The 123,679-nt window shown below is 40.6% G+C and overlaps 1 protein-coding gene across 1 annotated transcript; it reads right to left on the bottom strand.

The window, feature by feature from the left end:
- Positions 1-2,191: 2,191 nt before the first annotated feature.
- On the bottom strand, positions 2,192-59,760 carry klf7b (Kruppel like factor 7b). Its single transcript, XM_061088920.1, has 4 exons — positions 59,378-59,760; positions 20,346-20,997; positions 9,704-9,827; positions 2,192-2,243 (listed from the first exon to the last, which is right to left on the bottom strand). Exons 1-4 carry the CDS (start codon positions 59,477-59,479, stop codon positions 2,192-2,194), a joined length of 930 nt encoding a protein of 309 aa, XP_060944903.1. The 5' UTR covers positions 59,480-59,760.
- Between the last annotated feature and the right edge of the window lie 63,919 nt (positions 59,761-123,679).

Below are 123,679 nucleotides of genomic sequence, written 5' to 3'. Positions count from 1 at the left end.
ATTCTTCGATGAAAAAAGTGGCTCATGCACATAATCGTCACCAACGACGCAACCAGAGTTGGAGGAAAAAACGCTGATTAAATGAGAGGCACAAACTGTGGCGGAGGATATGTGGGTGATTGTTGGAACTGGGAACAAGCTGATTTCTCACTTCAGAGGATTTGAAATCGTTTGTTACCTCCAGCTGAGAGCTAAGATACTCTTCTACTAAACAACAGTCGCTAAATTCCTACTGTGAAAAAAGATTTGGGAGCAGAACATATAATTCCAGGAACAGTGTGCATGTGTGTGTGTGTGTGTTGTCATGAGCTGGTGTGTGTGCATTTGCATTAAAGCCTGCCATGCAGTGTTTTGTTTTCCAACTCCGTTCATTAGTTGAATAATTATTTTCCTAAATCTTATTAGTCTTATCTCGAGAAGAGCCATGAGCAAAGAAACTGCAGTGTGTGGACGGAGTGTGTGTGTTTGTTCTGTATGCAAAGTGTAGAGCGAGACAGTATTGTTTTTGTAGTGTATTTTTTCAAACCTTTTTATGATTTTTTTTCCATCGTGTTTCTTTTTTTTTTTTTTTCATATTTTTCGCCGTAGAAAAAAAAAAGCACAGATAACATTGAAAAAAAAGTCAGTGCAGTCAATGGATACGAAACAGGCAAATTGGAGCGGTGGGCCGGTGTGACCGTGTTTGTTCGGTTCCGCCACCTAGAGGTTGGTTGGCGTCTTCCGTCCCACGTGAAACAGCAGCACTGCGGCCTCATCTCTGGCCTTCCAGTGCGGCCAGTGAGATGAGATCTTAGAATCTGTGAAAGCGCTCCAGGATGACTGTCAGAATCAACGAAACCCCCCCCCCCCACCAAAAAACAACACAAACAAGAATCCAGTTCTCAGTGAGTCTGACTCCGGTGCCTTGGATTCCACGGAGGGTCAGGACAAGGTTGTGTTTTTTCCAGCTTTTCGTGAATCGTTGAGCAGAAAGAGTAGCACAACAAACCGAAGACACTTCTTTGCTCTCCTCTTTGATTTTAGTCCAAAATAAAAATACAAATCCATTTTCCGCGGGTCGTGTGATTCTGGTTTTCGTTCATCCTCTGGTTGCTTACGGGCCGCAGAGGCAGAGTCAGTGCACATGGGGATTAAAAGACCAACAACGCTCTCCTTCTCATCCCACACATTCTGTTGAAGTCATCTTAGATTCTCAGTTTTTTTTTTCTCTCTAACAACAATTCAGTGAGTTTTAAGACATTTTCTCCGAAAGAGAAAAGAACAAAGTATCAGTCTTTGTAATAACAACAAGAGGAATTATTGTCCTCTTAGTAGAAAAAAAGGGAAGAAAGTGTCGCTGCGCATTTCTGTCAGGTAGCCTGCGGAGGCGGCAGGCGTCTCGGTGAGGGTGAGATGCAAACACCCGCTGAAGGAGAGCCTGAGAGTTGCAGTAGCGCCCTCTGACCGAAGCCCCGTGGGTTCACCAAAACACCCAGCGGCCGAGCCCTGGGTTCGATTGTCAGCCATGCTAGAAGTCAATCTGAAAAGTCTCTCTCCTGCAGATTTGGCTTTGTTGTTTTCCTCACATAGATTACTGAAGCTGACTGCAGCAGATGATGGTTTCTTAAAGTCCGTGTATGAAAAACAGTAAAAAACAAAGGAAAGAAAGTTGAGTATTTGATTTCAGAAGCTGCTAAAGCACAAACAACTGACTATACGGATATTTAAAGTTTAATCACTGAACTAACTCCTCACCCAAAGTGATTCTATGGGTTAAAAAACACTGAATACAGAGAAAGAAAAAAGGTGGCATTATGTTTTCGGCAAGCGAGTATATGTTGGTTTGGCAGTGTCCAATCCCCCAGAGCCACTTGACAGAGGCTCGAGGTCACCAGGATGATCCATTCAAGACAGGTGTGTGAACTGTTTTCTATTGCAAGTGTGTGAGTGTGTAATTTTTTAAGAAAAACAACAATCTAGCTACTCCTCGTTTTCCTCCAGTCACCCTCATCTTCGTCGATGGAAAAGGCCGTCGGGCCGTTTGATCTCTACGGCCATCTCAGATGGATGCCGACATGTTTTTTTGGATGGGGTGAATGAGGCGGGCGGTCGGCTCGACTGCCCATCCCTCTCTCCTCTGAACTCTCCTCCTCCTCCTCCTCTTCTTCCTCCCCCTACTTCTTCCCCTCTCCCGCTCATTTTCTGTCCACCCTCAGATGTGCCTCTTCATGTGCAGGGCCAGGTGGTCCGACCGGGAGAAACACCTGCAGGGAGAAACAAAGAAATGGAGCCAGAAATATTAATGTTACATCCAAAGTATGCAGGAAATTACATGAAAAAAATATATGAAATGAGAAAACATAAAGACGAAACTGTATTAATATGTAGAAACTGAATTGTTTTGCGGCAGAAAAGGAAAACTAAAAGCCATGAAAATACATACATGTGAATGTAAATAAATGTTAATTTATACAACTGACAATGTAAAGATGTGTACAAAGGCACGATAAATCCTGTTTTACTGGAGATTTTCACTAAATAACCATAATATGTCAGGTTGGCAAGTGTTGCTGATGAGGGCCTCGGGCTCTGTGTATTAGCTGTGAGTGTGCCACACTCCCTGCCCCCTTTAAGTCCCCACTGGCTCTGTGTATTTCTTGGGAACTCTCCATAATCCCAGGCCCCTTGAACCTCCCACTGGCAATGTGTATTTGTTGGAAATGCTCCACACTTCCAGCCCGCTACGCTGAACATCGTCTCTGTGTATTTGCTGGAAATGCTCCACACCGCTAGACCCATTGAGACACTCACTGGCTCTGTGTATTTGCTGGGACTACCCTTCAGTGACGAATTGTCCAACATTTGGTAATATGTCAAATTGATTGATCAAGAATTGACAGATTTAATACTTCCTTAAAAAAACGTAGCTGACATAGATGCTTCTGTAGCTTATAATTAACTGAAGATGCCCAATGGAAAATCTAATGTGAGAAAGTAACTAAACTTTATTTATAAACCTTCTATTGAAACCAAATTGGAAACCTATTGGTTTGTGAACTGTCTTTCTGTCATTTTGGACCCACAAGTTTGGCATTTTATCTGGCGCCATCTTGGTATTTGAAACCATAACCATATTTGGAGGATCGGCAGGTGGAGCCTGATGATACAAGCTGTCAATCACACAGTGCACACATACCACGATTTATCGTCATTTTGAACCATAATTTACTAAATGATCTACATGCCGTATTGAAAATGATTTGAAATTTGAGAATATTTACCCCTAAGGAAAAAATGTTTAGTGACATTATAAATCAACTGAGACGTAATTTTCTCAAAGAGAACAAGTCCTGTCGCCCTCTAATGGTCATTTGAGAGAATGCCGGTTCAGGCACTTTTGCATTGGCTTCACTTTCCGCACCTGGAGTCTATGTCTACATTTTTATGTATAGTCTATGTTTGAAACCATAATTTCTTGAACATTAAAGAACAAAAACTAAAGAAAAGATAAAAGCTACGTGGGCTTATCTCACATTTAGGGACAAAGTGCTTATAGAAGTAGTGCGTTTCTAACATCTTAATACTACCAACTAAATTTCTGAGTGTGGGGGGGCCAAAGCTGCAAAATGTTTGGTTTAAGCCTAAAGTTCAGGACAGCAGGAAGTCACTGGTCTGCAAACCTCACCGTAGCCAGTAGACAACCTTATTGGTAGATCTGTTAAGTGGTGAAATGTAAGAAATCTATTTCAACATTAAACAGTAACTGGCACAATAAAACAGCTTTAACACGTAAATTTAGCAATGCAGAGAAAATGCAGAGACTTTCAGCTGCAAACTACAGTGAGTTCAGACAAAGTCTTACTGCATAATGAAGTAAGACTATGCATGGAACCAGGCTATGTATGGAACCAGACATGCAAAGACAAACACGGGCCAATTCCTGCTCAGTGACTTTCTAAATACAAGTAAAGCACTTCCATGAATCACAGCCAGAGCTCCATAGCACTGCAGTCACTCCTCAGGCTCAGAGTAAAATACTACTGTTGAAACTAATTAGATATGTATTGTGAACACGGACACTAATGCAGACGGGCTGGCAGCGCTGTCTGATGCTGGGCCATTTAACTCTGCAGCTACTGCACCTGGTAGGAGATAAGACATAAAAACCAGGTGCTGCTGACACATAATATAAGACTCACTATGTCATGTCATGTCTTCATAATGAAGTATTTCTATTTAATTACACCACCGTGAAGACATTAAAAAGCCGAACATGCACAATAAGATTAATCATGAATGATATGACTAAAGAAGAGGCAAAACAAAATGTGGAGGAGATAAATTAGAAATTCAACTCGCCAGAGGCTTTATTCATTATTAATTAGCAGAGGCTACTCTTTGTGTTTGTGAGTGCGTGTGCGTTTAGACTTAGGCTGTTGTTGTATCCAGATACAAGCAGACGGAGCCCAAACACTCAGAGGCACAATAGAAAGTTTGTAACACTGCAGGAGAATCCGCTGCCTCTCTCCTGCTTTCCATGTGATTCATTCTCTTAATGTCGCTCTTTAGATCCAGCATAAGTAAAACAAAAAAAAGTTATCATTAAAAAGTTCAGTGTGTAGGATTTTGTCACATCTAATGGTAAAGTTGCATATTGCAGCTGAACAGCCCTCATCTCACCCTTCCCTTCCAAACATGAAAGAGAACCAGTGGTAGCCTTCAGTAGTTATACAAACTCAAAATGTAAATATGTAGAGTATGTAAATATAAAGGGTCCATTCTAAGCTGAAGAAACTAACAATTTGTACAATTTAGGTAAGGCACACTAGTGAAAATATCCCTAGGATTATTTTATATAAAATTTCTGCCAATAGATCCCTTTCACCTAAATCGTACACACTGGACCATTAAATTGTACTGACAAGAGTATGGATTCCCAGCCTGAGCCCGTGGGGATGGATCACTCAGGCCTAGGTTTGGATTGTTTTGTTATAAAAGATACAAACATCAGGCTCGGGTCTGGGTTGGGCTCGGTTTGGTTTCTCTCGGGCTACGATATGTTCAATTTCTTAAATTCAACATGGTGAGCGTACAGTTGAACTTTGCACTGTTGTCTGGAGCCGAGTGTTTCCCCTCAGCTCTCAGCTGGCCATGTGGTTCCTGCACGTTCACCAATCTGTGTGTGTGTGTGTGTGTGTGTGTTGCCGGACAGATGGCCATGCCAGTTACTGTGTCACTGTTGGAGGGCGGAGCAGCCAGACCAGCTGGTACCGCCCCCCCCCGCACCCTAACCCACCGCCCATCTCCCACTAAACACACACACACACTCCTCCTTCCCGTTCTCCTCCTCCTCCTCTCCTCTAAACTCTCCTTTTTCCTCTTCACTCATTTTTTTGTCCTTCTCCTCCTTCCAGCTCCATGGAAACATCAGGGGGTCCCCGCTTGATTAGGCAGGATTAATGACAGACTGGTGTGTGCGTGTGTGTGTCTGTGTGTGTGTTTCCCCAAGAGAAATACTGTCAGATTGAACAGTCTATCTAATGTTAACCTCTCATGGTTGCCACTTTTTTGCCATTCTCATGTTAATATTTGTAGAGCTCCTCCCACCACAGATGTGTGTATGTGTGTGCCTGTGTGTGTTTGTGCTAGTGTAAAAAAATTGTTTTCAAGTTGTGTTAAGCACACTTCCATCTACCTTTTTAAAATTTTTATGATTTTTATCTAAAAGTAATAACGTGTTCTTCTCGGCTCAGGTAGAAAACTTGGCAGAGAAAGAAAAATAAATAAATAAATTTAAATAAATATTATATAATTATATATTTATAAGTTAGATAAAGAATCCACATCTTTGGTAGAATGTGTGTTGGGTGTAAAGTCGACCTCTTTTTAAAGATTTGAATCCGAGCTAACACATTGTATAAATCATTGAAAGAAGCTAAAAAAAAGCCCATGAACAGTAGCTTGACTTTAAAATAAGTTGTACAGTACATTGGCATCAGGTAAGTGTGGCCACTCGCTCTGAATACAACAGTACCCATGAGACTCAGCAGCCTTTGCTAGTATAGAGGATACAACCTCCAAACCTGTCGGACTTATAGTGTTAGCTTCAGATTGGCATTTTTGATACTCCGTGATCTGATGTTTCTTTCTGAAATGCCCCTTGGAAGATGGAGTTCACTTCCCTCACTAAACTCTTCTAACACACATGTTCATTATTTGCAGTGTGGATTCATCAGGAGATTTCCATGTCACTCCAAAGACATGAAGAGCTCCACCTGTCAGCCATGAGAGACGATGATTCTCTATTCCTCATACTGTCCAAAAATTAATCAAATATATCTTGGTATAAGGGCTCTGCCATCTTGTGTTGGGGACGTTATTTTGAGCCTGAGTCTGAGCATTAGTGATCAGGTAGTGGAGCTGCAGTATGGAGTCAATATCAGTTGTCAATCAGGACATGTTACTTTTATGGCATAATAACTATTTAATAACTAATTAAAATCCAACTTATCAGAAACATAAACACCTGAACAATCTCTGGGGAAAAAAATCATTCAATATGTAATTCAATATTTTTAGTATGGACAATGTCCCCATCTACTTACATGGAGCGGGCAGGGTTTATGAGCCACCAGGGGGCCACTTTTAGGGAGCTGTCATGTCATCCATCTTTTTACACAGTGGTTTACTGATACAGAAATTTCTGTCACCCAAAATAACTTATCTCACTCTCATGCAGTCTTTGAAGATGGCGTGGGTGTTGTTTATTCAAGTGTGCTGTTGTTATATCTGAGCGTTTAAATGTTTGTGAGTCAATATGACTTTGAATCTAAATGTGCTTCCATTCGCTGTACTAGCGTGTGTCGTGATTTTACATACTGTGCATATATACGTGTGTGTGTGTCTGTGTGTGTGCCTGTGTGTGTGCCAAAAAGGAGCTAATACAGTCCCAGCTCTCAGCCAGGATTAGAAGCTTCCAGCAGGTTTCTGGAGGGTTTAATGTCTAAAACCCAAACTAGAGGGAACCTACAACAGCCAATTACACTGTCTCTAGGGCAAAAGTGTTCATGTGTGTGGTTCAGATAGGTAGTGAAGGAACACACACACACACACACACACACACACACACACACACACACACACACACACACACACACACACAGTGTATATTAAAGTGGAGCTGGCATCTGGTGCCACTCAATTAGCTGCGACCAGTCTGCCAATAGCCAGAATCCTTTTAACTGCCAGTACAGGAGAATGAGTAAGCGGGCGCGCGCGCGCACACACACACACGCACACACACACACACACACAAAGACACACACACCTTGAGGACAAAACACTGTGCAGACAGAGACGATGTGATTGTCTCCAGACTCACTGGCCTTTGTCCACAGGGAGATAAAGTTTGAAAGACACGACATCTCATCCTCTCTCTACCTCGGTTTTTCAACCAGATCACAACTAGAACATTTTTCCTGATATTGATTCTGATACCTGGACATACGTAACAACTATGTATGTATGTATAATATACACATATATATATATATAGAGAGAGAGAGAGTCCGATTCACATGGTCGCTTATGCCCGACTCTGTATTTCGACAGTATTGGAGGCATTTTTAATGATGCTATGGGAACATCTCTAGTTAAAACTACATCAAACCTGAATCTGTGCGTAATACTTCGACCAAAATCGTCAGCCACCACTGACCAGTTAACAGGACTTGAAAACTTAAAATGGTTCCATTTGTGAACAGAAACTAAATAATGTTGGTCTCACATGTACTCCCATGTCTGCCACATAATGTCAATGCAGTCAAAACCAAGTTCTTTTAAAGATAATAACTTCCCTTATCATTAAATTGACTATCTACATAATAAGCTAGAGTCTGGACTTTAATCATTCCGACAGATAAACTCACCTGAACCCCTCCTGTTTGTGGTATTTCAAAAAGCTCCTAAGTCTCTTCTAAACTTCATAATGAGCCATTTGTCTTTAAACTGTTTATTCAATGGATTTGATTCCTGCATAAGAAAAGAGATGTGAAATGTGTGGTAGATAATTGCGATGTCTGTGAATGCCACGTGAGATGCATGTAGAGCCTGGCTGAATGAAAAATGTTGTTTTATTTATCATCTGTCAGAGTCTCTCTGTGACTCCCTGCTGTGTTGGATGTAGCTCCACTTAATGCACCAAGGCATGTTTTTTCTGTAGAAAAAATATAAAATTTGTTATCCTGTGGTACTGTTACCGATTGTTGTTTATTATTGCTCTGATGGGAAACAAGGAAGAGTTATGCAAAGACAAGCCGGTCTGTTGTTGTTTTATCATTTTGATCATTAATTATCTGTGGGGTATTTTTGTCACTGCAAATGTTCACTGTGTCAGATTAGGCGATTAAAAAGTCATATATTTCTTCCTTTGTCTCGGCTGGGAGATACAAGAGATCGTTTTAAACAATGTAATCTACCCTACCCACATACTTCCATGCATCAATGACGTTGGCCTGGTTGTTCAGCGATACGTCCTAGAGAGGTTGTGAAATCATTCCTCTTAAGAAAAAGCCAAAAGCGATTTTTGGTGCCTGTGCAAGGGCACGTCTGTAATTTCAATTCGTCCGCAAAGTCTCCCCTCAAAAAGTTTTTTTACTGCTAACATTTCTTCTTCGTGTGTCATGAATGTCTTGCTTAAACTATTGTCTGCACTGCCCCCCACGATTTAAGGTGGTACTGCTGCATTTCATCTTTTTCGTCTGTGTCCATATGTTTTCTGAAGATGTGCACTAGTATGTGGGCTCAGTCTGGTTCTACATGGTATCTCACATTGAGCATAAATCGGGGGCAGAAGCCAAGTGGCCACTTGCCCCAGCTGAAATCGAGATTGGCCTCTGAAGTGCCCTTGTTCTGTCAGAATTTGTTCACTTACTTGCGAACAAAAAATAGTGTAGTTTGTTAAGAGATCCTTTTTTCTAAGATTGTTCTAAGATCATAATGTGCTTGTGCATGGGACCATTTTCTAAATATATTCAATGATGTGTTGCTGTGCTCAGAGTTAAAGAGTCAACAGCAAACTCAAATGAAGGAATGACTCCAATGTTACTGAATCAGGAATTGTGCATGGATGTTGAACATATAATTGACCCCTTTGTGCAAAGTGTGGCCCCTTTATGGCGCCGGATTTCGAAAAATCATAGCTTCGCCGATGACATTAATGAGCTTCATCATGTCACCTTGAATTTGGGGAAGTTTCGATCATCATCATTCACACTTTTCAAAGATTTTTAAGATTATAAAATGATTCAATTGAATGAAACAGTCAACATGTGTCGTTTTTACTCGGGACGTTCTGACTCGTAGCAGTAGAAACAGAACAGGTGCTCTCATAACATTAATGACTGAGCCAGCATGTATGACATCAGACACCAAGCAGGTGAATGGATTCAGCTGCCAATATTTTTATATTGACACATGTGCTTCTCCAACTGTTTCAAAATGTCTCTTGGAAATCGTTGTAATCCTAATGTAGATAAAAAAAAAACTGTCTTTACGACATCGGTGTATTTGACATGAAGGCAACTCAGGCTTGTTTGGTTCTGAACGCTGGGAGTTTAAAAGCTCCCAGTTTAAAGCTCGTCCTTCACACACACAGGGCGTCAGTGTCCTGCAAATATCAAAAAGCGTGTTTGTCATTGGCTTTGTCGCCTGCGTGTGTGTTTACCTGTCGCAGTGGTTGCACTTGAATGGCTTCGCTCCGGTGTGTTTGCGGTAGTGTCGTGTCAATTCATCACTGCGGGCAAAACGCCACTCGCAGCCCTCCCATGAGCACTTGTAGGGCTTCTCACCTGAGAGAGAGAGAGAGTGAGAGAGAGAGAGAGAGAGAGAGAGAGAGAGAGAGAGAGACAGGGAGAAAGAGACGTCACGTTTTATTAAAATTTCTACATCTAATTTCACACTTCCAAATTACAGCTGTTCACTAATATAGGTTAGCACCCCCTGGCTTTTTTCAAACCCACACGCACACACGCACACACACACACACGCACACACGCAGACCAGGGGCCGGGCAGACAGATCAGTTTTAACACAACAGCCATTTCAATGAGCCAATACACTCAATTAACTGTAAATGAAGTCTTTCAGCTCTGCGCCGTGTTAATTCATAATCCTAAATTCACCCTGAAATGAATCTCATTTTGTTCACCTCCATCACCAACCTCCTCCTCCCCCGCCCACACACGCACACACACACAGACACACACACACACACACACACTTGCTCGCTTTATCACACACAATGTACGCACGTACTCACACACCCTGAGGTGGTGGGATCTGAAATGTAAATGAAGTTTCATCCCCCAGTTCACCAGATGGGAGAAGAGATGGTCTATTGTTCTCAGCCTGTAGTTATCTCTCTGTGATAGAAAGCCTTCCAGCTGTGTGTGTGTGTGTGTGGTGTGTGTGTGTGTGTGTGTGTGTGTGTGTGTCTTTTAGTTAGAGGTGTGTGTGTGTGTGTGTATGTGTGTGTGTATGTGTGTGTGAGCAGCCTGTCTTCAGATGGGACTTGATGATGTCTGACTGTGTAAATGCCTGTATGGGAGTGTGTTTCTCTGTAGCCTCTTTTATAGAGCGATCCAGCTATACTGCCGTTAAGAAGACTCCTCGTTACGCTGCCTGAGCTTGTTTACATTGAACAAAAGAAGTTGGCGTGAAGCCTCCGCGGTGTGTGATATCAGATAGCACGCTGCTGCTGAGGAATCACAGGTGTGACGTGTAACACAAGTACGCTGGCGTCTGTCCCGCAGACCTGGCTTTACACAGACCTGGCTCTGTGGCGACTTCCACTGCTGGTCACAAAAATGGAACAACAGTGTGCCACCATCCCATGTTTGTACCTTTTATTCAGAACATGACGTGGAATAAAGGTACAATAGTTTTGTCTTGAACAGGCTGTTTGAAAAAGGCTTGGTGTGTGTAGGGTCAGCAGAGGAAACTGCAAATTTGACCTTCCACTAAATCATACACCACCCACAAAATAAAACTATACTACTTTGATCATCAATAAGTTGATGAGTCGGTATAAGAATTTGAGCAAAAACAATTCATTCATCATCTAAATAACATCCTAAATAACATGGGGTGACATTGAGTCACCAAGTTCTTTAAATATCTCATAGTAAAGTTATTTGAATTAATTCAAATTATTTACTGGATCTATAACAGAGAAGCAATTCAATACAATCTCTGGATTATATATATATACACTGTATATAATATACTGCAAAAAAAGCAGTTTTTAATGCACATCTGTGATTGTGCAGCTATTTACTGTGTTGTGTGTTGAAACAGGAGGTTTATAAAGAGACTGCACTGGTGTGGCTGTGTTGCTACATGCACCCGTCGAGATGAGACATATTCCAGTTTGACAGCTTATCAAAAACATGGCAAAGCAACTTATATCACACATTTTTCCACTCTGGAAAGTTGTTACAGCTCCAATCATTTACGGTCTTTAAACTCACTTTTGCTTCAGATCAATCTGATGACATCAAACCCGCTCTATCCAGATGACGGCTACAAGCAGAAATGTGTTTGTTTGAAGATAACATTCTTTTCAATCGAAGTCAAAGTAATGTTCTGTCAGAGTTGTGGCCTCTTCAGACTTGTTCCCTCCACAATGCACCTTGAAAGTAACTGAAATTGTACAAATATCCCCTACTTCACTGTTACAAATTAATCTAACAGGAATGTGACCTCGTTGCAAAAGTTGAGCCTGGTTTCTTCCTCTTTTCTGAATAAACACAGCAGGGATCTCATTTAGATGGAAATTTCTTTTTTGACAGGATACTACAATGATAACCAAACAGTTTTTTGTTTTTATATTGTGCTCATATTCAGGTTCATAAGTTGTATAAGTGTTAATACTCAAAAAGGTTTACATGCTACTATGGTCAGAAAATACTGTCCATTGCTGCAGCTCCTCCTTTCAGCCACTGTCTGAAACACCTGGTTTTAGCTCCGGTCTCCTAAGAACCCTTAAGAAGTAGCGTTTGAACTGCTGATGAGGCGTTTCAGGAGTATTTTCTGTGGAGGAGAGGAGCTCCCTTTGCAGAACTTTTACATGCACCAAAAAACGATATCATCATAGAAGAAAGAAAACCTAGTGATATATCCTCTAAGTAATTTCATTTTTTAAATATTCAAAATATTTAAAGAGGAAAAAGTAGCCAGACCTGATTCCGACCTCTAGCATGTGCCACTGGGTTGTGTGTGTGTGTGAACTGGGGGGTGGCAACTATAATTGGGATCTTAATGACTCTTAATGGGGACTAATACTGCAGCTTACAGTCATTTAACCAGATGTCCCAGCAGCCCCTTCACTCCTATCACAGCACACCCCAGTCTTTGTAGGAGGAGACACATGCACACACAAGCATGCGGTCACACACACACAAAGATCAAAGTTAAACTAATGTGAAAACAAAGTATTTCCCAACATGGAGGAAACATATCAGGATGTAACAGAAAAAGCATGTGTTCACAGGTTTGTCAGTTATTAGGGAACATTTGAATTTGCACAATGAAAAGACACAATGAAAATGATTTTCTCTGCCAAGGTCCTCACAATCTCCTGCTGCATTCTTCATATGCTACAGGCAAACTCTGGAAATCATCCGTAGAATTGTCTAGTCTTTGTGGACTTTTTCTTGTCTAAAAAAATTCATGTTTATCAAGAAACATTACAACAACAAATCTGAAAAATCTGTCCATCTCTTGGGAAATTTATTATTTTTCAACAGTTAGCGCTGTTGAAATGACTGACATGATTTAACAGTTTTATCCCTTGATTTTAATTGAAAAGTGAAATTAAGATAAACTGAAAAAAGCAGAGTTGAACAACTAATGAGGTGAAATAATTTCTGCTGCATTTTTAAGTAGGTCTTTTCAGACAGTTTGATGCACTAGTTGAAGGGTGAAACTTCATTTTTAGAAAATTTCCTGATAAATGTACAACTTGTCATATCAACAGATGCAGCATCCTACTTTCTCTTTCATTATTATTCTCTCTGCTCACCCATAAATCCCCAGTCACACCACAGTGAAACATTTCTCCATCACACACCAACAGGACGACTGAACATGGGTTTCTGAACTTTAATTTAATCATTATGCCCGGAAGAAGCCGACCAGCAGAACATGGAAAACACCTTCACAGGTGCAGCTCTGAGAGCAAGGTGATGCAACGACAAGTAAAAGATGATGTGCTACAGGAACATCCAGCTGTGAATTATGCCCTCTTCCCCTGTATTTCCCCCCTGGTTCCTGCGTCTCTTTGAACGGAGTCATCTTTCATCAGCAGACACAGAATGTCTGCTGGGTGACTAGCTCGTTCTGAGACTAAATGAATTCCACATCACGGGCTCTGCTCTCCAGGATTTGCATATTCAAATCCTCCAGTCAAATCCAGTGCAGTTGGTTGCTGGTTTCCACAACAGGGATTTGGGTTTTGTTTTTGTCTCTGTGTATTATTTGGAAAGAGACCTTCTTCTTCCAGCCCGTCTACAGTTCCTGATCTGTGTGTGGATGAGACTGTATTGGACAGACGACAGAGGATTCCAGGGTTTAGGAAAGTGAAGCCAAACCTCTTCCTGTTATTCATTAGAGTTATTTAGTTTTTTACGTTCCACTTTTCACAGGTACTATTTGAATGTGTTAAGATATTTGATGGTCAGTTGGTGCGGAAAACTACATGTTTAAACATTTAGAATAAATAAAATGATATTTACATGCATTTTTTCATTTGCATGTGTTTTGAATCTCAATGAAAATTTGCACTAGTGAGCTCACACACTCGTCGTCGGCTCCCCATCTCTGCTTGAGGCTGTATTAGCTGGTATCAGCATATCACGTGAAAAACTCACACACAATTGAGTTCTATTGCAGATAACATAAGTGTCAGGTTTTGAGAAAAAAGCATAACGGGCTGTTATAAAAGCTGAGAAGCTTGACTGTCAATTAGACGCATCACCTGCAGTAATGAAGGCTTCGTATGGGCCGAGCAATAAATTAAAAGTGTGAGTCAGTTCAGAAAGACCCTGTTAATAAAGTACTGCTCCTTCAAATCAAACAGAACCAACTCAGGAGGTTCACACTCCAGGTGAACCTGCCTCCCTTTGGAAGAAAAGCACAGACTTGGAGGAAACCTTGAGGGAAACTTTATAACAAACTGTAGAGCGTTTATCTACCAGCATGTGTCAGATTACCCAGGATGAAATAGAGGAACTTGCTGGTGGTAAGTGTTTGGGAAGCTCCACAGTAAACAACATACTGTCAGGGTGCCAGTAACCAGGGGAAGGATGGATAGACGTTCAACAGATTATAACTTAAGAAGCTAATATCAATGAATGAGAGTTCAATCATCAATTGATAATAATGGCATGCTGATGTACTTCATTAAGCCTTAACGATTAAAATTCAGGATTTATCTCTATTCATGTCATTTCACACTCCCTTTTATTATTTGGTTCAAATTAATTAATTTTTCCAGGGCGTTTTGTTTTTATCCCCATCTGTTTGTTTGTTTGTTTGTTTGTTTGTCAGCAGGATGACGCAAAAACTACAGAACAGAATTCCATCAAACTTGATGGAAGGATGGGACATGAGTGAAAAAAAACGCATTCAGTTTAGCTGGGATGTGGACAAAGGGTCACATCCAGGAAAAAAATTTGTTCTTTCTTTAACACTGATAGATAGGAGCCTTGGCACAGTTGTGCACTCGTGCCTTTCTAATACACATGTTTACGGCTCGTTGAAATTATAACGGGAAGTTTCCATATCTTTGTAAAGGCCCACAATCCTCTGGCACAGCTGTGTGTGAAATGTGCGATTCTGCAACAGATTATTTGTACTTTTTGTAAAGAGCCAGAAATTATTCATGTTGGAGGTTCAGGGTTAGTATCTTCATGTGTGTGAATCCTCCTATACACGGCACAGAGTCCTCCGCCTGAATACTGGACCAACATTTTCTACATACAATAGCAAACCACTTGGCAGCTTATCCTGCGGGCCTGTTGGAGAAATAGTACACTCTCAACCTGTGTGTGTGTGCGTGTGTGTGTGTGAGTGTGTGTGTGTGATATGGGGTATGAGTGGGGGCCGCAGGTGCCAGACAGGCGGCCGTTTCACACCCGTCTTCTGTAATTGGCCAGAGCACCCCATCTTCCTTCAATAGGACCCCCCCTAAGCACACACACATAGTGTTGGTGGAATGAAGCAAGGCCAGCTCGGGCCTGACGCCACGGCAACCATGACGCCAGCCAATTATAGCACGGCAAGGCAAGGATGCGTGATAAAGTCACCTAGCAACTGAGAGAAGGAGGGGGAGGTGGGGGTGGGTGAGAGAGAGAGAGAGAGAGAGAGAGAGAGAGAGAGAGAGAGATTAACAGGCATGGACAATCCACCATCCACCAACCAATTATGGAAGAGTGTGATGCAGTTGCTTGGCAACCCAAACTGAATGAGCAAGAGGAGAGAGAGAGAGACAGAGAGAGCAGGTTGGAGGTTGGATTCAGTGTATGTAGAGTATAGAGGTATATATGTGTGTGTGAATGTGTGTGTGTGTGTGTGTGTGTGTGTGTGTGCATGTAGGTCTGGGGTTGCAATGGGGTTTTTCCATAAGAAGCTTTGGATGGTGGTGGAACCTACAGTATACTGAGCATGGGGTCAGGTCAGAAGTTGAGGTCATAGAAAGTCAAGACTGAAGCTGAAGCGACCCCTGAACTACACTTCTCATAATTGTACTTCACGTTATCGCTGAAAAACCATGTGTAGGAACAGTACAGCTTACATCCTAGAATGTGCATGAGGGAGAGAGGGATTCTGTCTTGTTAGATCCACAACAGTCTTTCTATCGGTTCCTCTCATGGTCTGTATAAAAAGATGAACAACATATCTCCACTTCCTCTGACTGTCTAGAAATGTAGCCAAAAAATCCCATTTAAGAACGATGCCATCTTGCTTCACTGAAGTCATTTGGAGCCATCGGGGGATGGAGCCGCTGTCTATCGTGACGTTTCACCCCCTTTATATAGCATCAAATAACTAATAAAAAACAAACTTAACAGAAACATGAATACTTAAACATGCTGTATATCAGTTTGATAAAAAATATCCGGAGGGACAAGAAACCATCTTTGAGAAAAATCTATTTGATGTCTACTTTTTAGTGTCCAATCGGCTGACATGAAGGAGATGGTGTCTACCGAGATCGAGACACTTTGGTGTCACGTTGGGGGAGCTGCCTTTTTTATGGACAGTCTATGATTTTTAACTATATTCCACTTATTAACAGGTAAAGAAGCATAGCAATGTGCTCAACAAGGCAAGGAAGAAGAAGATAGATAGGCTCACTTTTAGCTAGCCAACGTCCCATTCACTAACATGGAGGAGGTGAGGTTTATAACCTTTACTGCAGCCAATCACTCAGAGACAGTCAAGATGCTTTGATGCTTTCACTTTTACGAGTGCACCTATACCAAAACTGAAATTAATCACAGTGGAGTAGTGTTGGTCCTTGGATAGAACAACTTCAATTGTTGACTGCATGCACAACACTGCCACACATTTCCCTTAATTTGTTCTAGAGATGTTACGCTTCCATTTAACCCTGTACATGTCTCTGTTTAATTTAATTCCTATGAACTACAATCTGACATATACACATCCAAATTATTTACAGGTTTGTTGGCAGCTTTGCCCGCACACTGAGATCATGCACCGCCCAAAGATTTCATTAAGTGCAACTAATACTTTTAAAAAGACAATTTTATCCTCCATCCAAAACCGCTTATCATCTCTGCTACTCTGAGCCAAATAACTGGTTAAGTATATTCTGTTGGACTGCGTTTTGAATAACGAGGAGGAAACAGCTATCTACTGTTTTTACAGATCCAATCGGATCCAAGAGATTGGAACACAGAACAGCCAGAGAGCCAGAAAACCCTGGCTCACACTCACAGCAGCTCTGCCTCGGGACTGTCTTTACTGAATTAATCTATGCATCTATTAACGTTACAACTCATCCCTAATTGAACATTTTCAAAAAAGGAGAATAAACCTTGCAGCTCGGAGGAAATTGTTTGGGTATGAAGAGAGGAATACAATCGCAGATGTAACAGTGAGCTGCAGCACATATTCAGCTTACTCCTCACAGACTGCTCTTTAATGGTGGTTCTAATTGCCTCCGGTGTGCACGGTGTGACAGTGTAAGTGTATTGATGCTGTGCAGGCATTCTACAGCTGCTCCTCCCGGTGTCTACGCTACGTTAATCCCTCCCTACATGTATGTTCAATGATTTATGGTCATAATAACTCAAAAAGAGGATTAAGCTAATTAAACCACAGTACTGCGCTTGTAATGAACACATCGGGAGGGAATACACCGCCCCCACGTATATACACCCAACCACCCACACACACCCACACTATGCAGTGTCTTCAGGGTGCATATACTTCTTTTTCGAATGATTCGACTTTTAAAAGCTCACTGTTGGTTAGCATGACTCAACTGTGAAGATTGAAAGATACTGCAGCAGGCAGTCATGCTACCAGCAAGCTAGCTCCTTCATTCTGGATTAGCTATAATAAAGCTACATCTGTATGCCCCCCCGGCCACGGTAGGTGCTGCCCTAGAATGTAATGCTACACTTAAAGTCATGCAATGGTCACCGGGATCATATAATCCTGTAACACGCTGGATTAATGATGCCAAGGTTGCCAGTATTAATACAGGGGAGGTCTGCAGGGTATGTAGTGTAATCCCGGTGAACACAGAGGAAACTGACGACAGTGGAAGATGACAACTTGAGGCCATGAACCCCTCCAGATGCTCTAAATATTGCTGTGGTTAGAGCTAAAGTTGAATAATGCTTGCTTCAGGAGGTACAAGTGTGCACAGGCCTCATGCTGCAGATTAGTGATGGATTCAGCCTCAGGTACTTTATGGCTCAAATGTGTCTAATGCAGAAACTCAACTTGGAAAAATCCATCCAGCCATGCATTAGCCATTCTGCTTATCCTTAAGGGTCGGTGGGGGGAGCTACTTCTAGCTGACATAGTAGTGAAAAACAGATAAATGGATTTGTAAGAGTTTAGAAATCTGTGTTACACTGGCTCCGGTCACTTTAAAGTTGTGCTGTATCTCTAAGAGACAACCGTGAAATAGAACTATGAATACAAATGTTCATTTACATTTTTCGAGTGTAAAATTAAATTAAAAGACTCTTTAGGTCATGTTTAGAGAGACAACAGACCCATCAATAACTTAAATCAGGGTCATCAAGCAATATACCTGAAGCCGACTGGGTGTGTCGACACATAGATTTCTTTGTAGAAATTACACCATATTTCTACAGTCCACCTGCTGATGTTACAACAAATGATAAGGTGAGAAATAATTGAAAAAATCTTAGTATCGTACTACCTAAAACAATATTGTCCCTATAATGCATCTTAAAGTCTTGTTTTTCCTCTGGACTCATTTCCCCTACGGTCGGTTTAAGGCAAACAATACAACAAAGACATTTTTCAGCTGGGTCCTCAGACTTTCCTGTGGTAAAAGTTGGTTAAAATGTTTGGGGATTTTGTTTCTGTGTTTTTTGAGCCATAAGTCATTCAGAATAATATCCATCCATTCTTCTCTGTGGCGCTATGGTTACGGGGGGCTTGAGCCAAGCCAAGCTGACATCGGGCAAGAGGCGGGGTACACCCTGGGCAGGTCGCCAGTGTATAGCAGGGCAGACATACAGAGACAAACCCCAGTCTGCATTGCTTTAGACTGCAGGAACTGAAACTAGACAGAACTGACACGGACATGGGGGGAGCATGCAATCTCCACATATGGTAGAAGGACCCTGGCTGAAATGGGATTCAAACCAAGAACCCCCTTGCAGTGCACCCTTCAAATAATACGCCAGATTATTCTTTGTCATGACTGCTGTAAGGTATCAGGCTGGGTTCAGGTTACTTAATGTTATTAAAGCTCGAGCTAATCATATATTCATTAAAATCTACCTTAGTCTAACACATCTTCGCACAACGTCTTCATCAACACAAAGGCCGTCTCCACTTGCTCACACTGCAGAGAGCTCACAGCTACATTAGTCTGGTGTGTGTTCAGTCTGAGGGTCAGTGATGGGGCAGCTGTGGTTAGCAGCTGAAACAGCATGTCCGACCCAGCTGGACACGGCTGGATTCACAAGGTCATCTACTACCAGTCAAGTAATCATCAGGCCATTATTGAGGCAGGGCCTTTTGGTACAGAGCTGATGAGGAAATGAATACAAGAAAAGGAGCCTTTCTCTTTTAAAAGTTCTCAAACAGCAAAGAAAATCAGATATATTATGCAGATTGCTACAGGAGAATCTATGTGTGCTGGATCCTAATCAAAGCTCCAGGTTTTAGTATATTATTCTGCATGTTGTTTAACGATAGTGCTGATAGTTGTATTGAAACACTGACTCCCAATATGTCTCCTAAACTCCAGCATAATGGGGGAACACAGACTATGCAGTAAAAACGCGGAGTATAAGCTTTATTGAAAGTACGTTAACAGTGCAGGAATTGCAGCCACTTCTATATTTAGTCACCTATTTTTAGTCAAAGTTGTTGAAAATGTAGAAAAGTTGTATTCATTTTAAGTCATTGGTTTCGCTATGTGATGCCAAATCCGACCCACAGACATCTGATCCATTTTATAGTCCCTGCTGCAACCTGTCAGACCTTTCTTGATCAGGACATTAAACATGATCATCAGAAGTAAACCATATGATCAGTTAAAAGTCCAGTGATTCACTTAGGCAACCTATACCATATCCTTATGCTGTGCAGCAGTGTTCTAAAACTGATGGAACTGGGGTCCATTTCCACACAATCAAGTCGTGAGCGCAGAAGACAAATGAGAAGGGCGCTCAGAAAACGCATACCTAATCCAAGGCTAATGACTTATCTCGCAAAATAAGGAAATGAAAGAAAAACTGAGAATTCACTCTTTTATCTAGATTTGCTTCCAAATTTAATTGGTTTTTCCTTGGGTCATGCCCTGTCCTTCCACAAAACTTTTGGGAAATTGGTTTTTGAGCATCCATGCATGGGTCATAAACAGGATAATTGTTTTGATTAGTGAATCAATAATCTCAATAACATAATTACAGCGGAGAGTCAGCACCATTACTTCACAATCACTGCTACATTTCATATAAAAAAGAGCAGGAGAGCAGAGATGTCATGGTTTATAAAGTTAGTATCTCGATATAAAGAACTTGTTCTGAGGGAAACAGTCGAGAATCTGTTGAAGGTCTTACCTGTGTGGGTCCTCTGATGTGCCTTTAGATGGGAGCTCTTGGTGTAAACCTTCCTGCAGCCATTAAACTGGCACCGGTGGACTCTCTTCTTGTTCTCTGGTACGTCTCCTCCCAGACTTCCTCCTCCTCCCTGCTCGCTGTCACTGACTGTCCCTCCCCTGCTTGGCGGGGACGGTAATGCCCGTGCTGCCACCAGCTTTGCAGCCCCTAATCCCACCTTCTTTGCCACAAATTTGAGTGTTAAGGTACCGTCTGCCGTCGCAGTCAGTGTTTGTGTGGGTTTGACGAGGTGGCGGCCGAGTTCTGGTGACGACGGCGGCGTTAGGGATGTGACGGCAGCACTAAGCTGTGCGGCGCTGACTCCTCCGAGGATTTGCTCCTTGGTCGTGAGGGTTTCGGTCCCTGCTTCTGCTTGGGTCTTGCTTGGGTTTGGCACATAGAGGATCTTGGCTGGGACCTTGGGGAGAGTTACAAGTAGTGGAGGCGGGCTGGGCTGCTCAGGCAGGTTGGGGAGGAGGGGGTCCATCAGGTCCTCATCGCTCTCACTGCCCTGCATGAACGCCGGTGTTAAGAGACAATCCAGCTCCTCGTCGAAGAGCTCCGAAAGTCGCTTCGGCTCCGTCTGTAGGTATCGCTCCAACTCGAGACATGTCTGAAAGACAAGGATACAAACAAATGCAGAGTCAGACACAAGTATACTCTACATCTGTCAACTAAGCATTTCTTACAACTCGCATACTAGAGTGAGGATAACTGACCCGACACTGACAGATCCCAACAAGTGGAACTGGGTTTGTACAAAAAGGTTGAAATCACAATTAGGCTTGGGTCGGGTTTGCTCAAACACTGAAGATGTGCTTGTTTATCAGCTTATGAGCCACCAGCCTCTCCTACACTGCCTCCTTTGACCACCAGACTAATAACATCCAGTCACATTCAAACAGGTGTACAGCTCTTTATAATCGAATAGATCTCCTTCTTAATCTGCTGAAAAGATGTGGGAAAGACCTTTGCCGTGACTGAGAAATGCCAATGTTGACGGGGTTGGGACATTCCCTGTGATCTCCAATCATGCATAAGTCACACACCTTGTACACACAACCACCCTGAGAGACTATGCTGTATTCTGAAAACCTTCTGCGACCTCCACCTTTGGTTCTCAGTGAGATTCGTCATTATTTTGGCGCTTGTCAGGAATATGCGGGTTACACATTTTAACAGACCACATGAGTTGAATCTTCCCTCTTATAATCAAAGATTTGCCTCAGACTTTTGAGAGAGCCTGTCTGCTGGTCTTCTTTAGATTCAGACACACACTCTAGGCTATTTCTCTGCAGCTGTTCACCATGTCACCTGGCACGCGGCGGTCCTGAGAGAGGAGGGATTTAGTTGGTGACTGATTGCTGCTGCCCGCCTGAGCTCTCTGGAGCCCTGAACTGTGGAAGCCTTTCCTGTTTCCCTCTGCTCACCCAAACCAACCAGCCGTGGAAGTTATATCACAAGATAGAGGCAAGGAAGGAAGGAGAGAGAGATCATGAGGGAAAGTCAAACAAAGGAGAAGGAAGGGAGATAAGGTGTGAGAAATAAGCAAGTGCTTCCATAACTGTTGGTTCAACCTTTATCCACTGATAATAGAGACATCTGCGGTTTTTTTTTTTTTTAAATCGCTACACACGTCCAGCTTCTGGCAGCAGTACAGCCCCAGTGCAGTTGTCCAGCGCCTTGCTCAAAAGTACCTGCCACTTTATTTCAAAGGGATTCGAGGACCAACCTTCCCATCACAAACCCATTTTCTAATCTCAAACTCTTCTCCCTAGTATCTTCTGGCCCTCTGTAATTTCTTGAGCTAAGGACTGCAACCTTTGAGGTCTACTTGGGATTTTTACCCTGATCCTTCTTTGGCGTCTACAACCTGCAACACTGGCTTTCATAGAAATCCCCTCTCTCCATCCTACAGGTACAATAACACATGTTCAGCCTCTATAGAAGATAAGATACAGGACGCTACGTTTTTGTGCACTTTTTTTAACCAGATGCTTCATGTTCGACGTCACAAATGCACAGGGAAATGATCTGGAATCAATAGTCTTCAAGTCAAGCAAGATACTGAAATAGTCATGTTTTTTTTTTTCCTGTTTGTTTCTCTCAGAAGGCAGCAGGTGAGTCCACAGCTGGAATGTCCACTCAGCTCTTTCTCTAAGCTACCTGGCTCAGGCACCGTCCTCCATCGTGTCATTTCTTTGGCTCCTCACCCTGATCCCTCGCTCCTGTCCTCCTCTGTCATTGGAGCAAATTACAACCACTATACAAGAGGTTTTTTTCTCTTAGCTGCAGCTCATTGACTCGGTCCATTCAGACACGCCAGCACTGCAGCTTTACTTCGCTCAGCCTCAGTGACGAGACAAGACGAATCCAACACATTTAGTCTGAATATCTGTTGAGGGGCGATAAGCTGAACTTCCCTCTCCTCTTTCTTCTCCCTTTAAAAGAAATGCCCTTTTCCTAAGGATGCTTATTTGCATATGAATTTAAATCAAATAGATTTCTTCGGGGGGTTACAATGCCTCATAAGGAAACTTGAAAACGATAAGCAAGTATGTAAAGTAACAAAGATGACGCCCAGTAGCAAAGTCTTTTGTAAAGCTGATTCTACAGCCGAGGGGAAAAGCTTCTGGTTAGACTTAGTCCAGACTGTTGCCGCGATTTGTTAGCGTTTGTGTTCCTTTCTTAATTGCTGTGTGTACTACTGTATAATATCTAGTTGGGTATGCTGAAGGGGGCTATTATAGCTCTTTTTAAAATTAGATCAGTCACTGCTAATGCATCTGGAAACCAATGCTGGAGATTATCTGGGACTTCAACAGCCAAACGCTTTGTTTTAGGTCAGTGGAGCTGCAGGGTTTTGAAAGGAGGAGTTACATTGTTAAGTGATTAGTTATAACAATGGCCAGGTCCATCTTCTGTGAATTATCTAAAATATATTGAAATTAAATGGTGTCTTAATGATTTGAATTTTAAGTATAGAGATAAAAATGTGACCTCTTTGGATTGTTTGAATTACTTTTAGATCTTTAAACCAATCCCGAATCGGTCTCAGCTGTCAATCATGACATTTCACCCGATTTTAATAGAATGAAATATCTAATTAAATTAAACATAAAAAATGTATTTACTTGGAATTCAACTTTTTAGTTTGCTCCATTTCTCATCCACTAACAAAGTATTTAGCAAATAGCAATAATACTTTGGCTTGATGCTCGTAAATGTCTTTGTTTGCTTGTGGTAGATGGAAATGACAAACTGACATAGAGCATATCCGACAACACACAATTCAAAAGAGCCTAGAGGAAAATCTGCCCTCACCTCGTCTGTTATTTGTATCGTTGCTTAGTCACAAGTGTATTTTTATCTCAACTCATGGGAATATTGACAAATCTATACTAATACAACCGAGGCTGGAAAAAAGAAAAAGGAAATAATTTATTATGTTATGGAGTCCTGGAAGGAAGAAGAAGGAAAATAGTTTGAACAGGAATAAAAATGAGCTTGTCTGGTTCCTAATTGTCGCTGGAGATGATGCTTTTATTCTGAAGATTGGGGCTGTTGCTGCTCACAGGACACGGAAAATATGTCTAAAACTATAAGGAATGTTTTCCAAGAAAACCGCAAATAAGATATTTTCCTCCATTCTATCCTTTCCAGTGCTTTGTGGAATTATATCACCACTGCTCTCTGTTACAGTAAATACAAGCTCTGGTAGTTATTTCTTAAGGCGTACTGTACCATTGTTTGCACTTGGACTAGAAATCAAAAATAGAAAGGTCTGTGTCTCCTGGCGGGGGCTGGACTGATGCTGAGGATTGTGGGCGGGGAGGACAGAGGGTAGAGGGAGCCCAGGGCTGTGGAAAAGGAGCGAGCGGCAATCAAACCCACGGCCGGCAGTGAACGCACCGTCTCTGACATCACACGACCTTCTCCTTCGTCTGTTTCTCCTGCCGACCATGAATATCAGGTAACAATGACATGTAGAGCCTGCAGCGTGTGTGTGTGTGTGTGTGTGTGTGTGTGTGTGTCAGTGGCTGCTGGCGAACATCTCAGACTGATAGCATGTGTAGGGCTCACCTCCTGTCCCCCTGCTCAGTCCCACACCATATGGAGAAAGGTCACATAGGATAACACACACACACACACACACACACACACACACAGTGGAGTGACCAGGAACACTTCATTTTTCTCATGGAAGCTGTTTTGTGACTGTTGTAGCAACTCAACACTTGGACGGACACGAAAACATGAAATCGTTCCAATTGAATCATCGAATCATCACTAGATAACACTGAGCTGAAGAAAATCTGCTTCACTGACAAATAGTTCAAATGCACAAGACTGTAAACAAAACAATTGCAATAAGAAATATCCAATTAGAAAGCTTCAAACTCTGTTGCTGTGACAAGAGATGTTCCAATTTCCCTTTCTCATTCAGACTCAGATACCTGGACTTTACCCATTGGTCAACAATGACTAAAAGCGAAAATCACCACTCATATATCATATTTTAACAGCTGTATGCTACTATCCCTGTATAGAAGTGACGGTTATTATCACTTTTATGTGACCCTGGTTCAGTTTAAACCCTTTGAAAAACAAATACACAAATCAATAAGTACATCTAGGAATACACAACAATGACTTCTTTAAATAGCTACGAAGTGAAGTTTTGCAATCTATGCAAGAAATCAATAATAGATAGAGCCTCCTACACTGCACGAATATTTTCATGACTGATTTATATAATAGTGTCCAAGGTCAAGGGCAAAAGCAAATACAGGGTTACTGCTGTAATAAACATATGTCACTTTATAGAAAAGCTCCAAATGTCTAAAGCAATTCTCCACTTTGTTTACTAGTAAAATCAATAGTATTTCTGTGCGACTAGTTTGTGGACATATGTGAAGTGAGCTAAAAAAGAAAAAACAATGTAAAAACTCCATCTTTTCCTCCTTTATCCATCGCTCCCTCCATAATTGTTATTTTCCCCCTTTATGTTTTGAGTGTTTGATTTAATGTCTCCTCTAAAATAGCCACCCATGACGTGCAGGTCCTGTGTGTGTCCGTGTGTGTGTTCTCAGCTCGCTGAGGTCCATTAATAATGAATGCAGAGAGCAGAGGGCTCTGGATGGAAGCGCTAAGAGCTTTCGACAGACAAAGGATCATTGAGGACAAAGCTACGCAAACAGATTGAAGTGGATTCAGCAGGAGATGCTCCGTCTGTGTTTACACACACACAGTAATGGGACTATTCCCAGCACAGGAAAACGGTGAAATTAAGCCATTAACGTGATTCTGTAAAGTGACCCTTCCTATAATGATGTGCTTCACATGTGGTTTCTGCCTTATAAACAAGTGACTGAGCAACATCTGGCACATGCACGACTTTCCTGTCATGAGATTTCAGATTCTACAAATTCAAGAAGTGATTTGGAGCTGTAGGAAATAACCTGACCAGTTGTCTGAACGGGGTATCCAGGTTTAGTCAAGGAGAAGCAGCCCCTTAACTCTGAATGGTTTCATTTTCATCACAGTTTAAATCAAAAACTGATTTTTGGAAGTTGGAAATCAGGAGCAATGTCAAAATCTCATCCAGGCTCAAAAAAGACCACAGTGAACATCTGTTACACACACAGGTGTAGCCTACTGAAGTGAAATCACAACTTAAAAATGATGATAAACAAAATATCCATCCCTTAGCCACTTTACAACCCAAGGGGCACAGGGGGGCTGCATCATGGATGCCACTGTACCACAGGGCCAACATGGACCTGTTCAGCCCTGGAATTAACATCCATCTTGAGTGGTCCGATCACAAGTGAACAGCGTTAAAATGTTCTGTCTCCCATCTGATATTACAATGTTACCTGAATGTGTCCCCAGTGACCACTCTGATCTAACGTTCCTGCACTATATGCAAATAATCCTAAATGTTATTTCTGTCCGTGAAGACCACATGATGCTGCTTTTACACAATCTGAGTTTACAGACATGTACGACGTTGCTATGTGGGCGTTTGACTGCTGCCTCTAAACAAAACATATCACGGCAAAGATATTATCTGAGCTTCATGACAATCAAAACACAGAAGCCTCATTAAAACTCTTTACTCCCACACAAAGGTCTAAATATAGAGAAGATTCAGACAAAAGTGACTTCCAACAATATTAACTCACCTGCTACAGTGTCAATCACTTAAAATACTTCTTTGCTCATGAATTTTTTTTAGCTTCTTTCATTCTCTGAAGATTAAGACATCGGTATAACAACAGACGGATGAAGCAGCGGCAGCTCAGGGAGTGAGAAACGAGGTGAACATGTGAGCGCCAGGTACAGTGAGAAGAAAACGACGGCTGTTTCATCAAAGATTTCCTCATGAAATCAGTTAATAATCCCAGTATTGATACAGTAAGTCTACAAAGGTCAGTCTGAAATAATCGAAACTGGTGGAAAAATGAATCTCCATTCAGCAAAACCCTCTGGATCTTGTTTTATCTCTCATGCTCATCAATTTTAAATATAGAATTCATGTTGACATCAACAGTCACAGCATCACAATCACTGACAGCATGAAATTCCAGTCTTAAACAAATCCCCAGTTATATGAACTAGTTCTTGCTTCAGACATGTCCAATGCCTCATAAACAGCATGCATGCCCACATGCAGTGTGGGTAAGGTACAGAGCCCGAGGCGAAGCTTATACTGATTATGAGGGAATAAAGATTTCAGATACCTATATCAGTTGATATATAGTGTATATAGGCCTTTGGAAAACATGGCAATGATTCCTAAGCAGGGGTGTTTCAAGAGAATTCGGGGCCCCAGGCAAGACTCCAAATAAACCACATGATTCAAAACAGAAAACTCATGACGGAGCCTTGTTACAGGGGTTCAGACAGTGTTGATACACAGGCAATCATAGGATTTAAGGGAGTGTCTCAAAAAGCTGTGGATTGGCCAATCTTGAGGGCTCTCTCTCAGCTCAGGGGTCCAGGCGGGTTGCCTGCTTTTTAGACCCTGTTATCAAACCCTTATGACAAAGAAATGTAATTTCGGCTTGATATTTTACAGTTAAACCATTTATTAAAACTAAATAAAACACAAATTAAACCAAATATATAGAACTTTAATCAAGAAAATATCGACAAACATAGATGCAATAATACTAAAACGTCTGTTAAAGATTCATATCTGTAGATATTATTGGCCAACAGATATAAATTTGCCAGGCCTGAGTATTTAAGAGATGATTTTAGTGTTTGCTTATGCTTTCTCTTCCTCTCAAACGCCATGTGGCTTCAAATGTTCTTGAAACATCTTTAAAACACATAATCTCAATCCTCAAAAACACATATGACACAAACAGAAATGGTCTGAAGGTCATGAATAGTGTAGGTTCCCATTTCATCTTGAGGACAGCATTAAACCACTACTCCACTGTGAGGATATAATGAATAAGTTTCTCCTCTCACCGCTGCAGAAAACCACCTCATGTGCATCTCTTCTCCTCCAGTTGAATCTCTGAAGTTTGTTCCTGTCTCTCTTTATCTCTGTGTTTATTTTCACTCCACATAATACATCTTTTTGCTTCAAATTATGTTTTTCTCTTTGCTTTCTCGTACAAATAGGCCCTAATTAAAGTGCTTTGGCGTCCATAAACTGCTCTTTGAAGCTCCACCTCTTGATGGACCTCGCTCTCTCGGTGCAACGAGCTCTGATGGCTAATTAACCACTCAAAAGAAAAGGCAAAAAGAGGCTCTCTATTCAGCTAATTCGCTGATTCGGCTGTGTACATGTGCGTGTGAGTGTGTTTGTAAGTGTGAGAATAGCATAATGACTTTTAACTGATGTGTGTGAATATATAATGCCTCATGCTCGAGTGTGTACAATATCAAACGGGTGCCACTGGCGGCGATGCTGCTTCTTTTATGTGTGAGCGAGCGTCGGCGCTGCAGAGTGAGTGTGCGCTTTGTTAGAGACTGAAGTGCGGTTTGTGCGAAGCTGCGTGTGAAGATGCTGGAGACGTTTGAGTCACTGCAGCAGAGTCGACTGGATCTGGAGTCGCATGCACTCACAACGGCTCATCCTGCGATCGGATCAAAAAGGCTCAAAACTGGATGCACGTGGTGTCAAACTCACCAAATCATTTAAAGTCACATTACAATGATAGGTTCTTTATACTAAAAACATTAAAAGTCATGAGAAATGTGTCTTCATGTAATGTTCTGAAATTCACATGATAATGATGATGACTAGAGAGTGTTCGGAGAGTGCACACCTACACCAAGGCTGAACAATCCTACATGTGTTAGTGTAGCTCTAGAAATAAAGACAAAAAGATGTGTTCTGAAAACTTAAATTATTTAATGGTCATAAAACATTGTCCTAAAAGGTTTAAAATCAAGATTAGTGCATTATTCCCTGAAGATACTTCAACAACAGTAACATGTTTAGCTGTTTCTATTGGCAATTATTTAGGGTTCACTTTAGATTTGTTTACTTTCTCAGTTTGAAGAACAGCCAGCACTGACATTACATTACATTATTATTCTTCCTCCAAAATGACCTGTGTTTGGTTTGTGCAGCGAAGTAACATCTTTACATAAAAACTGCACCATCTCATATCTGGGATGTTCAGCTGCCTTCTCTGGTTGAAGAGGTGAGACTCAGTAACACCAGCGTCTGAGCAGCTGTGTTGTTAAATCCAAGGAAACTCGGTGATGTGGAGTAAAAGGGAACTGGTGGACTGAGCTCATCAGAACCAAACAGACCAACTGAAGCTCAGTGTCTTAACCGTTCGGCTTCGATGCATCTTTTTCTGATCTGAAGTCAGATTGTTCAGCGATTCAGATTCACGTGCAGAAACAATCCCTTCAGCTTCACTGTTTTTGAAGGGAAACATGTAAATGATAAATCCTGGATTAGTTTATATGGAATCTGAGCATCTTGTTATTCGCTGACTTCAGATTGAACTTGTGAGGTTGCACTTTTGACACAGGAAGTGGAGCAACACAACACACATGCGAGTCAGAGCTGCATTCATCCATTATCCATACCGCTCATACTTTGAGGGTCACAGGGGGGTTGACTGGTGCCCGGCTGATGCTGGGTGAGAAGTGTCATCAGTCCATCTCAGGGCCAACACACAAGCAACCATTTACCCTCACATTCACACCTACAATTTAGATTCTCCAATCCTTACCCCAATGTGCATGTTTTTGGCCTGGTTGAGGAAGCCAAAGAACCCAGAGAAAACCCCAACAGAAACAAGGAGACAACTCCTCACTGAAGACATCGGCCCAACTGGGATTTGAACCAAAAAGCTTTTTGCTGTACCGCCCACAGTCAGATCTTTTCTTTGATAATAAAAACTGTCTATGTCTTGTTCTGGTTTTGGAAATGGATGCAATATTTGTTGTTTTGTTTTTGCTGCCTATCTTCATTCACTATGTTGATCATTTGTCACGTGTGGTTATTGTTTATTATTCTGGTTTTATGGATCTGATTATCTGAAAAATGTTAATCTAGATATAATTATATCCTAGAATAGATTTCTGTGAAGATCCTCTCAAAGATTGTATCTGCTCACAATACATTTCCTCTAATAAAGACAAAAAACAAAGCTTAAAACAACATGAAATGCAAAACCAGCACTGAATAATAATCCAGTTGAATATTGCCAAGTTTGCCTCCTAACACACACACACACACACACACACACACACACAAACATGCACGCAGAGACACACACACACACGTAGAGCCACAAAACAGCAACAAGCCGTCAGTCCTGAATGAGTGTCACAGCTGTGACAAAGGAGCTGACACAACACAACGCTGCTACAGTGACAGAGCTGACACTGTGTTGGTGTGAACACCTGTGTGCACTGTCAGTTCGCTCTGGTATCCTCTCGTCCTGCCTTTAATTGAAAAAGCAGCACGACAAAAGAAAATCCTGACGAGGTCTGATTTGAAAAACAGGAGGAGGTTCTAATAAACGTGGTTTACGAGAGACGAGACCCGACGGAGGAACAGGGTCAGACTGAGTCATCTGAGAGAAGCTGAGTCTGGAAACAAGGGAACAAGGCCCAGGCTGCAAAATCAAATTCTGATCTTTACAAATAAAACTTTGATTTACATTAAACTGATTAATAAATCTCTCTGAGGCTCTTACTGCATTTAATTGGATCTTGAAGATGATTTATTCCTGAAGTAAAGCTGGATTTATGTGGTAGCTATCATTAAGATGCTAACTAAACTAGTGACTTGTTAATAATAACTAAAAGCTTTTCTTTTTAATGAAGACTAGCGAGAGACAGAGACAATGTTAACTGTCCAGAGCCAATTAGACCAGCAGAGAACTCAGGAGAGCTAGAGACAAAGAAAAGATGAAAGGATTGAGAGAGAGAGAGAGAGAGAGAGAGAGAGAGAGAGAGATAGGGGGGGAGAGAGAGAGAGAGAGAGAGAGAGAGAGAAAGAAGAAAGCAGAATCCTGAGCTTTTATTACTCACACGCACACACACACACACACACACACACACACAGAGCATCACCTCCGACCTCCAGTCTCAGCCAATGAAATTTTAATCAAGACTCTCTGATGGGGGAGAGCACTCAGACTCTCCTGCTGTGTAACTGCTCTCTCTCTCTCTCTCTCTCTCTCTCTCTCTCTCTCTCTCTCTCTCTCTCTCTCTCTCTCTCTCTTCCATCTTGTCTGTATTCTCTCCTTTTCCATGCCTTTGAGCAGACATACACACACCACCTCCTCCTCCTCCCTCCCTCCCTCTCACCTCTATCATCATCTTCTCCTCCTCCTCTTTTTTCTCCTCATCGCACACGTCTCACTTCCTCCTCATTCATAAAGCAAAGGTCACCTGCTCCTGTCTCCTTTTCTTCTTGCTTCCTGTTCTTTCTCTAATTTAATTTTCTACAGTTTGTTTGACTTTCTCCTTTTCCTCTCCTCCTCCTCCTTCTCTTCATCTCCTCGCATCTCATCCTCCTGTTTCTTACTGAAACACCTGAAGTGTCTCATTATTTCAGCTGGAAATTTTTTAATGCCAGACAGAAAAAGATTTACAGTCATTTCCGTTCAGTCGCAGGTTTCAACCGCATTGAGAACAGTCATCACAATCAAATGCAAATGAAATGAATAAGATGAAAGAAGAAGAATTTAAGTAATGGAATCTAACTTGATGCTCTCCAGATAACAGAAAGGCTGCAATTTAAACTCCATTATATATGGGGGAAAAAATAAATATATATATTCACACACATATATATATACACATACAATATATATACTAAGTTTATGAAAAATGCAGGGATTCCTTGCATTAAATTATATAATAAGAATGTTTTTAATATACTGACACATATCTTGCTTGTTTTCACCATCACACGAAATCCATGTCTGTATTCCCAGCCTTGGCCAAATGTATTCGTGAGCACGAGTGAGAAGCTGAAACAAACGTCCTCAACAAAACCACCAGATGTTGACACATTTGTATAAACGTGAATTTGTCTCTTCTGTCAGACAGTTGATTTAAAACTTTCCAGAAACCAGTCAGGAAGTATGTGCCAGCGGTTTTCTACTCATTTGCTGTTTCTCTCTTTCTCCTGCTCTGACAAAACTGTCTCAACAGAGACATTAGTCACAACGCAGTAACTCATCCCCTCTCTCTCTCTCTCTCTCTCGAACACTCACACACACACACTCTCCATTTTAACTGTCCACGGTTATTAAATAAAGCGACATAAAATTAATTAACAGCTTAATTACTTACACACACATACTTACACACACACACACAGCTCTAAAAGGACAAGGCAGGTACGGCCTTTTAATTTGAAGAATAATTTAATACTGCTTAACCAGGCTTATGGCCATTCTCTCTCTCTCTTTGTCCCTGCACACAGTGAGTCGGCGTCTGTGTGTGTGTGTGTGTGTGTGTCCTAGCTATTTCATTAATTGGCTGAGATGGAGGGTTTGAAATCTGTGGCAGAATCATCTGTTCCCCTGTCTGTTGTGCTTTCTGTTAATGAAGCTACTCTCTCGGTGTGTGTGTGTGTGTCTGTATGACTCTCTCTCTCTCTGTCTCTCTCTCTTTCTCTCTCTATCTCTGTCTCTCTCTCTCTCTTTGTGTATTTATCTCTCTCTCTCTCTCTCATTCTCTCTGCCTGTCTGCAGGTCATTTGTCATATCGGACGGCCTGTCCTCCACCATGAGGCATTTGTCTAGGCCAGAAAAATGATGGGCTTGTTGTCCACACATCACATCCGCCACAGACACACACACACACACACACACACGACCAGACAATGTCTAACCTTTCAGTCAAGCTCTACATAAATGGGTCTTCCAATGAACGTTTAAGAGCCTCCTTAGTGACTCTTGCTAATTGATTTTATTTTATTTTTTTAATTTTGGGATTATTGTTGTGGACTACTTGCAATTTATGTGTTGCAATTACTTAAAAAAATGCTGCAAAACATTGTTGGTATACAGCTGACTCTTAATGACAAAAGGATATATTGCCGAGCTGTTATTTTAGTGGAAGTTCTTGAAATGTTTATTATGTTAACTTAACTATTTGAATATTCTTTTAAATAGAAAAGGAAAATATTGATTTTTTTCATCTGTTTTCACTGGCCAAATATATTCTGCTGAGGTTACCTCTGCTACTGTACAGACACTGTTACAGTAATTAAACAATTTAACCTATTCTTGTGTTTAAATTATTTTAATGTAATACAATTAAAGCCCCACACTATCTACGTTCTTCTTTATGGTTTAATTCTGCAACAAAGGCTCAATTTCCCCAAAGGGACCATTAAAGCTCTGTCTTATCTAATTTGACAATAAAACATAAAAAATAAATCTGTCTGCGTTCTCATGTCATTACAGTTTTTATCAGCCAAGGTATATGTGAGTCCTGAGTGGTTTTTACTTTGAGTGCTCCCATTCACACCAGACTGTGAGAGCCCCACAATAAAAATGAATGTTAGACACTTGACTTGAGCAAAGCGATTGACTGCGAAACTTAAGAGAGTAAATGTGAGAGGTAAAGAGATACTTCCTGTCGAGAGGTTTGATAAAAGCTGCTACAGTTCTCCTGACAAAGGGCAAAGAATGACGGGAACAGAAAACATGATGACGTTGAAATGGGATGAAACTGCATATCGTGAAACTTGTTATTCACAATTTCACAAACACCTAGGTAAATAATATAAGCAGCACTTGCGCCACCTGTAGGCGTGTTACTTCAATTCAAAAATAGACTTTGTTCAAAATAATAAAAGTCCTCTTCTTATACTGAATAAACACCTTCACTCACTGTTGTGAATTGAAAGTTCATCACAGCTGATATGCAATAACTATAACAGAAAACTACTAACCTACACAACACAATCTCACATTTCAAACGAAACAATAAATACTTGATTCAAAATGAAACACAGTGAATCATAAGAGAATTATGATTCTTAGTGTTTCATATGCGTCTTGGAAGATGTCTCTATATAAGTGTAAATACTGAATATTTTCATAATTTATGTAACAGTAACAAAGTAAACAGTCAAATGTGCTTCACCAAGAGACTTGTTTGTCGGCTTTAAAAGAAAACGTTTAATAAATAATATGCAACAGCAAATTTTGTTTAGTGAAAGATGACAATTTCTAATGTTAAATCAAATGACTGCAAGATAACATGTAGCATCTCCGTCCAGCCTCATCAGACCAACAACACAGGAAACATTGTTGCTGCTAACACACGGCTACCTCTTAGCACAGCAGCTACAAGCAACCGTTTGTGTAACGGAGTCTGATTAGTTCCCGATTCCACTTGCTACAATTCATATAACATGACATAAGGTTATCAGTGAGGAGTTGTTGGCTCAAGGGCGCCCTCTCTCAGAAGTAGGTACACATTGCTGGCTTTTCTAAAGTATAGCCACTGTGTGCAAATATTGTGTATTAATGTCACTATGTCCACTGTATGCGACTCATGGAAATATTAATGAGAAGTGTAACGAGTGGGTTGTTGTACTTTAAAAGGGTTCAAAAGTGTAAAGTGTCAAATAGAAACTCGCTGCATTCCTAGACCCCGCTAGCTAGCGGCCATGTGAACATAATGTGCTGTTCTTCTGTAGCATGCTAAGTGTGATCTGTCGTAGCGAGTCAATCGTATGACCACTACATGTTCTGTTCCTGCTCAGATAATAAATGGCTGCATAAAAAGAAAATCCTCCCTGTCTTCATTCTTCACTGTCACAGGCCTACTGGATTCTAACATTCACACAATACAAGGCAGATTCAAGGGGTTGTTTAACCAGCTGGTTACAGTGAAGTGCAACTGAGCGCAGTTACATACGCTACCTAATTAGCAGGAAATAATACGAATTGCTAATGTTACAAAGTGACTGGTAGAAGTGAAAGCTCTAATGGTTATAATCAATCGTGATTGATGAGTCATTGTGAAAACGTTGTTCAGTGTTAGCTGGATTTGCCACATGTTGGCTATGTTAGCTGTTTGTTACATCAGCCAAAGAACAACAGAACCTCACCATCAAACTTTTATCACTAGAGACAAAAGATTTTGAAAATATTATACTGCCATCAGACTGAACAAAGGTTTGAATACTTTACGAGCAACATCCATTTAGCCCCATCATTGGTTGCAGAGTCACTTATTAAAAATGATGCAAAACTTAAAAACGAACAATAGCTTTGACCCAAATGTGCACGGTTCATTAGGGCAACAAAACTGCTCTAATTTAAACAATTTCATTCAACTCCTTTTTCTGTGAATGTGCCCCGAGAAGCAGAGGAGAGAACCTGCACTATCCGTTTCAGGTTTTGCGAAACTAAAAATATCCTCCACTCACTTTGTGTGCTGCGACAATTCTCTGAGGAGGTCCAGAGTGATGCAACAGAGAGAGTGGAGTGTGTGGAGTGCTTCTCTGTGTGAGAAGCTGCATATAAGAGAGTATGTTTCTGAAAGACAGGGATCTGCACGAGTAATGTCACGTTGTGTTCTACGTTGAGATCCAATAAAGATTTTATAAATGTTAGCTTGGTGGTTGATGGTTTGTAGGAGCTGAACTGACAATACAACCTTCTTTGGACTGATGTTTGCATCGGGCAGTGTGCCTGGCTCTGTTCATCATGCTTAATACGATATGAAATTGTAACTACAGATCTTTTTAGTTGTATCTGTCATGGCTCAATGTGGATCAATGGAGTGATGAGGCCAACTAAATAAGAACAAAAAACAATAAATATGTCCATATCTCAGCAAATATCTCAATCTTAAATGTCAAAAGACATCACAGTTCATTCAAAAGCTACACACTATAAAGTGTTCTGAGCGGCATCTGGTGATCTAATCAGTCAATAAACATGGTTTATTCACATGCAGTCTGAATCCTCCTTCAAGAAGACCAGGAGTCAATTTGTTAACAAAAGCAAGATATTTGACCAAAATTTATCAATTTCAATTGTGATTGTTGAAGAGGTAAAAGTATTATTACTACTTTTGCCGTACCACTTTTCACTGCAGGTGATAAATGATCCAATTTTGAGGGAGTAGTGAGAAAATAAGCACAGCAAGCAGGTCCGAAAGGTCGTCAGTACATCTAATAAATCAAGAAGGAAAGTATATATAGAATAGTTTCTTGCAAGTTCATTTAGCAAAGTAGTTCACCATGTAGTTGGGCATTACATATAGTACAAATGCACAAGATGGCAGCATTCATATCCAGGATAGTTTGGCTAGATTTCTAGATTCTGGGAGGAGTTGGAGATGGGTCAATGGTTTGCACCAGGATTTGTTGTTGACCTGACTGAGACCATCTCCTCTATAGGGTCTTGTTGTCTTCTCAAACCCTCAAGTTCAACTCATGTCAACAGGAATGCCCGGATATTTCCTTCTAGGTCAATAATTAACTCCTTGGTTTCGCCTGTATTGACATTCAAGTGGCTGGCTTCGTCTCTGTAGGTCTGATCTTTGTCATTTCATAAGACCCCCGAGGGCAGAGTCATCTGAAAAATGTTTTGAAGAAGAAAGGACATTTGGCCACACCTGCACTCAGCTGTGTAAAAGGTAATAAAGAAGGCGATAAGATTGTTCCATTGGGAGCTTCTGCTTTCATAAAAGTAATGTCAAACTTTATTATTCAGTCTGACACACCGAGGTCTGGAGGATTCCCAGGTGACTATTTGAATTGTTATTAGTCGCTGTCCAGTCAGTCAGTCCCTTATATCCACCTCTGATATGACAGATATGATGACGTTTGATTGACAGCTTCTTTATTGTGCAGTCTTCAGTCTGACTGCGTGTCGATCACAACGACACAAAGTAGTGTAGGTCAAGACAATATCGACAAAAACGGGCGTAACCCTGTCTAAAGATAATAAGCTCATATCACACACAAACACTGTCACACAGGGGCGAGGGCAAATGCGCACACACACACACACACACACACACATGCTAACCTCTTCTATCAGGCCTTTCTCTCCCTTCCTAATTGACCATGAAAGTACCCCATAAATCGAGTTACTGCATTGTGCCTGTCTAGTCATATAAAAGTGCTTTAATGGTTTTGCTAGGAGCTCTGTTGGGAACATTAGGCAGAACTCTCCACATTCATTAGCCCATTAACCTGTTTCAATATTGATACTGTCTCATTTGTCTGCTCCCCTGTCTGTCAGGGGCAAGACACTCAGGGAGCAGGTCTGAAATATACCCTTTAGCTCCACTTTGGTCCGGTTCAACTGGTGCTGTTCCACCTTGTTGCCAACAGATGTGAAATTATTGTTTTGGGAAATGTCTTGAAGAGGAATATTGGCACAGCACAAAATGGAAACCAGGCATCTTTTATAGGTAGCCATGTGACGTTTTGACAACGCTTCCATGTAATTTTGAGTAAAATATCAAAAACCTAAATGTCACAGAAATCAATCCTCTCATGCATCCAGACACAAAAACAGAATATAAAAATATAAAGTCGAGCAAGAAACTGGTTTGAGAACTAACATTTTGTACTTTGTAACAATTTGTAATTTCATTTGTCACAATAAGAGATATGTTGTTTTCTCAACCCCTTGTTCTAAACCATATACCCTAGAGATGTCAAGCATGCGTGAGTTCAGGGGGAAATTGTATGAAAGGATGCAGCAGTAATTTCCATGTAAATGACTCATTTATGTCCATGTAAACGAATGCTGCAGCAATAAAACTATAGTACTCCCTCTTGGGTTTTAACATTCAGTTCAATGTAAAGACCACATGGCTTAAATGAAGTGCTTATCAAACACATGTCTCCTCGTATGTAAACTGTATGGAATGCGTAACGCTTAATCCTATATACACTGTACAAGCTCTACGTCTATATACAGCAATTTATAGACAGCATATAAAATACAAATAAAATAGATTAGGAATAGAAGATAATATTTTCAAAGGATGTTATCTTTGTAACTGAAGTATATGCACATTAAATAAACAACCTTATTAACACAAACCCAGAGAAAGTAGTGTCCTACAGAGAGGATTTCTGTCTGCACCAGCCGAACTGAGTCACACTGCACCGAACCCAGTGAACCCGCACAAGTAAAACATTATGTTAATGCTGAGATATGAGACTGCATTCCTTCCAAGTAGCCAGACCAGAGAGGAGATAGCATTCATGTGGGTGTACGTGCACTTAAGCTTGCACATACACACACACACGCACGCACACGCACGCACACGCACACCCATTTTGAAAGGATGTGCTTGTTAGGACTTTACATTGACTTTTATTCATTGTGAACAGCCTTAACAAACCCTAAAATAAACCGCGATCAATTAATGCCTAACCCTGAACTCAACCTAACCACAATTCGCATCTTACCCCTAAACTTAACCGGAACACACAGGCATGTCTCCATGACTACTATGACTTCAGAGGACATTACATTGACTTACATTGATTACCTGGAGACTTACCCTAACCTTAACAATAGTTACTACTTGACCTAACCCTTACCGTAACCTAAACCTAACCTAAAACCTTAAGACTTCCCCATAACAAAGATAAGACCCTATAATAAGACTAAATAAACAGATTTATTACTTGAGTAATATCTGGACCACACACAATCAAACATAGGTCACATTTACATAGATCTAAATGAATTTGAAGACATACAAAAAAGATTCTGAACTGTGTCCCCAAAGGTAGTCTATGACAGAATCAAACACACACGCACACACATACATACACACACACACACTCACACACACACACACACTGGGGGTCTGTGGCTTTATTTAGAGAATGAAAGACATACCGCGGTGTGTGCATGGCAGCTGGTCCAATCATGATAAGTATGCAAATTCACATTTGATTACTTTTATACTCGTGCTTTGTGGAGTGAGGTGAGTTTTACTTAAGTATCAGCTGCTGTCAGCAGGTAGCACTGCTTTGAATCCTGCTTTGGAAAACGCTGATATTACTGCTGCATTTTCTCCAGCGTGTGACAATACGACAGCCCATCTATAACTGAGTGTGTGTGTGAGATGAGGTAGAAGCCTGTTTAAGGTCAGTCCAGCTGTGCTGAGCTTGGCCTTTACCATCCCGTCTCCCCGTGGAGGGTCCTGGAGGGCTGCTTGCATTGCGTGACTGAGTTCACGGACATTTTTTATGTTGTGTTGGTGTCACGGTAAAAAAAAGAAAAAGAAGGCCTCAGGCTGTGCCACCTGAGTCCTGCAGATGCTGTCAGAGGCCAGAACCAGCGTTACATGTAACAATGCCTAACATCTAACACCTCAACCTTAATGGTATGACCGTATATACCGTTCTGCTGCTGCTCTCTGAGCAGCTGACTTTATGGAAGCCAGGCTCAGATACATCAACTATTTATGCTACTGGAGGCAGTCTTAGAGATGGAGCCAGAGTTAGTTGGATGGCTTCATCTGAGCTATGAGAACCAGGAGACTTTCCACAAACAGAAGTAATGCTTTAAAAAACTATGGCGTTATAAAGAATGGAGTGGAAATGAACCTATGAACGACAAATATCATATGGTCTGATCTGTTACTATGGAAGCCGGTATATCATGTCTTCAAATAAAACTTACTGCTTTAATTACAGTTTAGTCTTGAGTTAAAGCATCACAAGCAAACAAATTATAGAAAATAGTCAATAAAACATGAATGAGAATATAATGAAAGTCTCAGAAACTGCTTGAACTTTCTCACTAAATTCAGTTTATCAATGTCATTTCAAATACTCTTTACTGTTTTTTGAAAGGATTGTTTATTCAAAAGCAAATTATTTGTCTTTTATGTTTTGTTCTTACTTTCTTGAGTAAGACTAGCATACGATAGTTGTTTACCACTGGTACAATACATCAACATTTCCCTTCTGGCAACGCTGCACAGAAAACAGAGGGGCCTCTTACTAACATTAGATTAACTCAATTTATACAACAGGATATATATATATATATGACATAAAGGCTGTCTGTACTGTGAACCAATTTACACGCAGGCATTCAGCTGAGGTATATAAAGCCAGCAGAATACAGTGACATTCAACTGACCTTCCAAAACTAAGTAATGCTGCTGCTATTTCCAAAGTTTACTTTTCATTCTTCAAATTCAACATAACTCACCACACACTTACTCAAAGGGGCTTCCATCATTAAATAAAGTAAATAAAGCAGAAACACATTATTAATCCTTGTTTTCCAGTTGTGGCTCTAAATTCTAATTGTCCTCTACACACTGGCAGAGAGCTAATTAGCTCACCCAGCAGTTATTTGGTGAACTGACGCTTATCGGCCATTTCTCATTCTGGTTAAATGAGGTTATTGTTGTTGACTATCATTTAGTTTAAATGGTTTCAACCCTGAACAACAACTCAGATTTTATCACCCACACATCGGTCTGAGCGCAAACAGACACCACGAGCTGTTAAATGATGCTCTGCACAATGATAGTGTATATGTCAGCACTGATGTGTGTGTATTGCATGTATGTGTGTGTGTGTGTGTCTGTGTGTGTGTGTGCAAGGACACACTGTGTACTACAGCACACATGCTGACTTTTGCCCCCTGATGCATTCTTGGCATATTGCTGACAGCTTGCAGTCTGAAGAATACATTCATTAAATAACTGTAATGTGTGTGTTTGTGTGTGTGTGTGTGTGTGTGCATGCGTGTGTGTGTGTCAGCAGTTGGTTGGTTGAGTGTGTACCAACAACTCCTTATTGCTCACAGGAGTCAGTCGGTCCATGTGCACAGGTCATGGAACAAAAATCGGACCAACTTTTGTGATCATAGATTTGATGGAGAACAGATGGAGGCGATTAAATTTAATAAAGCCGGCAGATGCATACATTTAAACGACAAAAACACATCTGTTTACCTTTAACCTTTAACCATAACCAGCCGTTGGGATGATTTAAACAATTAATGTGGAAGCGAGACTGTTTTTACAAATCTATTGTGCTATGAATGTTTGTGTGTGGCTGCTTTGTACACTGCCAAAATTAACAACGATAAAAAAAATAAAGCATCAGTACAGATAACAGATGAAATCTTTAATTTATCTTTAACATCAGAGAGCAAGCGTCACATCCAGTCATTTAACACTTTGTGATTTACAGTGACTGAAATACTCAACAAAACTGAATCTGTGAACACAATGTGCGTTCATCCTGCCCAAGCATCACTGTTGAGTTAGCAATTAATACAACTTATTTCTTTGTGTATTAGATATTATCACAGGAATGACTCATTTTTTTGTGATGTGTCCTTTCACTTGGTCTTATGCGTTCTCCTTTCTGTGCACCTCTTCTCTTTCCTGTCTTTGTTTGTCCTTCTCTTGCTGCATCCTGTCCATTTCCTTATTTTCATTGAATAATACTCTGAATCTATTACTCTGAAAAGTTTTAAATACGCCATCTACAATCTTGAGTAGAATTAGATTTGGGTTGTTTGCTAGAGGTGGTTGACTCGAGTCATATAACTTGATTCAAGTCAGACTCGCCTGACTGACACTGACTAAATTGCCGCATTGGGCACAAACATGAAAAACAATGAGGATACAGCAGACCATCAGTGACCAATACAGGAGGCAGCTATCGTGGAGGTGGCGGCGAGAACCATACAATTTGGTTGAAGGATTGTGTTGTTATTGACTTTAAGAAGAATAGGACATCGTCATTTCCGCGCTTGTGCATATTTCATTGACTTCAGTTTTGTGCTGCAGTGAAAGTTGAGCACGGTCCAACTCTCCTCTCTTCTCCTGGAGCTCTGTGTTTTAGGACTGCTGCTCTGCCAATACAGTGAAAGGCTGCATTTTAATTTTTTATAACTTATTTTCTGAACTCAGGGCTATTGTCCGTCTGGATGCAGCCTTCAGTTTGAGCCAGAATCCGACATTCAGTCCCACAACCATACAAATTTTGACTGCACTTGGACTCTCGGTGCAGACTGCTGTAGCCATGTAAATGTGAAAAGAATGACTGTAGAAATCAGCCCAAGTACAAACAGACAATATCAAAGTTAAAACTGTTTTGCAGACTGTGAATATTTGGTTTTTTAAGTAAAATAGCTCCAAAAATAAAGTTGAATGCAGATGTATGAAAGGCATGGATGCACTTTCCACTTTCCTAGACTGGAGCCATCAAAGACTCTCCACATGGTTCCTGTCTCTCTGTTCTGCCAGTTAACAAACATGAAGGATGAAGTGCTAAAAAAAGACGCGACAAAAAGAGACAGAAAACAAAAAAAGAGACATCAAACACTGTGAGTCGCCAAGAAACACAGACAGAACCCAATGGACAGGTTTTCACTTCAGTCCTCGAGGAGTGTTGCAGACACCACATGTGTCTGTGTGAATATGTGGTGCATGTGTTTGTGTGTAATCTAATCAGGATATGGAGATTACCATTAAATAGTCGGGCAGGGATTACACTTTCACCAAGCTGATTCAAAGGCCACACTTATAAACGGGGTTAACAGCTTGATGTAAGAAGCCGTATTGTGTGCATTTGTGTGCGTGTGTGTGTGTGTGTGAGTGTTTGTGTGTGTGTGTGAGTGTGTGTGTGTGTGTGTCCCGAGTGCAAAACTAATCTTCATTGCTCCGAGCGATGAGAGGGCCAAAGAAAAGCAGCCAGCACTGAGAACAACACGGAGACAAAGACGTGACGAAAGACGGGAGAAGAAAGAGAAGTGGCAGAAAACAAAAGACACACACACACACACACATACACACACACACACACACACAAACACACACATACATATACACACAGAGTCAGAAAATGATAGAGTTAGATGCACTCAGGCAGCAATGATAGTGTTGAAGTAGAGGACCTATGTGAGCTCATATTGACTCTGTGTGTGCGTGTTTGTGTCACTGCTCTGTGTCCTGGGTGGCGTCTCTGTCACAACAATTAACATCAGAACTTGAAGCTCACAGCTGAAAACATTTTTTTCATGGAGTAAAAAACTGTTGTAAACCGTCTCTCCACAGCATGAAGGCCCATTTAGAACCGTTACTCTTCAGATCACAGTTGGGCTCCATAGAGTTGCTTGATGGTCTCATGTTTTAGTAAAAAAGCAGGTGAACGTCCTATAGTTCAGTGGGATTCACATCAATGGTTGGCACTAAGACAAAAGTCTGTATTTTTGCAAACCTGACCATGCACCATAACCCCTGCCCTGTCCTCACTCATCGACCAGTGCAAACTGCTGTGTTGTCATCTTTGTGGGAGCTGCACTCTAACACTTCCGTTTGTACGATGTACAAACCACCTGTCACCTTTTGAGATGAAAAATATATAAATAGTAAATAAAAATATACAAATGTTATGTTTCTAACCATGAAACAATGAATATTGTCCAACAGCTCATCAGCCCTGATGGTCACCACCACCATAGACTCTATAATATAAATATACATTCCTCCATAAGAAGAAAAGAAGCCTAAATCACTAAATAAACACTGCCATCTTGTGCAGTTGCTCAGCAACGATCAATGGATGGAGCCTCTGTATTGAGGTCCTGACGATACACCGATTCGACCAATCGCAGGTCTCAGTCTCAGATGTCAGTCACAATGTTTCAAGAGGGTTTTAAAGCATCAAATAACTAAATAAAAGCACTGAACACAACATTAGAGTGTGGATAACCGACCCGAGCCCATCGCGACCCAGGCGAATGCTATTCCGGTTCGTGACGGTTATGTTGGCTGGGTTTTCTGGGACAACAAGCAATGGCCGTGGGTGTAACACTAACTTTGTACAGCTAATCATAATAGTCAAAATACAGAAACTCTGTCGGATTCAGGTCAGGCTCAGTTTTCTCTTAAGTTCGGACAGAAATATTTGGCTTGAACTGCACTCTGTTGGACTTAAATAGTATGTGTGATAAGAACTACCTAAAATGACAAGCACCATCTCCTAAGAAAATTTGACTTTCTTGTTTGGTTCATATCCCATCCGCTAACATGGAGGAGGCGGACCCATACTGCAGTCAGCCACCAGGGAGCCACTCTTGAAGAGCTGTCATGTCTTCCATCTTTATATGCAGTCTAAATATACCACAGCCAATCATCAGCAAGAGCCCCAGTCTCTATATACAAACATTCTTTATAACAGCACAAAAAGACATGTCTTGGCCATAACTCCGATGATGCTCTCGGCTGTTTCTTCAAAAAACTACTTTATCGAGCTACAGCGGCGAGTGCACAGAGGATCTGCTGATGTGTATCGGAGGCAGAGTCAACAGCAGTGTTGACCAGCTGATGATGTTGTTTGGTGAGAAGCTGAGAGAGAAGCTGTAAATCAACACTCGAGCCACGGACAAGAAATGAACACAAAATCTTATCGTGAACCACCCAGCCGCTTTCAGTACAGTTTATCATTTCAAGGCAAACAAGAGAAATAGAGAGACATCACCGAGACATTTCTGCAGGCAGAGACATATAACGCCAAAAGCAATCACCTCTTTCTATTTCTGTCCGAGCAAATGTTTCCATTTTATACATTAAACGCTCTTATTTTCAATCAGCAAAGCACATCTGTGCACACATGTGTCTTGACTCAGACCAGGGCTTCATCGCACAACATCCCCTGGCAGACACATGCTGCAAGGAAGAAAAACTCGTCCAACTCACTTTTCACATCGTTGTATGTTGATGAAAATGCAAATGTGGCGTGATGATAATTATTTTGTCAGCTCTCTCTGTTTCACTGCTATGACTGAAAATGAGTAAAACTAACGATTAATCTTTTCAGTAAATGTTAACTTTGCAAAATTTAGCTAGTCAATGAGTGTTATTGTGGTATTTAAAGATGGACGGCTCCCGATCGCCCCCCTGGTGGCTGGCTGCAGTAAAGGTTATAAATTCGGCCTCCTCCATGTCAGAAGATTGGACATGGACCAAATTAAAAAGAGCATCATTTTTTCTAAGAGATGGTTTCTGTCATTTGAGGTTGTTCTTTTCACACCAAAAGCCAAAGTTATAATTTCTCTGATAAAACTGGTTTCAATTAGTTATGTGAAAATTGGGGTGAAGTGTCATGATTGTGACCAGTGAGTCTGACTCCATATATGCAAAATGGCAGTGATTTTATCGAGGAGGATTTTCTTAATTTCGAATTAATAGGAGCATTGCCCAGCTTCAGTCTGAAGATGGTGTGTAACAACATGATCTACTACAGAAAATCTAAATAATGTCTGAATTAAAATTTTCAGTGTTCCTTGTAAACAATATGACATTTTACCCTTTAACCTTATACAGGGGGTGTCTCTGTTAGGTAAGTGAATAGAGCCTCAGATTAAGGTTCCTGTATTAGATGAACTCCAGAACAATAAATGCACATAAAGTAATTTAAAGTCTAAATGCTCCAAAGGTAGACATTTTATGCATTAACAGACATACTCTCCTGTCAAAAATCACTGCTGAAGACCAGAAAAATCCAATTAAGGTGGGAAACACACACAGACACACACACACACACACACACACACACACACACACACACACACATACACACACACTGCTTGAGGTGCAACACTGATCATAAATAAATGCACAAGTGAAGTCATCACTTATACACACACACACAGTCCTATAGGCCTTTGTTTCACACAGTCACGCATGCTCACACTACACCATGACCTCATCCCTCACTTCAGCCCTCTTCCACCCCATCACACACACATGTGCACACACACACACACACACACAGAAAGGGTCAATCCATTAAGATGGGACAGCAGCTGATCCCTTCCTTTATGTTCCACTCGTTTAAATTCATTCACTTCATTATCTGTAATGAGAATTTATCAAAGAGAGCCAAATCACATCAGGCTGATAAATTGACTTATTATGTTCTGCACAGTAACATGTGATCATCAATACAATGTAAAACCATTTCAGAAAGTGTGTGTGTGTCTGATTCGTATTGTATTCTATAGCTTCACAAAGCAGCGCCCATAAGAGAAAATGAAAATCATAGAATAAATGCATCACCGAGCTCTCAAACCCAAACATCTTTATCGCACTGAATAATTTAAAACATGTCACATGCTATGACTGTAAGAGGGTCACGACTGCAGACTCTATGACCTGAAGTCTGGAGTAAACACAACCATTTTATTTCAGTATTTATCCAAAATTTGCAAATTAACCAAATTCATTTTGTTTTGCAAACACGACCTACCATGCCGACACTCATGTAGCTTTGTGTCCCTATTGGACAGATAGAGATGGACAGGAAGTTGAGTTTTTACTGCACCGGACTCATAATTGTTTTGTAATTTTGTAAAATTCTGTTTACATTGTCTACCAGGTGTCCCTCTCACATGGGCTCTTTGATTGGATTTTACCAGTTAAGTAAAGAACTAGAAAGGGCATTCGGAGAGTGCATAACTCCAAGGTGGAAAAAAGATTATCAAGGTCAGATGTGTTCATAACAACCAGAAGATGTCCAGAGTTCAGTGCACGTCTGAAAGCTGCTTAGGAGATACGTCACTGAATCCTCATCATCTTAGCTACACATTTGCCAGGTCTTTTTGTTACCGTACAATAACTGAATAGAACCTATTAAAATCCAAAATCCAGATTCAAATCAAGTTGTATTCTAATTCAATCTAAACCTGTTCAGAGATATTAGCGACAGATGCCTGGTCTTTGCATTATTTTCTAAGATTCACAACATTTCACAACACAGGGTTAAGGAGGTGATAAAAACAATTGAATCTGCTAAAGGAGTATATTAGTTCATCCTTGGCCCAAGCCCCGCCTTACCAGCAAGTCTTAATAAATTTGGTTCAGTAGTTTTTGTGTAATTCTTAAAAGAGAAAAATATGACGAAATGTTGACCCTTATTACTTCTCTTGAAAACAACTGTCTCCAAAATATCACACAGTTGTTTAACTGCTTTGAAATCTGGTGACCGTGAAGACCAAAGCACATGATCCACATACTTTTCCACACTCCTCATTAAATCCATCAACTCAAACCTTCTGGCCTGTTTTAAAAAAGAAAAACCTGCACCCGGTTTGGTTTTAGCTTTTACTTCCCATGTGTCCTTCCTCATCTGTATGTTGTTAAAATAACAAAAAATGAAGTGGTAAATAAGCCCAGGAAGGGTCGTCTCCTGCAGCACATTTCAAGGCTCTGGTTCAAATAGCTTGCCATAAAAAACACTAGTGGAAACTTTAACAGAAACTTATCAGGACAAAATAAATAATAAATAACCTAATCAAATTAATGGCAAATAATGAAAATGTTACAATTACTGAAGGTTTATGTTCAGCTAAGAGTTTATATGATAGCCGAGGGATTAACTATAGACAGTGCAGATGCCTTAAAAGGACAAGATCGTGTGTGTGTGCATGACTCCAGGGATCTTCCACTGTCATCACACGTTTTCTTTTTTACACCAGGGTCTCTCCCTCTCTCTCTCCTCCACCTCCAGAGATCCTATTTTGCTGGAAAGCAAAACAGGTGGACGCATGACTCATACATGTCTTTCTCTGTGTGTGTGTGTGTGTGTGTGTGAGAGAGAGTGTGAGTGTGTGTGTGTGTGTGTGTGTGTGTGTGTGTGTGTGTGTGTGTTCATGTGTGTGTTCATGTGTGTGTGTAGCCAGATAAAGCCGTCTCGGCATTAGAAAGTTGTCTTGGGGGTAAAAGAGAAACACCCTCTCTTTCTCCATTTTGCTGTGTCCTGCAGTTCACCCTTAAATAATTCAGACGTCTCCCCCTCTTGCACACACACACACACACACACACACACACACACACACACACACACACACACACACACACACACACACACACACACACACACACACACACACACACACACACACACACACACACACAGTGTCTGCAATTGGCATCAAAGTGGAGTTTTCTTTTCATCCAACTGGAAACTGAGGTCATGTCCATACTAATGTGTATAAATCTGAAAGAGCATCTCTTTGTCTTTGCTTTGGGCTACAGCCACAGAGTCCACAGTGGACACACTGGTCTCCAGTGGATTTAGAGAACAAGCCACATCGCAAAAAAACACAGGCAAACAACTACTGTTGCAATTCATAAATATTTGTGTCTATGATATGGAAAAAATAGAACCAGCAACAAAAAAACAGCAATAAAAACAACAATATGATAATACCTTTCAATCGCCCCCTGGTGGGTGGCCGCAGTAAAGGTCATTAACAATGCTTTCTCCACATTAGCAGATGGGACATGGACCAAACTAAATTGTGAAAATACGTGTGAAAGAAATGTTTTTGTCATTTTAGGTTGTTCTTATCACATTGATGTTTTATCAAGTTATGAATGAGGGTTAACTTTTACAGTAAGTTTGGTTTTATTTACATATTTGATTGACTGTTAGCGGAGACTGAATCGTGATTGGTCGAGCACATGTATTGGATGGACCTAGACACTGTGGGTTGACACCATGAGCGCTAGCGTGCAGACTCGCAGCACGATGCCAGTGTTTGTTTGTTATGAGCTTAATTTGTAGATTGTTGCAAAACGTGTGGATGCGTTGCCGTCTTGATTTCGTTGGCGCCTGCTTGTGAAACAAAGGAAGCAGCAGAGAATTCTAAACAGCAAGTTAAAACCTCAGATCTTATAATAAAGATGTTCACTAATGAGTAATCATTGCAAACAAAAAAACAGGTTGAACTAGTTCTTTATCGGTTTCTCTTCATCTTTAGAGAATGATAGAGCTCTGCTTTACATGTAAACATTTTCAAAACCTTATTTGCATTAGTGTTAACACACCTTCCTCTCATTCCATATTCCTCAGATACACACTCACACCCCAACCCCACCCCCCCCAAAAGCCCGCCGCACACACACAAACACTGCAGCACTTGTCTATTCCCTCAGGTGTTCCCGGCAACATTGTGGATTAAAATAGCTGACGACCCACATATCCCAGTATAGCAGGCATCATGGCTCTGCTGGGCCAGACAACACAACCATTTGTTCATATGCAGCAGCACCACCGGCCTGATTAAGAAACACGAAACATAAAATACAAGTGTGACAAATATTGAAAACGGTGAACACATAATCCAAAACTCAAACAGTAATGATGAATATGTTTAAACAAAGTATTGTCTCCATAGATATCTGGTGTTTGGACAGGAGGGAATAGAAAAGGCTAGAAGGCTTCTAAGAAGAGATATCTGGAAGTGGAAGAGAGTAGTTCTTCTTTTTAATAACACTACAAGGTGTGTTTCAGTTCCAAACGTTAGTCTGATCCCAACCACTGAGTCCGATCACTCAAAGCTGCAGTAGGAAGGATGTTCGCTGTAACAACAAAATGTGGATTCATTTAGTGAGTCAGACGTTTTAACTTTGCTGACCCTGCAGCTGTTTGCATGTGTGTGTGATCAGGTGGATCAAACCAATGAGAGCTGGCATAAACATGAAAGTAGGGATGACATCACCACTGAATTTAAGACTGCCAAACACCTGCTATTAAATACGAAGAAGTTTGAACTCAGGTACACAAAGTTAGCTTTTGCACTAAACGTGGTAGCGTAGCTCCACTCGGAGCTCACGACAGGGAGAACAAATTTATGTCCAACACTTCAAACACGTACTACTGGCTTGTCAAAGAAAAGCGCGAGGTTGATGAGATCTCCAGATCTGGCATACCTCAGTGTCTGGGTTCGTTTCTCACAGTTTCCAAAGTTCAATGCCATCAATAAGCTTATTACTTTCTGACACCGAATCATCGTTTGTTTGGATCTGTTGACTCTCAATCCTCCGTCCTCGTCTCTCTACCTCGCTCTCGCTCTCTCTGAGACAAAGAAGTGCGTCGGCAGACTCATGAGAAAAAACAGGACAAATTCCCAAGGTCATCCTCCTCCACTGCATCTGACCCATTTACAGGGTCCCAGTCTGCGCGCACACACAGACGCACACACACACACACACACACACACACACACACACACACACACACACACACACACACACACACACACACACCAATCATGTATACATAAATGCGTACTAGAACACTGGCTCACTCCATCATCACTGTAACTCTCTCTCTCTCTCTCTCTCTGTCTCTCGTTCCGTCTCGACAAAGGCATCAGACTCACCTAAACTCACACAGACTATATTATTCTGCCCAAATTCTCTAAAACAAAGTGGACATATATAATGAAACTGAGGAGATGGTTTCATACGAACACACTTTGACTGAGTGTGGCCATAATTCACCTTGATCTTTTATCAGGGTAATTGAAGTCCAACCTGTGGGCCGTAGACGAACATCTGTCTGCTCTGATCCCTGAGGAGTTTCCTCTGCTGAGGAGTATAACAAGAGGTTTTTTTGGCATTGCCTTTGACAGGATAAAGGTTTCCTACCCCCATGAAACATCAATGTTCGAGGGACTCACTGATACATTTTCTAAGATTTATCGTCTAAATTACTGATACTATTCAAGTTAAAAAAAGTTTTTGGCTAAAACCTGTGAAAGTTTTGTCTGATATAAAAAAAATTGAAACTCAATGCAAGTTCTTTATATGAAATGTTACATACATTTCCCCTGATTGTCTACCTACCAGATATTGGGGGAAAAAATAGTACTATAAGTTTTAAATGTTTAAATGTGGTCTTTTGTTCTGTTCATCATTTGCAGAGATGACAGGTGGTGATTATCTGTCAACTGAATAGGCCTACTTTGATGAGAGTAAAATAAACTATATACAAACTATAAACCACATGGTAGGGAGATGGTGCCATTTAAGTGGGTTTGTGTTAACATCTTTACAAGAGTCAACCGAAGTGGCCCATGACTGTTGTATACAACTACATATGTGGAAATCTTTGACTCAACATTAGGGTTCATGAGTACATATAGGACTAAATATTGTGGCATTTATGAAAATATTGCTTTAATTGTCTCCCCTTCCTTGAAGGAAATGAAAAGCAGAAAATACAAATTAATTTCTACATCTTTTAAAAAGATGAACTGCAGGCATACTCTGGGTTCTTAATTTCCCCAGTTGAAAACCTGGTTTCAAGCTGCTCAGCTCCGTTTCCTCCACCACACTCATCAAACACCGTTTCATTTCTAACAAACCACAAATCGAGACGTGTTTTCATGTTTTTGTCGGCTGTCAGGTGATGTGTGGTTAATGAGACAGCCGTAGGACGGGGGGGAGACTTATTGAGATTAAAAGTAGGAGAAATGTGTATTTGTGCAGCTGCCTGACTTTCTTTGAACGGACCAAAGAGCAATACTATATGAGGTCTAACTTTAAACATAGTCGACTCAATCAGTGTGAAATCAGCAGTGAAAAGTGTGCATGTTATATCCTGAGTGGTGTACGGCCAAATGTAGGCCTTGGCAAGCTGCAAGCCACACACACACACACACACACACACACACACACACACACACACACACACACGCTTCCTCTGCCACTGTCAACATCCTTTGCACACCAAGAATGATGTCATAATCAAACACACACACAAACAGTTCATGTGAGCAGCTCAGCGGAGGAGCTTTGAACAGAGACAGGAAGTGGGTGTGTTTTTCTTTTATAAATAAGGTTTGCAAAGTAAAATATGAATCAATGTGACAGCTGTTGTTGTCATAACAGCAAAGAGCAGCGGTAACTCTTCTGGTGCATCTTCTCTTATTTATTTCATTTCCATTAATTATCTCCTCTGGACAAACACACCAGGATTTTGTCAGCTTTGATTATTCCTTCTTTTTGTGCGGGATTTCTGACAGTTTTCCCCTCTGGCATTAAAAAAAAAAATAGCAGAAGAAGTAAGAAAAGAAGAGGAAGCGGGTCCTACAATGTCATTGTTTACTTGAAGAATATGTTTCCATCAGCTTTTATTGCTTCTTTTCTTTGCTGACACAGCAACCTCACCTCAGACCACAGGGAAAAACTATTTATTTAGGCCTTTTTTGAAATGTGCAAAATTTTGAAACGTACAAAATCAAAAGGCTGTTGTGGGGAGAGTGGGGGTTGAAAAGGGAGGGAGGAGGGAGAGAAAGGGCAGAGTGCTGGGTGAGGAGAATGGGGAGGGCTGGACGTTCGCCAGGTCACAGGGCTTTATCCCTGAGCCAATCGGTCTGCAAACACTGGCTCAGCAGGACACACACACAAACACACACACACAAAACGACACAGTGTTTGTGTGTGTCAGTGTGTGTGTGTGTGTGTGTGTGTAATACAGCCTGTACATCTAATTTCATTCATTCAAACACATTTTACCTTTCTCTAATCCTTCAAATTATGATTATGGTTTGTTGCTGTGAATCATTTAGTCTCTCTATTGTTTCCCTGACACACACACACACACACACAAACATATTAGTATATACTGTATATATGTATATATATATACTATGGAGTTCTTCCATATTTTCTCTGGGGGAGGTTCCTGGCCTCCTACTATAAAGTCCACATAAAAACCGTAGAATTGGATGGGGGATTCCCGGCCGAATTCACTTTTAGTAACCGACACTTCAAACAGGCGACATATGCGAAAATGAAACCATCAAAAAGAAAACAAATATCTCTCTATAAAAAGGTGAGGCCACACACTCGAAGACACCGACAAAGATGCCAAGAAAGTTAGAAGTGATAAGATCGGATGACTGTGTAGTAGATGGGCTGTAAACAAATTCAAGTGATCTCCCCCGCGGAGTTAATACGTCACTTCCTGCCTCTGTCTGCTGCACTCGGCTGCTCCGCCCCTCAACTGAATAATGCAAAGGACTTGTTACTGTTGTGAACACGTCTGTGCAGAAAACCTCCCACGACGTATTGGGCATGGGTGAAAGGAAAAGTGTCCGGACCCAATAATCCGGACCTCACCCACAGGTCATGTCTGAAAGCAGTTTAAGACGGCTCTGAAATTGTGGGACGATTTCTTGGCGTAATTTAAGATCAGTTTGCCTCTGCTTTCACTCTCTGCTAAAGTTAATGAGACTTCGACTCATCTCACCGGACACATGAAGCTTATCATTAAAAGCCATCTAGTTCATTTCCTCACATGTATTTTTTTATATATATATGCAAAACATGATGTAGATTGTGTTTCCTACAACAATGATGATCCGAGTGTATGTGAAGCGTGAAGAGATCAATGAGTAAATCTCCTTGTAAACTGTAGTAATCGCACTGCGTGGTGAATCGTGCTGGAGAGTTGCCCTCCATAGAAAACCACTCGTCTTGAAAGATCAGGGCTATGGCTTCCACAGAATAAGCTCTCTCTCTCCATCACGAGTGCAGTTCATTTGTTCTGCTTTCCTGCCGTGGCAGTCTGACTGCTCACTTTCTTATCTAATCTCTGCCGCCGTACACTGAACGCCTTATTCACTTACTGAATTATGGGCTCTCGGCGTGTGTGCGTTTGACTCGAGTGATTTCAAATAATGAGGAAAAGACAATAACTGTGTGTGTGTGTTTGGGAGCACGATAAAAAAGAAAATGAATGAGCGCAGTGATTACAGTGGCTCATATTAAGGAGAATATTGGCAGAAGCTTCCACACTGTAAGAAGTGAAGTAATGTGTTTGGGATAAAAGTTTTTTTAGAGATAGGACTTATTTTTACTGCTTCAAATACATCACCATCTAATTTGTATTTGGGTATATGAGACAGTATATGAGTAGCAAATGCAATTATCTCTACAATTTGGAAAACTATCTGGGCCAGGTATGGTTTGAAAGACTTATGGGATGCTGTGTTTGCGGTTTTTGGTCATTAGGTTATAATTTTACCTTAGCTAGATCATTGATTTTTATGATTAAACTCTATTCAGCATCTCCCAGCCCTGTTTCCACTTAAAGTTCACTTCCACTTGTTTGTTTCCTTAATCTTAGTTTAGTCATTAAAATGAATAAATGACCCTGGTTTTATGTTGCTTCCTTTTTGGGCCAAGTCACATCAATTTCATTTGATGCATTTAGAGAATATGAGGAATTCAGTTTGATGTGTTATGTCTTTAAAAGGTGGCCTATGTTTTCCTGAAACTTGAATGACTTTTTACATAATCAACGGCTACATCTCTCCTTCTCTTCATCTCTCTCTCTTCCTGTCGCTCTGTCACTTGTCTGTTGTCTCTTTCCTCCTTTTCTCTCCGTTCCTTTGTTTTCCTCCCTTGTCTTCCTCTTTTTTTTTTCAACTGCTGTGACTACGAGGAAGCAGCTGTGCTCCACAGACAATTACATAACACAGTGTGTGCGTGTGTGTCTGTGTGTGTGTGTGTGTGTGTGTGTGTGTGTGTGTGTGTGTGTGTGTGTGTGTGTGTGTGTGTGTGTGTGTGTGTGTGGTGTGGTGGTGGGGGGGATACAGGACGGATGGCAGCACAGACAAAAGGAGGATGGAGTGATAAAAGAATGGGGAAGAAAGAAGCTCATCCCTTTCCTGACTAACTTTCATGTGCATTTGTTCATCTGGACTCATTTCTTGTGTCAGCTGGTGTTTTTCGTTCGCTCTCATCCTTTCCTCCGCGTGTCCCCTCGCCGCCGCCCCACTGCCATCCTACACACAGAGTTACTGGGCTGTGAAATGTGAAAAACCGCAGCATGCATAGCAATTTATTATCTTGTCAAACTTCCCTGGGCCAGCGTCATGCCACGGGTGGAGAGAGAGAGGGAGAAAACAGAGGGACAGAGAAAGAGAGAGAGATGTTTGAAAACCAGTTTACCCAATGGTCTGTTCAGAGGGTTAACAGGTTAGCAAAGAGGGGGCCGGGAGAGTGATGGTTATGATCAGTATATTGTTTCATATATTGAGTGGGAGTGGGTCTTGTGAATAATGGTGTAGGTGAGATAGGCAATCAAGTAAAAGTTTCTCATGGTTCTTCATCTACGAGAACTGACGGGATCATTTTTCAAGTGAGAATAAACTTCTGGTGCATAAAACAACGCTTGAGATAATTCTCTGATACTATTTACATTTAAACCACGTCTGCAGTTCTAAACCTAGCTGTTTGGAAAGAGACGTCTGTGGCCTGTGGTTGCAGGTTTCTTTCATAAACTGTAAAAGTGACCTGAAGTAATTGAGCCGCAGGAAGCAAAGACCTGCTGCAGCTCTCAGTCCACAGAACCCTGAAGCTGCACCGCCCTCTGCTACACAAAGAGCTGCTCACATGTTTATTCAAAATTTGGCGAAGCTCGATAAGCAGAACCAATAAGTGGAGAATCAGTTGTCATTGCCACTGTCTTGAACGTGTCCATTGACATGAATACGCTATTATTTTGAACAACATCACTTGCACTGATGAGTCCCACTAGCTGTCCAAAAAAGCCTTATCTCAAAACTTATTAAATCTGAGCTTTAGTCCAGATCCACCCTACAATTGAATGGGTTCTTTCTTGTCCCATGTTCCTTCCTTCTGCCAAGTTTTATTCAGTAGTTTTAGTATAATCCTGCTTACAAACTAAAAAAGCAACAAAAATAGGGGTGAAAACCAAACCTAGTTGGCGAAGTGAACAATGTGTGTAAGTCAAATGTACAGATTGAGTCACTGATGCTTCGATTGAGACACAGTATGTGAATGTTAGAGATTGTAAAAACAGACTCTTGAAATGTTGCTGCTTGTTGGGTTTGATAGAAAACAGACAGAACGCTCAGCTTCTGCAGGAGAGAGAGATCCCAACAGCAGTTAACTGGATGATTTTCTGTGGAAGAGTGGCTCGTTCAGATTTGTGAGATTCTCCTTAGTGGAAACACTGACGATTGCACTGAAATAGATGGAATGCTTGATTCTTCATTATTGCAGCCGAGACGTGCAGGAGATGTAACACTGACAAAGTGCCCTCTTGAGAAAAATGCAGGGCTGGAGGTTGCAGAGCTGGCTGTTCGAGTGGCGAAACAACAGCACAGCAGATAAATCAATCAGTTTGAAAATGACTGCACACACACAGAGAATGTAAATTAAGAGATGAGAAAGAGACGGAGAGAGAGTTTAGCCTCCTCTTCGTTTATCACCTCAATCATCCTCCTGTTTTTAAACTCTTGTAGGTTTTTTTTCCCATCATCGTACTTAGCTTTGAAATAAACGGATCACTTCTAATTGGGAAGTTCCTGGGTTTGCCATTTCATACACACACACACACACTGCTCAAGCCTATCACATCATTCTAAACCGGCGCGGATGCAGCAATTACACGCACAACATGGGCTCCCACTGTCAGAGACGGCAGGACTGATAGACAGGTGAGAGGAAGGAGCGGGGCGGGGGGTTCCACGTGTTTAGCCTCGATGCAAAGTACCTGATAAAAGACAAGGAGAGACCAAAGACCAAGAGCGACTTATTGTGGGGAACGGAGAAGATGAATCTGGTTGTTTGTGTGCATGTGTGTTTTTGTCTGAGAGTATGTGTCTGTGTGTGTGTTTCTCTGTCAGTCTGACAGCAAACGGCCAATTACTGTCGAAAGTGGCGGGATGAATCCTGCCAGACCATAGCTTTCCATTAGTGCAGCCAGTGTGTGTGTGTGTGTGTGTGTGTGAGAGGGAGATGGAGTGACTGAGGGGATAGAGGGAGACAGAAGGAACAAGAGTGGAAAAAATATGGCTGTGCCTGGTCTTAGTGTGTGTGTGTTTGTGTCTCTTTAACACTGCGTCCCCACAAGTGCATATACAGTTCAGTGAACGTCAATTTCCTCAAGTTCAGATTTTTTGTATGTAAATTGATGGGAAACTTGCACAAAAAGACAATAATAAAATTTGGCGGCATAGATTTATAATTGCATTTGTTTCATCGCTGTAAAGTCAGTTCGGAGACGGGTCCAGGATGTTATTAGCCTAGCCTAGCACAAACAATGGAGGTAGGGGGAAAGTGCTAGCTTCCCCCTACTGATGAAAAAAATATGAGTAGCTATGAAATTATCCTTTAAAAGTTCCATCAGCTTAAAATAAAGACTTATTTACATCTTGCGTCTTTGTAGCTAGCTAGCTTAAATTATCTATTAACTTAAAAAGTCGAAGCTCATTAAAAGATAAAGCTTATATATTCGCTCAGACTGCTATGGATGTCAAAATAAATACACGTTAAGCAGACCAACACACCACGACTAATTGTGGCTGTGTAAAATGTCAATGCTAGAGTGTTAGCCATCAATCGCAAGTAGCAATGTAGTAGCAATAAGACAACCTCTGTGGAACTTAGCTTGTAGCTCCTTCATGCAAATCTTGGCTAAACATATCTCGGACCGGTCTATGCACTGGAATGGAACTGATATCTTCTTATCTAGTCCTGGTAAGATGACAAACAACCACATTTTAAAATTGCTAAGTGTCCCCTCGAAAAGTGTGGAGTTTCCTCCAATTACTATTCATTGCCACTGGTTGTTGCCAGGGTAACGACAAATGGGAAGCCTAATACACAACAACTCTCTCGCTCGTATGTCATTATAGCCACTCACACAAAACAGGTGCAATCATTCACTTATGTCTTGCGTCACAATGGCATTGCTGTCCAATTCCAAATGATAACTTACAATGTGCTCTCGTATCTGTAATATGATAAACTGTTCTCTGAGCATAAAAGTGTGGAAACACTGAGTGGAACTGATTCATCCTCGTGTAGCTCTACATTCATGTCTCCAGGTACCAATTTAAACAGCTTTTCCAGCCATTCTGTAGAAAATGAGACACCACACCAAAATCTGAAGACCTCTCAATCAATTAGCAATATAATTACAGACCACAAAAATAGGTTAGACTACAGGGGACGAATCTTTGTGCTGTCGGGACTAAAAATAGGATGAGGCAGTGTGGATTTGTGTCAGTAAGACAGTCAGAGAGGAGAAACGCAGTCTGGGCTTCATTCAAGGCCACATGGTCTAACCCCCTCTCTGCATAGGCACAATGGACCGACCCAGCACCATCTGAGGTAGATTTTGTCCCATGCAGGGACTAACTGGGAGACTTTTAATAGCATATTTAGGTGATAACACACTGCAACACACACTCATACACCCACACATGAGGCTAAGAAGACGACTTCCAATTAACAGCTGCATTTATCAAGCTCACAGGGGAAACCGAAGACAAGAAATGTTTTAATCACCTGATTCTTTCTTGTTTAATTCTACTTCGAAATTGTCTAACATGTCAACAACTGTTTAAAACCTCCACATATGCACACTGGAAATCACTGTAAACACTGTAGTTCTATTTTGTATATGCCAATAGAATAAGGTTGAACATGTGAAAAACAGGTTAAAACAGTCGGTGGTCTCCTCTGCAGGGTACTGTATGTTCTATAGTGGGTGATGATACATTATTCAGCAGGATTATCTGCAAACAAACAGTGGCAGATATAGATATATTATTTAAGAAGAAGTCACTAGCTATTAGGCATGTGCCCATCTTCCATGTGTGTGTGTGTGTGTGTGTGTGTGTGTGTGTGTGTGTGTGTGTGTGTGTGTGTGTGTGTGTGTGTGTGTCTATGTGTCGATCAGAGCAGATATAAAGATACCATCAATAACCAGGATCCAAATACTCAAAATTCCCCATCACCAGCTCAGATTGAAAATCAAAACTCACTCCACTTTCCCCTTCAACCGCGTGTCTCGCTTAGAATCCGAACTGCCAGTTTAGCAAAATGACAGCATGGAGCCTGTACTTCATACGATACAGCAGCATCCAGAGCTTAATGGAAAGTTACAGGAAATAGACTGCTTCTAAAAAATCCTGCATCCCAAATTCAACTTTCCATTGGGACATGTGCACAAAATACACATCTTTAAAGGGTCAATTCAAAGCTGAATTTGAATCCCTATCAGACCAACGTGGAGTCCTGTCTCACAGAATATCATTCAAGAAGAAGCCTGGTGGATATTCTCAGGTCATCCTGTTGTGGTTTTAGTTAAAAACCAAAATTCATATGGGATTTCATATGCTCCTGCTTTTACATTAGCGGTAAAAGGTTTTATTTACGCCTAAAGTGGCCAGTGTTTGAGTTACATCTAATATACTTCTAAAGGGAGAGAGGGGAGCGTAAATATAAAGACGGATAAAATGGTTTTACGCATTTTGATCCGTCTTTGCCATGTGTGCGTAATGCTCTCGCGTCTGTTTCCTCCCTCTCCTCACCTCTCCCTGCGTGTGTGCGTGTGTGTGTGAGTGTTGGTGTGTGTGTGTGTGTGTGTGTTTCCTCCTGTCAGCGGACCTCGCCGTGCTCCATGTGAGCGAAAAAAACAAAAACGCAACTACACGGGGCTGTGCGCTGCGCTCCGGTGCGCGCCACTGATGCGACCACAAAAACACACACACACACACACACACACACACACACACACACACACACACACACACACACACACACATTCAGAAAACATCAACATCAGGAAAAACATCACACTACCGCATCTTGTGACATTTTCATCCCCAGCCCTCCTCCTCTAGTTCCCCCGGAAAACAAGGGAGAGAGAGAAACGCATGAGCGCTGACCTGCTGCCAGTTCTCCTCCAGGGAAGGCATCGCGGAGAAATACCCAGTGTCATGGACGAGTTGGAGTTCCTGGAAAATACTGTAATTCGCCAGCACGTCCATGCTTGATGCAGGAAAAAGAAAAAAGAAAAGTCAGTAAAAAAGAAAGTCCCGATTCCAAACGATTAAAAAAGAAAAAATCTTCCTCTCAAACTTAAAAAAAACAAACAAGAAACGCTGGATCAAAAAGCCCAGCTGGTGCAGGAGAGCGCACCTGAGCGCTTCAATTCAAAAACCAAAAAAGAAGAAAACAGGAGGAAAGAAATAGTAGTAGTTGTTTTTTTTTGTGTGTGTTATCTCTGTGGCTCCTCTCCTCTCGGCTCGCTCCTCTCCTCAGTGCGCGCTCGGGGGGTGCCAGGTCTATTTCCGCATTGCCAGTCGGGCTGCCCGGTTGCCAGGTCCGCTTCTCCAGCTGCAGACACGGAGCGCTAGAGAGTGGGGAGGGGGCGGGCACGGGTGGGGGAGGAGCCACCTGCCAATCAATTTCATGCGTGACCTAATAAGGTAAATGGGGTTGATGATGTCACCAGCGTCCAATTAAGGAGGCGGGGCGAGTTGGGGGAGTGGGAGGAGCCGGCCGGGATGCGGGGCTGGCCATTGGCTGCAGGGAGCTGTCAGTCCGGCCCCTAGATGGCAGCGAGGGGTGAGTTATTTTTAGAGGGGTATATAAAAGCTGCAGCATTCCTGCTTCAGTCATTACAGGCTGCACAGGCGGAGAGGAGACAGACCACGAGTGCTGCTGCTGCTGCTGTGAGGGAACAGGGAAAATGGTAAATGTATTTATAAAGAGCTTCATCACCACTCAAAGCACTTTACAGTTCAGTTTATTGCCATTCCCACAGTCATCCATACAGTGCATCTACTTTTTCTATCTATGAGGGGCAATTCAGGGTCTTGCCCAAACTCGGGTATCCAGACGGGGATCGAACCTTCCCCCTCTGCTACATGTGAGCAGCCCGTTGTGGAGTTGACTCGCTGTGTTGTTGTTTTTGTTTTTCTGACGTGTGACCGCCACACCGCAGAGACTCCTCCATGTGGTTACCATGTGGTGACGGAGAGCAGGGAGGCAAAGGAGAGCTCCACACGCCCACCTGTTCGGTTCAGGAGAGTTTATCCACTTTTCTTTTTTTTTTTATTGCTGAACAGCAAGTAAATCCACATTTACCCCTCAGCAGGTTTTATTAGCCCAGTTTATATATACATCCTTCAGACCTGACCCCCACACCCACCAAATGTCACTGTGTGAACTAATAAAGTAGCCCGAGTGGAAGAAGGGTTCAGATACTCTACTTTATCAAAGGTAACATATAACATGTAAAATATGTTAAAAAAAATTAAAAAATTCAAACCACATGTAAAAGATGTAAACGCGTTTAAAGTAACATATCACATGAAAAAAAAAGTAAAATACGATGTTAAGTATTACAATTAAAAGTAATTCAAAAATTGGATTCAGTACACGTATAAGTAAATTATATTTTTGGATGTTATTTCTCTACAGATTTATCCTGTTTATTTATTTTACCTCTTTTAATCTCTTCACCCCTTTCATTTGACTCTTTTTAATCTATTTTATTGCTTAAATAGATTTCTTTTAATTCTCTCTGTGTTGTTTTTAACGTGTACATCACCTTGAATCGACCTCTGTGTATGAAATGTGCTCTATGAATAAAACTGCCGTGATTTTTTTTTACCACCGATAATGATGTCAGTTTAAAAAAGTGTAATGAACTTTAGCACTGAATACACTATGAAATAATACAAGATGTTAAACTGGGCGGATTTTGTCGGCACCACTGCCACTATAAAGAATGGGAACTTGATAATGGCAATTTTCTTAAATAATTAATTAATTTGTTTAGCAAGCTGTTAAAAGTTGGAACACACTACATAAATCCAATAACATGATAATTTGTTAGTTGTGGTGGTGTTACACAACACAAAAACACAGACAAGTGGTAAAAAGAGTGTCAGAAGTCACATTTATTTATACAACACATTTCATACAACAGGTGCAGACTCAATGTGCCTCAAGAGAAGAACCAAAGGAAATTAAATCCTGTGTTCTGCTCTGTCCTTAGTAGAAAAGCAGGGAAGCAGCAAAAAGAGGAGCAGTCGGATTTTATTTATACGTACGACTCGTTTTAGTTTCACGTTTTCTACACGGTTAAGTAGCTGTGCAGCGCCGGAGGTTCATCCATCAGTGTTGATTATGACTGACGACGCGGTGGCTAATCTCTGGGTGAGTGTAGCTTGTGTTCGTTGGTACATGACAGATACAACCGACTGACTGCTGTCGCCTGCCACCTCTCTAACAGTCACATGGGGCTGATGCTGCGACTTTGACAGTTTTCTTCGGCAGATGATTGAATTTAGCCAAAATATCTCAACACATTGTTCAATGGAAGTCCAATAAACTTTGTCCACTGGCAATCTAACGCAAGCTGCTTTCAGACATGCACTAAACTTCAGACATTTCCCTAAAAATTTCCAGAGGGTCTGCCTGTGCGAAGGCAAATGTCTGAGTCAGTTGCTCCAGACATTTTCAAATTTTTTCCCTGCCAGCCCCTTGATAAAATATCTGGAAAATTCATAATGAGCGTTTAAGTGTGTTGATGACGTGATGGACATAAAAGCATGGAAAAAAGAGCCAGTCATGTAGAATACACCAACGAAGATGACAACTTGGAATGACAATGAAATTCAAGAGCTTTTAGGCGAAAAAAGGCAGACACTGGTTGGATGTGCTGTAAACAAAAACTAGTGATTTCCAGAGCAGAATTTATACATCATGTCCTGCCTCCTGCTGCTCTACAACCCATCACCTCGATGAAGCTGTTGTTGTGACTGACCTGGACGATGTCCTGCAGCATCCTTCATATTCGAAAGGCAAACTCTGGAAAATGTCAAGACCCAATTTCTCGACATTTTCTGTCCTTCATGTCTGAAAACAGACAACACTTAGTATGTGAACAACAGATCCACGGGCTAATCAATCAAACTAGCATTGCTATGATAATAAGCAGAAATTGATCAGTTTATGCTAAAATGTGGATCTGAGCTATTTTTCACCAATATAAAAGGGGATAAGTTAAGACAGTCATATAAACATTTTGGGTGTCCCAGTTGAAACACATGTCCTGTCACAACCCAGTTTATTGTTGAAACTGCCAAGGAAGTTTTCTTTCATTGCCATTTGTCTGTCTGTCCCAAGGATTACACAAAAACTACTGAATTGATTTTCTTGAAAGTTAGAAGGTTGAGTTATTGATCAAGGACAATTACATTTGGGAGCAGATTTGATTCATGGGTTCAGATTCAGGTATTTTTTACCTCTTTAAATTAATGTTAGAACAGACGTTAGCCTTGGCAGACATATGCAAAGATAATAAAATTTAAAAAAATTGTCAATTGATTCCCAAAAATCTAAATATCCTTTTCTACAGGTGGTAAACCAAACTGGGATAATTGTTTAATTAGGTTTAGAAATAGTTATGAGCAATGGTTTTGTATCTCTTGTGTCTCAAGATAATCATTGCTCTAAATAGTTTAAATGTTTCTGTATTGATTTTTGATTGGTTGCTGATTTATGATTTGGTGATCAGTATCAGTGATTTATTTCATTTGAACCTTTTATTAGAACAGGTGGTCTCGTGCAGAGCGTAACCCGTCTTTTAATACAGACCCGTGTTTGAGCGTAAACATGTAGAGTTCTAAGTGAGCCATTTGATGAGACCAGAGGATGATGGAGTTTTTATTTAACACTTTCATGACTGAGTGAACCTGATGGGCACAGATAGGAACGGCTCCTCTGGGTTGTTATAGCGATCATAAACCCCTTTAAAGGATCAGATGACTGAAATCACTTCCAGCAGCCTCTCAAAATGTTTGATGGCGGCTGAGTCGCATTAAACTGACTGTCGCTCACACAAAAACAACCTTAGCTTCTTCCTTTAGTTTCTTTCATCTACGTGCTATATTCCACCTTTTTTTTTGGTTCCGTTTTGTCACTTCTCTCCTCTCGTCTTTTTCTATACTCTCATTTTTCTTCCTTTAATCTTTCATCACTGCTTTTTTCATGTTTTCCTTTACCATCCTGATTCTTTCATCCCTTCACCACTGACATTCAGGTGATTAAATCCCTCCTTTCCGTTTTCCTCTTTCATTTATAATGTCATTATTCCTTTTTCATTTGGTTTGCTTCTTTCCTCATGTCACTGTTTTCTGTAGTTTTATAGTTTTGACATTAGAAACTTTTCCAGAAACCTGCACTATGAACTATATGTGTCTCTTTCTCAGACACTGTCAGTGTGACTGACGCAAACTGCAGCACACATCCAGTCCCTCTTGCAAATTACATTAATTGATTTAATAGGGGTGCAATTACTAAAAGGTCAAAATTTGAAACTCAAAAATGAAGTCCTCTGCAACACGGGTCTAATCTGGACAAAACCGGCAGAGTAATACATGCTGGCACCGACACTTGTTTTAGGAGAGATACCAAATGAAGAGGAAGAAGAAGAAGATACAGAAACTACTCCACCTCCAGGTCAAGTTTCATAAAAGTTGAAGGACAATGGGCCTCATGTTCGTATTCTTATAATCAATTTCTCTTACATTTGTGAGTTTCTACAAACATGCCGTGTCAGATTCAATAAACACATATTAGCAAAATTAAAAATCCCAATAATAGCATATAAGGCCATACTTCCTGTCCATGACAGAAGTGTTCAGCAGACTTATTAAAGGTGACTCCTACAACAGGTCAGGACCACTCATAAATTATGTCCATTCCCGCAAGAAAACTCAATATATAAGGAAATTGGTCTTCCAAATCACTTGTAGGCACAACTTAAGAACAAATTAGGTCCAATGTGTCTATGGAGGAACATGCTAAATTGTTTTTGTAGAATTTATTATTTTGTGTGTGAGACCAGTCTGTATCTATTGGAGCTTCTGTTATGTAACAGCCACATGATACTGGGGATTTCCGTATTATTGAGTTCATACTGGCTTTGTGTTGTCGTGTGCTTGGGCTTCTTCCCTCTCTCTTTCTCCCCCTCTCCCTTAGCTGCTTCTGCATGTGTCTCGTCCCTCGGGGACGTCCTGTTTGTCTCTGAGGACTACGAGAGCCAGATGGCTTCTGGATCGGCTGTTTTCAGGACATTTTCCCCATTGATTTTTACAGCTCAGTCTGCCACTGGAGCGACAGAGGAAGGAAGGAGGAGGAAGCTGCTGTCAGGAGGAGAGAGAGAAAGACTGTGTGTGTGTGTGTGTGGTGATGGAGTAAGGATCAATACTACAGCTTGCCTGTAAGACCCTCAACAGATTCACATGCAGCATCTTGAGATTCAATATTTAACAACAGTATAAAGCATCATTATCATCATCTTTTATTTTTAAACAAGCAGAAAACACAACACACTGCCCAGTGATACTATAACTACGACTTATTATGTCTACTGTAATACCTCTACTATTACTCATACTACTACAACCTCCTGTTAGCCATGACAGGGTTATACCAAGCAATATTAGAAATAGTATTAGAAACCACTACATGAGCTATACTTAATAGTTTTAGTCCTGGTACTACTACTACGATGAGTACTACTTATATTCTTTCAACCCTATCATGGTATTAGTCCTATACTACTACTGCTCTACTACTTTTCTCTATATACTCTTACCATTGATAATACTAGAGCTGATTTATCTTTATTAATAGTAGTCTTTCTACTCCTACTTGTCTTCCTCCTCCAAAAGTCATTGTAATAAAAGGTTTGCTCTTTTTTTCTAATGCTACTACTACTACTACTACTACTCCTGTTTATAGTACTATGAGCAGTTGTCCTACTAGTACTAAAACAAGAATGAATGCTACCACGACTGCCCTACTCTTACTTATGAGTACTCAAAGATATTATTACTGGTGAATGCTAAAGACGATGACTATTAGGGTTAGGATTACTCTTATACTCCGACTACTGCTATTGTACTGCTTCAAATTTTACCATTAATACTACTTCAACTCTTTCCTCTATAACTACCACTACAACTGGGCCTTTGTTCTTTAAAGATGGAGGGAAAGAGAAAACAAGAAATTTGAGAAATCATTAAAAATACAAAGAGGATTAAGAGGGAATAAAGAAACAGACTAAAAAAGAGAGAGAGAAAGAATTTCATGGTAAAATGAATCTCAAGTGTAATTCCATTTCTGGCTAAAACCGCAGAACACCATAAGAGGAGAAAATACAAAAGCTGCATGTCTCTGTGTGTGTGTGTGTGTGTGCTAGTTTGTGTGTGGGCTTCATGTTTCTAAACCACACAACCTTTTAAAATTTGGGCATTGGTGACCAGCTCCACACACACTCAGTGCTGTAATCTTATTATTGTGTTGTTTTGGCACAGAGAGGAACTGGAGGGGGAGGAGGAGGAGGACAGAAAGAAGGATGTTTTTCGCTGATTTTTAATAATCTAATCAGGGCTGGAACTTCAAGATGTCCAAATTTAGGATGGAATTAAAAGTCAAGTTGTTTGGTGGCACTCAAGTGAAATTCCACACAGGTCAAAACAGAAAGATAAGAACACATACATGTAATATAATCAGGTAGGATAATGGGTTGGGCAGAAAGAACCAGCTACTACTCCCATAAACTCCATCTGATATTTAACACCTGTAATCTTTAAACATTTGCTTCAAAATCTCGGTGACAAGTCCGGGAGATTATTAATGGAAGGGCACTGTACACGATAAAAGGAACAGACCTCAAGATGATTGTAACCTACACACCTCACACATAAAAGCCCATTCCCATTAATATCCATTGATTTTCTTGTCAGAAAGGAGCTCATATTAAATAACTGAGGACAACATTGGACAATAGGTAGTGTCAAGTTGCTAGGCAACCCCTGAATCCCCACATTTTTGAAAAAAGAGACATCTTTCATAAAGGGTTAGTCCCTCTAATTTATGATGTCATTTACAGAGGGGTTGAAATGTTAATGTAGAGAACTGGTGGTGGAAGTGGAAACTTAAGATCAGGGCTCCATTTGAAAAACCAATTGTGTCAATGCAGTGCAAATATATGCTGTCTCATTTAGATGGTTCCATCACACGTATCCTTCCTTTCCCAAGCAATGTAGGATCCAATGGAAGGATCCTTCTCAGGCGAACATATTTCAGGATTCAATACGCCAGTGTAAATTCAAACAAGCTAGCTATATGTTTAAGTGTACGGAACAAAGAAGCTATCAATGCAACAGTGAGAAGGAGACAAGCTGGAGACCCAAACAGGAATTTCGCCGAAGACCCGACAATCTTATTTCAGCTCGGCCTTTGTCTTGACGTTAGCCATGTCCCAATTCAAGTCTTCCTAACAAGGCAATCCTTGAATTGGGACATGGCTAACGTCATTATGAGATCGTAAGTAAACGTTTGTCAGAACAGGGAAATGTTTTACTTGGTATGTTTAAATCTTGGCTTAGACAACAAAGTACTTATCCTAGAAGGTGACTTGAATAGATGACAGATAAACTCAGAGAAGACTGAAGCCGCCTCAGTCAAGTAAGATGTGAAGCTCATACATCGATCAATCAGTCAAAATGTGTGTCTCTACATTAAGTTCAAGTTTAAAAAATTACTACAATTTCTATTTAAGAAATAAATCTGTCAATATTTGCAACTCAATCACTGACTGATACAACACAGTTGTTTATACAGTGGCCACGTCATAGGCTCAGATTGTTCCTGCAGGCTAAAGATGTTGTTTGCATATAAATGTACCCAAAAACAAAAAAAGTGATGATTATAGGTCAACTCAAAGGAAGGCTAAAAAAAGTTAATCCTAAAAAGAACCCTGAAGCTGGCCTGAGGCCTGAGTGCTCTCCTGTCTCCAGAGAACCACACAACAAACAAAGGCCTCCTCCTCAGTGGATCATGTGTGACCCTGAATCAAGGAGGACGACGAACCACACAACACAAACTCTGTCTTTCTGTCTGGCTCCAACAGAGGGAGAAGACGTAGACTCCACGTCCTGCTTTGAGAGTCAGATCACTGAAGCAGACATCAGGATGCAGCAGAACGTTTGTGTTGAGGAGCAGAGATGAAACCACAAACTGAACCGTGAGGAATACGATGAACCAGACCTGAAAATAAAACAGGCACAGTAATAGTAATAGAAAACAACAGAAATATAAGGAACAATAGGGCTGTTTTAAATGTAAGAGCCATTTATGTTTGTTTTATTTTGAAAGTACACTCGCTGGATTCATAGGGAGGAAGTTAGTAGTAAGAAACTTTTTTTCCGAATGGGTTCTGTCAAAAAAACGAGCTACGGCCGTTAGCGAGACGATTGTTTTACCGTAACAGACTCAACGCGTAAATTGTAAAGTGGTTATATGAAGGGGAAGTATTAGAGAAAGTTAAGATAAAGGACAAACCCAAAGATTAACATAGCCACTACAATAACCGTAGGCTGTAAATATAGATGGACGACATGACAGCCAACAAAAGTGAAGCCAAAGCATCTCCCTCGCCCCCTGGTGGCTGACTGCAGTGTAGGTGATGATTCTAAAAGTACATTCATGATGACTTCTAACAAGATGTAGTTTTCACCTTCAAATATTTGTATGCCATTGAAATGTTTTGTCATCACACATTCAGTCATACAAACAACACTGACGGAAAAATAAAACAAGCAGATCTATTTTTTTTTCTTGCACATAACACGGACGGATGGAAACGCACTTCATGTCAAAGTCGAAATAACAGTTTCATGTTCGCCTCATTAGGTTGAAAAACATGTCTCATGATAGACGCACAACATACGTCAGCCAGTCAGTGAGTGAGTGAGGGACGGACACTGTTGGTCACATTACATCCAACAAGTCCAATAATTAGTGTCATATTTTGCATAAAATTGCAATTATATCCAGACAATGACAATATATTCAAACACACATGGAGATTAAGATGCATTCAGCCTGTTGTTCCTCTTTCTCTCTCTCTCACACACACATACACACACACACTCCACACACACAGATACACACGCACGCACTAACGCCTGCCTTCCTGCCACTAAATGGAACACGTTTCCATGCCTCCACTTGCTAGACATGTAGCGGAGATATTTCCTGTCTGCTTGCCTCCTCCTCTCATGTCTGTGATATTTTTAATAATGGGGAGGAAGAAGCAATATATCCCCGAGCTAAGGGAGTGATACAGGGTTAAGCATATTCTGCAGCTAATTGCGCTTTCTGCTTTTTAATAAAAAAAAACCACATGCCTGCAGGCCTGATTATGTGTGTGTGTGTGTGTGTGTGTCTCTGTCTGTGTGTCTGTGTGTTTTCATTGCTGAACCAGGGATGAGCAAATAGTTGAAAAGTAAATTACCTCTCATCTTTGTGTGTGCAGAACTACATCTCATGAACTGTGTGTGTGTGTGTGTACAAATCGTGAGTGTTCCCATCATTTCATTGCCATCAGGGACCATTTCCCCGTTGTTGTTTACTTGATACTGAATAAGCAACTTAAAATTGTATTATTCTTAGTTAAATTAACCGTTAAAATTCAAAACATGTTTTGTTCATATTGACAACGCTGGAAAATCCTCACATTTAAGAAGCTGGAATATTTGGATCTACTAGACCATTTTATCTTTCTCTTGATTATCTTATTGATAATGTTAATTCACTATTTCTTTCAGCGCCACCTTTGTGTATCAGTGCATTAATTAAGATGAATTCTGAGCATATTAATGCCGCCTCTGCAGCACAATCACTCTGTTGACTAACTGCTCGTGAGCTACATGTGGGTTACCAGTGTTTGTCTTAGCAAATCATTTACATAGCTCTTGCAGGCGGACAAGCTCATAAATCAGAGAAGAAAGACTAAACTATGAACCATTGTTTATAGCTGTGAGAATACAGAGGAGAGAGTGAGGGAGAGAGATGGAAACAAACTGTCAAAAGAGCTATGATTTAATATGACGTATTGGTTTTGAGCTTTGGATAAAATGTAGCTGCTCTGATTTAGGGTTCAAACCTAAAGCACCTGTTGGTCTGTTTGTTCAAATTATTTGGTTTTCAATCTGCAGGGTGGAATCTGCTGTTCAATGCAAAATATTCTCTCTTTTCCCTACAGAGGTGTTTACCTACTCAACACCTGTTTGCAGCTGCCAGCCTCGACCAGAGCTGTCAACACGTTGATGCAAACTTCAGAAAAACATAAATGAATTAATAAAGTCATAAATCCAAAAACTTAAAAGAAGACATTTAGCTTTTTTCAGTTTTTCTGCAAAGTAAAAAGACCAAAGCTCCTCTCCAAGCTCCTGAAACACCTCGTCAGTCTCTTACAGCTAGTCTGGCACCCGAGAGGCTGATACTTCCTATATGTGCTGGAAGTGGTTGACCAAGGGGGGGGGGGGTTTCTGCCTGGGTCGCACTCATATATACAGTCTATGGTCGCACTGGATGCATGAGCAGCGCATGTGTCACGGATCATCTTGCTCACGTTATCAGGTTAGAGCAGCCACTTACATTTAAAAAGGTTTTTAATGCGTGGTTGCTGGTATTGTGAAATATTTGCAGGACCAGAAGATGCATGGCTTCCTACAGTAAGTTTGAGTAAGTCCTGGCACTAACTTGAGGTACATAGGCCTACTTTCATCCAAAGATTACACAGTAGTCATACCAAAAACCCTGAGTAGCAGCTCTGCAGAAAAAACACACAGTAGACGTGCTCTGTGTCAACATCAGCCGTGCACGTGATGCAGCCGTGACATGCTGCACCCAGTGTGGCCTGGGAATCAAAGTGACAAGAGCTAAAACATTTATTTACATTTTCAAGTAATGACCCAAATTCGAATTATCAACCTGAATATGAGCAGAATTATTCTCCTTTAATGTGTCTTTGTCATTAAATACTGTTCATGAGAGCACATAGCAAACAGGTATCACATATGTCCTGTACAAGCTTCTTGTGAAAGAAAAAAAGGCAAAAGGCCAGTAGTATCTAACAAAGAAACTGCACATACCAGGGTTGGTGAACTTCACAGGTTTTAGTATTACACATCTAAGCTCCATCCATCCTATGTTGTATTTACTGTTTCACTCTTCCTGCTGTTGAAGGGCACGAGTCATTTCAGACTTCGTCTCCAGAAATAAAAACTGGGAGGCTTTTCATGCTCCTCTTTGTGTGGATTGTAGCTGCACTTTCACCAAAGGGGAGTAATAAGTGTGGGAAAGGAAAAGCCATGAAACTGAATGGAGGGTGGATGTCGGATGGTTGAAGAGCCCTTGGAGACATTATGTTCTTTATGAAGCCATAAAACAAAAGGCTGCTGCTTTTCCCTTTCGCCACAATGACCTTCGCTTGATGACCAGCCCTCGTCGCTGGATCTTTAAAGACCCGGGTAATGGATGTTTATACATACCAGACATATACTAGCAAATCGTCATCATCATCATCATCCTTACGCTGACACATCACACTGGGCAATAATCTGCCCCAGGCGCTGGGGTTTTTATGATTGACAGATTCGAATAAATCTCCTCATTTGGATATGCTGCGAGAGGAATTAATTACCAGGCAATTGTGTCTAACATATTAATTTAGAGGAGATTATACAATGCATTAGCTTGGCAGTTATTAAGTATGGTTATGTACGCCTGCGTTTGTGTATTGAAATCGCACAGGCGGAAAATTCAGTCCAATTTGCCATGCTTGGCTCCAGCTCACACACTGCTGTGTCTCTGAATCCCTCCTTTCTTTCTCACATCCTCTGCTCCTTCTCTTCTGTTCTCTCCTTCTGTCAATCCCCTTTCAACATCTAGTCTCCAACATCTGAGTGATGCAAGGAGGGTGAAACACAAGGGTCAAATCCAGAGCAATGAGCAGAATTACATTTTCACCTGGCTTTTCAAAGGTTTCTCTTTGAGAAATGGTGGTTTTGTTTCCTCCCTCAGCGCAGCCCAAGGCTGTTCTGAGTTTGTCAGGAGGATATCATACACTATCCATCGTCATCTGGTAATGGTTACCAATGCCAAATACTGTGTGTAGCTGAAAATAGCATTACATAGACAATTCTCTAGAAACCAAAAGTTGGTAATTCGCTATTTACAACCGCGACACATACCTAAGATTTTCTGAGACTTGCATGCCGGTGTTAACCCAACGTGACTTCACCCATTAGTTTGTGAGCTGCCGTTCAGAAGCCTCAAGTTTGGCATTTTGTCCAGCGCCATCTTTTTTCTTCTGAAACCAGAAGTGACCGTATTCGAATGAGCAGGGGGTGGAGCCTGACCGAGAGCTTGAGGACACTTCACGCCCACCTACACCAACGACCTGCACCCATTGGACAATATTGTCACATTGTCAATGCATATCAATGTTTATCGTCTATTTGACTCCAACTCTGACCATCATTTACAAAATGAACATAAACTCCTCAGGAAAAATATTGACTAATGTTACAAATCAATTGAAAAATATAATCATTTTCTCAGACTTTTTGAGAAACCAAGTTCTTATTGCAACGAGGGAAGTCACCCCCTGGTGGTCATTTAAGAGAACATAGATTTCAGCCACTTGTGCATTGTCTTCACCCTCCAGACTCAGATTTTATGTCCATTTCTAATTACAGTCAATATATGAAAAGGTTTATCAAACTGTTTTGCATTATACATACAACGGTGTTTGTTCGTATCCATATAGGGTGGACAATAAAATATAAAGATACATTTTGCGATGTACTATCATAAATGAGAATCCCGATGCGATAAACCTGCAAGCTTGCTGCTATTACACACTGCGTGGTTGCATTCAGCAAATGACTAATTAATACTTTTCTGTGTCCTGAAGCGTTTTGTACAAAAATAATGAATTTTATGTTGTATGATGTGAGAAAGGGTTCCACACTGTAAACTGGAGAGCTACAGTTCTGCTGGTTTTCATGTTCCCCTCCAAACAACTGACAAACAAATGAAGGTATAATTGGAGGCTCTGCTCACACTGAGAGACGACTGCTGCATCACTGAATAGATTAGCTGTTTGCAGGCTGTTGCTATGGCGGTGTACTCTACTGGGACGTGTGTGTGTGTGTGTGTGAGGGTGTGTGTAGGGTTTGCTGTGTGTTTGCAAGTTGCCTATTATGGAACTGAATGCTTGTTGTTTTCCTGAGTATTCATCTGTGTATGTGTTCTGTATTTTTGGTGCATTTCTGTGTTATTGCATGAATACGTTAGAGTTTTTCAGTCTGTCTTCTGTGTATTTATGTCTGTCTGTCTGTCTGTCTGTCTGTCTGTCTCTGTGTGTGTGTGTGTGTGTGTGTGTGTGTGTGTCCCTGGTGTGCTGCTGGTAAAGCGTGGCGTGTTGCTCTAACAGGCTTGTCCTCCATTAGTAGCTCAGCACTGGGCTTAAAACTGGGAGGGAGGAGGAGAGATGGACATGCGTGCACCCTGACACACAAACACACACATCCATAAACACACACACACATCCATGGACACGCTTCTTAAATTCATCTCGGATTGAGCTAAAAATGACAGCCACTGAACCTCACTGCAGCACAGCTCAGTTTGTGTGTGTATTTTTGTATGATTTCACAAGTTGTGATATCAAACTGTTCAGCATTACACAGATGCAACATACATGTTTCATTGTTATCCTCATTGATGTAAACGGGTGGGGGGGGGGGGGTATAAGACTGAATATATACTCTGTATATATATACAGATATGAATTCTTCATAAATCATATATTTACTGAAAGCAGTGAGTTGTCAGTCATACACACAAGGACAGTTCATCATGCCATTAGAAACCCAACAACGTCCCCCTGCTGAGAGTGTGTGTGTGTGTGCGTGTGTGTGTGTGTGTGTGTGTGTGTGTGTGTGTGTGTGTGTGTGTGTGTGTGTGTGTGTGTGTGTGTGTGTGTGTGTGTGTGTGTGTGCAAGAAGAAGGATCAGCAACAAAGAGATACCATATCTAGATTCTGACTTATCAGTCCTCCCTCTTATTTCTTCTCTTAAATAAAAACTCCATTATATTTGCTCGCTCTGCGACTGCAGTATTGCTACCAGCTGCTTGCTGCTGTCGGCTCTGACGGGGGTGGGGGTGGGGTTACAAGTATTTGCTCATCACTCCCATCATATCTTTGCAATCATAGGTGAGTGAGTGATTATGTCGGAGCCTAGAAGACAAAAACTAACCTGTTCTACTGTTGCAAAAAAAGTTTGAACGCAAGTTGTTTTGGGTGATATTTTTGGTTTAAATCTGTTTGTTTGCATTGGTAACGAATGACAGATGCAAGAGTTAACAGCAGTAGCTACAAACAACATGTGTGTTTCTATGGATTTTTTCCCACTGGTCGTCTATAAGAATCCGGAGCAGCTGCTGTGAATGGAAACGGTCTTTAGATCCTGTCCTTCACAAAGGAGCAAGATACAAGCATTTCAGAGCAACACGGCCTAAAATATTAACCAACTGAATGTCACTCATTCCTTCACACCTGTTAATGCTCATTTGTTGTTAAAACAAGCTTTAAATCAATATTTCTTACCACATTTTGTCTGTGGACAGATCAGAGGGTGAAAGAGAAAAATAACTGTTTTTGAACTTTTCATCGGAGATTCTCCTCCACATCAAACTGTTGTGTTTCATGCTATGTGTGAGTTAATGTTTGTTCTTGTTAGCAGATTTGTTGAGTCCTAAACAAGGCAGTTAACAGATAAAAGAGCACTGAGTACCAAACTATTTTCCATTTGCTCTTAGATACTAACAAAGCTATGAACAAAGGTGCTACCTTACTTGATATATTAAAGGATCCACTATGTAAAAAAGTTTTTCTGGGCTTTTACAATCAGTAACTACTTGAAGGGGTCAGTAGGGACCCTCAAAGTATGAAAGATGTCAAATATAGGCCCTTTAAAGGATCATCATCAATGCCTTTCACTTGTTTTTCTGGGCCTGAGGAAAAATTAGCTGAAATGGATCTGATTTGTATTTAAACTTCCTAGTTCAACCACTTTTCAGGAGAAGGGGCACAGATCTTGTATCTCTTTTTGAGTAGTTGTTTTTAAATTGAATTCCTGGCAAGTTCTATGATTGCATCTTGATTTGGGAACTGAATCAAACAAAAAGCAAACATCTGTTAGGCCACGTTGTTTATTTAAGTACAAAGGCTGTTTAAAGGTGTACAACCTATGTTAGTTGATTAGTCCATTGCAGTAAGTTGCAGAGAGGTGTTCCTGCAAGGTTTTATTTTTGTAGCTTCTCATTAGGATGCAGAACATTTGTGCCCACACAACCGTTATGCACATCAAAAATTGAACTTTGAGTCATCATTAGAGAGAAAATCATACATGAATGCATTTTTGAGAACAACGGATTTTAGATACAACGGGTTTGCTGCTAAAATTGAAGCAAAGAAAAGCTTGGAAACAAGAGAAAAGGAAAAGGAACGTCTTTTGCAGGATATGAGAAAAAGAACTTGACCCTTTTGTCCTCTACACAAGCACACACTCCTACACACACACTTCCCAAAGGTTAATGTGATGCTTATGTGGCCTATAGAGGGTGATAATTTCCAGACCTTTGCTGCTCTCCTCACCTGTTTATAAAAACTGTTTGCAAAGACTGAACAAGCGATTCAGTTCTTTCGTTCGACTAAAAGTTGCAGCGTCACAAGTTAAAGTACATTCACAAGTGAAGGACGCACAGTCAGACTTTCAGCTCCAAAGGATTTAATGTATTAACCTCTATTTAATAGCTGTAGATCATCCTGGTGGTGCTTAGGTCAAAAGTAAAAGGAGTTTCAAATTTATTTTTGCCAATTTCTAGAATAACAGAAGGGCCGCAGAGCTCTAAATTATAAACACATTGAGGAGTCATTGTGTTGCAGTGGCTGAGCATCCTCAGTGACTTTTTCTTGACACTGTTTCAATTTAACTGTACTGGCAAAGTCAAAAGGTTTGGAACTTAAAGCAATATGTGGCTCATGTGTGTATTTTAGTAGAGATAGTTGTGGTCATAGTGAAACAGCACGATGGTTTAGACTGGACACTTATTTTTTATCTGGATCCATTATATAATACGTCAGCAGATCAGGTGTGTTAAAGATTCATCAGATTGTTGACACAGGCACAGTGACTTTACATACCTCATTCAGAGTGGCTAAAATGAACTGAAATTAAAACTATCCTAAGCGCATAGACATAAAAACCACTACAATCAAGTCAGAACATTAACTCAAAATTACAAAAATGATTAAAACAGCTACATTCTACCAGAACACTTAACAGTCCCATGAGCCTTTGCAGCCATGCGGTCCAATCAGAGCAAAACCCTAAAATAAATCAATTCAGTAATTTGTAATTGTAAATTGCAGAGTATGTGCACTTTGAAACTATATTAAAGATCGGTTTTATATAAATATATATATATATATATATAAAGTAGTTGGTGCTCAGACCCAGGACCTGAACCTCTGATGCATCAAACTTGTTTCTGCACATATTTATTTTCCCACTCGCTGAATAGAAGCAGCTCCACACACACACACACTGGCTCTGGGCTGCGTATAGAGCACAACCCAGCTCTCATCTCTCTCCATCTCCCATCACTATTTTTATTTCTCACCGACCTTAATACATTTCATCTGTGAAAGGAAGCCGTTCCACTGTGTCATATCCTGGGAGGTATCGATTTATCCTGCCTCTAATTGCTATGCAACTGCCAACTGCTGCAGTGTTTGAGTTTCGCACTGAAAGATAAAAAAGACTGTGGCTCTTGATTTGGGTTTTCTGCCCCGAGGCTGAAAATCTGTTTATATTTTCTTCTCACTTCAGCAGCCTTTAAACACTGTTATGAACCTAAGCATCATGTTTTCTTCTTCTCACGTTAATTTGCAGTCTCTCAGTTTTGTTAAGTTCTGCCTGTCCCAGATCTATGTGCCTATTTTAATCATTATTTTATTTGTTATTCTCTATGTTTCTTTGCACTTTAGAGTAAATGATTCTGCCTGTGAGGAAAAAACAAACATCAATCGTAACATGAGATTTTGGAGGCAGCAACCACATAATCGAAAGACCAAATCAGAAATAATCTTTATCAAATTTACCTTCTGGAGATTTCATTTTTCTTTTCATAGTTTGACTTTACTGTACAACATACTTTGTAAAACTGCTGTTATATTTAGCTTTTTAAGGAGCCACAAAATTGAAGCTTATTATTCGTGGTTAACGCCCCCTGGTGACAGAACCTCATTCCAAACCGGACTGTTTCTCATTACCTCACTTTAGCTCAGTTTCTTGTAGCAACCTCATTTGCTTAATAGTATAATCTGTGTTTTGTGGGCATCTAATTGAATTGCTTTGATGTGTTTATGGAAAAGAGGGAAGAACAGTTATTACTGCAGTGTTTTATTGTGGGTTAGAACACTAATTGCTAACTAAGAGCCAGCTAGTGTTGGACTCTAATTGTGTTGAACAGTGGAGTAAGCAGGGGAATAGAAAACTAGGTTAAAATCCCAGCGTAAATTGGCGGAAGATAAATATGAATATGATGTAATGAATATAAATGTAAGAAACGCACAGAGGGTGGTTGAGTTGAATTTAGAAACCTGAGATAACTGGACATCAGCTGAACTTAAAATAGAAGAAAACACTTTTAATGGGAAACTCCGATAGAAATTAAAGATTTAATGTACCACATTATAAGTCAGGTAAAAATGTATAAAACACAAAACAGAGAACCCTGAACCAAACCATCTGTAAAGTCGGAGCTGGATAAAAACACTGTTAAGTTGGAAAGAACTAAAAACAAGAAAAAATATTATACAAACTACCTAAAGTACATTTTTGGGGGAAAATGTGCTTACTGACTTTTTAGTATTGTTCATCTCCCATCTACAAACATGGAGGCAGCATAGTCCTGGCCTATGCTGCATCAGCCACCAGAGGGCTACTGAGACACTTTGGCTTCACTTTCAGGAAGCTGACATGTCGTCCATCTTTGTATACAGTATGTGGCCAAAATAGGTTCAACCATCTTCTGACCTTTGACCTTTCAAAGCAAACCAATGGGGTTCCGAGGCTCGAGCCGATTCTGAATCCTCCTCAGAAACGGTTTAATTTTGGAAGATGATCAGTTTCAGTCCGTTGACCTTCAGCCCTCTTCTGGAGAGGATGCCACCTGCAGCAGCGGCAGCCTGAAACGGGCCACACCTGCAGACGTTGTGTGTAAGATCCTGATGATGATTATTTTTCCTCCGCAGCTTTGCTTACCTCCTCAGGATCTCTTTAGTAAGCAAAATAAAAGGGCGTCCCAGTGTTTCTGTCCCTGGGGCTTACAGCTGCATTGCTAATTCAGTGTTGACAAGCTATAGCTGAAGGATGCAGCCTCTCTAGTTGCTTTCTGTGAACGCGTTGCAACTTTTAGCGGTTTCTCATTCATCTTTGTTTTCCATGAATACATTCACCCATCCTGACTCCTCCAAAGTGAGGACTCGGGTCGGTTGGTACCTTGGACCCTGTGAACTGGAGAAGCAGAGGTGCTTTTTCCAGCTTGAGGAAGCATAATTAGCATTGACATTAGCCCCCCCGCCCACATCACAGCCTGTGAACTATAAAGGATGGGGTTCAAAGACTCTGCCTCCATAAACAGATCTCTGGGAAGGAGGTTGCGAGCGAATACTTGAAGGAGAAAAAGGGCAAAGCTGGGAAACAAAAAAAATCCCGGTGGCACAGGAGAGAGTTACTTTTGGATCTCACACCTGTTTTTCCTATCCATTCCTGTAACGTCTTAAACAATTCATCGTCTAATTTAAGAGACATAGGAAAGAGTAACAGTAAGGGTTAGGGTTAGGGTTAACACATATCAGAGATGCATTGAATTTAACAATAATCATACAGATCTGAATGTAAAATAAACATGATCTTGAGATCTTCCAGTTGCACGTAGGTTACACTGATGTCTGACCTGGCTACATGCTAACATCAGCTGAAACCTGCTGAGCCAAATACGTATAATACATTAGCATTTGAATAAGAGACAAGCAAATAAATGGAGGATATCAGATGACAGTAAGTGATTGATTGGAAGTGACAGAATCAATCTGATGCAACTCTTACTTCAACATTTCTAATTAAAGTATTTGACAGAACTGCACCCCCAGTATTCAAAAGAAACAAACCAAGACAAGAAGGATGCTTGGAGCGTGCAAACATCAGTATTATCTCGCCAAGTAAGAGAAAAGAAAATGATGATGGGTTTTTCCATTTTGGGTAAAGCTGCTTACAGACAAAAAACTAAGTAAAAAACGGCAATGAAAACAGATAGATAGATAGATAGATAGATATATAGATAGATAAATAGATAGATAGATAGATAGATAGATAGATAGATAGATAGATAGATAGATAGATAGATAGATAGATAGATAGATAGATAGATAGATAGATAGATAGATAGATAGATAGATAGATAGATAGATAGATAGATAGATAGATAGATAGATAGATAGATAGATAGATAGATAGATAGATAGATAGATAGATAGATAGATAGATAGATAGATAGATAGATAGATAGATAGATAGATAGATAGATAGATAGATAGATAGATAGATAGATAGATAGATAATAAGATAAAAAATTATGGTACAGCAGATGTAAGTGTATTTAAAAAAGAAAAAAGTGAAAACAGTGTGACAGTAAAACCGTAAATACAAAACTTGCATAATAAAAAAATATAAAATCAAATAAGATGAATATAGGCATTATATTTAGTGGAGGTGACTGACCCTATACAGGCTAAAACCAGTGCGTGGGGTGATAAAGGATCCTGCAGGCAGTCGCATGCATCCAGGGCACAACCCTCCTCTCAACAAAAATACTGTAAACTAATGTTTTAAAGGGACTCTCACCTTTGTTGCATTTTTACACTTTTTTTGGATAAGGTTAAATTGGTATTAATAAGGTAATGACACTCTAAAATGCAAGACAGACCCACCAGGAGTAAAAACAAACAATTATTTCACTCTCATAATATTTAGTGAAAACTTCAACCAATAAAATTCTTCGGACCAAAGGACCTTATTGGCCGACAGACCTGTCTGTTTGCTGCATGGACATGCAGGTTTTCCGTCTGCTTCTTGTGGCGCATTCGGGCCCGCGTCATACCGGTGCTTCTGAATCCGAATCCATTGCTTTGGTAAACAAAAACTCACGTGCGTGCGCGGAGGCAGTAGGTTGTAAGTCTGCTTGTAAATAAAGTTTCTTCAAAAAAATAAAAACACCGGGATGGTTGTAAGTCTGCTTGTGTAAATAAAGTTTCTTAAATAAAACACTGCGGATGGGAACGAGGGGGTGGGGCATTGGAGGAAGGCAGGATGATTTGAATGTGCTGTAATACTCAAATGCAACAAAGGTGAGAGTCCCTTAAAGTGACATGAACCACAAACAACATTAATGGAATGAAGTAATGGCACTAGCAGGTCAAAATGCTAAACAGTGTTTGAGCATGGTTTCATGGAGGCGGGTCCAGAACAGGGTACAAACGCTGTTCAAATACGAAGAGCGCCTACAACAAAAACAAAAACAGCAGCAGGTGGTGACCTACAATGTGAGACGTTATAGGGAGTTATCCTTAATTTGCCCATACAACAATACAGTTAAACAGTTGTCTAAACCGCTCTTACTGGTATAAAACTGTTTACTATCAAGTTGTTTCGGTAACATTCGCCTGGAAAGAAACTAAATCAGTGCAAACAATTAGCGATCCCATCATAATGCAGCTTCTTCCTCAAAGTATCAGGCTATCAAACTCTGCAGGAGGAAAAGAATAGCTGAAGCAAGAGTAGCTACAAAGCTAACAGATGTCTTAAATATCCCTGATTGATTGATTGATTGATTGATTGATTGATTGATTGATTGATTGATTGAAGTGAGGGGGAAGTGTTTAACAGTGTTTCCTAGCAAATCTTCACTTGCTTGACTTGTGTTTCCCTTTGTAAACCATTTACCAGTTAAATGGCTCAGTGTCTCAGATGTAATACACAGAGGGGAAACCAATGTGTGATCTGTGTTTTGCACGGAGGCATATTTTCCAAAGAAATGGCAGCGTTTTTTTCCGATCTGGGCTAAAAACCCAGCACCATGCAGAGAGCGCTTGAATGAGGCTGCAGGAAGACGCGGCAGCTGTGAGAAGAAAGTGGGATTAACGAAGCTGATTTAAAAGGATTAGAGGGTCCAACAGAAAACAGAGGACCACCAGGACACCTCCTGATGCACACAGGCACGCGCGCCCATAATCCTTTTCAAGTGGTTTGTTGCAAATTGTTTGCCCCCATAGTCGTCGCGATTCAATCCGTAAAAAGCCAAGTGCGTTTGACAGAAATGAAAGCAGGGGGAAGACGAGGTCAACAGGCGCGTGGAGAGTGTGAGGGATTTACTGTGGAGAGCAAAACCATAAAAATCAATGTGACCTAAAGTGGTGCAAGATTATCGCGTGCAGAACAAGTGCTTTGTAATGTGACTCGTGAGACTGAAGATGCTCCGTTAGGGAAGTGATGCAATATCTTTCTGCAGCGTGGACACCAGCTTCCATGTATTTGCAGCCTGGGGATGTTTTTCTTGTTTTTATCCAGTCCATCAGCCTCTAGTGAAGGGAAATGTTAATGCTTGTCCTTCAAACTTTGTGTTTCTCTCTTTGACATGACGGTGTCCCTGTGCACAAAGTCACAGCCAGGAAAAAATGGCGTTTCCCAGTTTGGTGTGAATGGTCTCGACTGGCCTGCACAGAGCTCCAACCCCGTCCAACTCTAACACTTTGACTGTGAGCCAGGCCTTATCAGCCACCATCAGTGTTGGACCCCACTGATGCTCCTGTGGCTGAATGGGAACAAATCCCTGAAGTCTGGTTCCAAATCTGGTGGAAACCAAAAGAGCACAGGCTGCAGATTAATGCCAGTAGTTTTGGAATGATATGTTCTGTAGGGACACACGGGTGTACAGTGATTTTTATCTTCACAGAGGAGGTTATTTTTTCAGCCTTGTTTTTTGATGGTTGGTTTGTTTGCTTGTTTGTCAGCAGAATTCCAGAAAAGGTACAGAACAGATTTCTACAAACCTCGGTGGAAGGATGGAACACGGGCTTAGAGAGAACCCGTCATGTTTCTGTGTGGATCCAGGAATCACGTTTCTTTTTTCCTATTAATTTTCACTGGTGTCCCGGGAAATATTGTATGGATTTTGATTCATATAAAAAATCTGGTCAATTTAAGTATTGTTTTTATAGGGGCATAGGACTTTTTCAGCTTCTGCACAGTAACAAAAAGAGCTAGAACCCTATAGACATGACTGATGTGTAGCTGAAATGATGTGGATTATGTGGGGAATAATTTACTTTATTCTCTCCACTAACAAGGTTATGTTTTCACCATAGGTTTTCACCAATGTTTGTTTGTTTGTTTGTTTGTTTTTTGTTTGTTTGTTTGTAAGCATGATTTTGCAACTATAGAACCAATTTCTATGAAACGTGGTCAAAGGATATATTATGGGTCAGGGAAGAGCGGACTACAGTTTGGTATAGATCCGGATCAGGGGGCAGATCCTGGAATCTTTTTTAGAACTTACTTTAACGTTGGGAAGAAGTGTGTTTTTTGACATTTTTATTGATTTCTCACAGAGTAATTTTCAGAGAATAATGGATCTTGATGAAAAATATATCAGGAACATTTAAGGGACTGATATTTATGAATTTGCATTTTGGTGCTGATTAAAATAAAGATCTGGATAACGGATTTAAATGTGGTTTCATCGGAGGATAGGCTAGCTACCACGGATGTGAGAATCAACAGTTTATGTGTTTCTTCAATAGTTTTACCGTGTGTCCAAATGAACCTGAGTTTAACTTTAACACTCTCTACAAAACAAGAAGATTAAGAATAAAAGTCATGTTCAAATCTTGAACGTGCAAACCAGTTACAAGACTCCATGCAGGAATAAAGCAAATTGTAGGTGACCCTTATATAAATTCAAAGAGGTCTTATGTGCACCTTACTGAGTGTCAATCTTGTATTTTGTTGTTGTTCCTGCCCCTGAAGGTTTCAGATCTAGGTCTTAGTCCTAGATGCTTTCTGGAGAAGTCACATATAAACCATGGAACTGCTGCAACCATTAAACATGATTCTCTATCCTCTCTGTCCTCTGTTATTCAACAGAAACACAATCACACCTTCAGGACCCTCACAGCCACTTAGGTAAGAAAGGCATGCTGCTGAGAAACATTAAAGCTGCTCCTGCTGAACAAAGACATTCATCAAATTCAATCTTTGAACAAAAACTGTGCTGAGACACCTGTTTTCATGTTTTGCTGTGTTTCCACTTTATTTTGTCATTATTCTTATTGAAAATAAATAACTGAAAGCTGCCAAGCACATAAGTACATATTTTTAATTCACACATTATAGTGTCTTTGTCCCTACCGCCTTTTCCCTCCTAAATTCTGGTCATCCATTTGTCCTTAACTATTGTGCTTAAAGTTCTCTGACAGTCGAACAATCATGATGTTCAGCGTCATTGAGTTTGGAGCTCAAGCTAAACCAAAAGAGTTCCTGGATCCCTCAAGAGTTTACCAACATCCTTGTAGTCAATCATGAAAAATGCCTTTTTTCTAATCTACAAAAACACATTAATTTGGAAAGAACAGTAAATTATTTCAAAATGGTATATGTATTCCTACAATAATTGCCAGTAGCAACTGAACCATTCTCGTGTTTTTTAAGTCATTATATCTGAAACTATTGAAAAAGTATTTAACCAAAATCGCGAGTGTTTTTGAAGCTCCAGTGTGCTCACATGTGCGATGTTGAACAAAGAATTCTGACCTCTGGTGTTAAAGCCAGCGAACATAATTTAAGTTGTTATGTTTCCTATATATTTGTCAGGGGGGGAGAGAGTAGTCAAACATTTTACTTATAACGTATAAATAAATCAACAAACATGTACTGAAGTAAAAGCAAAAGTACCACATTAACTTTTCCACTCGAGTAAAAGTAAGTAAGTACTTGCATTATACTTGTTTGGTATCAAAAGTAAAACTGAAAAGTACACAAAATGCATGAAAATATACTTCAGTGTAGTAATGAAGTAAATGTACATTGTTACATTCCACCACTGATATCTGGTAAAATAATTCAGTAGTATGTTAACATAAATTTAAGTGTTGCAACAAATAAATCCAACTTTCAAGCAAAAATAGCCATGGATGCGTTCATCATTAGTTGTGAAGAAACTTCACGAGTTGTCCTAAATTTTCTGTACAATCATCAGAAAAAAGAAAATCCTTGAGTCTTAAGAAACCCACTGTCTCAAAGTCAAAGATGATTTTCAGTGTCCACACAATTAAATTAAATGTTCATTTTGTTTTAAAGCTGATGTCTGCGACTTTGACTCAAAGGAAAGACTCCTGGAACCTTAAAGCCCATATTTTAAATCACATAAAACAATCATCGTTGAACTATGTTCACACGCACACACACACACACACACACACACACACACACACACACACACACACACACACACACACACACACACACACACACACACATACACTGATATTTCCCATTGGCTAACTGCTGCTTGACAACCAGGGGGACCTCGAGGGGGGCGGGGGGATCTTCTCATCGCCATGGCTACAGGGAGCGGGGATGACGGCAACAGCATTAATTATTTTAGCACCAGGAGCGACCGAGGCTGATGCCTGGTGGGACGGCGGTGGAGGGCCAATAGTAATTAACCACTGTCTGCTCTCACATGTCCCTTCCTGAGCCCGGGGTGTGTAGGCAGGAGGTCGTGATGTTCTCCAGTAATTACCACATGTTCGATTCCTCATCTTTGCTCTCATTGGTTTGATTGTTTGACTGATCAGCAGTGCAACTGAACGAACAGGTGTACATGTCAGTTTCTGTAGTTTGAGTCAGTTCTTTTTATTCTATATCCTTTTTGTTTATTCTGATGTGGGATGTGAGCACACACAAACACACACACACACACACACTCACACACACACAGATACAAGCGAAGACATAGAGAAGTAGATCAGTAAATGTATCGTATATCTACTTTTAATTTGTCTGCTTTCATATGAAGATAACTACTAATACAGATTTGCCAAAATATGGTCTGGACATACAACACCTACAAAATTATAACTGTGTTTTGTGTTGAGAAATATATGACTGTGTGACAGGAGAAACTAATCAGACTGTAAACAGTGTACGACAGAGTGTCGACCCTGATATCCGCTGTCTACACCGAAGGCCCTAAATGTCAAACAATAACCGATGGGCTCTGAGATTCTGTTCAGGGAAGAATCCACATCATGGAATAAAGAATCAGATAAAGAATAGGAGAAAGAAACTAGAATGAATGTTATGTGTTTGTTTGTTTTTCACAAACCAGGGACCAAAGACTCATATAATATGTGATGATTGACTTAAAAGTAATTTAATAAAAACTATTAAGTGTATTTTTGGTCAAATGTAAAATTTCCCTATATTGACATTATGTTCCTCATACGACGCAGTGACAAGAACATGAGGACCTTGACCTTTAACTGTCGGCCCCCAAAATCCAATCAGTTCAGGCCATTAGTCAAATTTGAAACCAATTTGAAGAAATTCCCTCAACATCAAACTCACACGTATGAGACGGAAAGAAAGTAAAATGCCAGTGGGACGAAAATTTAGGGGAATTAGTGAAGCCGTTTAAAACAATCTGACACAATCCAAGATGAGGTCACAACTTTAAGATTTAATGACGGCTTATGAGTCATTTGTGTGTGTGTATGAAACAGGTACAAGTGTGTGTGTGTATGTGTGAGGCCTGATTTAAATGAAGCCACAACATAATTTTAGATATGATGTGATATGCTGACACTGACATTTAAATCTTTTTGCGCTCAGGAGCAGATTTTTCCCGCAAACCGATGAGATCATTCCTCCAGCGGAGACGTCTCGCTCGACTCTAACATGTTTTATTCAGAGATGACATCATTCTTCTCTCTTCACTGAAGGTCCTGTGAAGCAGAAACCCGGCTCAGGGCACAGAGAGTGTGTGTGTGCATGTGTGTGTGTGTGTGTGTGTGTGTGTGTGTGTGTGTGTGTGTGTGTGTGGAGCTGAGAACCAGAAGAATTTTCAGTTTTTAAAATCCTCAACAGTTTGTGCTTCTGGTGTTTTTTCCAAACTTCTGTGAACCAGAAACCTCATCGCACATACTGAAACCACCCACACACACCTACACAGACTCACACCAGCTATCAGCTTCCCACATGGGCAGACAACGTGAACACACATGCCCGCGTGCCCCGCGAAACTCTTCGCCGTGCACTCTGAAAGTTCCCAAACTGCTTCCCGCCTCCTCACCTCCTGTCTCCTCTCCATGTCCATCTTTCCCTCAATCTCCCCGAATGTCTTTCCGCATCCTTCCATCCCTCTTCTCTCCTCCTCTCTCTCCATACTCTGAGTGTGGCACTGGCACGAGAATCTCACTTGGCAATAAAAACTTCTGCGTGTGTGCTTGTGCAATTATTAAATGTGGAAGGAAAAGAGATTGAAGGAGACAGAGAAGGAGATAAACCAAAACTATAAACATGCACGTTTAAAAACACAGATATAGATCTGTACATATACCAAAATATATTTTCATTTCCCCCTGAGCTCCTGTTTCTACGTGTCATGCTTTGACTGATGCAGACATGAATTTAGCCATGGATTCAGGCAGTTTGACAGTTTTTGAAAATCTCTATCTGTTTACATTTGAGTGAATTTGCACCGTGACAATCTGCCTTAGCAGTTCCTTCTCTCAATGTAACCACCGAGCCATCAGAGTTCATGTTATTCTCATGAGTGAGAGGCTGGTGAGGGATCATGTCCTCGGCACTGGTGAGCCCTGGTTGGTCAAAGGAACAGTCCAAATATAAACATTGGGCCTTAATGATTCAATGTCATTGTTACATTCTTATACGGAAACAGACAAAGCCTTCGATCGGCACTTGCTTAGTTGGGGGGGTCTATATAACGTATATACTTAGCCAAGACACAGGCTTTTGCCTTTGTAATAAAAGCTAAATTATCGGACCCTCCTCCACCGTTTGTATGTCTGTTTTTGTCAAAAACTTGCGATTCTGCACTGCCCTCTAGTGGATGTATTGCTATGCTAACAATGGAAGCCTTTGTAAAGGATGCAAGGACGTGCAGGGGCAGTGTTGGTTAGGTCTTTTTCGTAAGTAAAAGCAGCGAAAATGTGCCTTTAGTCACGCATTCAAATTTAAGAGGCCCACAGGAGGATGTTAGAGCAGATAAGTAACTTTCGATCTGTTTGTTTTAAATTAGTTATTCCATGCGATAAAAACATGGTGAAGCGTCATGATTGATCCCTGAGAATGACTCATGTTCCTGGGAAAAGAGTTAAGGTTTGATCCACCCAGGCTGGGTAACCATGGTGGGAGTAATTTATGTTAAGAAACCTGAAACAACAGATTAGATCCTGGTTTGGCCTCTTGACGAAACAGAACACAATCGTCACACAGAGTCGAGGAACAAAAACAGACACACAGCAGGGAACTGGGATTTCCAATTCTGTCACCTTATGACCTCTGATGGCTTGTCTGTGAACCTGCTGTAAAACCACTGATAACATTTTCCTGCATATAACCTTATACCTTATCAGAAAAATGATCTTATGGATCCACAATGTCGTTCTGATTCAGCAGTTTCCAAAAAAACACACATGTTCCTCAACATTAGTGGCAGTAAAAAGGTGACATAACAGACCAGATTAAAAATGACGAGTTTTGTGGTTTATCTTTGTACTTGCCTTGTAATTGAATCACAGCCAAATTTGATTGAAAATCGGTTGCTGTTAATGTCTAATCAAATTCTATCAGCTGTATTCAGTATTCAAAATGTTGTTATACCTTCAAAATAAAATAATCTTAATAGTTTGTTGTGAAATGTATTCCAGATGATCTGAGGTTCATCTATCTGAAGTGTTTGTCATCACACTGAGGTGTTTCTCTCTGCAGTTTCCTTATCTCTCCTCTCAGCTGCCCCACTATCTGCTCTGCACCATCTGTCATTCATTTGAATAAATGCCACAGGTATTTAGCTTAAATTTTTCATATCGCTGCCTAAATATCTACCACAGGTCTTTAGGGTTCGGTATTCATGTCTGATACTCTGAAGACCAGACTATCACAACATGAAACCACCATCTGCTGCTCTGCCTCGGACGCATTTGAACCCCCGAACACCACAAACATGGAGTGTGTCATGTCTGGAATCAGGTGAGGACACACAAGCAGATGCCAAACGAAGTCAGTCCAAAATGTCTCCTCAGGGTCCAAAGGTTTTTCAAAAGTTCAACACAATCATGATACAGTGGTGCCAAAGTTTGTGTATTTGTTTTTTTTACTATTAATTTCTACAAACAACCAGAACTTTCACCAATAGTGGTGATGAATGGCAACAATTTAAAAACCACCACTTGTACTGTAGATTTTATTCCATTATTTAAGCAATTTAATAAAATACACATAAAACCTGTGTTAAAGTAATTATTCATGCAATAGGGGTTTAAACATCACCAATGAAATGTTAAACTTCTCCATCAAGTGTCCAAATTACTTGTTTTTTAACATTGGGACTTAATTCTTGTTTGGCTGCACATTTCTCTAAAGTGATGAAAATTTCCAACTTTGAAGGTTTTCCAGTTTGACTTTAAGATGATGAAGCATCATGTTTGGTCCCTGACTTCACCTTCCAACTCTCACTGTCTGTGGTTAACTCCAACACAGCCACTGTCAACACATCTGGTTCTATGACTAAAATAAGTGTGATTATATTTGAGCAATAAGCTGGCACAGCGTGTGTGTGTGTGTGTGTGTGTGTGTGTGTGTGTGTGTGTGTGTGTGTGTGTGTGTGTGTGTGTGTGTGTGTGTGTGTGTGCGTGTGTGCGCCTGCTGTGATGAACCACAGGCTACAAAATCTGTCTTGTTGGGAGGATAGCTGGAGGTTAAAGAAGAAGCAGAAACTGTAGATGGAAAGCTCTTTAATTCCGTACCAGCCGAGGAAGCCGAGCCGTGGTATTATTTTCTACACATTTTTTTTCTCCACCGTTTTCCCTCAGGACTTTACCATCTAGATGTATGTGTGTGTGTGCGTGTGTGGGGGTGTGTGTGTGCAGCCACCTGCTGAGCAGCACATTGAAACTAGACTGGGATTTTGGCGTCAATACTTCAGGGTCTGTCTGATAAGCTTTGCCTGAGGGGAGAAAGAAAACCAAAATAACAACCCAGAGACAGAGAGAGCTCGACTGTCGAGGAAGAGAAAACCTGTCAAGGGACAAAGATGACAACACAGCACAACAGCACCAGTTACAGTTTGGCCCAAAATCTCACGATTGGTTTTCTCACCAAGCCGAAAAAAAATCTCAATCAACATTTTTTTTTAAATAAAATTGTACAGGGTCAGTGCTGTTTTTGTCTTATCTCCATAACAGTTCAGTTCTTCCTCAGTTTCAGACGCTGATGTCAAGTTGTCCTTTCTGCAGCAGCTGTTTTCCCATTAAGATGTGGTTTAATTGTTTTGGCAACATGGTTTGTGTCCGTGTCAAACATATTGAACACAGGGTTGTGGCCCATTTAGAGGCGACACACAATCACAGTGGGAGGTGGATTCCTGAAGAATAGTCTGACTCGAAGAAAACTGTTCAGCAGGTAACTGATTACAAACCTTCCCTGCACCCTGTTGTATAAAGATGTCAAACTAGCTCACGGCAGCCCTGCTAGAATGCAAGTGTTCCTGCATTTTAGTTTTTCCAAGGGGAGGCTTTCTAGTGCTCTGGTGAGCAACACATCACTCTTGTAGCCTATATACGTGTAAATGCATCACTATAATGAGATACTTTATATTCGCATAAGGGTCTTAAATATACTTAAAAATACTAATAGCTGTACTTAAACTACAGGATGGAATTTCGAACAGAAACTGAGCTAAACACTAAATGTAAATGTGCTTTGAAACTAGAACTGGTGACAGTTCTCAATAGGACTGATCCCTTCTGCACATGAGAGGATTTCCAACTCTTAACCGATTAAGAAAAAATGTTAGAAACCAAAGACATAATGAAAGATTTAATAGATTTTTAATATTATAATCGTCAGAATGTACATGCTAAATGATTTGGCCAGAACCTAAGACCACACACTTTGTACAAACAACTTCACACTGACGATTCTAAAGACTCTGGATCTCACAGAAACTTACGTGAGTTCAGAAGAAAATCAAACATGGAGGAGGAAGTCATCAGCTGGCTGCACTTGTCATCTGTTTTGTAGCGAAAACAAAAAGAAAGAAAAACGATGGATGGAGTCATTGCTAAGACAAAATTATCTTTTGCAGCCGAGCTAGAGGTGAGTTGGAAATGTATTGTTGTTTTTTGTCGCAGATGTACAAGTACGCAACATCCGGTGTGTGACGCTCCCGGTCAGCAAGCCCTGGTTGGCAATTGCGGGTTTGCTCAGTGTGCCATTGGAGCCGATTATCGTAAATATCAAATATGTTTGATATCAAAGATGTTTAATATTTACTCTTCAAGATCAGGGAGGCTTCTAAAATCTGCTTGATTATCCTTACGTTTGCAGCAGCCCTAAAATAACTTATTACCTACTACAAAGATGTTATGATTTAGTCACTGTTTTTGTTAGTTAGCAGGATTGCAAAAAAACTATGTGGTTCTGGTTAGGGGTTAAGGTTAACCCATTCAAATTTGGTGCAGATCCTGATCAAGGGACAGATCAAGGAGTCTTTTTAACACTTTCTATAACATTCTCATATAATGACTTTGTATATTTTTGGTGCGGATCCAAATTAATGTTTTCCAGATGTAGTGAATTTAAATATGGTTTCATAAGGAGACTGTTGGGTCTTGACTCAAATTCAGATTTCTTGTATCTAACTATATTAAAGCACAACAAAAGTAACAATGTATGGTTGTGATGTAATTATGTCATGTAATAAATAAGGATACACAGAAATACACATCTGTCTAATTCTTATAATAGAAAAGTTAGGAAATTGTCAGATAATTTGCACCAAAGAAAAAAATAATTTTTATAGTAGAACGTGATACATCTCTATACTGTAAATATGTAAATATTCATCAACATCCTGATTAAATTTCTTGAGAAATGGACAAAAGTGTTAAGATATGCAAGATTATAAAGGAAAGTCCATCCGTCTATTATCTATGGTGATTATTCCAAGAGGGTCGCAGAGGAGCTGGTTTCAATCCCAGCTGACATTGGGAAAGAGACGGGTCACACGCTGGAAAGGTCGCCAGCGTATCACAGGGTCGACCACAGAGACCTATGTTTATATGTTCACAATCACATTCACCAGTCAATTTAAAGTCTCCTAATAACCCAGAGCTGGAAAACAATGATAAAACCCATGACATGGGGAGACCATACAACCTCCACTGGGATTCGAACCAGAAACTTTCCTCTTGTGAGGCGAAAACAAACATCCTAGGTCCACCCCTTTAACTGGATCCACAAAAAAACAAGTGGTTCTTCATTTTTCTCTGGCCGAGGCTCCATCTCTCCACCAATATGGTTTAGATCGGTTCAGTAGCTTTTTGCGTCATCTTGCTGAAATAAAAAACAAACAAACAAACAGTGATGTGTGAAAACAAAACAGACAGAATAAAAAACAAGGAAAGAAGGGAGGGGTCTCTATTGAAATTAAATTACATGCGCTTTGTTTTTGTGTTTTGGAGGGAGGAGTAATACTGAATAATTCAACTCTTCTGCCCCAAAACTGCAGTGAAGCCAGGCAGAAAGAGGACGACATGCAGTGTGTGTGTGTGTGTGTCTGTGAGTGTGTGTGTGTGTGTGTGTATGTGTGTGTGTGTGTGTGTGTGTGTAAGGGCAGCAGAGAAGGTCAGACATGTTGGAGGGATTTAAATGGGATTTCTTTTCCTTCAGCTTTAAAAATGTGCAGAGACAACATTGAAACTGGGTCAAGGAAACGAGTGAAGGTGAACGTGCCCCCGCAAAACACACACACACACACACACTGGAGGTCTGTAGAAAGCCCACAGAGTGATGGAGAGATCACCCTTAAAATGTTTTTCTCTTTTGGTTAAAAAAACAAACAAAAATTCTTGTTGCAAGACACCGGCACTCAAAACTGATCTGGAATCTATGACTTGTTCTCCAGAATACGGGTCTTGAATACTGAATGTAGCTCTTAGTTCAGACGGAAATCTATTTATATTTGTTTTCCATTCAATTCCAGTGTGTTTGTGTGTGTGTCTCATCTGCAATGTACGACAGAGTAATCTAATAAAGCATTTTCCCTGTTACCGAGCCGACGGTATCCATGGATGCAGCTAAACATGTCTGTAGGGGGGTTTCTCTGAGACGAGCCAACGCTGACATCACCTGGAAGCAAATTGTGTTTCCTTGTGTTCTGCTCTAAATGTTCCTTTCTGTTAATGAAGAGGCAGCGACGAGACATCCAGCTGCATTTTTGCGATGGTACAATAGTGATATTACTAGTGTATCATTTCAGCAGTTACTCTTTGATTGGTTAACAGGTTTAAGAGAGGTTGTTAATCAGCGTTTTCATGTATTTATCCACAGAAATATATAACTGTGTAATTGAGAGTGAGTTTATATTGAGCCTGGCTGTATTAACAGATAGTCGAGGTTATCACACACAGAGCTGTTGTTTAACCAGCTGAGGTTAATCTGTTGCTATCTCTCATTTCAGGAGCTCCAGCCCTCAGAGAACAGGGTCTACCCGGCCTATGAAGACCGCCTCCGTGGTGGGCCACATGGACCGAGGAGGCTGAACTGAAAATACAAAGGATTTCTGTTACCAACTTGTTCGGCCCTTAGCCTAGCAACAGAGCTGAAGTTGGACACCCGAGAAAGTTTTAATGACCCTTGTTTTTTTTTCACATGTGCAATGAATTCTGTGATGGTTTGGGCCGCTTCGAGCCTTCGGTTATCAGAGATGGAAGAACACATTTGTCGGCTGCATTTAAACTAGCCTTCGATTGCGAAATCCTAGCACGCTAACATGTTTACAATGACAGTGAAGTAGAAGCTTCAATTTTCACCATGTTTTTCAAAAGTCATTGCTTTTGCAGATTATCTAGTCGATGAACCCCAAAAATGTATATTTTCAAATGTATATTTTCTGGTGCCAATAGATGTGAAGTCAGCCTCATCCTCAGGGGACCATGAATATGTTAACAACACTTCATGACGATTGGTTCAGTCTCTGAAAAAAGAAAAACTTCATCAAAGTTGTACCTTAAATGACCCCGTCTATGAGTTATGTGTGAACGCTGAGCTGGTCTCATAACAACAAGCACTATTAGGTTGTGTGTGTTGTGTATATTTGCGTAGCTGTGTGTATCTCTCTGTGTACATGTGTATTAGTAGTGTTTTTCTTTGTGTGTGTGTGTGACAGTGACAAATGGGAGCAGTCTCCAGTCCATCAGCGAAGTGGCTGCTGCTTTGTGTGGCTGATAATAGCCAACAATAATTGCTATGAGACTTAAAATGACTCGTAATTACATCATGCATTTCATAACCGGGTCCTGAGCTCGTTACACAGCGAGATTTGTTTTTTAAGTCATGTAAACATCGTCACTTCTGTGGCACTGACAAACGAGCCAGTCTGCAGAATACTCAGCATGGGCCGCATCAGCACGAGGTCTAATTCAATTTAGTCCAAATTTGTTCTAGCGAGCTACTCATTAAGTTGGAGGTTTGTTTGTCTTCAGAAAACATTAGCTGAACGTAGATCCATAAGCTGTAATTGAACTACTGTGTAAATAAACCAGGCAACACAACCTCATTATTCAGTGTAATGACTTTCATCCATTTCGCTGATAGTAATAGATAAGACAAACAGGAGGGGACGTTGGCATATGAACATAATTAATGCTCCCACAGAAAATAGCCAAGTGGTCAAAAACTCCTGCTGAACTGTACGTGTCATCGCTGCTCCGAGCCTCAGCCCAGCGACAAGCGTCTGTCTCCTCACCGAACAGATTAAATCAGGGAGCCAGCAACCTATTAAAAAGGTAATCTAGGAGTCTCTGTTTTTTTCTGCTGATGGATTAAATGTTCCAAACAAGTTTCAGTTCTCGAGAAGTTCAGCAGCGATGGAAACGATTGCAACTGATTACAACTGACAACAGAAAGCAAAGACTCTATAAAGTCACACATACATAGACTCTATATAAAGATGGATAATGACACTCCACGTCCCCCCATTGCACTTTGCCTGATAGTTTGATCCATTCACTAACCTGAGGGAGGTGGGGTCTGTACTGCTTCTACTGCAACCACACACCAAGATGTTTTGGGCTCACTTTGGGGAGCCTTCATATTTAAAAAACAAAAAATGATAAATTATGATAATTAAGCAACACAATGCAAAAATGCATAATTTCTTTACCGGCCCCATAAAATCTGCTCTACTGTACAATGCTATTAAAGTTGTACTTCCTGACCCAAAGCCTGTATTCCAGGTATTGTGCCAAGCTAAGCTAAACAAAGCTTAATTTGTGGATTCTGATGTGATTACTGTCATTACCCTGTTCACAAGGTACCGGCCATTTTATTTAATTTCATTTATTTGTTTATTTAACAGGGACAATTCTCATTAATCAGTTGCAAAATGACTGTAAATGAGCCACAGTTAGCTCAACAGGCTAAATTCCATCTGTTGTCCCTGGCCAGTTTTTAAAATTGCTACCTAAAATTAAAATAAAAAGACTTGTTACAGTCAACACATACAAGCAATATATACAGACTAATATTCAGACTGGTACGATGCAGAACAGTAAGTACTTACTCTGCCGGTGTAATATTTAGGGCTGTGGTGTGAACTCAGTATGCTCTCATTTGTTGACTCTGGTTGGGAGGTTATATTTTCACTCTTGTCTGTTTGATTGTATATTTGTTATGCCACCCTGATTTCCACCAAACCTGGTGGATGGATGATGACCTGGGAAAAACTGCGGAGCCCTTTCCTTTTTATATTTCTACTATAAGAAAACAAAGTTCTGTACGATTGTTTGGCCTTGGCAGAGTTTTGCATCACTCCATTCTAGTCACTGCTGCATTTGGCTGCCCTCCACAGCTCTGATGGTGTGTGGTTGAAAATGTAGAAAGTGCCGTGGCAGTTCAGTTACGCCTCCCAGAAAACCCTGGCATCCTCATGTTGTAAATTGTCCTGGTGCTGCACTGCGCTCACATCCAGCAACATGTAGGAAAGCGATATTTGAAGCTTTCTCGACAACTGCCCGTCCGAAAAACTTCACGGCCAACTTAGGACTTCCTGGGGTCCTTAGGAACACAGGCGCCAAGTGGAAATTGATCAGATGCGCTGTTGTTGGGAAAATTGAAATACAAACAGACAGACGGACAGAGGTTCCTTCATTTATATCTCTTTATATTTTGTGGAGAGATGTTTCTTTGTGTTTCTGTTTGGTCACTGAAATCCATCATTTCACACTGCAGCAGATTGATTTAAACAGGCATAAGGTTCTCACTAAGAGGTATCTGATTTTCTTTTTCATCGTTTTCATCAATTAGTTCAAAGCAGTGACAGTGAAATAAACTACTTTTCTGCCTCATCTTGGTGCTTTTTATGGTTCTAACACATTCATAATGGATCGAGTTTGCTTTAACACTAAAATCAAATAATCTGACTTATTTCACACTTCAATACTTTATTTTACTATGTATTTTACTGTTAAACCTTTATCTTGACCATGTACATGACAAAGTATTAAGACCACTTCAAGGGGATTTTAGAGAATAAAGTAGTAAAATTACACAAACATAATTTTACAAGGATAGAGTCATAATTTTCCAAGAAGAAAGTCATAATGTTTGGCTACATGTCATTTTACAAAGGAATATCAGACTATGAGGGTGTTGTCTACATTAGAAAGAGGAATATGGAGAATCTCATTAAATTATACTTTAGTTTCACAAACAACAAAGTACTTAATCTTTTGTCTCATCAGTATCATGACTCATCAGTATCATGACTTAATATGCAAAGAACCTTACGTACTTGAAGGAAATTGTGTTTTTAGTGCAGCAGGACATGTTTGGTAGCGGCAGAGAGAATAATGTTTGTTTTATCTTTAAAGAGGTTTCATAGTTTCTCAAGAAACATTGAGATTGGTGATAATCAAGATCTTGGCTCTTATACACGTTGAGCTACAGCAGAATAAAAGAAAAGCACATTATAAACCGCTGATGACTTTAGAAATATGTAGTTTGTTCGTTACACTTGTTAATGTGCATGTACAAACACAAATACACATGTCTAATTGCCCTTTCCATCTCAAAACTAAAGCCACCAGCATTAGGCACCAGTCCATTAACATGTGTCTGTTCTCTCTCTGTCTCTCTCTCTCTCTTGGGCAGTGTGTGTGTGTGTGTGTGTGTGTGTGTGTGTGCGTGTGTGTGTGTGTGTGTGTTTGTGTGTGTGTCTGCTTGTATTGATCGTGTCCATTAGTGGCCCAGGAGGCAGACTCTCTGTCTGTCTGAAGTGTGTGTGTGGGTCTGTATGAAGGTTTATCAGAAGCTCATCAAACGCTGCTGCTCAATCCCCCACAGCCGAGGCCTCACATCGAAAAGTTACAATTATAATGGACTCTCCGAGAGGTGATTTAAAACCACCTGAGTTTTGGTCGATAAAAGTGTCATAACTGGGTTAGAATAAAGTAAATTACCTAAACCCCAAAGACCCAGTGAACGCTGGTTAAGATGCTATAATATCTGGGGTTGGGTTTCAAGATGCTCGAAAAAAAAGACACAAAGAAGGGAATGAAGGAAAAGAAAGATCCCCCTTTATTTGAAGCAAATACCGATGTAAACAATTTAGAATGAATAAAATAAAAAAAAAATCCTGATGGTAATAATATTCCTGCACTGAATGGCAATTATTGTAATTCAACATCAGTTTTCATGATTTATTTATCAGACAAACAAACACATCCTTACATTAGAGGATTTGCTGTTTTTTTTATATTAATGTGTTTTTATTTAACAGTATATGAGTGAAGTGGAGTTTTTATCTCATGTATTTAAAAATCTGTACAAAGTACAGTATATAACTACCAAGCCACCTTTTTAAGGACGTTATGTAACTAATCATTGTCTTCATTATAGTTTCTGCAAAACCAGGAAGTCCCTGATGTCAATCATCTCCTCTAACTCTCAACAAGAAAGTCAATAACTGTACTTTCTTCTTGCATCTTTTTTCTTTAACCGTACTTACATATATAACTCTTCTGTAAACAATATACAATCAGAATCAGGTTTTATTGGCCAAGTAAGTTTACACAAACAAGGAATTTGACATGGTGAAGTGGCTCTCATGAGAGAACATGAGAGAAACAAGCTTGATATTGATACATAAGGATTGAGCATTAATTGAAACTGAATTATTCAGAGTGATGGGTGATTACATTTATTTATCTGTAAGATAAATGCACACACACAGCCCTTTATGGATCATGTTGATCACAGACTGCATGTTAAGATGGAGGTAATGCTAACACACTCTCAACCAATCAGGAGTCAAACAGTCGCTTCACTTAATTCAATTCAATTCAATTTACTAGAACATATGCCAGTGTGATGAGAGCTGCCTGAAAAGACAGAAACCGTTTTGGAGAAGAATTCATTAAACTGACTTTTTAGTTTAGTCCAAGTTCCATCCACTAACACGGAGAAGGTGGTGTTCATGTTCTTTTCTGCAGCCAGATGATTCGATTGACTCTCGTTTGAAGTGTTTATTGCAACAGAACACAGTTAGTGTTTGGCGTCTATGGGCTCAGACTCCCCTTGATATGATGAGATATAATGGGAGTGTAGAGCAAATATTCATAACCCTCCTGTCGGAGCGTACAAGTCGATTTTGGGTTGGTGGAGGGGCTGAATCAACCAGCTGCAATATTGACGCAGCAGCAAATAGATGGCAACATTGTGAGGGTGTGTTTAAGAGAGAATTGTGACTAATGAGACAGGTCACATGATTGGAGCAGCGCAGCTCGTAAGCTTCGCTCCAAAGTGAGTTTGGTCAGAACTTCCCAAAACACTGAGTTCTATGAAGTCCTTCCACGTCCACATATGTTTTCAAGGTTTTCAAGAGAATCAAAGATATACCTTGGAAAAAAGGTCTCTTGTACAGAGAACTGTTCTTCTTCGGGACTCGTCCAGAGATCCTCACTCACTCAGTGGAAGATGTTCAGTGTTCATGTAAGTAAACGTCTCTCACAGCCACAAACAAGAGTCTCTTTTTAAGTGGACATGATGTTTTCCCTTGTCCTAAAATCACTTGCATCTACTAACCCACCAATTTATTTGAAGTGTGTGTGTGTGTGTGTGTGTGTGTGTGTGTGTGTGTGTGTGTGTGTGTGTGTGTGTGTGTGTGTGTGTGTGTGTGCGTGTGTGTGTGTGTGTGTGTGTGTGTTTGTGTGTGTGTGTGTGTGTGTGTGTTAGAGAGAGCGAGAGAGAGAGAGGGCGAGGTAGATGCAGCACTTAAACCACAGCAAATATTCAGAGCGACTTCAAGAGGCTCATTAAATTTTGATGCTCTCCTCTCTCTACAGCTCTTGTCCAAGCTAATGGAGGCTAATTAGTGCTCACACATACACAGTATCATTAATGGGAAGTAACAGGTTCCCTCCTATTGATTCGGATGACTCTTCCTGGACTGGAGGAGAGAAATGAAATGTGCTGATTGCCCGACCTGGGTCCACAGAGGATGGTTTCTGCAGGTAGAGACGTTCCTTTGAGGCCACGTTCAACTTTCATCCAGACTTTGATCAAACTGGTCGTCGCCAGAATCAATATCACAGGTTTATTTCAAAGTAATGAATGTTCAAACAAAGATCTGCAGCTAACGGCTTGACGTGTCTAAAGAGCTGAATAAGAGGAGGAGGAGGATAGAACTTGTTGTAAAATCAGAACTTGACTTCCTACAACTACTGTAACCATGCTGTCAGAGCTACATCACTGTTGATTGGTTTTAAGTGGCCCAAATTTTGCCAAGGAAAACATTGTTGGTGGATTCATGCCGTTGATGCCAAATTCAAACCCTACCATCACAAGATTGTTGTCCCAGTTATTGTTTTTCCATGAGTGTGTGTCGTCTGCAGCCTCAGATTCCGTGCGTTGGTTGACAGCAGTGGAACCGGACGAGGGGTCTTCTGCTGTTTTGATGTGATGTCCATTCCGAGAAGCTCCTCTGCTCATCACTGTTGTAAAGAGTGGTTATCTCACTTACAGGTTCTGTCAGATCCAACCAGTCTGACCATTCTCCTTCGAACTCGCTCATCAACAAGACGTTTCTTGGTACCGTTGTGCGTGGAAAATCCCAGGAGATCAGCATTTTCCAAAATGCCCAGACCAGCCTGTCTGACACCAACAGTCATGCCACAGTCAGAGTCGCTTAGATCTTCCCCATGTTTGACTTAACGCCGACCCACTGGATATGACATCACTGCACGAATACTGACTTATTAGATCATGCATTCACACTGGAGTAGATTGACGGTGGAATTTGTGTCCAGTCTTCAGCTTCTTCCTCTGTTTTTTGTCCGTCTTTGAGTGAGACGCTCTGGACGTTTGATTTGATGAAAGTGTCCAGACAGCGGTTTCCTCATCTTTCATGTCCGCTCAGAGCGACCAGACCTGAAACGTCCCTGTCAGAAAATCATGTCGGATCTTGTTTTACAACTTCTCAACAATACTGGACACATAGTTTTCTTCTGTCTATCTTCCTTGATGCCTTTCTTATTTTTCTTTCTTTTTCTATTGTTGCACTCTTAGTTTTAGGAACGACTTAACCCTTCTTCTGTTTCACTCTTTAAACCTGAATTACTGTTTTTATTCCATCTTGCCACAACGGTATGATTACATGTACGTCTGAGTGCAGAATGCACGTCTCTGTTGCGAGTGATTCTAAATCAATTTTATTCTAAAAGTTAGTTTTGACTGTCTTATATTACATTACTTTTAAGATATTATATTTTCTAAGGGTTTGGTTTTATCCCTGGCTCAATACGTTCTGTACATACCGACACATTTGTCCACCTTTACCTTGACATTCCTCAGAAACACGCTGTAAGCTTGTATCAAGCGGATGATGGTTTTGTTTTATAAGCAGTTTGAAACATCACTGAAATGAAAATCTAATCCTGACAAGACAACAAGGATCCGACAGTTTTATCGCAGGATGTCATCGCGGCTCAGAGCTGAGGATCCATGAGGGGTGGCAGTTTTGGCCTGAAATGACCTGTGTACTTTTACTTGTATATAACTTGTTCTTCACATGGTTACAGCTGATAAAACTAACGTAAAGTTGGGAGTCCATTAACTTTATTGTATATACAACATTAAAGACGTTCTTAAGGCTGACTTTTTATATTCAGTTTGTTTAAGTATACATTTAAATGTTTTATTAAGCACAGTTAATGAAATTGTCAAGCAGCTTTCGTCACAAATAGAAACATGATTTGTTTCCATCAACTCTGTGGGTGTATTTATGACACTTGTGATCAATGATGTGAATCATAACGTGTTAACTTCACTTCTCGTGTTCAGTCAGTTGTCATTGTCGTTCATTTACACCTTTGCCTGTTCTTTTGGTAGCTCCATTGTTCCTTCGTTCATTTGTACATTCCCTTACTCATTCATTGGCTAGTTCATTTGGTAATTTGTCCAATCCCTTCATGTTTTTACCCTGATGCTCTGATATTTTAAATCATAAGGACGACTGAGCCAAAAACAAATTAACTTTCATCACAACACAGGAAGAATTGCACTGTTCTTCCTTCCTCTCCTCTCTACTCTTTAAGTCATCCCTACTTCTCTTACTTGTCTATTCTTCTTCTTCAACTTCACTAAATTCGCAGCTGAGCAGGTTGAATGGGTTTCAGCCATTTCCTCATTGGCCTCACTAATCCCGGATTTAGTCCAAATCCTCAACCGAGGCTCCAATTTTCCAAACCCAGCAGAGAGAAGTCGTCCTCATCAGACTCCCTGTGCAGAGTTGTTTCATTCAGTGACGACATACGACTCTTCTAAGTCTTCTAAGAGAATCTAAGCGGCGCAGTCTAAATCTTTTAGCTTTTTCTCTATAGTAAAGTTACCCCAAAAAATTGGTGAAAAAAAAAGGGAAATTAAGATGTGGTTTTATTTTTAATTAAAGTACGGAATATGTCTCCCATTCATCCACACTCACCCACCCAGTGATACCCACACAACAGTCATGCAAGGCTTGGGTACAAGTGTCCAGGGTCAAGGACACATTGACTAGGGGAAAGAATGATACAGGACCAGAACCAGCCATCCTGGTCAGCATTGTGTTTTTCCGTATACGTTGTTCAACACAAAATGTAGCCTTATATCTTGACATTTTTTGGGGATTTCTCTGAGTTAAAAAAACAATTTTTTGGATCGTGTAAATACACAAGTCCGAAAAATATATAACAAAGGTCTAGTCAGACAATCTAATGAAGGATTTTGTATATTATATTTTTAAGAATGTGACATTTTTTGATATTTGCTCACCCTATGATAGAGTATCATCTTTCCACATGATATATTTAAACACTTGTCTCAGGTATCCAGTTTTACTGCCCATTATTGAAATATACTATAAACCTCACAGCCAATCAGAATCCAAAGTTTTCTGTTGACATAAACTGTAAATAATCTGTTATTTGGTCAATACCTTTGTGAAACAAGTTTAATGTTACTAATATATAGTATCTCATGTTTGTAATAACTGGCAATACAATTATTGTTATTCCTCCAATACTGTTGACACAATAATTTCTTCCAGTACAAATGTCAATTACACTTCTTATACAAAGTCATCGCTCTGTTGCTCACCAGCTGAATAAGATCAGGTTTGTATACATCTCTCCACCAAGGACAGCAGCAGTGTTTGAGCTCTCCTGTGCGTCCATTACCCAGTGACCTTCATGCTAATGGATTTACCATGTTCATAGCCAAATGGAAGGGAAAAACCTAGTTAGCTGTGCACAAGGACTGAGTGACTCCTGTGACATATTTACACGACACATCCCATCAGCGAAAACTCCATACGTTTCTGTTTGTGATAAGATGAGAGTCAAAGTCTCCCTCACTTCATCCCTCAGTCTGTTTCTCCTTTCTCCTTATACTACCCAGTGCAGGCAGGGTTTATCAAGGGTTTTAAAGATCTCAATGAGGACCTTAAATGCTTTTATATATATATTATTTTCCCTATTTACCTACAATTGTTTCGCTTTGATGAGGATATTTCTTAACAAAGATGAATAGTCCATCAAAACAAGAGTAATGAAGAGATAGATGGTTTGGTCCGTTTCGTAACAGAAAAAGGTTATTTTAAACTTTTGCTGTTTTCAGACAAGAACTGACCGGAAAATGTCTGCACTCTGTCAGTAAGTTCTGCTGCAGAAAGCCATGGTTTTTGATTACTGCAAATTAACACTAGCTACGGCCCTTATCGCCAAACACTCTTGAATCTCGTAGTCTTAAGTTTGTCTGCGTCTTCTACATTTACAACTTCTCGTACTTATCTTGAGATATTTCTATTCTTCCAGTTTCACATTTGTTCCGTCTTAGAAATGTTCATTGGCTCACTGTGAATTTTCCGGAATACTCACGTTGGATCACTCAGACATTTAACTAGGATGCTGACAGGAGCAGCCCCACCGCAAATATTTCAGGAAAATGTTGGGACAGAAGCTTATAAGCCATTGATGGCACCTGCACATGTGACTTTTCCATTCATTTTTTGTTTGATGTCCCCTTCACTCCTTCTTGCTCTCACTCCCTTCTCAGCCTCTCTCTCGCTCCCTCTCCTCCGTCTTTCAGGACCGTCCCTCTCTCCTCCTCTCCGTCCTCTTTCTCACATCTGTCTCTCTCTCGCTCTTCCCTCAGCAGCTTCTAATGCGATTCAAGGTGACAAGTTCACATCGTCTTCTAGCGGAGCCCTTCTCTCCTGACCTACTTTTACTGGCTGCACCAAACACACACACACACACACACACACACACACACACACACACACACACACACACACACACACACACACACACACACACACACACAAACACACATTCTTCGGGGGACATTACTTTGACCTCAATTCCTGGATACTTATTCTAACCTTAAACAGAACTAACCCTGACCTTCACCTGAACTAAACCTAAACGTAACGTCAAAACATGTTATTGATCCGACAATGATTATGTTCTGTACACAGATTTAGATTTAGGTCCCCACAACAGACACCTAGACCACACACAAACCTTAATTAACAAACATATATAAAATCATAATTTTGATGGTACGGATTGAGTCGGATCCTCCAGGATCTCTAAATATCAAACATGTTTGATGTATACATAAACATGTATAATAGTTACAATAGTCGTCTCTGACCGAAACTTGCAATATACTTGTATACTTGTACAGCTGTGACTAAAAACAACAATACATTTCCAACTCACCCTCTCAAAACCTATAAGCCATTTCCACCTTCTCAGATATGACTTCATACATTGTTTATTTTTCTTCTTTTGTTTTTCACTGCAAAACAGAACACACACGTCGCTCCTCCCCTATGTTTGATTTGATATATATATAAATCTGTCACGTCCTTGGTCTCTCATGTTTTTAAAATTGGTCAAGAGTTGTCAATCCTCTACAATGCACCAGGTTTTATTCTCTTACAGATTCTAACCTTTTAAAGATTTACTTCAGAACTGCTTCTAATGTGGGATTATAATGTGTATTTTATATTTTTTTCTTATTCACCTTAATTTGCTTCCTCTGTTTTCAACCAATATAAAGTATTAAATGCGTAATATAGTTAATTAATTATTATTATTATATCATTAATTTAACTTGTGAGATAAACTCAATAATTTGGGATCAGATTTGTGCAAAATCTAGTGAATAATTCGACCCAAACCAAGCTGAGGGGCAAATGCTTCTCTGTAAAATATTCCACTCCCTCAGCAGTTTTCTCCTACGGTGGGGAAATGCCAGCACACATCAGGGCTCAGTGCCCAGGGGATGGCCGAGGCAAAAAAAAAAGGAAGGCATTTGGCGTTTACTGGTTGGCAACAACAGAGACACGGCGCTGCCAGTGTGCAGCCGGCAGGACGCACCAGGCTAAACCCTGCTGGCAGCGGGATGTGTAGTGAGACGCACTGACCTGGAATCTGGGATGTTAGACTAGCACTGCTAAATGATTCATTGGCAACAATGTCGATTAGAGCGACACCTTCATCTTTATTTGATATCAAGGCCAAGACGAGTGCAGGGGCGGTGAACAGGAGAATAGAGAAACAGACGGAGAGGAGGCCGGAAAGAGGAGGAAGAGTGGAGGAGGAAGCAGAATCACAACTCTCTAAATCAACCCCCCCCCCACCCCCCAAACCCCAAACCCCCATGCTAGTGAGTGAGTAAGTTGGTTTGAGAAAGAAACCTAAACTGCTTCAGTTCCTCCACAGTTGGACCGATCTGTGGTTGGACAGGTGAGCTACACTGACTGTAGGTTGTGGTTTTGTTAAAAAGCTTCTGTTGTGAACATGTGCACATTTCTCTCTGAGATCCTGGAACACGACACTGGCATCAGATTACTTCCACCAAATTAAAAAGACTACAAATCCACCTGGAACCACAGGCTTTAATGTTCCCTATATCAATCAATCAATCAATATTTACTTGTATAGCACCTAATGTACAGCGCATTAACAGAAAACACAAATGCAAAAGAGACAACACAACAGATACACAACCACAACGGGAGTGAGCGACAACGGATGTAAACAGTGACACCAGCTGCGTAATGTTTGATGACTGAGCCGCTGTTTGTGAAAACCAGATCAAGCTCGCCGCCGCTAATAATTCCATTCTTGTTGATTTGAGGTGTGACGGTACAGGGGCCTGCAGGAAGTACCTCCCGCTTGCATTGTTGCGTTTGCATTCGTGTTGTGGATTTTGCTTTCGTGTTGATGCTTTTCTCAATAGTGTTTTGCATTAATGCGCCGAAATGAGACGCCTGCCAACGTATGATTGAGCCAAGAACAGTACAACAAAAAAAGCCTCAAATGAGATTCAACAAAACAGATTTCAAATAATAATAAAACCTCTTTTACAATAGATATAAGATATAAAAGTAAAAAAATCAGATTAAAACTAAATACTAATATAAGCAGATACAATTATATCAAATTTACAATATAGATGCAATAAAGAAGTGCCTATTAAACCATATTCAATTAAAAGCCAGACTAAAGAGAAAGGTTTTAAGACTTCGACACTTCCTGCTGATCTCAGGTCCTCAAAGTGTTACAGCTTCGTTGAGTATGAAAGCTAAAAGCTGCTGGTTTTTGTTTTGCACTTAGAGACTATTAAATGTTCAGCTACAGACCACAGTTTGGAAGCGTAGCCCAAACAAAATCTGACAATTGTACGTAAAACCAAAAAGCGAAGTAAATCCTAGAAGTGGCATTAATGGAAAATGTTCTCACTCATCAAGGTCTTTACGAACCTGATTGAAACACACAGACACGAGGGGATGTAAGAGTCCGACGGACGGGAAAGACTTCTGAGTTCTGAGTGAACTGAACACAAACACAGTCAAACGTCCACACACATGCTCAGTGCATCTGCTGCTAAAGTTAGCCATGCAGGTCATTTAAATCTCCACACAACCAACTGCAAACACACAACAATCTTCACTGTCTGATCATAAGGATGTTTGCAAGTTTGCCCATCGCTGCTTTCCATCCCTCATGATGTCAGTATTCCTCCGGTGGGACCAAGAGGAGGCACCACATGAATATGGTTATTCTGATCAAGCATACTCACACACCAACACACACACACACACAAACCCAACTGAGAACACCATGAACTCGAACACATGACGCAGCTAATTACAGGAGATTTGATTTGAAGCGGTGGAGCCACAGATTGAACAAACAGAGCAGATCTGCTCGGCTCATAGCTGATAATGCAGCGGCTGCCACTGAGACCCTCATCACAATTCAACACACACGCACACACACGTACACACTAGCAGATGCACAAAGGCTGAAAACAAGTTAACAAAGCAAAACCAATGGAAGTTTGAGGTGGGCAATGGAAAACAGGAGGATGAGATAAAGCAGTATTAAAACAAAATTCTACTTGACACGATGTAGATTTTGACATTCAAAACCGACGTTGAAAACGACAGTTAAACGTTATTTCTTTAAATCTGTCAAAAGTGTTTTGAGGGATGTTTTTTTTGGCGCACTGCTGTTGATCTGAACCAAAATACCAGGCAGCAACAGAAGGCACCACTTGTAATGCATCACCGGATTTCCAGGCACATGTTATTGTACTTCTCCTCTTACCACAACAATCAGGTCACTAAAATGCAAAACTGGTGCAGGAAAAGAAAATTATTCACTGTGCCTGCAAACACCACTGCTGAGGGATTACACTGCATACAGTTGGTGTCACAGTTTCACATTATTAAGGGTATTTTGATTGGTTGTTTGTATTTGATTAATTGTTTTGGTGCGAATAAAAAATAAATCTGACATATTTAAGGAAGTTATATTTTCGAGTGTGTGCAGTTTGGTTAGAGCTCGATTGGATTGAAGGGGGCTGTTGGACCTTTGAGGAAGTATTTGCTCTACTGACTGCTACTCTACTTTGTTGTTCATTGATTTTCTTCCTCTGTTCTGCAAAATCTACAAGATTGTTTTGCCACTGGACTTTGTGGAATGAAGAAGTCGGGGAAGAACCCATTGCAGTTCGGTGCAGATCTAGATCATGGGCTGGATCCACAAATGTTTTATCACTTTTAAAATTGTGAGATAAGTTGGATCTTAATGAGAAAAAATCCGGCAAATGTATGGGACTGATATTTATGAGTTAGTGCCATTTGATGCAGGTCAAAATAAAATTCTGGATTTAGTTAATTTAAATGTTATTATTTAGCATTTAAACTTATCAACCTTAAGTTTGATGCAGTCAAATCGAATCGAATCGAATCCCACAACACTTTAAACTAAATCTGGACCTCTGCAGGTAGATTGTATTGCAGGACTGATGTGTTAGACTGTGTTGACGTCAGCGAGGTGTAAATAACAAACTGGCGTCTGAGTGAATATGGACGTGGACATTTCCAGTGCTTCAGGTTGGTAGATCATGTGACGGAGATACGAACCCAAACATGAGTCTGATAAAGACTATTCACTGGAAAGGTTGACTGTCCCCCTGGGTGTAACACACACACACACACACACACACACACACACACACACATAAACGCGTGTGTGCAGTTGCCTCACGTCTTTGGTCTGTGGGAGAGATTTGTCAGATTTGCTGAGTTCACACATCCAATCAACACGAAACATTTTCTGTGACGAAAGTGAGTCTGACTCCTGACGCCCTCCTCCCCCACCTCCTCTTCCTCACCTCTTTTTCCTCACTTTCCTTCTTCTCCCCTGTTTCTTCACTCCATCGTCAAATGCATGGAACTCCCCCACTGCATGAAAGTTCCCCCCCTCTCTCTTGTCATCTTCCTTCTCACCTCATTTGTTTATTCGCCCTTTGATTTTCTCCTTTTTTCTTCAACCTCCTCTTCTCTTTCACCCCCTCGATGTTGTTTCTTCTCGACACTTCTGTCAACTCTTCCTCTTAATTTCCTGCACTTTCTTCCTTTCCTTCCCATTTGCTAGCCTTTCTCCCCCTTCCTCACTTCATCCTCTGCTCTCACCCTCTCTCCTCCATCACCCTCATCTTCTCTTCTTAGGTTCCTGTCCTTCATTTCTTCCTCTTCTTTAGATTTGCAGCTTGGTCCTCCTCACCCCTTTTAGCTCACCTCATCCTCACTTCCGTCCTCTGCCCCTTCTCCTCGTCTTCACCCTTACCTCTTTTATTCCTCCTCTTCACCACATAGTCCTCCTCACCCCTCTCTCAGGTACAGCCTCCACCACTTCCATCACCTCTCTCACCTTGTCTTCCTCCTCACCTCCTGATCTTTCTCACCTTGTTTTATTTTTGTCCTCCTTTCCTTTCTCCACTATTCTCCCTTTATGTCTCCTCCTTCATCTTCCCCTTTCATTCTGTTTCTTTACCTCCTTATCCTACACACTATCCCCTGACTGTTCTTCCAATTTCTCCCCCATCTCTTCCCCCTCTTCCATGTCAACTTGCCATACCTCTTCCTCCCTCTTTTCTATCCTCCTCCCGCATCTTTTTATCACTCTCTTCCTCCATTTTCTTTTTGTCACCCTCATAGCCTCCTCCTTTCGCAATCTCCCAAACTACTTGTCCCCTCTTGATGCTACCTTCATCATTTTTACACGTCTTCTTCTCACTTCCCCTTTTCTTCTCATCCCCTCACCTTCCTCACTTCATTCCCTTCCTCACTCTACTTTATGCTCTGCCTTCTCCACTCCCTCCAACCACACTCTCCTTTTCTTAGCTTCTTTTCCTCTTCCAGCTCTGCTCCACTTGTTCTTTTTCCTTCTCTCCTTTACTTACTTTAATCACCTTCTCCACCTTTACGGTGCATGCTTTCCTCCTCTCTCCTCCCTCCTCTTCCTTGTCTTTCCCTTCGTTCTTCCTAAAACACAAAGCTGAAACTCAAACCACAGCTACGTTAAAGTTACATAATACATGAACTCACCTAAACCACCTCCTCTTCATCTTCCTCTTCCTCCCTCTCACTTAATCAAACACAGAGTGGAAACTGTCGAACAAGCAACATTGTTAGTCTAAGATGCTGTAACACTGGTTCGGTTCCATGTTACATCAAAGCACCTCCTCCCAAAATGTTTGAATATGGAAACAACTGCTGTGTGTTGTCTTCTGTGTAATGAGCTCCCCGTGTGCCATCACCACATCTGGGCCATTAATAAACAATGGGGGGGAAAAAGAGAGGGAGGGAGGGAGGGATAGGGAGGGAGGGCACTATAGGTGGAAAAATAGAGGACACATGAAACACAAAGCAGTTCCGCCGACAGCTTTGAAGCATCTCCCAGTGGACGTGTGTGTTGATAACTAAGCTAAGGTAGAGCAACAACAACACACATCAATGTGGACCTGTAGTTCTAGTCATTTTAAATACATTAATAGAAGTTGTTTTGAGATAATAATGATTGACCCAAAATTGAAGCGCATTTATCGCCTCGTGGTGGCTGGCTGCAGTAAATTTCGTAAACTTCCCTTCTCGTTGTTAGCAGATAGGATATAGACCAAAACAAATAATCAATTTACGCGTCAAAGGACTTTTTTTCAAAGCTGTTAAGGTCATTGTAGGTGGTTTGTATCACTCGTGATGTATGGATGTGTTCAATTAGTAGTAAGTAAGTTTGTCTTTAATTAGTCAATTTTAGGCAAAATGGAGAATAATGTAATGATTGATAATTGATTCTGACTCACAACTGGTCGAGAAAGTGTATTGGCAGGACCTCGCTACTGTGGCTCCATTCCCCTATCGCGGCTGCACTCTGGCTCCAAATGCTCAGGATGGCTGCGTTTGTATCTGGGATATTTTGTGTGTGCCTTTCAAGGGGGGGTCCTCAAGATGCAGGACCTAAAAGGTTTTCAGACAGATACTGAAAGGAGGAATGTAGGAATATTAAAGCATGTTAACCTTTTAAGTTATAATGAAATGATCAACCTGGGTATGAGGAGAATATGTTTCCTTTTAACACTGGACTAGTGGCTCTTTATGGTTGCAAATTAACAAACCCTTAAACCTCTTAAGGATCTAGCTTACAACCTCAAACTATTGAAACAGCCCTCTAACAACTTTGGCTATTTGGTCAGACCAAATCATTGAACTCCATAGTAAGACGTCTGACCATTTTCTGAAACTGGAACTAGACCGATCCTGCTACTACAGAGGGTGAGGGACGGACCAAGAACCCGTCCACCCCGACCCCTCCTGCCTCTGACTTTGTCGCTCTTTGTATGACATGACCAGTGTCACCTGACTTCTGCTCCTTTCATAATTATTATGGCTGCTGGAGGTCGCCTAATTATAAAATGTACTTATGGGTCATAACAGCCTGCTTGGGTAGGTGACCTACACTGCTGTTGATTATAGGCACCTTCTGTTCGACCCACAGGCGCAGATTTCCTCCTCTGAAGCTCAATTATGGAGATGAAACCGATAACGGCGGCGTAATGGAGTGATAACATTGAAGCAGGTGCCTCGGTCCTTATGTCTGTGATTGCAAACGTTTGTCTGTATATAGTAAATATATGGATATGCTGTATATGCTTGTGTCCTACTGGATGCTTTTCTTTGTATCAATTTATGCATATTATCAACATGTATAAATGTGGCATTGTATGCTACAGAATATTATAAAAGAGAAATACAGTAAGAATGTAATCATATAAGTGGTATCTTTTGTTCGTTATGTAGTATATTCCAGCTGCCTTATATCCGGTATCTGATTCGCTAATGCATAATACTAAATATTTTATCTTGTATTATTTAATATATCTAGTTAAGTTTCTCTCTATTCTCTTATTCTATATTTTCAACAATTCCTTTTTACTAGTACTTTTGTTTTATTACATTACAACTTTTCATCACTTTTTCCTTTTTCAGTATTTGATTTCATTTGATCGCTTGATTTATAAAGGTAACAACCCTGGCATTATAGCTCAGAGTGGAACCCCTTAAATTGTTGTTGCAGATTTTGATCAGAGAGCAGATACAGGAATTTTGTTCTCAACATTCATCATTTTCAGGCACATTTATGGACTTGATATCTATGTGTGTGTGTGAGATTTGGTAGAGGTAAGATTAAATTTAGAGAGAATATTGGTCCTTGGTGGAGGTATTTGCTCCACCGATAAATCAGTGTACACTAAAGCAAAAGCACAACTTTCATAGCTTTGTAGTTTCTGCTTTGTTCATCTCCTGTCACTATGGCCCATCTCTCTGTTAATGTGAGATAGCAGGTCTGTGTGTTTGTACAGGTCCTTCCCAACATGTACAAGTCGCCAATTAAATCCCCTAACGCCATTTTCATTCTGCTGCTGCCTCAGCCAGGGGAATGGAGTGAGGGAGAGCACGGCTGAGGGAGATAAACTTCTCCCCTCTAATAAAAACTGAAACACAGCGTCGGTCTGAAGGTGTTTCTCCAAGGCTTTATCTAGGTCAGAATGATTATAAAAGTGACATTCCCCATTAGAACCACTGGGTGTGTAAGGGCGTATTTGATCTCCATTTTAAATGAGAGTCAGAATCAGCTTCTTGCGATACAGTGCACTAAGTTCTCAAAAGAAACCCGAACACTGACACTTCTGGCAGGAGAATAGAGGCAGCTGGTGCCTCTGTGCATGTTGAAAGTGTTACATTGTCGCCCTCAACACAAGCCAAAAGCAGAGTTGTGGCACAGTGTGTAAATCAATCAGGTAATTTTTTGCCTTTGCCAGTAACTCTGCTGAGCTACATTTAAGGATTTAAGCATTAACAAGTTAAGATGTCATCATGGGATGCACAAAGAATGTGACTCAACTGGGTATTTGTAGATGCATTGTTTGGGATGCAGCTGGTGGTTCACAGGTCTGACTCCACTACGTGTCTCCACTTAACCACAGACACACAGAGAGGGATGGGATCAAGAGAGAGAGAGAGAGAGAGAGAGAGCGAGAGAGAGAGAGAGAGAGAGAGAGAGAGAGAGAGAGAGAGAGAGAGAGACCTTTGTTATACAGTATGTGTGAGACACTGCAGAAGTGGACGTTGTGAAGCCATGACTGTATAACGCCTCATTGTCTTCAGCACCATGGACAGCAACAGCAGTTAAAATCATAGCAGTAGCAGTTGATCTGTGCTATAGAAATTTATGAAGGAGGGATGCATTGAAAAACATATTTAGTTTTCCATACAAAGTTACAAAGTGCTTAACAGACAGAAAAAAAACTGAGACGAAAAGAGCAATCGAAACAAGGTGAAGAACAAAGAAAGTAAGTGTCACATGAGGTAAAATACTACATCAACGTCAAATACACATAAAACTTTTCCAGATGCAAAAATGTTTTATGAAGACACTAAGTGTGTTTCTTGTCCAGCCCCTTGACTGCACTTAAAGATTGTCAACATGGCAGCTCCCCAAAGGTGAAGACAAGCTGTCTCGATCCCCCCCTGGTGGCGGGATGCAGTGTAGGTAACAATCCCTGCCTCCTCCTTGTTAGTGGATGGGACCAAATTAAAAGATAAAGTATGACAGGGTGAAATGTAACGATTGACAGCTGACACTGACCTACGATCGGACGAGAATGTGATCCTACTGTGGCTCCATCCTAAAATCTCTATGAAGAAAATGAGTGGAGACATGTCCATCCATCTTTATTTACAGTCTATAGTCTGATCTCAAATTGCTCCACAGTTCAGGGGCTCAAACTAAAAAGGCCTGATCACTGGGAATGACAAGCCGGGCTCCATTGAGAACACACAGGCACGCAGGGGTTAATAAATCCATACATAGTTTGGATTGAGGCCATTTATTGCGTTAAAAGTGATGAGTAAAATTTTAGGTTTAATCATGTCACACAACATGTATCAGCATTTGACATGTTTACCCGTCGGAGAAACTGCTGTGAGGGAGTTTTTTTTTCTATGGTTTGCTCTGTGTCATAACTGTTTTAAGATAATGAACAAAAAAACCTGTCAGCTGGTTTTCACCCTGTCATCAAGTCATTTCCCCCCCCCAGTCTGTATGTGTGTGTCTAAACGTCTGTGTCTGTTCTATTTAAAAAGCCACAGTACTGTGCTGTTTATCAGCCCGGGGAGAGAGAGAGAGGTGACGTTCACATCTCTTCTCTCACTCTTCATGTGTTCAGGTTTTCTCGGGTGATTCCTGATCTTTTCAGCAGTTGAGACACGAATGCAGCTCCTCTGATTCGCATGTTCACAGAAAACAATGGAGGAGACAGAGGAAGTCGTTCATCATGTGTAAGATGTGTTACTGCAGGCTGCATGTGTACAACTCAGATACTTTCTTTTTTTATGATGAGGTAATGAACACATATATAACATAGGTGAACAAAGGCATACATTGATTCACCTGATAGATAACCATCAGACCTTTTATGATTGTCTAATCAAGATGCTGAGTGCGTGGCCCAGAGGACAGAGACACCATTTGTAATATTGAGTACACTTTTTGTTCATGAAGCGCAGAGTTTTCTGAGTCTGTCGTCAAAGGTTGGAAACACAAGATTGATTTCTCCTAACAATCAGATAGAGTTTGTACAGGCTGCATCAAACATAAAAAGATATTAACAATGTAGTCAGGTGTTGAATGTGTTTCTGTGTGTGAGTGAGTGAGCATGTTGACAAGCAAACAAATCAACTTTGATTTTACAAGACACATTGGTCACACCCCTATGAACAAAACTATACTCAGACTCCCATATGGCCACAAACACACCTCAGCCTTGGTCAAAGCCCCAGGCGGCTGTAAATCGTCCTTTATGAGCACGACTGGATGAAAGTGTTTCCCTGGACACTGAGGCTTTTTTGCCTTCTGGCAGGCTATTGGTTTATTTCTCCACACACCACTGCCTTTATGTGCCATCTCTATCATCCTGCTCTGACAAGGACCAGACACAAGCAACGCTCCATGTCGAGCGTATATGAATTATTCAGAGTTAACCAGAAGCAGCACCGGTTGAAGTTTAAGAATTTTAAAATGCTGGAAATGTCACCGAAATAATCATGGGATAGTTCTGATAAACTCAGTATTGTAATGTATGAAATAAAAATCAGGGTGAAGCTGGAAGGCTTCAAACAACCTGAGACGTAACAGGTGCAACGGAGCAAACAGAGTGTGAGGGAAATGTAAATGCAGTACAGACACAACACAGTCCTGAGAGTGTAAACACTTAAGAATGGTTGCTGTCAGGGTGCACGGCTTGTACTGTGATCATTGAAATGCTAAAAAATAGTCTGGACTGGTACCGGCTGGGTGGGGCTGAGAGACGATTGCGAACCCATATGACTCATACGGAGGAAGTATGAAACGAGACATTTCAATAACATATTTCTGAGAATGGACTGAGTGAAAAAGTCAGCGGAGTAACTGTTTTCATACTTTGAGGGTCCTGTCTGACCCCCATCAAGTCATTACTGATAGTAAAAGACCAGAAAATGTATTTGACACAATATGGGCCCTTTAAATAAAGATGACTGACTTGTCTCCACTTTCTCCGATTGTACAAAAATGAAGCCAAAATATCCTGGATACAGGTACCGCCATCTTGCGCTGGTGACATAATTTAGAGCCAAAGTATTGATACACTCGCTCGACCAATCAGAGTCAGTCTCAGCTGTCAATCATAATAAAATAGTTATGATATAATAATAAAAATACTAATAAAAAACATAGAAACATAAAAACTTAAACCATAGACTGTTTATCAAGATGAAAGCTCCCTTAATCAGAAGCCAAAGCACTAAGGTCATGTCCCCTCCTCTATGTTCGTGGATGGGACATGGACCAAAATAAAAAGTACAAAGACGGTTTCTGTCACTCTGATGTGTGTTTTTACAGTAAGTGTGGTATTAATTAGTTATTTGATAATATAAGAAAGCGTTGTAATGACAATCACAGCTGAGAGTTAGTCATGATTGGTCATGAGAGAATATCAGCAGGACCTCACTATCGTGGCTCCTATGGAGCGTCCGATTTGGATATTTTGGCTACATTTGTGGATAGTGGTAGGAAGCGGAGACGTAGGAAGACCAACTCTACCCCCTGAGCCAGAGCTACGCCGTTTGCTCGTCTTTATATCCTGTCAATGTGCTAAATGAATGGTGAAGTTGCTATTTAATAAAAATCTAAATTAATCAACAGGCTACTTATTTTTGGCTTTTGCTCCAGAATATTTTAAACAGCAAATCACCCAAATATTGGCTCCTGAAAGAAAAGACTAGAAGGGTAACCCGAATCCTTGCTGCAGTGGATCCTGTGATTTCCAGCCATTTGTCACTGCTGTGATGAATCTTTGGTCACAATATAGTGGACGTGTGACTTGGCAAACAGAGCAGCCGCTGCTCTTTCTGCTGATCTGACAACTCTGAGAAGAAAGACAGGGAGTAGGGGAACGTAGAGCAGGGAAGATGCTGATGGAGACGGAGAGGCCTACAGTCCCCGGAGATGTGGCGCTTTCAGAGAGGAAACGGAGGGGAGGAGAGAGAGAGAGAGAGAGAGAGAGAGAGAGAGAGAGAGAGAGAGAGAGAGAGAGAGAGAGAGAGAGAGAGATTGAGAGAGAGAGATGGAGACAGACAAAGGAGAGTTTGGGGGTATGAGAGAGGGAGTTGATTAAAAGAGAAGAAAAGGATGTGGTGTGGAAGAGATCAATTTGAAAAAGAAGAAAAGAAAGTGCCCCTAAAACATTTTTAGGGCTCTCTTCTTTCTTCTCCTTTAATTTGCCAGCAGCTCTGTCTGTCATTGACCTAAGGGCTTAAAATAATGGTGCTTTGTCTCCTTCATTCTCCCTCTCCTCTCTTTTCTTTTTTCATTCTTTGCTTTTCCAGTGAACCTCTGGACAGACCTGTGCACAGTGTTTTAGATGAACAGAGAACGACAAATTCCTTATCCTTTATCTGAATTTATATGGTGGAATATTCAACCGTAAGTGCAGTATTGCAGCTGCACAACAAAGACACTGTTTTGAAGTTCCAACTTTGAATTTTTTTTGTGGCTTTTAGAATGAATATACAAAATACCCCTTCAGTGATATAGAAACCTGTGTGCTGACCTAGAAATATTTGAGCAATCTGGTTCTATGTATCTAAATAGCCATCTCCAGTCTGTAGAAATAATCAACAATGTGAAAACCCCTTTCCTGTGCCAGAAATATAGCATAACATTTTACACAATGAATATTTCTTCTGTATATAAAAGTATACGACAATATACGACATACAGAATAGTATTGTGTAGTGTAGTAAAGTATATTATAGTATAGTATAAAAAACTTGAATGTGTTGTTTTATTTGTCTTTTTTTAATTTATTTTATTCTCTTTATTTCTATAACTTTTTTAACTATGTATTTTGGCTTAATGTTTAACATCTGCAATATATAATTATTTATAAATTTGTTTCATTTCGCATGTTTATTCATGCCATGTATTTGTTGTGTTTCGTGTTTGTTATATTGACGCACATCGAGTCTGTGCTTATCACATAAAATGTGTTGAATATATAAACTTAACTTCACATGCATCACTACATTTGTTCTGTGAGATTAAGTCATATTTTGTCTGTGAACGTTTGACAAACATGTTCAGTATTAACATATCTACAACTCATCAAACAGGCCATGACATTAATTGCAGTTCAGTCAAAAAGAAATCTCAAGTTTAGTAGATTGGATTAACGTTACAGATGCAACAGCCTCCCTAGTGCTCAGTCTCTGAAGATCATTTACTCTCGGAATCTGTGACTCACTAAACAAACTACTCAGTTGGATCTTCAGCTCATAAAGTTTAAATATCAGAAATCACATAAAACTATGATATATGTGGGTAGAAGCCAAATCAGCAGATGAAGAATTTGCCAAGTTATGATGAGGGGTGGCACCAGGCGACATCTGTCAGTGAACTCAGCTCCTGTGTCTGCACCTGTGTGCAGGGAGGCTTCCACACTGGAGCAGAGCAATTTGTTTTTTGTGATGCATGACCTGTCACAACATGAGACAGGCATAAGAGCCTTGGGGTAAAGTTGTAATCCAACTCCTTTTATTCTATTCTCACATTGCCTCTAGTCTCCAATTTTTACCCAAATTATTCCATGATGCTTATAAATCTTAAATGTACGAGCTTTGTGGTGAAGCCATCGTGTTCTCCTGCGCTGCCTTGAGGCACAGGGGGGGGCGGCTGGCTTCCCTTTGTGCCCTCTAGCTTCTTTTAGTTGCATGCTGCTGTGGGTTCTTTATTGCCTAAGCTCATGTGATGTTAACCAGTGACTAATCACCGCATGAACATAAACACTGTCACATTTGACTGGCGATTATGTTGTTTGCCCATGAACACGCAGTTTATTCTCTCCCTATTGATTCAAATAGGAGCCTGGTCTTGTTAGTCCTAATTTACAAAGGCGCTACCCAGATGGCTGCCGAGTGGCAAGCATAGATAAAAATGGTCGTAGACTCTGGGGTACGGAGAAATTCTACTTCTCATTTGTTTACAACATCACTAAACATTTTCCTGAGGAGTTTATGGTCTCAAGTCTTCTTCAATACACCATGAAATTCATTTTAAAAATCATGGTCCCATTTAGAGGCGATAAATGATGCACAAATACAATATAGATCCTTGTGCAATCATCCAGTGCCACCACACTTTACTTGCGTTCCATACAAAAATTTTCCCTCTGTAGTAAAAGGTGTATATTATGCACCTTTTACTACATCATTTTTTGTATTTCTATTATTTCCTATTTTGATTTATTTATAGTTGTGTGTTTTCTTTATCTCATTTTGATAATCTGTTCCTTTAACAAGCGAATTCCTCCAACATGGGATCAATGCAGTTTACTTGTCTTATTCTATCACAATATTCACTCTTCATTATCATTCAGAAAATCTTTGCATTGTGTCCCTGCCTCTGTCTCATTTACTAAACAAAACTAAAAAATATCCTGCACAGGTAAAATTCATAAATATAAACACTTTCACTATTCTTATCTTCTCTTTCTCTCGCCATCTTTCTCTTAGGCTGTGCAAACTTGGCAAAAAGTCAGCGATATTTTGTACAGGAGGGAAACTGTTCCTCTGAGTTTCACCCTCCTGTGTCTTTGTTTTGATAAAAGCTAATTGGGTCTCTCATTAGCAGTATAGCAACCTTAACCCTTCTTAATGATGTGGAACTTTTTGATTTGGCTACGGGCTGAAAGGAGGATCTGGGAAATTTGTCTGCAATGTCAGGCTCAAATTAGGGAAGTGTACGGATGCAGTGCTGAGGGGGAAATGGAGTTTCCCTCCTCATTTGTTGTGTTTGCTGTTTGTTGCCATTAAACTGTCCCCGCAGGAATTGCACAGAGATGCATTATGCAGGTTCCTCTTAAACAGAGACACTTTAATTTCATTAGACAAATGAAGGTTACATTTATCATCTGCGCGCGAAGGGAAAGGTGCAAACTATGAGACCAATTTGTTGAAACTGAGTTTTAGGTGGATTTTGTGTTTGCACTCCACAGAGTGACTTCACACCCTCTTTTTGATGAGAAAACTGTGGCTGAATTCAAATGTGCAAGAATAAAGTGCTATCAGGGAAACAAACCTTCAGAGACTTCACAATGCTTGGAAGATTATCGAAGATTTATGGCTGTTTGGGTGTGATGATGGAAATAAAAGGAGTGAAAGCAACAAAACAACCAATTTGATGGACATTGTCCAGCTGAAACATAATTGCTGCAGATTTGTTGCCACCTGCCAATAAACCCAAACAAAAAAAAGAAAGAAGTCTGTGATGACAAAAATAAAAAAAAATCAGTATAGTGTCTGTTCAGAGCTGCCTCAGATCCAGATAGTCTGCATCGCACTGATCACTTTGATCAGTCTGAGCTGCTCAGTGTTTTTCAAAGCTGACTGGTCATAGTACGAAAATCCAAGTAATGTAACTCATGTCTCAAATTACCTCCTTTTGCCCCTGATCAAGCAATTATACACATAATGTTTGAAAACTTAAAGGGTCTTTTCAGACCTACTTTGTTTGACCAATGGTGCCAAATTGAAGTGTGGATCAAACTGAAACTTGGTTGTTTAGTTGTTTTTAATTCTGACTTTCGGACCAAATAATAGAACAAAAATAATCTAAAGGCTTTGGTCTCTCCAGGTCTCTCTCTTGCTTCTAGTCTTCACCTCTGAACATATTATGCTTGAGCGACAAGGGTGTTTATTTGCGACATTCAAACTAATGTGGAGTACTGCTTGCAAAGTTGGTGATGCTGATACATTGATATTACAGTGGCAAACAAATTAAACCAAATTAACCGATTTGCTCATTTTCTCCATTCAAACAAAAAGTCTACTACCCACTGATTGATGCACAGACAGATGCATGTCTACAAACCAAATGATGTCTAGTACAGGGCCATACAAAAAGTCTTTAGTGTGCTCCTTGAATTACAATGTGACATTTTAAGGGGTTAGCTTTGAGAGGAAACCAGGGTTATTAAAGTCAAATAACAGGAACTTACTCATTTTAGGTCAAATATTATAAGGCTTGTGCAGAAAAGGTCTATTGAAAGGTTTAAGCAGAATTTCTTCATCCTCCCTACAGATTTGGTCGAGCTGCTTTGTCATTCTGTTTTAACCAATTGAATTTAAGTAATTCTTCTTGAGTATTGTGCCTCTGGATAAGGGTCTGTTCCGTAAATTTTGTCAATTGACCAACAGAATTTGATCACTGAGAAGATTTTTTATGTAATCCTTCATCTAACTTCATATTAGTCTTCTGAAAAGCTCTGTTTTCTGGTGCTGACAACAATATATCTGCATTAGTGGAGACACGGTGTCTGAAAAGCTCATCTTACATGACCTTTGTTTCTCTGAAGCCCCTTTTCCACTGGTCACAAAACCTGGCAACATCTGGCTTTAGTTTGCACCGGAATTGGATGCACAGATACCAATGGATACATCATTCGCTCCCAGGCCAAATTAATCTGCAGTAGACCCAGGTTTGTGTCGGCTCTGGTTGACAGTGATGGAAACATGACACTCAAGAGATTCACGATTTACCTTCTTTACTCTTGTCTAATGTGAGGAGCTTTAGCACATCTGTGTTAGGACCTGGACTGATGGTGAAGGCTGTTTACAACCATCACACACTTCAGAGTGAGCACCCTTCAGAAAATGACTGGCTGCCCTTCTGCCCACTCACACTGTCAGCTCTAATGGCATTTAACCATCCGGCTGAATGGAGCAGTGTGTGACTCTGTCCATGCGTGTGTGTGTGTGTGTGCGTGTGTGTGTGTTTGTGTAGCATCAGTTTGTGACAGTATTTTCAAATAGTTATTATATGTAAGCTATTCTGACATGTAGGAACATATATTAAGTGCTTCTTGACCTTTCAGGCTGGTAGAAAAGAAAGTGGCAGCCTATTCATGTCCGTTTTTTTATTGTGTGTGCCGTATTGTATCTTTCTTCTTTTATTGTTACTTGACATTTGGCTGAATCACTGTTTAAGAGGTCAGGTCATGAGTGGCCTCAGTGTTCACTGTGAATGTCTGAGCCGCTGAAAAGATTGTATTCTTATTCTTTTCTATTCAACTTTGTTTTTATTCATCCAACGGGGCATTTACACAAAAAATACAACCAACTCTGATGTTAATTGTGACAGTTAGATCGAGAGGATCTGTTGTAGAGACTGTTAAGACGTGATAGCTTAAATCTGTAGAGATGTATGGACTGAAGCAGTGAAAAACACACAGCAGGATGTTGTTAATTCAAGCCAAAGTTTGTGTTACCTTTTTGAGAAGACTGACTAACTTTGGCTCACTAACTAGCTTGAGCAGTTATTTCATTTGCAGCCAGAATCAGGGGTTGGAGCCGGAGTTCCTCCAAACACGCGCTGTCAATCATTACGTTTCACTCTGTTTTTATAGCATCAAATGTCTATTTAAATGCAAACTTACCTCGAAGAAATTGACAAACATCAGCGTGATCAAACTTTCTCAAATAACAGAAAAATTATAGGCTGGGTTTATGACCTTTTTTATAATATCATTAATAATCATTTTATTATTGTGATCTAATAAAATCACGTCGGTTTGTTAAAGCTGAGATCTGTGTACATATCTCTCCTTTGTTGTGGCCCACGAGCCAGATTTAACAACGGGAGAAATGTATGTTAATATTGCAACTGTCTTTTGTAACAGCCAGAGGTGACGGCTCTGTCACATCAGTGTGGGGACACCCTGGCAGCTGGTTCAATGCCAGAACCTTCTGCCTTACAGCGGTTGCCTGTGCTCTGGAAGAAGATCCTGAATCACTTAAACCGTAGGGTATGCACATATTCAGGGTCTGCCTGCTGTTGCTTCAGCTGTACAGGCCCTACAGGGATAATGGACACCTGACAGCCCCAAAAAACTTCAACAGGACGTTGAATACTGCATGTGTTGTAATAGAAAATGCATTTGGCACTTTGAACTCCAAGTTCCTCTGATACATGCTGATGGACATTCATAACAACAGCTCTGCAGTGTCTGTGCAACCTTTGTTATGATGCAGGGGACCCACTTTACTCTTCGTTCCCTTTTTTCTAACTTTATTACTTTATTTTTACTGGTGAGAATCCTGCTATGGGGTGATGTGATGGCACTTCACAAAATGTAAAGGATTTACATTTTAATGTCAGTGCCTCTCAGTCATCAAGACTCCCGCTGTGCCTCCACATGGCAGCCCATGGAAACTGGGAGGCTAGAAAACCAGGCCAAATCAGCAGGGGATCTCAGAACAGTGGTGCCCAGAGGTGTAGTCCTATTGGTGTAGCCTGTGACTAACCAACCACTGTCTTGGCAAACAGAAAATGCAAAATATCAAAAGATGACAAAACGATGGCACAGATTCAAGTTTTCTGAATTCATAATTTGGCTGAACATTTTTCTCGAGTATTTGTATGTTTGTTTTCCTACCCCTTGGCGATCTGGTTCAGGCTCTCTGATATTTGTACTCATTCCTACAGATTTGGGCATAACAGGGTCTCCAGTGCAGAATCTCTTACTGATGGCTCTTTAAGAGAGTCTTCTTTGGTCATTGGAGAGTCTACCTGTTTAAACAATCAGTACAATGAATTTGAATTTGGGGCTAATAAGTGGAAGAGGGGTGGAGGAGTTTGGGGCCTTTGTGACACTCCCAACCTCTGAACATCCAAATATTGTATCCACATGCTGAAGATTGACATAACTCCAGAAGAAAACTACAATAACTCTCAGTTAGTATACCTCACATGTAAAAAATGTGTTCATAAACCAGATTCTTTGAGAGGCCGAAAGTAGGGATTGACCTGAAACTCTCTGTGTATGTCCACAGCTTTAGTGAACCCCATGAGGTCTTCGCTCCATGAGTCAAACTCAAGAAGATGAAGGTTGTTGTAAGTACCGTGGATGGACACCTGCAGTGAGGAACATTCTTTTGACAACATTAACATAATACTGGCCGTTAAAATGAGAGACTAAGAGTTTCATGTAACAAGCAATAAATCAAAAAATGACCTGGATGTTAAAGATTGTTTCCTTCGATGTACTTTAAAACATTTCACAGGGTCAGAGCTGGTTACCTTCTGACTCGACATTAGGTGACTGTTAATCGTATAGCACATTTCAACAGCAACGCAATTCTTGCTTTACATAAGAGTCTGCAAAGTAGTGATGGTGGTGGGGACCCATGGTATCAAGGTCCCACCAAAACACTCAACCAATAGCAAGTCAGTCCCAGATGTCAATCATGAGGTTTCCCCCTCTTTTTATAGTATGAAGAGAACAAATTAACAAATGATGTGATAGAAACTAGCTTAAATAACAGAAACCATCTTTGAAGAAAATCTGTGGTACCGGTACTTTAACTTTTTTGTTTGGTCCATGTCCAATCTGCTAACATGGATGAGGCAGGGTTTATGAGCTATACTGCACCAGTCACCAGTTGGCAATCAAGATGCTTTGGGCTTCTTAATCTTAGGAAAATGTAAGTTCTAGTGTTTGGTAGTGGAATCTCTGTCCTTATTCACTTTCTGTTTAGCAAACGGAGAACTTCGGCTCCAAACCTCCACAAGGTGAAGATTTCAGTTTACATCAGATTATTCTTTATTCATGCTGATGATGAAGTAACCTGACCTTGGAAAGTAATTTAAAATGTCACTAAACCAGGGCCAAAAGTTAAACAGAAGAAGTTGGACCTTCGGCAGACAAACACGTTTCCAAATTCAGTGCCATTTGCAGTTTCTTATTCCCTTCAGAGTTTTAACATTTTCCCCCTGACCTTTACAAAATGACCATCGAATGGGAGGTGTAGTCATTTCCCTTTTCTCATTGTTGCTTCTTCCTCCAAATTATCATTTGACCTTCACTGCTGTCGGACTCCCTCGCAGGAGGATGCAGTCAACACACAAAGTTGAAAGAGTGGACCCTGGGTATTAATTACATTAATATGAACAAATACAATACGTGTAATTTGAAATATCTCTGTATATTACTCAATGAATATACAGCATTAACAACTAGTGTGCAATTTGCATTGTTAATAAAGATTTGTGAATTTACCATGCTGTTCAAAACGTTATCTCAACCATTGTGGCTAATTATTTGTTTGCTTTATTGCAGGAATTTTATTATAATGCAACTCCTATGCAATAAATTATTTGTGGCTAATTTGTCCTATATTCGTTCAGCAGTAAGGTTGTGTTATTTCAATAACTATAATAATAAAATATACTTTAAGGTCTGGTGGTGACATTTGTGTCCAATAATGACTCGGCAAGACCTTTACAACAACATTAACTGATCTTTCTCAATTGTAAAAGAGGAGCTGTCCACTGTTGAGTGGTATTTTGCACTAAAGATAAAGATAATGGAAGACACAGGATTACCAGGACGTGGTTATTCAAAACAAACAGAATTGACGATGCCCCTTTCAGAAAAAGTCGATAAATCACAGGGATAGTATCCATGCTATTAAGGTGCTTCCTTAGACCCCTATGAAGATAAAATACAAATCAACCAGAAGACTATACATTGGTCCAGCTGGTACACATTGACGGTCTTGAAAAAAAACTAACAAATGAACAAATCAGTTGCAACAAGTTCATCCCCCGGCACATTGACGTACACTCTTAAAGTGTAGTGCTGGTGTTAAACTGAGGTCTGTCTGCCTGCTGAGGATGCTAAGAGTTTTATGGATATTTTAAGGCTGCCTCCTTTGTTGGCTACTTAGAATACAGGCCCTGAATGGGACACAGCTACAGTTGCTGCCACTGCTGACTTGTATGACAGATTTATCTCCTAGCTGATTATTTTTCTGCTGTCTTCAATTGTGTTCAGGGTGTATTTCCTTGAACGTGCACATCCCATTTTCTGGTCAGCACG

Source organism: Limanda limanda, chromosome 16 (assembly GCF_963576545.1).
Source record: "Limanda limanda chromosome 16, fLimLim1.1, whole genome shotgun sequence".
NCBI classification, from domain to species: Eukaryota; Metazoa; Chordata; class Actinopteri; order Pleuronectiformes; family Pleuronectidae; genus Limanda; species Limanda limanda.
Note: the sequence above shows the minus strand (reverse complement) of the source record. Positions and strands in the feature narration are given on the sequence as shown.

Coding starts and splice junctions, on each gene's coding strand:
- klf7b (XM_061088920.1), bottom strand. CDS start 59,479: ATGGACGTGCTGGCGAATTACAGTATTTTCCAGGAACTCCAACTCGTC. Junction 20,998..59,377: donor TGGAGGAGAACTGGCAGCAG/GTCAGCGCTCAT, acceptor CTTGTCTTTCAG/ACATGTCTCGAGTTGGAGCG. Junction 9,828..20,345: donor ACATCAGAGGACCCACACAG/GTAAGACCTTCA, acceptor TCTCTCTCTCAG/GTGAGAAGCCCTACAAGTGC.